This window comes from Hibiscus syriacus, unplaced genomic scaffold, assembly GCF_006381635.1.
Source record: "Hibiscus syriacus cultivar Baekdansim isolate YM2019G1 unplaced genomic scaffold, ASM638163v2 tig00110388_pilon, whole genome shotgun sequence".
Lineage (NCBI taxonomy): Eukaryota > Viridiplantae > Streptophyta > Magnoliopsida > Malvales > Malvaceae > Hibiscus > Hibiscus syriacus.
Window position 1 is genome coordinate 1307407 of NW_024062718.1, and position 115326 is coordinate 1422732.

The 115326-nt window shown below is 33.7% G+C and overlaps 6 protein-coding genes, 2 long non-coding RNA genes and 4 pseudogenes across 8 annotated transcripts in view; 6 read left to right on the forward strand and 6 right to left on the reverse strand.

The window, feature by feature from the left end:
• LOC120123071 (probable sodium/metabolite cotransporter BASS4, chloroplastic) overlaps nucleotides 1-1641 on the reverse strand; it is a 2453-nt gene extending 812 nt beyond the window's left edge. The window contains exons 1-3 of the mRNA XM_039142068.1: nucleotides 1088-1641; nucleotides 280-393; nucleotides 9-30 (exon numbers count right to left, since the gene is read on the reverse strand). Of these exons, the coding sequence (XP_038997999.1) occupies nucleotides 9-30; nucleotides 280-393; nucleotides 1088-1204 (253 nt within the window). The 5' untranslated portion in view covers nucleotides 1205-1641. The remainder of the gene's footprint in view (nucleotides 1-8; nucleotides 31-279; nucleotides 394-1087) is intronic.
• An 18155-nt stretch (nucleotides 1642-19796) lies between these two features.
• LOC120122957 lies at nucleotides 19797-22566 on the forward strand (annotated as a pseudogene).
• A 6265-nt stretch (nucleotides 22567-28831) lies between these two features.
• On the forward strand, nucleotides 28832-30186 carry LOC120122951. Its single transcript, XM_039141980.1, has one exon. The coding sequence runs from the start codon at nucleotides 28931-28933 to the stop codon at nucleotides 30077-30079; it is 1149 nt and encodes a 382-aa protein (XP_038997911.1). The 5' UTR covers nucleotides 28832-28930; the 3' UTR covers nucleotides 30080-30186.
• Nucleotides 30187-30895: 709 nt separating this feature from the next.
• On the forward strand, nucleotides 30896-34142 carry LOC120122985 (protein EXORDIUM-like 1). Its single transcript, XM_039142006.1, has 2 exons — nucleotides 30896-31412; nucleotides 33684-34142. The coding sequence occupies exons 1-2, from the start codon at nucleotides 30896-30898 to the stop codon at nucleotides 34109-34111; spliced, it is 945 nt and encodes a 314-aa protein (XP_038997937.1). The 3' UTR covers nucleotides 34112-34142.
• A 20020-nt stretch (nucleotides 34143-54162) lies between these two features.
• LOC120122886 (protease Do-like 10, mitochondrial) lies at nucleotides 54163-60633 on the reverse strand. The gene is made up of 9 exons (XM_039141928.1): nucleotides 60110-60633; nucleotides 59750-59995; nucleotides 59264-59459; nucleotides 58222-58481; nucleotides 57710-57837; nucleotides 55872-56075; nucleotides 55050-55100; nucleotides 54351-54595; nucleotides 54163-54307 (listed from the first exon to the last, which is right to left on the reverse strand). Exons 1-8 carry the CDS (start codon nucleotides 60456-60458, stop codon nucleotides 54359-54361), a joined length of 1671 nt encoding a protein of 556 aa, XP_038997859.1. The 5' UTR covers nucleotides 60459-60633; the 3' UTR covers nucleotides 54163-54307; nucleotides 54351-54358.
• A 2667-nt stretch (nucleotides 60634-63300) lies between these two features.
• Nucleotides 63301-71055, reverse strand: LOC120122929 (annotated as a pseudogene).
• A 471-nt stretch (nucleotides 71056-71526) lies between these two features.
• LOC120123072 (GDSL esterase/lipase At5g03610-like) lies at nucleotides 71527-81636 on the reverse strand. The gene is made up of 4 exons (XM_039142069.1): nucleotides 81530-81636; nucleotides 76981-77077; nucleotides 71834-72143; nucleotides 71527-71748 (listed from the first exon to the last, which is right to left on the reverse strand). The coding sequence occupies exons 1-4, from the start codon at nucleotides 81634-81636 to the stop codon at nucleotides 71531-71533; spliced, it is 732 nt and encodes a 243-aa protein (XP_038998000.1). The 3' UTR covers nucleotides 71527-71530.
• A 56-nt stretch (nucleotides 81637-81692) lies between these two features.
• On the forward strand, nucleotides 81693-84007 carry LOC120122887 (F-box/LRR-repeat MAX2 homolog A-like). Its single transcript, XM_039141930.1, is given in 4 exon segments — nucleotides 81693-82637; nucleotides 82639-82864; nucleotides 82866-82997; nucleotides 82999-84007. Coding segments are annotated over 4 exon segments (2067 nt in total). The 5' UTR covers nucleotides 81693-81813; the 3' UTR covers nucleotides 83884-84007.
• A 1981-nt stretch (nucleotides 84008-85988) lies between these two features.
• On the reverse strand, nucleotides 85989-86764 carry LOC120123015. Its single transcript, XR_005516149.1, has 2 exons — nucleotides 86704-86764; nucleotides 85989-86074 (listed from the first exon to the last, which is right to left on the reverse strand). It is a non-coding gene; the product is annotated as an uncharacterized LOC120123015 (long non-coding RNA).
• A 5737-nt stretch (nucleotides 86765-92501) lies between these two features.
• Nucleotides 92502-98069, forward strand: LOC120123001 (annotated as a pseudogene).
• A 2609-nt stretch (nucleotides 98070-100678) lies between these two features.
• On the forward strand, nucleotides 100679-107076 carry LOC120122942 (annotated as a pseudogene).
• On the reverse strand, nucleotides 103183-104095 carry LOC120122943. The gene is made up of 4 exons (XR_005516138.1): nucleotides 103950-104095; nucleotides 103469-103544; nucleotides 103327-103389; nucleotides 103183-103233 (listed from the first exon to the last, which is right to left on the reverse strand). It is a non-coding gene; the product is annotated as an uncharacterized LOC120122943 (long non-coding RNA).
• Nucleotides 107077-115326: the final 8250 nt, after the last annotated feature.

Genomic DNA, 115326 nt, shown 5'->3' on the forward strand with positions numbered 1-115326 from the left:
AGGCTCACCTCTGAAAGATTCTCTTAAAACCTGTAATTTGGCAGCAAATATTACAGTTAGAAAACAATAAATGCCTACAGAAAAGTTATTCTAATACAATTTGGAGGATCAGTTTTTGTAGCATTAACTTCTCCATTCTTGAATAAACAGCATTTTTGTTCATTGCTAGACGATCATTTTGTACGCTGCTGAAGTTTAAAAACCCAAGCAACTTCTTTTGGAAGTAGTGATGCCAGAAGAATTTTCTTCTTTCCAGGAAATACTCGATGGAAATATTACTTTCCCCAAGATCAAAGGAAGCAAAAGTGTGAGAAGAAGACTTCTAAGAAGCTCTGCAGTAGGTACATGCACACCAACTCCATCAGCTATGAATTTTGAGATGGAAAATGGAATCTGAAAATCATATAATCCATAAAAGTAAGCTTCAATAAAATCTATCATATACTTAACACCAACAATAAAGCATAAAAATCATCATCGTCGTCATTTTTAAAAACATGCATATACATATCACACCTTGCTAAGTGAGCATATTTTTTCGCATATTACGTCTTGAGCAATATAATGGCTACAATGTCTAAAGTGCACCTTGCACCCTTGTCAATCCAGATCTTACTGATATTTTTTTCTCTCAATAGTTTAGTTCTAATATGAAAGACATCCTCGTGAATGTAACTGATGGTAAGTAATAATACTTCTAGACATTACAAAATTCACTTGATATAACCAGAAATATATTTGCTTTGCCATTACATTTTTCCATTTCTCCCTAATAACTAATATAGATTTATATATACACACACACACACATATACCTACATGTATATTTATAATCAGGGTAATTCACGCATTCAAATTATGCATGGAAAGGACACATCAGACAACAATGATCAACATCAATAGAGCAGAACAATTAAATACCATAGAGACATGGATAACACTAACAATCAGGCATATCATTCACTGAAAAAAGTCCATCAAGATTTAAATGGGGAGCAAGGTTATATCAAACATCCAATCAATTCTGGTAGTAAAGTTTAAAATTCTACAGGAAATCAATGATACAACTTTTTGATACGCAACTTACAATCAAGATTCCCAGCATGTTAGATACCACTGTCATTGCAAGAGCAATTGCCGTGTTCCCCTCAGCAAGCTGCGTATAAAAAATTAAGGCCTTCTTCAAACACAAAGTCAAAGACATCAAGGAATTGGTTTAGACAATAAAGAGCTCTGCATGCCTGAGTAAGTACACCTCCCAACAAAAGAGAAGTGCAACTTTTTAGCCCATTCTAGAACTCTGAGGAAGCTCCAAGTAAAAGCCGTTTTCTCAACTAAAGCAGCTTTAAGTGGTTAAAGTAGATAATGAGTTTCCCCTCCGACTTCCGACTCTCACTTCCCTTTAGTTTTATCACTCACTCAGAAAAAGGAATCCATCCTTTCCATTGATTTTCATTTTTTGGCTACATTTCCGTTTATCTGGAACACTATGTAGATGGTGTAGTAACTCAAATTAAAAATTAGAAATCTGCTTTAATTGGTATAATTGACAGAGATAATAGCAGAGAACACACCGCACCTCCCAAAATAATAATATTAATAATAATAATAATTACGTGAAAGAGAGAAAAGCGAAACACAAAATGAGAAATGAACCTACAAAATGAACAATGGCAATGGCACATAAGAAATTTGAGGTCATACTAGCCCAAAAAGTCCTACAGGCCACGCTTTGGCAGCAGCACCAATTGCATCACTGCGTAGGGTCAAACCTGCATAATTGATGGCTTATCAGAGATGTGCATCATAAAAAAATATCATTACCACGAGATAGAAAGCAGCAATGCTAAAATCTTACCTGAGACAAAAAATATCCCAAATCTGCTAAATTTTGACAATTGATAATTATCAGCAAGACAGCCAAGGGTAGGATTTGCAAGTCCAAATGCCACTCCACTAGTAAGTGCTGCTTGTAACATCCCAAACTCAACCAAGTTCTTGTTATTTTGGAGAATGAAAGTAATCATCTCACAAAAAGAAGGCATTAGAAAAACAAATTTTAAAGCCAAGGAAAATTTTCACGATTATAGGAAAAGAAAAAACTTAACATATTCACATATTTCTCTTTGGGTTCAACTGTCCAAGTCACCTTTCAGTAACATGAATCATCACCAGTCATTAGCAGGAACGAAAAGAGCATATTTTTATCCACCTACTATAATCAGTTCTCGAGGCGTTATTACTAAATAGTGAGGATTGACTCAAGTTTTCTTTTAGCCCATATATTGAGCAAAATTTTATTCCCTTAGGTGATAAAACTAGGGGAAACATATGTTAAGTTGCCAATGAACAAAAACTACAAAACGCAAAACCCGAGCACTAACATTGCCAACGAACAAAAATGAAAATGCAAGATTAAAAATGACAATAAAATTATAAAAACCAAAATCGAAGTGCCAATGAAAAAAAAAACCTTCATTACCTAGGGGAAGGAAATTATTGGAAGCAAAATTTATCAAAGGCTTTGTCCAATTCAAACCATTGGCCAAATATGAACCACGAATCTGCGAATCAATTCAAACTTCATAAGTTGCAAAAGGATAAAACGTGAAAAGTAATAGTGAAAGTGTGACTATAAGCTTAAATTTCAAAGGGGACCTCATCGGACGGTTTACATGATCTGATCAGCGTTGAAATGGAACGAGGAGGAGGATTGAATCTGAGGGAGCGGCTGAAGAGACTTCCGGAGAGGAAACGGCGTGTTGACGGCGGAAGGAGGCGTCAAAACAAGGGATCTGATGGTTCCCGCCATAGATCTCTCAAACAATATAGTGGAAATTGTGGTGCAGGTGCTTCAACATTCAGTCAACGATTGTAAATTCTTTCTGCCTGCCTCGAAAGTAACAGAAATTCCATTTAAAAAAAATAACTAATGGCCCGCTTATCATTGGGTTCAGGATCAGCGGGCCGGGATCCGGTTTAAAAATTTTTAAATTTTGTTCGGCCCAACATGACTATTGTATATATAATATTTTTAAATATGAATTATTTAATTTAAAATTTGAGTAATTAAATTTCAGAAACATTATATCCAAAACTCTACTACTGCGAGATCAATTTTATAGATTTATTAAATAATCCGAACTTGTTCATAGATCTATTAAGTCATTCGATTTATTAATAGATTTATCTAATATTAAATATAAATTATTTTATGAAAATTATTAATAATTTTATTTTTCTTTTAGCTTATATCATAATTTCATAGACAATTCTTTTATCTACCTCAAAAAGAAACCATTTTTATGACTAATATGCAGCAATTCAGTAATTAGGTTGGGATTTTTTTGTTTATTTATTTAAATTCGAAGCATACAATATTTGAGTTTTTTAAAATTTTAAATTTTATAGAGGTAAATTATTTTAATTTCGAACATATAAATTTTAACTAAAATTTATTTTATTTTATGCTAATTGCAATTAATTTTATATAATTAAATTTTAAATGCTGTAGCCAAAAATTGAAATATATATACCCGAATTCTAATCTGACTTCGTAGAAATAAGATTTGGAAAGATAATTGTTAGTCGGAGGGAAAAGAACATTGAAAATATTCGTCTTCCTTGTCTTGTAGCTCATAACTTCATTATTCAAATAAACAATTTCTACTTATTTTTTTTGCTTACCTTAACAACGAAATTACATGGACAACAGCAAAAACAACTGTGGTTAAACACAAATGCCATCTCTCTACCATTAATGGTTTTAAGGTTTACGTGGTTCATTATTGTAGTTGGTGTTGGAAGTAGAGCAAAGACAGGAGGAGCCTTGGTCTGGATGGGAACGTCCTTTCTTGGCTAGCTTTTGCTTCAGTTCAGTCAACAAATCCTGGTTCTCCTGGTTCAGCTGTTGAGCCTTCTTCCTCAACCTTTCGTTCTCTTTGATTATGCAGTAGTTCTGCCAATAAAGCTGCGAGTTGAGTTTATCCATCTCCGACCTTCTTTTCGTTCCCCCTGATAACTTTTCTGCAATACCAACAGCACAAACATGGTAAAACTGTAAATCAAATGACTGTAAAAGATGAATAACACAGCTTTAGATGAATTACAAGAAAGGTGGAAGATGGGAGAAAAAGTCCTGTAAATGAAGAGAGTGTTGGAAAAAGTTGATGAGATGAATGAAAGATCATATGAAGCAAACCTTGAATGCCTTAAGTGACAGCATTTTTTCAGAAAATAAGAGATTAAGGGTTTTTGTATGGGGATTTAAATACAAGGTTGACTCAAAAAACAACAAAGGTCATCTGCAAAGCCCCCATGTCTGCCTTCTTTTTCTCCTGTAGGTCATTGATTATGCTGAAACTTTAACGGTTCAAAATACACGAGAGATTGGGTTGGATATGGAAAAAGAAAGAATAAAGTTGATTAAGTTGTTACAAGAGTGTGCAAGTGAAAAGCACCTTAGAGAAAAAAGAAGAGAGATGCTTCAGGGACACGAATAAGATGAGGTATCAAATATCAATACTACACTGATCCTGTTCCCCATTAATCTTGATATTTTTGTCACACCCCGAAGTTGAGGGAAAATTTTGAGGGACCAAGCTGTAAGATGCTCAAGATTTTATGGTAGTGTCTAAATTTTCAGAGAGTCCAGGGATTCAACCTTGAAATTGCCCATTTCTTTAAGCTGGAAAAAAATGATGAAACGAAATAAAATGTGAGTCGGAGGGATTGGACCCGTAATCTACTAGTATAATGTGAGCTAAGTCCTTAGCCATTAGGTTAGGGCTAATATTTGTGATATTCATAATAAAAATAATATTATAATAGTTTGAATAAGATTTTAAATCTAAAAAAATGATTTTTTTTGTGAAACCCCAAAACCCTCTACCCAAACTAAAAACCCATTTCACCCAACCTTTGTCACCGTGCCGTCGTCGATGTGCTCCATCGCCACCAGTTGAAGTAGTGTCCTCCTACGACTTAACCCTAACCGTCATCGACTCCAAAACGTTAGCCATTAGTCGCGAAAAAGGGGAAAATCGTTCGACTTGCCCCTCTCCGTTCGACGCCACTGTCTACCAGTGGGTGTCAAAGCCTAGCTCAAAAGAAGCGCCTCTCCAGCCCGATCAAACCCTACCAGCCGTCGTCGCTAAACGCCTACCGTTCGTCGTGGAAGAATCCATAAAGTTTCACTGGAGAAAATCCTAATCGCTTCAGTTTTTCGTCTTTTTTGATCGACCCGATGTTTGTTTGCCACATCACTTCTACCTTGAGACTTTCGAGGTGCCGATCTACAAGACTGAAAAATTTCACACCAAACCGATGACCGGAGATGCCACACGCCCCGCTTTCTGCGCGTGGGCGTTGTCTGTCAGCTAAGGGGTATGTTGATTGGTTGAACCGGTCTGAACCGGTTGGGTTGGTCTGGACCGAGCCGTTTAAGCCGAGTCACGCCGAGTCGAACTGAGTCGTTGACTGAGCGTTAATCAAGCGTTGATCAGTCATTGACTTTTTGAAAACATCCATCTTGATGTTTTTCGACGTCTTGAGTCTATTTTTAGGTATGTTTTGCCAAATTCGAACCCGATAAGTTTTTTTTCACTGATTAACCTCTCAATTCAATACGTTTTTCGCTTCCATTTCTGATGTAATTGCTATTGATATGTATTCGAGATATTATTGGACGTTGGATTCAAGTTTGAGAGCGATCAAATAGCGTTTAAATGTTCGATCGGTGTAGTTCGAGAATCGAGGTAATACTTTACTACCATATGCATGCTTTATGGTACATGTTGGTATTGCCAAGTGCATGGATGAATATGTTTCATCTCATCTATAGTTAATTATTTCTAAACTCGATTCGAATGTGGTAAAAGTAAGTAACTGAATAAAAATCTAATGGCTTGTATAAGAAATTAGAAGATTTATAAGGAACAATTCCAAGTTCTGTGATTAACCAGCGAAACTTTTAACCTTATAACCCTTAGGATTTGATTACTCTTGTTAAAAAATTGAAACATCGGAAATACCTAGATGAGAAATTATGAAATTACCCTTGAGAGGTAAAAATAACTCGGATTGACACAGATTGAGAAAGTACCCTGAGAATTTTAATCTAATCCGATAAATTAATAATTTAACTGTTAAGTTTCTATTTTGTTCGAAAGATTTCTGATAAACAGTTCGTAACCTCTGAGAAGGCACTAGACCAGAATTTTTGAATTATGAGCATACACCCGAAGACTAACTTATCGAAAGTGCTCTTATTGTCATAATTGTTTGAAATAACTAAAATAAATGACATGTTTGAATTAAATGGAAATAGTGGACGGAATGAAAAGTCTAAAATACCCTTGAACTCTAAAATGACCAAAATACCCCTGAAGTGAGAAATGACCTAAAATACCCCAAAGCCATGGATGATTGAATACCCTTAAGCTCTGGAATGAATAAATCTACCTCAAATACCATAATGATCTAAATAGCCTAATGACTTAGATTAAGCAAATGTCTTTGGATAACTTCTGAAGATACCAATGAAGCTTCAAATGCTATAACACCCCTGAGGTTTTTAGAGTACGACCTAAGTAGGTCGATCATCCTAATACTATTACAATACGGTAAGTAAATAAATATTGTATAAATACATGTTTGTCTCCTTATGATATGCCAAATGGTTATGAAGTTGATCAGTTCGATTCTGCATTGCAGCCAGTTTTAAGAAATGAATATTCGTGAAGTTTCTCTACCTGCAAAATTGATAAGCGTCGTCTTTGCTGGGAAATTATACATTGCGATCCAAATTGAAAGCCTTTTGAGATGCTTGGAATCTGGAATTCTATAAATCGTTGCAGACCCTTATTAAATTGATTTATCAAATTTCTCATAAAGTAAATAACTAATATGCCCTTATAAACTTGATTGATTGAACTACTTTAGGAATATTGAATCCTAAATAATTTTGATGCAATAATTCCTGAATAGCTTGCTGATATATCAATACTATGATCTTGATAAATCACTTCTCGAATGACTGATGAATCCATTAGCTATCAAACTCCCTTTTTATAAGGACCCTGTTCTAAAAATTCAATCAGTTTATAGAAATTTTGTGGCTCGCTACCTGATAAATACTAAGTGTAACACCCTCAACTCGTATCCGACCCGGATCCGAGTCCTAAGTGTCACATTGACTTTCAAAACATTTTCCTTTACATGTGGATAAAAAAATGCAACTCACTATTCGATAAAATAAATATTTTTCATTTTATTGACATAAATGAGTTTTACAAAATATCATAGCTTATACTATTCAAATATTTAGACTACATATCAACTACATTCTATAAACAAAATACATATATTTAATATATTTCTTATCCGATATTCGTAAGGAAGATGTGACCTGTCCTTGCTCCTCTTAGCTTCTTTCTCGCTTCTGCAACCTACGTGTGAAACAATCACACGCTAAGTCTATGACTTAGTGAGGCTTTTAAAACATATAAGATAAACTAGAACTTCTAACAATGCATATAAATAATTAATGCTATTATAACATACATCTTTATGTACACTTCATCAAATGAATATATACATACATACACAAACCTTATAATATCACCTGTGAGTTTTACTATTTCATATTCTTATAATCATTTAATTTACACTACTTAGCTTATATCATATTCTACTATCTTCATTTAAGTCGTTTACTTACCTTATTCTTAATCCTGTAATTTTGATCACAATCTTATCTTATTTCTATTTCTATTTTCTATTTTCATACCCATAAATTCTCGTTACATATCTAGTATCCTAATTTCTTATTTCTCTTAATTCATTCCTCACCTAATCTTCATTTAATAAACATACATTTGCATAACTTATTGTTATTTGATTCCCCTGATATTCTCATATGATTTCTTAGATTCTTATACTAAATTTCATATCCTTACTAATTTAGCAAGGTTAGTTCACAGTTCTATCTTAAACGTATATACCTTCCTACACAACTTATTAATATCCTTTTATACTTGTTTATATACCTTTTCCATAGTTAATATACTATCTTCCTTGTCTCAATTCTCATTAATCATATAATTCACCACTTCATTTTCTACGTATATATATATATATACACGTTCACTAGATTTCTCTTGAAATTACTTCTAACATATCATATAATTATATTATACTCACTTACATTCCCATATATCATATCAACATATTTCACATAGAACCTATCATATATGCAATAAATGAAGCGCATACATTCACATCCAAATGTTCAATCACATATAACAATTATATTAAGTTTCTATAAGATATGTGAGTTCATTGAGGTTGTGCACTGATGCTATCACCACAGCTCAAATAAATTCCCACTAGGGGAACTGTATATTTGTCCCGAAGGACCATATGTCCCGAATGACCACTCCTGAAGGTCCACTCCTTAAGAGCCATATACATAATACAATTGACTAAATAAGTGTACCGAAGTACCACATATATGTTCCACAGAATTACATATATGTCCCGAAGACCACGTAGAACCCTCGACTCTTGCATGCCAACTATACCTCTAGCTCTCATGACACGTAACATGGGCATCATTATTATATTTACCATATATTCACGTAGCCATATCACATAATAAGTTCTTATCTATCACTCATATCATATGGCTTATCTATTGAAATCTTGCAATTATATCACTTATATTCTCATAAATCATATCCACATGGCTTATCTTATACATATGTTTACATACTTTAGCTTACTTCACCTTCCATATATCCATACAATTCATTATCACATAATTGATATCTTAATCACATAACAATAACATACATTCACACAGATCATATCACATATACAATATATCACAATTATGCTCATATCAATAACATGCGTATATGTATGCTAATATAGGAAATAGACTTATGCAAGTTTTATTTCCATTCATCATAATATATCAACTAATACACACTCATATTATCCTTGCTTGCTTTGACTCGATCATAATCTTTTGATTGTTCCGAAACAAGATTACATTCTATATCTACATAGTAATACATTGATACATATCAGTATACTAATTAATATATTCTAATATATCATTTCTTAGACTAAAAGAAATGTTACTTTCATCTCTTAAATAATGTAGGTATCGATGCACTATACAGTGTATCGATGCATCCCTTAACGTGTGCATCGATGCACTATCTATGCATCAGTACACAAATCCCATTCGATGTTTGTATTTTAAGGGGGTGCATCGATGCACTCAATATGCATCGATGCACTAATTGCATTCGATGTTCAATTATTTGAGAGTGCATCGGTACATTGAATGTGTATCGATGCACACAACCCAGAAATGTTATTTTGAACATGAAAATCCCTTCATAATCCTCTCAACACTTCCTATTTGACCTCCTTTTATGTTCCTAACTTTCATACACACATTTAAACTCATTTCTCCTCAATAATCACTTCTTTAAACTCAACATCCTATCCTTTATATGGCATTCAATAATCACACTCAATTTTCAACATGTTCTAAATCTAATTCTAACACTTCATATTCCTTAATCAAGTTGGTGACAAGTCAAATTCAACTTCCAATTTCATTTAAACCCTCTTATATTAAATCTTTCATAACTTCTTTATCTTTAGTTTTCTATCTTCTTTTAAGTTCTCTTAATCTTTCCTAATGCTCCATCAATTAAAACCATTCTTTTAATTACAAGAAAATCAATTGAAAATCAAACTCACCTTAGCCATGAAGAGCTCACGTTGAGAGGAAGAAGAAACTGAAGAAGACTATGGAGAAATTATCTCATTCCCACGTGCTTATTATCCTTTATAAAGAGAAATAAAAATCTTCCCTGTCAAATGACCATAATAACCTTATTACTTTCAAACTTTGTTATTAAATCCATCATCAAAACTTTTTATTTAAGTCCCTGAACTTTCCATCTTTTCTGAAATTGGTCATTAAATTTACCAAAATTCTATTCTGGTCATTAACCCGACTTTTGGGATGTTACACTAAGTACCTCTGGAAAATAACTAGATCCTCTAGTGTGTTCTCTTTGTTCTATATGATTATTTTATCTGTCCTGAAATGTGATTTACCGATGTTACTGATTTACTGAATCTTTTAACTATTTTATATTCTGATTTACTGATGTATTGATTTATTGTTTATGAATTATGGAAACATGATATGTGCTCTCTGGTTACCTGTTTTCACTGGAAAATATAATGTTCATGATTTATGGATCATGGAATCTACTGTTTACTGTATGAACCGATTATTGAGATATTGTATGGGTAAGATTCTGGAGTATTGTAATACCCCAAACATCAGGTCAGTGACAAAAAATGTAAGAATTTAAAATTTATTGGTTTAATTAGAATAAGTTGAAAAGTTCAAGGACTAATTTTGAAAATTTTGTTTAGGAGTTGATTTCAAAGATGGAAGAGTGGAAGGGCAAAGAGATCTTTTTACAGGAAATGAATTTAAAATTCAATTTAAAGGATTTAAGACATGTGGGAAATCGAGGTAAGAAAGAAATATCTAGAATCTTGGTTTCTTCTCATTCTCTTCTCGTGACTCCATTGTTAAGGTAAGATAAATTCAAGCTGTTTGTTCTTTAAATTTTTGTTTTGGTTTTGAAGACTTAAGTGATACATAAGCTTAAGGAAAACTTAAGGTTTAATAAAACTAAGAGATTAATGAAATATTAATGGATTATAAAATGGGGTTTTAAGGGATTTGATGATATGGTTTAGTATTTGAATTTTTAAGGATAAATTGACTTGTCAGTGGTCTAATTAAGAAGTTAGAAGTATTAGAAAGGATTAAGAATGTTTGAATAATTAGTGTGATTTTTAGTTCTAAGGAGAAATTTAGATGTTATAAAAGGGTAAATGGACATAAGTTGTGTGGGATAAGTGTTATGGAGTTTAAGGACTTGGAATAGAGCTAAGGGTAAAAGATTTAAGTGAATTTTAGTAAAATTCAAAATGGAATATGTGAAATCTGGGTAAGAGTATGGTACAAGAAGAACAATCGATACTATAAGGGTAAATTACAGAAAATGGATAGATAGGATAATCAGTATCGATACTGATTTAAAGAGTATCGATACTTATGTGGAGGTATTGATACCAAAAGTATATGATAATCAAAAATGGAATTCCAGAATGAAATGGTATCGATACTGAAGTGGGTATTGGTACCCTAGAAGAGAAGTATCGGTACTGTAGGAGGGGTATCGATACTATTTAGCCTGAAATATTAAATTAAGTGTTTCATTTCGTTGATGTAAGTACTAAGTGATTATTCATTAATGGAAAGCTTGTATTGATTTTGGACATATTGATGTGTAGATTTGGATAAAAAACGTACTGATCGAAGTGATATAGCAAAGAGATTGAACGAAAGTTAAAAGGATTGGTTTAGGACTTACGTGAGGCAAATGTGAGTGCAACTCAATTATTTTACATTAGATATGAGGACAAGTTGTGATAAGCCAACCTCAAAGTTTTCGATCAAAAATGGTTTATTTATTTTATGCAATTATATTTATTATGCTTTTAGATAAAGTGCATTTTAAAAATATTGTTTTGATTTTATATGTATATGATTGTGCTATAAGTGAAAACTATCTATGTGCTATGCGAATGTGATTTATGTGAAAGTACCTGATGAGAATGTACTCTATAAGAATAAGACATACTTTGAATAATGAAATAAGACATAATTATATGATTAAAGCCCAAGGTATATGTATGCGAATTAGAGGTATAGTTGGCATGTCAAGAGTCAAGGGTTTTACGCGGTCCTTTGGGACAAATCTATGTGGTCATTCGGGACAAATTCTACGCGGTCCTTCGGGAGAAATTCTATGTGGCACTTCGGTGCAAATTATGTTAGCAGTGGTGACTGCATTAGTGCACAACCTCAATGTACTCAGATACCTTGAGTTCTCAGTATTATGAATTGGGCTAAAATAATAAAATAGTATAAATTGAATAAAGAGTAACCTTAGATGTTATTTCATAAAATGTATATTTACTTCAGTATGAAAAATTTTATATGGAATGAATGAGAATTTGTTTTTAAATGTTTTCATTTATACTCATTATTGCCTCACTAAGTCAACGACTTAGCGTGTGAATGTTTCACACGTAGGTTCAAAGAAAGACGAGGAATAAAGCTAGGAGAGGACAACATACTTTGGTATAAGATTAGATCAGAACAATTTGAAATGTAGGTTCTTGATTTTATTTTGGTGATTTTGTTGACATGTATTATAAATTTTTAAATTGTAATGCTTTGATCCGTTTTGTAAACATACAATGTTGTAATTATGTAAATTATTAATTATTTACTTCCAATATGAGTTTGCATTTTCAATATTAACTTTGATATAAGGTTCCACTACTTTAATATAAAGAAAAGTTTTAAATTTCAACAAGTTTTTAATAAGTCAAAGTTCTAAAAGGTCAATGTGACACATCAGATTCGTATCGGGGTCGGAAACGGTTTGGGGTGTTACAAGTATAGAGGTTCAACTCTGATCAAGCTAGTAAATCCTTATGAACCTAAGGTTACCTTGGGTAGGCTCTGAGGCCCCAAGGCATTTCCTTGGGTAGGCTCTAAGGCCCCAAGGTACTCCCTTGGGTAGGCTCTCATGCCCCAAGATATTCCCTAAGGTTGGCACCTACGCCCAATGGGCCTAGGGTAAGTCTTTATGGATGTAATTATGGGGAATTTCATATCGGTGTTCGGTTGGAGAGTATTACTGTGGTCTTAAAAATATGTTTGAAAAGATCTGTACACTTTCTTTGGTTTTGTTGGAACACACTAGACTCCTCATCTCAATCTCCTAAATCTGTCTCTCTGAATATTTCCTTCAGATTCTGATTTCCTGATAGTTACCTGAAGAAATAATTAATGAAATCTGAGTCTTTCGCTAGAATCTGATGATGTTTGTTTCGTTAAGAAAATTTATGCTTTACCATATACCGATGACCTATACCATTCATCTGGTAGTTATATATTACTGAGATTTCCAAAGCTCACTCTGTTACTTACCATTTCAGGTTAAAGTGTTTGATCCTATACTTTTACCGACATCAGCAAAGGAGTTCCACCGGCGCTGCTTGCGGAGTACAGTGCATGTAATTTTGGGGCATGTAGGTTATATTTTGTTTTTATATTCGAGTCTGAAACTTGTTTTATTACTGGATATTGTTGAATTCTATAATTTAATAAATAAATGATTTTTCTGAACTTGTATTTTATCTATAAATTATTTTACAGTTTTAAATGGATTAACAAAAAAATTAAAATTTCTAGGATTTTCAGTCTGGGTCGCTCCGATGGCCTCAATGTGACACCCCAGATCGGATCGGATTACCCGTATCAGTCTGAGGGTGTTACAATTTTCATCCAACTTTGTATCTGGTACATATAAACATTAATAAAAAGATATAACACTCCCAAAACCCTTCAAATATGCTCAAATCCGAATCCAAATAACAGATGAATTTCACCACTAAAGACGGTGATATGCATGCTCATGCGATGGCAGCACCAGCATCGTATACCTTTTCTTTTTTGGGTTCGCTTTTCGGATGATGCTAAATGCTGCTCCATTATAAAGATATAATCAGATTCAATATCTGAATATAATCAGATCCAATATCTATTGTGAATGCAGTTCCAGTAACTACAAACAACAGTTTCATATTTGAAACTGTTCTTTGTTGTAGTTACTGAGACTTCAGTCAACTTGGTGCTCGTGGATGGATAATGATGTACCAATCCAGTAAAGTCTGGTTCTCTATTGCCAAGAAGCTCCACAATAGAACAAAGGGTGGTGGAACGGATTCACAAATGTAACCATCAAATTAATATAGCAGTTCAGTTAACCCGGTTCTGTATGCCTGCGTTTCTGTCGGTTGCAATAGCTTGCACTTATCCATCATATTTCGAATCATTTTTCCACTGCCAGGGTGCAGGCATGGCCCAAACCACACAACAAGGCCGGGCTAATCCAAAATTAACATCAGACTGTTGTATATGAGACTGCATAAATTCAATGATTCAAAGACCAAAATCAGAAACGTGAAACCCAAGACAAAACAAATGTAGGCATAAACCTCTGATTTTCAATATCTGTGCCTTTTTTTCTTGTAGATATATAGATATATGCTATAGAACGCATAGAGGGAATGTTCTTCCTAGAGATTTTATATTCAAATAGTTAGGTTTGTAAGATAAGAGTATATTATCGATGACTAAAATAGATTTTGAATATATATTATCTTATAATCATCTTAAACTATTAAACTAATAATTATACGTTATACGCTGGCAATAAAGGACGGATATACGTTATGGATGGGAGGGGCAATTGCCCCTTCCAACTTCGATGGCCTAATTATATTTTAGATCACTGGTTGTTTTGAAACTATTATAATTAAGCCCTTGTACTTCCTAATTTTTTGCTATAATTATTTTTAGGATTTTAAACTTAATGAGATTAAGCCTGTACCCAAAAATTATATGATTTAATTATTTTTAAGGTCTTTGAATTTTAAGTCTAGTGAAACTAAATTTTTTATCTCTTACTTTTTATGATTTAATTAATTTTTAGGATCTATTTATTTTAAAGTTAAACAATTCATCTCTTCATGTTTCAATACCGATTCCTGACAACGATATTGAGAAGAATGCAAATAAGTCTGTTCTCCACAATTTGCAATTTCTAGATAATGGCTCTATGATAATGATTAAGATCCTTGACTGCTAGTGATAAAGTACTGGTCAACATTGAACCAGCTCCTAATACGTTCTATCCTATTGAATTAAACCTTCTTGTTGTTTACACCTCCCACTCAAGATTATGCATTTGTTCTCCCGAAAATTAGCATTTCAACAAACGTTGAGGCTGCATGCATGTTGGAATAATTATTGGTAAAATGAGAGTTAACATTGAGAGGATAAATAAATAAATAAATGGAAAAAGAATTAAAACATTATTGTGTTATGAGAATTATTATTTTATAAAGTAAATTTATGTCAGTTGGTGTAATCATTGCACACCAAGTTAACACAATATCTCCAAAAATCGTATGCCCGAAATTTAGATTCGACGATGGTGGTATTGCTCTTTTCTTAAATAAAACTCGGAAAAGATCAAAGAATCTTTGAAAATGTGGAGGAAACGTATGGGACAACCATAAAACGGATTGGAAAAGGCGGAAAGTCTTGATATTAACGATAAAAAAATTTCAACATATAATGGATATGCAAGTTAAATTTTTACAAAAATATCAATTATATTTAAAGATAACAAACATTTTTTAATCATTAAAACTGCTTAATTAGTAGCAGGATATACTTGTTGCGGAATACGGCTATCGGATAGAACAAAATTGCAACTGATAATTTGAGAAATAAAAATGAAGATAAAGAAGACACAAATTTTACGTGGAAAACCCCTAAATAATATAGGGTAAAAACCACGAGCAAAGATAGAAGAATTTCACTATGAGAAAATAGGAATTACAACTTCTCTCGATCTAACAAGGAGAAAACAATAACAATTCTCTCTTGATAAAAAGGAGAAAACAACTCAAGAAAACTCTTTAAATTCTCTAGTATTGGGAGAAAGCTAGAATGATTTGGGATAGTTTTGAAGCTAAATGGGTTAGGGTATTTATAGTTGAAGCTTAAGGACTAATCTTGTAAATACTCTAAAGTTTAGGGACTAAATTTGCAATTTTCCCATTACCAAATTGTCAACAAAAATCTGTCCCTTTTGACTAGCCTTCATTCGGTGCCCCCATTGTTGAAAATTTCATTCTTTTTTTCAACAATTAATGCACTTTCGGTGCATGTTTTCAACAATATCTCACTTGAAGATTTGATTGAAACAATAATATCTTCACATCATTCTTTCTACCTTGTACCATCATGTTGCTTACGTCTCTGACAGACCATAAGAGGATCGACACCAGGTAAATTTGTCAACATTGATTGACTTCATTATGAAATATGTTATGTTGTCTTTTGTATGGATTTTCTGCATATCTACCGTCCCTTCTTCCACCTTTTCACGAATGAAATGGTATTGAACTCGTATGTGTTTTTTCCTTGAACGAAATGTTGGATTTCTTGCTAGATGCAATGCACTTTGACTATCATAAAACAGAGAGACATACTCTTGATTGTGCCCAAGCTCCTCCAATAACATCTTCAACCAGATTGCTTCTTTATTGGCTTGTGTAGCTGCTACATATTTTGCCTCTGTTGTGGATGTAGCCACAACTGACTATAATATTGAAACTCAGCTTACATTTCCACCAGCAACTTTGAACACATATCCTGTTGTAGATTTGCTTTTATCCAAATCCCTTGCATAGTTAGAATCAACATACCCATTGATAAGTAAATTTGATCCTCCGTAACATAATACAACATTTGAGGTCCCTTTGATGTATCTCAGGATCCTCTTTACTATATTCCAATGCTCTTTGCCTGGATTCGCCATGTACCGACTAACCACTCCCACTACTTGTGCTATATCTAGTCTTATTCATATAATAGCTAACATTAAACTTCCCACTGCCGATGCATATGGTACTCGAGACATCTTCATCCTCTCTTTTTCACTGCTAGGACTCATACTGGAGGATAATTTGAAGATAATAAGAAGAGGGGTAGAAATTGGCTTACAATCTTGTATGTTGAATCTTGACAAGATCTTCTTCAAGTAATTCTTTTGTGAAGCCAAATCTTCCTATTACTTCTGTCTCGGTGAATTTGCATCCACAGAATCTTGTTTGCTGATCCCAAGTCCTTCATTTCAAATTCCCTAGCCAATTGTGCCTTCAATTCTTCAATATGATCTTTGTCGGGTCCTGCAACTAACATGTCATCCACATACAACAATAATATAACAAAATTGTTATCACCAAACCTCTTGAAATAAGCACAAGCTCTGCATTAAGTCTATTGTATCCAAGGAACATAATGAAGGAATCAAATCTCTTATACCAACACCTCGGCGCCTATTTTAGACCGTACAGAGATTTGTTCAACCTGCAAACCAAGTTCTTCTTTTCTTTTTCTTCAAAACCTTCAGGCTGGAACATATAAATATCTTCTTCAAGATCTCTATGAAGAAAAGTTGTTTTCACATCTAGCTACTCTAGATGTTAGTTCAATGTAGCACACATTGCCAAGACTACTCGAACTGTTGTTAGTCAAACCACAGGAGAAAAGATTTCATTGAAATCAATACCTTCTTTTTGAGCATATCCTTTGACCACCAGTCTTGCACGATACCTCTCAACTTGATCGTTACCATTTCGCTTGATTTTGAAGACCCATTTGTTACCAATTGACTTCCTTCATTATGGTAGTGGCACAAGGTCTCATGTATTATTTTTATGAAGGGCTTTGATTTCTTATTGCATCGCTATCTTCCACAATGAAGCATCTTAGCTGTTTGTTGCCTCCTGGAGTGTTAATGACTCACCATCCTCTGTTAAAAGGCAGTATACAATATTTCCTTCTATAACTTAATCTGAGTGCCAATTGGGACGTCTTCTCACACGATCTGATTAACGAGTTATTGGAGCTTCAGAACTCTAGTTCTTGTTCATCATGTACTGGTTCTGCTTCAGAAGAATCTCCTTGTTCAACCTCCTTTTCCACATGTATATGTGTAGTCCCTGACTTTTCAGCACTACCATCTTCTTCTTTTCTTTTTAGTTTATCTTCTGCAAAGATAATATCCCTGCTAATGATCACTTTGCGGGCAGTGGGATCCCACAAGCGATACCCCTTTATTCCATCAGCATACCCCAAGAATTTGCATTTATTGTATTTTTTTATCCCATGTCTCCTTAGTTGTCTCCTCCTCCTCAATGCTTGACAATACTTCATCTGCTAATGCTATATGAAAGTTTGCCATAGCATTCCCGTCTATCTCGTTCCATTTGCTGTCATCTGTTAAATTTATCGACCTTTCACTGATAGCCGCTAGACAACCGTCTTTCCTCAGGATGGCCTTCATCTTCAATTTCCACAATGAGAAATTTCTCCCATTGAACTTTTCAATGTCAAATTTCGTTTCCATAGCTTCTATTACGGATAGCTCTCACTATTTCACTATCGTTAATAGTTCTCTAGAACCTTCAAAGAATGGGTAATACCTTCTTACTTTCTTATGTTGGAGGATCCACCTTTTGGTGAAAACCACAAAGACAATAAGTAGATATTACACACTCTAATCTGGCTCTTGATGACAATTGTTGCGGAATACGACTATCGGATAGAGAAAAATCGCAACTAATAATTTGAGAAAATAAAAATGAAGATAAAGAAGACACAAATTTTATGTGGAAAACCCCTAAATAATATAAGGTAAAAACCACAAGCAACGGTAGAAGAATTTCACTATGAGAAAATAGGAATTACAACTTCTCTCGATCTAACAAGGAGAAAAACAATGACAATTCTCTCTTGATAAAAAGGAGAAAACAACTCTTAAGAAACTCTCTAAATTCTCTAGTATTGGGAGAAAGCTAGAATGATTTGTGATGGTTTTGAAGCTAAATGGGTTAGAGTATTTATAGTTGAAGCTTAAGGACTAATCTTATAAATATCCTAAAGTCTAGGGACTAAATTTACAATTTTCTCATTACCAAATTGTCAACAAAATCTGCCCCTTTTGACTAGCCTTCATTCGATGCCCCTTGTTGAAAATTTCACTTTTTTTTCAACAATTAATGCACTTTTGGTGGATGCTTTGAACAATACTGACCATCCATCATACTGGGTAATCTTTCCATTTTGGACTTTTTAGAATTTGGAAGCCTTGCCGCATTTATCTTGGTATACTATTTGGATATTGCTTGGATGTCGGGAACCCTAAATGCTGGGGGTTGATTTCTTTAAGAGGAGTCTTGTGTATTAGACTTGTTTCCAACTCATCCGTAATCTTTTATCTCCAATTGGACCGCTCTTGGGTCTTCTTTTTAAAATTCCCATTGGGCATTGGAGCTTTAATATTTTTCATTCTTCACTTTAGTACGTGTCTTGACCAAGATTAAGGTTATTCATTGCACCTTTCTTTCAAATCATATCAAATGATAAGATAGTTAAATGATACATATTTATTTATGCAATATTCCATTGACTTTCAATACATTATCAATGTTTAACGTTCATATGCATGTACGATGGATAGCAATTCTATTAATTTCGAACTTGAAAACTATATAGTAAGACATATAAAAATAATGTAATTATATGATAAGATTGTTTTAAACAAGATTAGCTAGCCTAAAGATTTTACGTGAGTTATATTTGTGGTGAACATTTTAATATATTCAATCATTTTTGTTATATTATATTACACAACTGATATAGATAACGGGTCTACTGAAAAGTACTTATGCTTGCTTGAATGTTTAACAAAGCTATATTCTCTAATCGTAATAGATTTGATGACTCATATTTATATAAATTTTCTGATTTTATAAAGTATGAGTCTTTGATGATATATGCTTAAAACTTATATACTTTTGGACAAAACACGTGAAACCATATGACTTCATTAAATGATGTCATTATTCCCTACACAAATGAAGTCATATGGATAAGATTTGGCACACCCCTTCATGGACACACTTGTATGTTTCATCCTATAAATAAGGTGCCTTGGCTGCAGTCCTAAACCCAAACAAAACAGAAGCAAAGTGCTAGTATCTATCTACACATACACTTTCAGCAAATATGGAAACACCCACCGCATTGTCGACCTCGCTGTCCTCGAAGACATCGGACACACTGCTCGATGAAGTTCGTACAACCCATTCCTCTGACGACGTTCGAGCAGTTGATCTCAAGCCAATCCTCCAAATTATGGACAAGATTTTGCATGATGTTGGGGTTATCAATGTACGTGTGTTAGAATTAGTTGCCATATTTATCTTGCTATATTTTAAAACATGTATAATCTTTCTATATTGATCCTGATTTTGGAGCTGTTGTAGGAGAAAAACGGAGGGAATGTTACCTTGAAGAACACTGCCCTGCCACCCTTCGGTAATGGCACGCTTGAAGCAATATTGGCTGATGTTCACAATGTCTCCGGCGAGGTTGGTTTCAATGTTCATGCATTCTACGTAGTATTATCTAATGTTGATATAGCTTTTGATTTAGTGTTATGATATTATTTTATTCGTATAATGCTAAAACTAACTTCCAACATTTTTCTGAATGATCATTTTGATCCTTATTTTTTGGTGAACTTTAATCCTCAATGTTTTAATTTATTGTCAATATGGTTCCTATTATATAGAAATCGTTAGTTGACTAACGACTAAGATATTATACTGATGTGATATTTTCACATGTGTTAAATTATTATCTTGTCACGTTATCTTAAGGTGATAACGTGATATGTGTCACGTCATTAAATGTAATATTATGATATGTGTCACATCACTTAAGATGATGATATGACATATGACACATCGACAATTAAGTATATATAAAAATATCATATCAACAATATACATTGTTTATTAGTCAACTAGCAGTTTTCATCTAATTAACATGTGTCCTTATGACTAAAAAGTGAAACGTTCGGGTGATAAAATGTTCTAGGAAAGAATAGAAGCTAGAGTAACCATTTGGGTAAATGTTGAGGGTTAATTTTGGTATTATGCCTATTTAATTTTATAGTTATCATGCAATTGTCCTGGGGGAGATGATGCACATGCAACAACACTGAAGCTGCTAGAGATGCTTAAGACCTATTCATGGAACGCAAAAGTGGTGCTTGCCTTAGCTGCTTTTACTGCGAATCTTGGGGAGTACTGGCTGCTTCTTCAGCGGGGGAATACCAATTCGCTCGCTAGTTCCGTGGCTTTCCTTCGCCAAGTTCCCGAAATCGAACGTTTGTACACATTGAAAGAAGAAGTAACTAAACTGGTGCAGGCCATTGGGAATTTAGCAATGTTGAATGCAAAGTTGGTGATGAAGCTGCACCAGTGGTATTTTTCAAAAGATACCCCGCCGATCTCAGATGCCAATCTGGAAATCATTCGGGCTGCGTACTGGACCATTCATAGTTTCGTTCAAATGGCAAGCCTCTTAGGCTTGAGAAACAAGTAATTAATAAGCTTTATATCTATTTATTTATGACAGCATGTAGTTGGAACGCACTCAAACCAGAAGTTTGATTGCATGCAGGAACACTTCATTAACGTCGGAGGAGGGAAAAGCATTGATAATTCAGTTGGAAAATGAAGTTAATCAGATCTATGCTATCCTTAAACATCATTACAAGTCCTGCAAGGTGTATATTGGTGAGTTCTTGTTATTTGTTAATCAAAACAAAATCCAACAAGTCTTTATATACTAAAAAAAAGAACGCAACTTGATACAGGTAAGGAGATAGAAGAAGCCTATCAAAGCCTGTTGAAACTTATGCAAATACCAGGAGGGGGAAACATTGAGGAAATTCTTAATAGATTCCTTGGCGGCCAAGGCAAGGTTGATATCGATAAACTGAGGAGCAAGCATGTCTTGTTCCTCATCACAGATCTTGACATCTCCCTTGAAGAGATAACACTTCTAAATGAGTTGTACGAGAAAACAGCCAGCTACGAGATCGTCTGGCTCCCGGTCGTCGACGGGCTTTACAACAAGCAAAAGTTCATGAAACTGAAAGAACATATGAAATGGTATACCGATGTTCCCACCGTTCTTGAACCTGCAGTCATTAAATACATCAGAGAGGTTTGGCACTTTATAAAGAGTCCAATTGCGGTGATTTTGACTCCAGAAGGTGAGATGACTTGCCAAAATGCACTCCCCTTGTTGTGGACGTGGGGAAATGAGGCTTTTCCTTTCACTGCCGAGACACAGAGAACTCTGTGGCATGCCAGATATAGTTGGGGACTTGACTTCCTTTTCGATGATGTGATTGATCCGGAGATACGAAAATGGGTACGTATCGATAAGATTATGCAACGACAAAGAGTGGACCGGAAAGGTGATCGGAAAGCTGCAAGGTCACAACATGCGCGTTCTTCAGTCCGAAAGGCTTTTCTGGGCTCGACTGCGGAGCATGTTATACTTGTACACAAGAATGAGTCAGGGGAAGACCCTGAGTAAACATGATCCGTTCATGCAGGAGGTTATGAAAATACTCACCTACGATGCCGGAGAAGGCGGATGGGCTTTGTTCTGTAAGGGAAAGGAGGTGATAGTGAGGATGGAAGGAGAAATAGCTCTGAACATCATATGGAAATACGGCGATTGGGAAAACTATGCTAAGAGGTACGGATTTCTCCAAGGACTTGGCTATTACATGGAGGATCAGATCATCCCCCATAGCTGCGTTCAACTTAAACTTCCTTTTGTCAGCTCGGAAATCCCAGGCAAGGTAGAGTGCTGTGAGTGTGGCCGCCAGATGGAGATGTACTACATGTATCGCTGCCTACAGGAGTAAGCAAAGCATACAAATACCTTGGGAAGGACGTAATATTTGCAGTCGACGGCCATTATCAACACCTTCGGCTGGTAAAGAGTCGTGGCTGCTCCATGTGCGGTGTGTTCTATGTTTGACTTTGATGTTTTCATAAAATAATGAGACGTCCGTCCCATTCTTCTTATACTTGTGATCTTTATGATGCGTTCTTACAGTGAGTACACGATTTAACAAAGAGTCATTGCACAAGCAGACTTGATTAAGGACACTTCAATCTTCGAAGTCTTTAAGTCATAAAATCAGCTCACCCACTTTGGGACAGCTCTACAAATTCACCAACTTTCTTACCAAAAATTAAGAAACCATTAAGAGAAGTTCAACCAAATGGCAACGTCTCGTAATTGAAATTGTCCTAAAACCTGACATTGATATTGCTATAAGAAAACCAACTTTTTTCCCTCTTCACCTCATTGTAAATCCATCTTCAAGTTAAACAATGCCATTTTCTTTCTTTTATCTTCTTTTCTACATTACCATAATATCTTCTGGTGATTGCAATAACTTGTGTTGTTTTTATATCTATGTATATGTTGTTTCAAGTGCTGTACTAATTTCTGCAATGTCGGCTATCATGATTTGTAGAAGTTCATGCAGTAAATGAGCATCACTTTCAGCAAGCTTCGAAATCGGAGTCTAAGTCTAACGTAACACTTTTCGTGTTCGGGGACTCGTATGTCGATACCGGTAATTGGAGAAAATCCGTGGGAGGTTCATGAAAAGAGCCATACGGCATCACTTTTCCCGGCAAACCATCAGGCCGATTCTCGGATGGTCGAGTCCTCACTGATTACATAGGTTTTATCATTTCCCATCCTATAATACATGCATTGTTAAATCGTTTAATGACGTTTATGCATTCATTTTATTTTTGACAATCTCATAATCACATTGATAGTGATAGTATAAGAAAAAGGGTATGAGAATATTAATAATGGAAATATTTGAGCAATGGTGGCAGCATCATATTTGGGGACAAGAACTCCAACAGCTTAGGACGAGTTGTCGAGATCCTGCTTTTCGAACACTTTTTCTTGAATCAAACGTTGAAAATAATCGATTTGGGTGGTCATGTTGGGTTGATTCACCAGTGTATCCAACACTCCCGTCCCACCGTATGCGAAATTCATACCATATTTTAGATTCGATCTCTTCACCCCTTTCCTCCATTGATGATACGTTGAGTGGTATTGTATGATTGATAAATAATGTACTATTGAAAAATTCGATTTATGTTCTTCGATAATATTTTCAGTCCGATATTCCTCTAAACTAAATTGAGGGTCACATATTATTTGATTATGAGAGCATGAATGGTTATTGTTCAATTTTTAAAAGTAAAAAATTGTATGGGGGTACTTGATAGGTGGTATAAAGCTTGTGACTTAAGGGGCTTGTAATGTAATTTTGTAGCTTGACAATCTCGTCTTAATATATATCCTTAAAAGCACAATCTCAATACAAAATCATTTGGAGGTTTTATGATCTTTGAAGATATTATAAAAGCTGCGGAATGTATATATAGAGAAAAGAGATGAATGGATGGAGCAAGATGAGGAAAAGATAAAAGAATCGATGATTCATAATCTGTCTCGTATATGTATATAGGAATAGAATTTTGTTACACAATTTAAAACTCTTTTAGTTTTACATAGATTTATGACAGTTAGATGAGTAAAAATAAATGATTGAGATTAACAGTATGAAATGAGAATATATTTACTGGGGGGAAATAGTCAATCTCAATAATCTATTTTCACTCATCCAACAATTCTAAATTTGTGTAAAACTAAAGAGTTTTACTTTGTATAAATGGATCTTGACCCATTATGTGATATGATCCTGTTACACAATGTAAAATTCTTTAGTTTTACACAGATTTAGAACTGTTAGATGAGTAAAAATAGATGATTGAGATTAACAGTATGAAATAAAATTAAAAGAGTTTTACACAATATAATATATATATATATATATATATATATATTATATTTTTTTATTATTTATTTTAGTTTTATATTTTTACTCATTCAACGATATTAATTTAATTTAAAATTAAAAGAGTTTTATATTATGTAACTGGATCATATTTCATATGTATATATAACACTAATTATTATTAGATAATTTGATATATTAAAAAATATAATTTTAATTTTACAAATAAAATTAAAAAATTAACCCTTTTTTATTTAAAAATTTAAAATTAAACAAATAAGATATTATTTGATAATTAATAAGGTACAGTGATTATTAATTGGACAATTGAAAAGATATTAGATGCATTAATGGAAGGAACCTACCACTCTCCGCGTTGTCACAAAAATTACCTATTTTCCTTCAAAAAGGGAAGAAGAAAAGTCAAGCTAAAGGGAAATGAAATTACCATTCCAGGCCCGGACAATTTTGAACAATACATGAAGTTTACATATAACACCTTCAACTACACTAGATATGCAATTATTTACTTCTCATAGCTTAAAATGATATTTTTATTATGAAATAATAATTCGAGTCAAGTTAGATCAATACTCATTCACGAAGCTCGTTACGACCCAACCAACATGTGACAATCCACCAAAAAATAATAAAACCACATGCACAAAAATGGCAAGTACATCATTTTCAACAATTCTTTTATTTTCTAAATCGCAAGACCATATTTAAGACGAATACTTTAGGGTGGAAAAACCGGTTCACACAGGAAGATGGAAACAGAGATTTATCCAACTGTTGATTAGAATTAAGGATAGCAAGCCTGTAACGAAAAGTAAACTATATTCCGCTAGGAAAAAAAAACGAAGAATCAATCTCATTTATCTTTTTTCACTCATCTAACGGTTCTAAATTTGTGTAAAACTAAATAATTTTACATTGTGTAAGTGGATCCTAACTCATATACACACGCACTATATTTCTAGCAGTAAAAGTTAATACATATACAAGACATTCGACAGATCCACGTAATATATCATAACAAAATTTAAGATTTAACAATAAAACTTATTTAGTTTAATGACCTACAAGTAACTAAGCTAACTTTATGTCTGCCACCATCTTCTAAGAATGTTATCTCAAAAAGAGGTAGAAATTGTTTTTCCTTAGTGCGTCTATGTTCATGCAACCAAAATCTTCATATAAATGCATTTTCTATTCATTGAAATTTATTTTTCTAGATAGAAATATATAATGTATATTGACAGATATTGTGGTAGCAATAAATAAACAAATTGAATATAGAACATAACATAAATAAAAAATCAAGCTCGCATTAATATTTACGAGTAAACAAATAAAGTCAAAAATAATAACTAATTCATATTGCAAGATACCGAATACTATATCAATATCAAGTCTTTCGATAGTAATATTAGCAGTAAACGACACTCTTGTTGTAGTAATCAAACATTGATAATAAATTATGTCAAACAAAAGACTAATATTTGGATTAATGTAATGCTCACATTAAGTCTTGCCCGTCTAGCTCAGTTGGTAGAGCACAAGGCTCTTAACCTTGTGGTCGTGGGATCGAGTCCCACTGAGGGTAATTCATAACGAAGGTCTTCAACGGAAGCTGCTCTCAACCTGGCATTGGGGGTAGCCTACTACCCTACCTCCCCCTTACCCCATTACATATGAGAATAAGGTCAGCTAATTAAAATTAATGCACACATTAAATACCTTATAATTGTCACATATTTATTGCTATAGTTGTAGCTTGAAATCCGATCAAATTTTAATTTTTCTTTGGGTCAATTAATAAACACATGAATTACAAGCACACATAATCATCTTGATATTTTAAATAAATTAATATACACAAAAGATGTCATTTTAGCAACATTTTATTTCAAGGAATCCACTAAAATATCATACATAACCAATATGTGAATTTATTTATTTCAAAAATATATATATCTTTTGGTTGAGTAAAAAATATTTATTCTAATAACCAACGATAAAAAAATTAAAGTTTTGATTAAATCAAATTGAATATATACATATTTCATATATTTTATTAACAATATACAAAATCATATAAATATTATCAATTAATTAATTTTTTCTTATCTTTTATGTCATATTTTATGATAACAATATACATTGAAAATATGTGCTTATAATTATAGATTTAATCCAACATATTTTCCCTTTTTCCCTTAATATATTGAACTAAATTGGCATAATGCCAAAAATAACCCCCAATATTTATCAAAATGGTCATTTTGGCTCCTATTCTTTTTTTATTTGGAGTATTTTAGCCCCCAACGTTTTACTTTAGGGCAAAAAGCTCCCTCTATATATGAAAATCATTAGTTAACAGACGATTAACGCTCCAAAATAAGAGTCTTTTTAAACCTAAAATGAAACATCAAGAGCTAAAATGTCCTAGAAAAAATAATGGACAAAATAATTATTCTGTCAAATGTTAGGTACATTTTTATCCTAAAATAAAATATTGAGGACCAAAATACTCTAAAACCAAAATATAAATAAAAAGACCATTTTAATAAATATTGGGAGACTAATTTTTATATTATGTTAACTAAATTTAATAATGTGCCCAAAATAATGAATGTGCACTTATCCCTATAAAGTTTAATCATGCACCCCTACTTCAACCACACAAATATATCCTCTTTGCTTCCCCTACCATGAAAACAATCGAGCTTATTTGTCAAATGAACATATCAATGGAGTATGCTATAAATTTAATCGATTCTACAAAATTTTACCTAGCATTATTAAACTAGTGATTGATATTAATGAATCGCGATCACTACATTCTTCCGTTTTTTATCTTATCAACTTTTTTAATAGACTTTACTCTGGAGATAAAAATAAGTCGGGTTTAAATATTGTTGACATCGACTCGAAAATTTAAAGTTGAACTCGATTCGAAAACTCGTGAGTTTAAAATTTGTTAAGTCCGACTTGAACTTGAACTCAAAAATAGAATTTGACACAACTCGAACTGAAGTCTGACATCAAAACAAAAATTGAAGCTCAACTCGAAATCGAAAAAACTTAAAGTAGAAACATTCTCAACCTTAACTTGATTGAAGCTCAAATTCGAGCTTAAACCTTAAGTACACGAAAGTCTTATATTAAATTTTAAAAAACAACAACATATACATATTAAATTATTAATAATTTTATTTAAAAATTAAAATTTAACATATTATTTTTTCGAAATACTCGCAAGCTTTTCGCATCGGGTATCATGTAGTTCTGTTCAGCTCGTTAAAAACTCAAGTCGAGTCTATTCGAATATAATAATAGTCAAACTTTAATCTAATTGAACTTAAATAACTCATGATATATCTTGTCTCATTTACAATCCTATCCTACCATATTCTCTTTGTCTAGACAAGTTAAACATTTACACAGATGACATGAATTTTTAGCCAAAAATAGAAAATATTAAATTTAACTTAAAAATATTAAACTTTATTATTAAGATTTTAATTTCAACAAGATCAATTTCATTTGAATTTTGTAGAAATTCAAATATTAAAATATAATTTATTGATAAATTTATAAAAATAATATTTATTTAATAAAATATCACCCAAATAATTTATAAATACGCTCTATATAAAACGGGAAAAAGTGGTTGAATAATGCATTGGAAAAATTCTTCACATAGTGCAGTCGAACAATTATTTGTCTCCATAGGTCTCCAAGAGCACATGACGACCTCCATAGGTCTCCAGGAGTACACGGCGACCTATGGAGCACTTGACGACCTCTATGCGAGAGAAGAGTTTCAAAGCGAGGGAAGGGAGAAGAGTTGCTGCAACAGAGAATGCTTTGTCGTAAGGAACACTTGACGACCAATGAAATCACTGTAACAAATGCCTCAATTTAAGAAATAATTTGATTAGAACCATATGAGAAAATATTTTCCAACGCCGTACATGGCGAGGAAGCCATATAAAACGTGTTTGCATTTTATCCTTTACCCATGTGTAAATATAAAAGGGTATTATTGTCACAAAATTACCTTACTCAAGAGAGGCATTTTATGGGAACGAGAAGGCCACGGGAAACTGTTTTTATATACACATGGGTCGTCAAGACGGTTCCCACAGGGAAAGGAAGCCCACACCCAGGCAAATTATCGAACACATGGTAGGCTTTAATCTAGTGAGACCCTAAACTCAAAACCCTCTCATAATTTTGGAGAAAACGGGTGTCATATGAAAACATTTTAGAATCTGGAAGTCAATTAGTGAAGCAGGACAACGAGAAATCAAGGTGAGTTTCCATCTCATTGATTTTGATCTTAAGTTGCTGTCTTTAGTGTTGAAGTTTCAGTTTTTGGATCAATGATTTATTCCATCTTCAAAAACCAAGTGTCCATAAGAAATGGCTCCTGGATTCTCCCAACTTGTGCTAAAAGTGTTAGTTTTTGCCGAATAAGTTCATTGTTTGTTGTTAGATATGAATCTGGAATTGCAGGAAAAGAACAGTCGTTTAGTATTTCTTACCTCATAAACACACTTGGGTTGTCTCCACAATCTGCGTTATCAGTGTCTAAGAAGATCCATTTTGAGACCTCTGAACAGCCAGACACTGTGATTTCCTTCCTCATGAACCATGGCTTTTCAAAACCCCAGATCAGAAGCATCATTCAGAAATGGCCTGCATCTCTTTTATGCAATCCCGAGAAAACACTTTTGCCCAAATTTCAATTCTTTTACTCCAAAAGAATTTCGGGTGTTCAACTTTTAAGAATCCTGTCTTCAAACCCTGATATCTTGAGATATAGTTTGGATAACCGCATCATCCCAAACTTCAATGCCTTGAAGGAGTTCACTCGATGCAACGATGATCAGGTGTTTTCAGCATACAGGAACTATTCTAACATTCTTTCGTGTGATTTTCGATCTATGATTGCTCCTAATCTTGCAATCGTGAAAGAATGTGGGATGCCTGAACCAACTATTATGGTTGAACTTGTTCTCCACCCAAGAGCCTTTGTAATGAATCCTGATAAGTTTAGAATAACGGTCGAAGAAGTAAAGAAATTGGGATTTGATCCTTTAAAACGTAGCTTCCTTACGGCTCTTCAAGCTTTCTTTCAGATCAGTAAATCGTCATGGGATAAAAAAACCAATGTTCTTAAACAATGGGGATGGTCTAATGAAGTTGTTCTTTCAGCTTTTGTGAAGTACCCGAGATTTATGATGTATTCTGAGCAGAAGATCACTGCGGTAATGAGCTTTTTCGTCCATACAATGGGATGGAAAGCATTGGAGATCGCTAAGCATCCTGTTCTTATTTCGTTTAGCTTGGAGAGAAGAATCATCCCAAGGTGTTCGGTTCTCCAAGCTTTGTTATCAAAAGGTTTGATCGAGAAGTTCAATATTTGTTTTATGTTGAAATGTACCGAAAAGGAATTCCTCCAAAGGTTTGTGATCCCTTATGAAGATGCTTATTTATTGAAATTATATGAGCAGCAGTTAGGCCTTTGAAACATAGTATGACTTTAGATTACTTTGATCCGGGTTTGAGTGTCGGATATGAATATAAATCAAACGCTCGTGTTGGATACGAGTACTTCAAAAAATTCTAAAAGAGTCCTAACAGCATAGGCATTATTTAGATGCTACAACTGAACAAATGTGCATTTGCCTGTGATTGTTTGAAGATTGAATTTATCTCCTTGCTCTTCATTTGCCTTGCATTAATGTATTATTGGCTTTCAATTGTTTTAATCCTTATTGAGTGAAGTGATGAACCATCTTTTCCACATTTGTGCTTAACTTTTGGGTCACACGTGTTGACATGAAAATACAAATAAATAAAGATGGACTGATGATGTACAAATTTATGTATCGCTAGTTAATCTGATGATTACACATTTATTGATGTTACATTAATAAAATGTAAAGAGTTCACATAATGAAACAATGAAGGTAATTAGAACACAAAAAACTACAAAAATGTTATATAAACTACATAAACAAATGAACATTCAAATTTATAATACCTTTGATGTTAGTGTGATTTATTCAAATTCATAATTTTCAAAGGTTTATAATATTAATATTATGGATTCCCCCCCCCCCTCCTTTTAATATATGTCTATTTTTTTATTGAAATGAAATCAATTTAGACAAGCGATATTTAAGAAGTTTTATGTCTATAAAAAGCCCAAAATTTTACTAAATTAAACACTGCTCAAAATAGATTTGGATTGGAATGATTTGACTTCCCAAATTAGCATTATCTATTCCTTTAGATTTGACATTATAATTCTCATCCATCCAATAATAAATTTTGCAACAATGATACTGTACCTCTTTCTGCTTCTTTGGTTGGCTCCATCATGGAGCTATGGAGTCAGCTTCGACCCCTTCACAGATAAAACAGAAATCACCCATCACGGTGGCCCAATCCTCACCAGAGAGGTGAATCTAATGCTCATTTTTTACGGAGATGACCATGACGATGATCAGAAGAATCTGATTAGGAATTTCATCAAATCGTTGAACGAAGATAGGAAAGCCACCAGTGATAAAGGTGTGCCTCAGGTTTCCACTTGGTGGAAAGTGGTTGAAGCCTACCAAGCCGCGGTTCCCGGAGCGAATGCCGGAAAACCACCTGAGATCAAGGTCATTGCGGACAAACAGAAGATTACCAGTCCTAAATATGGGAAAGTCTTGACCGATCAAGAAATTATTCCCAATCTCATCAAAGACGTCACTCATGGAGATAATAAGGTCATCCCCGTCATCGTAGCCGCGAAGGATGTAACCGTCCAAGGACTCTGCACCGGAAAATGTGCTGATAAAGGCGTTGTTGGTAAGTTTCCGGTAAAAAGTAACGTGAATTACTCTTTGATTTCTTTACTTTCTAAAAGGTAAATTTTATTATATCACTTGATGATGAGATATATATGTGTTACACTAAACATATGATATAATATATGTTGTGTTATTAAAGTAATAATATAATATATATTATATCATTAATTAGATACATATAAAAATATAATATCAACAACATATGTTGATCGTTAATTAATTAATATTTTTTATTTAACTTAACTATTTTAACAAAAAAATAAAATATCAAAGTTAAAATACTCTAAAAAAAAGTTAGATGTTAAAGTGACCATTTGAACCAACGTTGAAGATTAATTTTGTCATTACACCATCAAAAATATCTATAATGTTTGATTATATAGTCATTTTAGCTTATATTTTTTTAAAGTATTTTAGTCATGCCATTTCATTTTAGGTCAGGACACATAACATTTGATTAAATATTCATTTAAGCTTTTATTCTCTTTTTTAGTATTTTGACTCAAATATTTTATTTTAGGCTTAATATAAAAACAAGTGTCCAAACTATACCGTATTTCTCAAATATGTGCAAAAAAAATTCGGTCAATCTAGATGTCTAATGTTACAAACGTTACTACTTTAGGTGCCTCGACCGTAATGACCATTAAAAACCTCCGTTAAGTGACATGTGTCACGTTTTGATAATTTTGAAAATTTTATTTTTTTTAAAAAAATTAAAATTATTATTATATATAAAAAACCCTAATTTCTCTTAAATTATAAAAAAAACCAAAATCCGTAACCCGCCAACATCATCCTTGCTGGCCACGGTCACTGCCGTCGATGTCATCCTTGTCATCCCTCTAGTCAGGTGTCGTCATCTTTGTTGTCGATTGACCGTTGGAATCATGTGGGGTCGAAATTTGTAGCGTCGTGGTTTGTTGGGGGTCGCGTCGATTGGCTCATGTTCCGGTGGATTTTCATGGGATTATTGATCGTTGGGTGGGGTGAGGTAGGGTGGAGATTCAACAGCGACAAGGGGCGGCAACCAGATTGGATTTAGAGGTTAAAATTAGAGTTTTTATTGTTTTGGATTTTTTTAAAGTTTTTCGAAAATTTGGGTTTTTTTTTAAATATAATTTTTTTTAAACAAATTTTTTAAAATTATCAGAACGTGACACATATTACTTAACTGACTATTTTAATTTTCGTTATGACTGATGCACCTAAAGTTGTACGTTTGTAACGTTAGACACTTGGATTGATAGATAAAATGTTTGGGCACCTATTTAGAAAAATGATATAGTTTGATCACTTATTTTTATATCAAGCCTTCATTTTAAGATAAAAAAGGCTTAATATAAAAATAAGTGCCCAAACTATACATCTTTTCTCATTTAGGTGTCTAAATTTTTTTGGGTCAGTTTAGGTGTCTAACATTTCTAATATTATCATTTAAGTGTTTATGTCGTAACGACCATTAAAAAAATCCACTAAAAGTAAGTCAACCCATTAGTATTTAACACATGGCTTGATTTTTTATTTTATTTAATTTTTTTAAAAAATAAAATTCATAAAATCTTTAAAAAACTATTTTTTCATATTTTTCATAACATCCCCCAAGACTTTCAATTTCAACGCCGACCACCACCAATGACGACGATCATCAACTTATCCGCCGACCACCAGCCCACCAACCACTTGTCTACCGTTGAAATTTAGGGATTTTAGGGGTTTGAAGCAACGATTGATGACGACCAGTGGGTGGGTAGGAGGAGGTCGGTGGGTAGGGGCAACATTAATGATAGACGATAAATGAGTGGGGTCGATATTTGGGATTAAGGATTTTGGTACTTCTTTTGAGATCTTAGTAATTTTTTGAATAATAATAATAATTTTAAGTTTTTATTAAAAATAAAATTTTAAAATTTTATAAAGGCACCATGTGTCACATTCTAAGTGGTTGATGGAATTTTTTTAATGTATTTTACGTTTCAAGGCACCTAAATGATAACATTGAAAACGTTAGGTGCCAAATTTTACAAAAAAAAAATAGCCACCTAAATGGGAAAAGAAGTATAATTTAGGGGTTTTTATATATTAAGCCTTAAAAAAACTCAAATTTTAAAGCTTTGTTGATTAAGAATTTCGACAAACTAAAAACTTTTTACCTAAAAAAATATTAGAATTAAAATACTCTAATAAAAAATGAGTCTAAAATGGTTTCTTTACTTTCTTAATGGTAAATATTACTAGCAAAATTTTTCAATCTTTGATGGAATCATAGAGGGACATGCATACATCGTGGTGGGAAATCCCGAAACGGAATGCCCCGGAGCATGCGGATGGCCTTTCCAGGAGGCTGACAGTGGGCCAAAGGGGCCGATCCTAAAACCACCTAATGGCAATATGCCAGGCGATGCAATGGTGGTAGCCTTCGCCGGAGCATTGGTTGATACAATACTCAGCCCTCAAAATACTGGCTTTTTCGGTGGAAATGAGTTTGAACCGTACGGACCCGCAACGGTTTGCAGAGGCATTTTCGGTGAAGGTGCCTCCCCTGGAAACCCCGGTAAAGTCCTTACCGATCCAAAAACCGGTGGAAATTACAACGCTGTTGGAAATGATGGGAATAAATTCTTGGTTCCGGCGATTTGGAATCCTAAAACTAAATCCTGTTGGACTCCCATGATGAAAGGAGGCCCTTATGACTGATGGAAAAAGGCAGTACGATTACTTATTCAAATTGGTTTATTATTTTATTACTATTGTTTCATTCTTGAGAAAAAAATATTATTTTAATTAATACATTGAAATTCATGTATTTTTATTCAATAATATTAAGATTTGATTAATAGATTTGTTTACTTAGTTATTAATTATATTTTTTATCTAATCACTGATTTTTTTAATTTTATCAATTAAATCATTTAATTATTTAAATTATGTTAATCAAGTCATGTGTGTTATTTTTTTTATTTTAAGTTATTTAATTTAATAATTTTTTTATTCAGGTCATGATACATGTTATTGTATTGAAGGGGATTGAACCTACGAACTTGAAGTGACATTTAGTATATAGATTATAATAGTTTATATATATATGTCTCTTTGTTGATGGAAACATTTGGGTTGTGACAACTATAGACAATTATCACTTTTGGTTTGAGTGAAGAGCCAACATTGATGATGGGTCTATCTTTGGACGGTGTCGAAGTGTTCAATCTCTATAATGAGGTAGAAAAGAAAGACCATGGGTAAGATGATTCCATCCTTTATCTCAATCTTAGTCAAGAGGTTTTATAGTAACTCTTGGAGCTGGTGCCAAGCGTTTGGTTATTATGGCTGCTCTTAGATTGGCATGCTAGGTGAATATGTTCAGGTGACTATAAATTTGACTCTAGTAGGTCACATAGTCTGTTAAAGGTCATGTAAATAGGTCACAACTTTCCAAGGGATGTTAAATATTTGAAATCTTTCTACCAGAAACGTTTTTCCTATGTCTTTTAGAGGTGCTCATCTGAAATCCTACCTACGAAGAGGTTTTTTCTCGAAAGTTTAGAGGTGCAAGGGTGGAGATGACACACGAACAATGTTTGGTAGAGGTACAACATTTGTCCCCTTAGTTGAGGGAATGTCATAAAGTGACTTGACCCAAGACTTAGTCATTAATGGATCATTTTTGTGAAAATATCGTAACAATTATTTCTTGAACGACTCAAAGGTTTGAATGTGTGACATCTTGTGTTTAGTGTGATGAAATGACTCGTTATATTGACAGTTGGAGATGTATTGTCTCATCTAACTATATAAGGAGAATTTGAGTATCGATACTTGGGTGAAAATATTGATACTATCAATGAAAAATTGTTATAGATCTTATTTTAAATGAAATTCGAGTGTAGTATGATTAATGATACTTAGAAATAGGGGTGTAAAAGATGATCCGGCCTGTAAAACTGACTGAAATCGATTCATGTCAAAATTGTTTTTGACTTGAGCTGTGGCGATCCGAAACAGACTCGAGTCGGAACTGGTGTTGACCTGAACCCGAGTTAGACCTGAAAATTATGGATCTGAACCTGACTTGCACCCGACCTGAGAACGACCTGAACCTGAATTAAACCGAAAATATGATACCCGAACCCAAACTGCATCCGACTGATATGAACTCGAACCCGAGATTGACCTGGTAAATAACTGGTATTACCCGGCCTGTTTTCAACCTAACATGTTATGAACATGACCTGTAATTGACTCAAGCTGTAAATAATCTGACATGTTATTAAAGTGATATGATATTATCCTGAGTTATAAGTAAAGTTATAATTAATATAATTATGTTATTTTAAATTTATAATAAACTTATGATAATTAAATTAATATGATTACTTTTTGAAATTTAGTTTTTATATTAATTATAATTTGTATATTATAAATTTGGTTTTTATGTTAATTCTAATTCTTTATATTCTTTATATTTATTATATTATAAATTTATTTATAATCACTAATTAAATTTAAATATTATCTTATTGAACTTGATTTTATTAAATTATATAAATTGAGTTAAATATTCATAAATCTAATTTACTTTTAATGTGAAAATTGATTAATAATTTAAGTAAACTTAACTTGAAATTTTAAAATCAAATATTTTTGAAATGATTGAGTTATTAAATATTTAAAACTTGAATAACATTACAAATACTAAAACGAAAAATTATAAATGAAGTTAATTTTATTACACTTGAAAACACTAAATTACAATAAAATCAACTAACAAAATAAATTGGGAAATTGAGAAATTGGGAATTTAGAGGGAATAGAAAAATTTGGGAAGTTGGCGGCAAGGATAGTGTCCAACAAGATATTTTGGGTTAATTAGGTTCATGCTCCTCCAACAATCATCATTTTTCCACTTGTATTTGATTTTTGATTTCTTTCATTTTAGTCATGGTTTAATCGTAAATATCTTCTTGAATTTTCAATTCGATACAATTTAATCCTTTATACATTCTAATTACTTTTAATTTTCTATATATATATATATATAAACTATGTATAAACTATAGTTTATAAATTATAATTTATATTATATAGTATGTATATATATATGTATGTATAACTAATATAAGTAATCTACATATTATATATATATATAAACACTATGCATAAACTATATAAAGTAATAAATTATGTAGTTTATAGAAACCCTAAACCCTAACCCCTAAACTATATATGTAACTTCTAGTATATGTATGTATAAACCATGTATAGTATTTATAAACTATATATATATAACATATATATATATATATAAACTATATAAAGTAAATTATTTATATAGTTTATAGAAATACTATGCATAAACTATATAAAGTAATAAAATATATAGTTTATAGAAACCCTAAACTTTAAACCCTAAACCCTAAACATTAAATCCTAAACTATAAACCCTAATGTAAATGGACTAGCACTAATGCATGTATATTTGTAATAAAAGAGTGGGCTTATGTATTGGGTCTATGTAAACTAATGTAAATGGACTAGCACTAATGCAAATGGACTTATTTTTTTGTTTTATTATTATTTATTCATAACAACAAAATAAATGGGTTATTAATGTGAATTAACCTACCAAGCAACTAAAATACCAATTATGCAAATGAAATTAATATGACATGCTGTTGCGTTTTGTGAGTACTATAAAATATACGCAAATAATGTGCAAGTATACACAATCGCTCAAGTAATATAATGATGAGTGAGTATCGTCTCCACAGGGATTGGGTGAAATCACAAAAGTCTAACCAAAGCAATGCAATATTCTATCTAAGAATAGTTAGTCTTGATATATACAAATGTCACGGCAATGGATATGTGTATGCTGGTGGATGCGGATTGATGGTGTGATGGTGTAGCAAATGGAAATGCAGTGGCAATGATGGATGTTTAATATTGAGTATGGTGAAATGTCAAGGCAATGAGAAATGGTAAAAACAGTAAATAAAAAGATAAATAAAATAAGAAGAAAATAATCCTCACGTGATAAGCTTCCAATGAAATGAATGGTAAGGATTGGTCTAAGGTTGCTAAACTTATGTCTCAAGTATATCTAAGCTATCTTGTCTTTACTTACTCGACAGGGCTTTCCTAAGGTGTTCAAAAGAACCTAACAGAATAGGATGCCAAGGCATCTGCTCTCACTCAACGATGTTGGACAGCCTACCCTATTGATGAAGACACCCTTTTTAGTCGTTGAAATCCTATCCTAGTCTCTTCCGAGATCTAAGGGATTAAGTTATAATATTCCTAGGCCGGTTCAAAGCCCCTTGAAAATACCATAACCCATTGCTGATGAGGATCTTATCTTGCGTTTCTTCCGAATACTTACAAGTATTTTTAGTTTAGGATTCTTCCGAATACCTAACCTTCATCTAAGAGATGGACATTTCCATGCCTCTTACAAGCCTAGATGGTGAAGCATTCATAAGCAAAGCAAATAAAGAACAAAAATAAACTTAAATATACCATTAAAATAAAGTTTAAACATCCATTAAACCAACCACCACCAAATAAGTTAGTTCATGGTGGGGTTCGAAATATCCAAACACAAAGTCATGAAAATTCGTTCCAACAACCCATAAAATAATATAAAGAAATAGCAGCAAAAAGGGAAGTGAGAAGAAGCCTTCGACGCGCCACCGGAGGTCTCCTCTCGACCACCACGAACCACCTAGCTCGCTAGCTCCTTTCGGCGCCTAGCTTGCCACTCCTTGGAGCTTTATCAATGGAGGAATATTCCAAGGAAGAAGAAAGGAAAAAAAATAAAAATCTGATTTTTCTGCTCTATGCGCGTGCTTACCCTTCTCCTTTTCTTCTCTCTCTCCCATGAGGTGTCATATATAATAAATAAAATATCTAGGGGGTAATGATGAGTTTGTTGGGTGCGAAATACCCCTCATACCCCTAGAATCACATTTTGTGCATGAACCTTATCCTCCAAGCGGCAGTGGTACATTGGCAGCTCTGGCAGGCGGTTACAGCAGTCCTGTGCAGGGACAGCTGTCCAGTGCCAGCTGTCCTTATGCAGAAATATCTTTTTGTCTTTTTCTGCGCCAGAAACGCCAAGGCATTTCAATCTGCTCTAGCAACGTGTGATGTTGCGGCATTACTTCCCAAAGAATCCTTTTCCTTGCTATTCCCTGCACACTATAAACAAACTGCACCTTTCCCTCAAACAGCACCATTAAGAAATAAAATAGTACAACCACCACAAATGCAACTATATGCAACTACATGATCCTAAAATGACTAAAATTAGCTTTTAAACAAACAATAACTTAAGTGAAAAAGGCTTTAAAAGTAGCCTTTTTAGGAAGTTAACACACCCCCAAACTTAAGCTATTGCTTGTCCTCAAGCAATGGATAGCAGTTACATAACCATAATGTCATGGCAAAGTTCGATAGTAAGACAGTAGGATAAAATTGAATTTCAACCCTCAGAACGATAGGCTTCAACATGCTAGACTTATCAAGAATTCAAGTACTTTTCTCTAGGTCCAAATCCTTTGTGGTAGTGTGTGTGCGTGGTTGTATCCAATCTATACTTAGCGAATTTAGACAATTTCTAATCAAGTCCCCTAGTTTTTGTCAAGGTATTTACTTATCATTAAGCACATTTTTACTCCTTTTTTTTATGCTGTTACGAAGGGAGTCAGCTCATCACACCTACTCTCCCACACTTTAGATGAAAGGGAGCATACCTTTCATCCCCGAGCTAGTTAAGTAGAGTCATCCCGTGACTTCTTTCATTCACTCATATGCACGAGGCTTCCATTTATTAAAGAAAGTTCCAGGAAATGCCACGACAAAGAGGAGTGTCCCTCTACAGCTATGCTTAAGCATTTATTCACAGTTTCATTTCTAAGGGAGTTTGTTTTTTATTTTCCTTTTAAACACCATACTATATTTCAATGCCAAGACTAACTAAAGTTCCTTCATAAAAATTTCCTAAATTTTCTAAGTATAGAGAACATACAAATCGTGTAAATATTTTTCACCAATCATCAAGCCCTAGAGTGAGTTCTATCATTCTCAACAGTCATTTACATTCAGATTCTAGCCTAACAAAATTATCATCATCGGGTATCCTCAAAACATTTTATCTAACTGTCCTACCATTTACTGATGCCATGGCATAATACTATGCTAATGCTATCATGCATATGACCTACCAAGAACACTACCTCCCCCAAACTTAAGGGAAGCATTGCCCTCGATGCTTTAAAGAGAACCAAACTTAACTAAAAACTATATGTTATGCAATGAAATGCAACTAAATGAAAATGGATGCAAAAGAGGTTCCTCAATGTTTACGTGATGGTGGTGCTTTGGAGGTGCTAGCAGCTCCTCGTCGGGTGCGCTTCCGGATAGGTGCTGGGCTGGACTCGGAAGAATTGGAGTAATAGTGCGCAATGCGTCCAGCCGTGGTCTTGGTGCGGCGACCACTACGTTGTGCAGGAGAAGGATTGGGTGCTGGGACGGGGCTGGGTGTTTCTTCGACAGGGACAGTGGGCGGATATTCATGAGTCTTGGACCGGTGTGTATCAGGAGTAGGGTCATCAGCAGGAGGATCAGGTGCATCGTGCTCAGGCTCTGGAGATGCCTCGGCATTGAATGCCGGCAGAATTTCGTCCGGGAATCCAGGAAAATTCTGTTGTCCGTGGGGAATGATTTCTTGAAAGAATGATTCCACCACAGCATCTCTATGCTTCACATATCCAAAGAAGTTACGGATGTCACCGTGTAAAGCATGCATTTGAGCTTGAGTCTGTGTCACAGCTTCCTCGAGAGAAAGTAACCTTACCTCGGCATTCGATTCTGTAGCACCTGCAGATTGCTCATGAACAGGGTCGTTAGACTTGGGATTTTCAATTCCCAACAACAGTGGAAGTCTAGCCCTAGTGATGCCCGATAATCCAGGTAAAATTTCATCAAAAGCATTTTCCTCAACCTTTTTCTTACGACATAAAGCAGTAATTAAATTAGGAAACACCAAAGCACTTGTCTTTTTACCCAAACAGTCGTGAACTTGCTGAACAATGATATGACCCACATCGATCGAACGGGATACCATTATAGAATGCAAAAGTAATAAGCGTGAAAGTGATACCGTAGTGTTGTGGGAGGTGGGCATTAGTTTATGCTTGAGAAAGTGATTCCATAGCTTTGCGCGCGGCTGAAGACGTTCCCGGTTGACCGAGTATCGGCTCGTCTGGCGACCATTCCACTCAGTGTTTTCGAAACAAAGGTCCTCCAAGATCCCATCGTATGTGTTGCTATTTGCTTCCTCTTCGAACTTGGCATGGTTATCCACAACATCCTGCAAATGAAAATAACGATTAATAACAGTGTATGTAAAACGGATTTGCTTACCTCGAACGAAGATGGAGTGTTGATTGGGCTTGGAAATGTTCGCATAGAACTCCTTAACTAATGAGGCGTTCACCGAACCAGGATGATGGGCAAACTTCTGCCATTTGAGCGGCGCCACGATGTCCATAACATCGGGTCCAAAACCACCATCGGTTTCCTCGGTAAAAATAAATCCTAACTCAAAAAAGAGTTTTCGATTCTTGAAGTTTTGGAACCGAGCCTTAGCCTCATCGTTCTCAAACTGTTGCCAAGCGGTCGTGTCGGTTGGAGCTGGTCTTAAGCGCACCATTTTCAGTGTTTTTGAAGTAAGAAAAATGAAAAAGGAAGAAGCTTTTGAAAGCTTTAAAAACTTGGATGTATTTCGGTTATGGAGAAATAACAAAGAAAGAAGATGAATGAAAGAAAGAGAAAAGGTAAAAGTTAAAATGAAAGAGAAAAATTAATAATGAAAGATAAAAGAAAAAGTTAAAAATTTTGGAGGGAAAAGGGGTGATATGACGGTTAAGAGAGAAATTAGTGGATGGGGGTTGTGCGTGTATGGGGAAGGAAAAACTGCCAAAAAGCAATGATGATGATGGGACAAAAACTGTGGAAAGAGAAAAGTAAATGTTAGAAATTAAATTAAATAAAAAGAAACAAATCACAAGAATATCTCTCCAATTAATTCTTTGTCCTTTCCTCCCTTTGGTAACCGCTCCTTGTACGGTTTGCAGTAATGGGATCCCTACAAATCAGATCAAAAATTAATTACAAAATAAAATAAAATAAAACTAAAGAAAAAACTTGAATGCTAAATTTTATTTATGCACAGACACAAATTCAATGTCGAGGCATCGAATTTTGGTTCTCCTCTGGGCACGCTTCAGTATCGTAGGCTTTCAGACGCTGGCCATTGACCTTGAAGATCTTCCCATTGTCTATTCTCTTGATGTCAACAGCTCCATGGGGATAGACATAATGCACCTCAAATGGCCCTGACCATCGAGATTTTAGCTTCCCAGGAAAGAGTTTAAGTCTGGAGTTGTAAAGCAAGACTTGTTGCCCCACATGAAAATGTCGTGGCATCAGTTTTTGGTAATGCCACTTCTTGGTTTTCTCCTTGTATATCCGAGTATTCTCATATGCTTGTGCTCTAAACTCTTCCATTTCATTAAGTTCTAATAATCTATGCTCCCCAGCTAGTTGAGCATCGAAATTCAATCGCTTGATAGCCCAATAAGCTTTATGTTCAAGCTCAACCGGGAGATGACAAGCTTTACCATACACTAACTTGAAGGGTGACATCCCCAAAGGAGTTTTGAATGCTGTTCTGTACGCCCAAAGTGCTTCATCCAACTTTTGCGACCAATCCTTTCGCTTTGGGTTCACCACTTTCTCTAAAATCTGCTTGATCTCTCGATTAGATATCTCAGCCTGGCCATTTGTCTGCGGATGATATGTCGTGACAATCTTTTGTCAAACTCCATATCTCAGCAATGCCTTGGCAATCAACTTGTTATCAAAATGGGTTCCTTCATCACTGATGATAGCACGAGGTACTCCAAACCGAGTGAAAATATACTTGTGCAAAAACTTGAGTACGGTCTTGGAGTCATTCTTTGAAGTTGCTATTGCTTCCACCCACTTTGACACATAATCCACAGCAAGCAATATATATAATTTTCCTTTTGAAGATGGGAATGGTCCCATGAAGTCGATGCCCCATACATCAAACAGCTCTATCTCCAAAATATTTTGCAGAGGCATCTCATGTCGTCTGGAGATGTTTCCAGTCCGTTGGCATCGATCACATCCTTTGTAAAATGCTTGGGCATCTCTAAACAAAGTTGGCCAGTAAAAGTCTGATTGCATGACCTTAGCAGCAGTCCTTGTTCCACCAAAATGGCCTCCACTTGGGGCCGAATGACAATGGTACAAAATATTACTTTGCTCCTCTTCAGGTACACATCGTCTAATGAGCTGATCGGCATAATGTTTGAACAGATATGGCTCATCCCAAAAATAGTTTCTTGCATCGTGCTTGAACTTCTTTTTAGCCTGACTATTCAAATCAAAAGGCACAATTCCACTAACAAGAAAATTAACAAGGTCAGCGTACCACGGGATTGCCACGGCATATAAAATTTTCTCATCAGGAAATTCCTATTGGATATCTACAGTGTCATGGCATTCAGAATTGTTCTCTAGCCTAGATAAGTGATCAGCAACTTGATTTTCAGTTCCTTTTCTATCTACCACCTCTAAGTCAAATTCTTGCAAAAGTAAGATCCACCTAATAAGTCTAGGCTTGGCATCCTTTTTGTTCACTAAGTATTTTATAGCCGAATGATCAGTGTGAACAATAACTTTAGTGCCTATTAGGTAAGGTCTAAATTTATCAAAAGCAAATACCATGGCAAGTAATTCTTTCTCAGTGGTGGTGTAGTTCAATTGTGCTTCATTTAAAGTGCGGCTAGAGTAATAAATAACATGAAAAATTTTACCTCGGCGTTGCCCCAAAACAGCTCCTACGGCATAGTCGCTTGCATCACACATCAGCTCAAATGGTGATATCCAGTCGGGAGGGACTACAATGGGTGCCGAGATCAGTTGTCGTTTCAGCTCAGTAAATGCGCCGAGGCATAATTCGTCAAACACAAAGGGTTGGTTTTGTTGAAGCAATGTGCACAAGGGCTTAGAAATCTTGGAGAAGTCTTTGATAAATATTCTATAAAATCCAGCATGTCCAAGAAAACTTCTTATTCCCTTGACCGAATTTGGTTGTGGCAATTTTTCAATCACTTCAATTTTCGCCTTGTCTACCTCAATACCCTTGTGTGAAATTTTGTGGCCTAATACAATGCCTTCAGTCACCATGAAGTGACATTTTTCCCAGTTTAAGACCAACTCAGCCTCCTCGCATCTCTTGAGAACTTTTGCTAAATTGCCGAGGCATCGTTCAAAATCATCCCCACAAACAGAAAAATCGTCCATGAAGATCTCCAGAAAATCCTCAACCATATATGAAAATATAGCTTGCATACAGCGCTGAAACGTTGCCGGGGCATTACAGAGTCCAAAAGGCATCCTCCTAAAGGCAAAAGTGCCATAGGGACAAGTAAATGTAGTCTTCTCCTGGTCTTCTGGTGCGATGGCAATTTGATTGTACCCCGAGTACCCATCCAAAAGCAATAGAATGCTTTGCCGGCCAATCGATCCAACATTTGGTCGATGAAAGGTAGAGGAAAGTGGTCCTTCTTCGTAGCTTTGTTGAGTTTTCTATAGTCCATGCATATCCTCCAGCCGGTCATAGTGCGAGTGGGTAATATCTCATTATCCTCATTCGTAACCACCGTCGTTCCTCCTTTCTTCAGAACACATTGGACAGGGCTCACCCATGAGCTATTGGAGATAGGGTAGATCACTCCAGCATCAAGCCATTTCAGAATTTCTTTCATCACCACTTGCTTTATAACAGGGTTGAGTCTTCTTTGTGGTTCAATTGAATTGTCGTGGCAATCTTCTAGCAGAATCTTATGCATGCAGATCGTGGGACTAATGCATTTCAAATCGGCCATAGTCCAACCAATTGTTTTCTTATGCTGCATCAAAACACTTAACAAACTTTGCTCTTGGTTAGCAGTAAGGTTAGCGGAAATAATCACCGGTAAAGTCTCATCGCTACCTAAGTAAACATATTTAAGATGCCCTGGCAAAGTCTTAAGCTCTAGATTGGGTGCATGCAATAATGAAGGCTTAGGAGAAATGAATTCATCAGAATTCAGAGGTTCAAAATTCATACCTGATCTAACTTGTACTAAGCTAGATTGCTCCTCCAAAATTGGAAAGTCGTCGGACTCCACTAAGCTTTCATCATCCACCCAATATTCATTTTCTGCTAGCTGAATGAAGTTGTTCTGGCAAAGATGTTCAGTCTCTTCTTCAATCACTGAGTTCAATTCAGAAATGCCTTGGCATTCTTCAGTGTCATCAACATATTTGAGCGTTCTAAAAACATTGACAGTCACACACTGATCAGCCACTCTCATGGTGAGTTCACCTTTTTCACAGTCTATCAAGATACGTCCAGTGGCTAGGAAAGGTCTTCCCAGAATGATTGGTGCCTTGGCATCAACTTCGCAGTCCAGAATTAAGAAGTCAACTGGAAACACAAACTTGTCCACCCTTACTATGACATCCTCGACTCTCCCTTCAGGTTTAACATGGGATTTGTCGGCAAGTTGTAAAATAACTGAGGTGGGTCTTGCATCTCCTATGCCAAGCTTCAAGAATATCGATTTTGGCATTAAGTTGACACTTGAACCAAGATCACATAAAGCCTTTCCAACAAAATTAGCTCCAATTGAACAAGGAATAATGAAGCTGCCCGGATCATTTCTCTTTGGCGGCAACTTACTCAATGAAGAACAAAATTCTGTTGCCGTGGCAACAGTCTCTACTTTCCTCTTCTTGGTACAGATGTCCTTCAGAAATTTGGCATACATCGGCATCTGTTCAACAGCTTCCAAGAAATGTATATTGATATGGAGCTGATCAAGAATGTCTACGAACTTCTTGAACTGAACTTCATCATTGTGCTTCTTCAATCTTTTCGGGAAGGGTGGGGGAGGTCTAGCTTCCTTAGCTGTAGGAATAGAATTTTCTTTTACCTTGGCATCAGAATCTGGTACTTTGGCAGAATCCTCCTCCTTGTCCTTCTCAGAAACTCTATCATCTTGTAATTCAGCTTCAGTAGTGGGATTAGAATCATCATGTTGTGGCCCACTATCCTTGACTTGTCAATTGATTTGTGTTCCAATCCTAAGAGTTAACACATTGCAGTGCTCTTTTCCAGGCCCTTTAGTGACTTCAATATCACTTGGCAAACGTCTTTGCTGACGCTCTTGCAATGCCGTAGCAATCTGACCAACTTGACCTTCCAAAGCTCTCAGAGATGAGCTATGGCTTTGAGGTAAGGCGCCTTGACTATGAAGTAAAGCTCCTTGATTCTTAATTGAAGTAGAATGGTCTTGCAGCATTGTCTTCGTAGTAGATATGAATTCTTGAATTGTAGCTTCTAAGGAACTTATGCTCGCTGAAGATGAAGCTCCTTTGTTAGCATTATGCCATGGCATAGCATTTTGGTAACTTTGAGGCTCATTGTGATTCTGCTGCCTAGTAGGTTGATTAGCATTGTGGGCTCCTTGATTTCCCCATGAAAAATTAGGATGCTGACGCCATCCAGCATTATAAGTGTTTGAGTAAGGATTGTTGCTGCCTCGATTGTAATTGCCTACAAAGTTGATGGACTCATGGTTGGTTGGGCATTCGCTCTCGTGATGATTGCCTTGGCATAACAGACATGACAGACTAGTTGTTTTCACTTCCTTCACATCAGTGGAACATTGTAAGTTCTTTAACATATTAGTAATAGCGGAGAGTTGAGCGGACACCGAATCTTTGGCTTCTAACTCGAATGCTCCAGGTGATCTCCTCCCACTCCCAAGTCTTGAGGAAGGAAATTGATAATCATTGTTAGCAATTCTGTCCAAGATAGCAAACGCCTCCGTAGGTGATTTATCCAGCAATGTCCCATTTGCTGAGGCATCCAGTAACATCCTCGTGGGTGCATTGACTCCATTGTAGAACATGACTACTTGAGTCCAATCATGAAAACCATGATTTGAACACTTTCGAAGCAAACTCTTGTAACGATCCCAACACTCATACATGGATTCGTCGTCGCCCTGGCGAAAAGATGATATTTCATTCCTTAGCTGCGTATTCATATTCGGTGGGTTGTACCTCAATAAGAAGCTCTTGCAAAGATCGGCCCATGATTCCATCGAACCGACTGGTACACCACTCAACCAAGCCCTTGCTCGGTCACGCAATGAATACGAAAAAAGCTTTAATTTCAGAAAATCCTCATGCACTCCTTCTTGGCGGAAAGAATCACAAACTTCCAGAAAATTGCGAATGTGCTGCCTGGCATCTTCAGTTGGCATACCCCCAAACTGCCCAATGGAATTCAACATGTTGAATATGACTGGTTTCAGCTCGAAATGTGCAGCTTGAATTTTGGGTGCCACAATCCCAGGATTCAGATCATCCAGCATCGGATTTAAATGATCTCGAATAACACGAGGCCTGATAGCAGGTTCAGCATTGTTTAATGCCTCGGCATTCTGATTTCCGTCATCTTGACCAATGCCTTGGTTTCCAATCTGATACATATTTCTTTGAGCACGTCTTCTTCTTCTAAAGAGTCTTTCAATCTCAGGTTCTATTGGTTCCAAAGGCTCTTCAAAATTTCTTCTAGGCATACACTAAATAAACCTGAAAAATAAAACAAAAATATCAAGTAAACTATACAAAAATAAAAATACAAAACAAAATAAAATGCTCTGGCAAAACTAAATAACTTCAGGCTGTCAATCCCCGGTAACGGCGCCAAAAACTTGTTCGCGTTTTGTGAGTACTATAAAATATACGCAAATAATGTGCAAGTATACACAATTGCTCAAGTAATATAATGATGAGTGAGTATCGTCTCCACAGGGATTGGGTGAAATCACAAAAGTCTAACCAAAGCAATGTAATATTCTATCTAAGTATAGTTAGTTTTGATATATACAAATGTCACGGCAATGGATATGTGTATGCTGGTGGATGCGGATTGATGGTGTGATGGTGTAGCAAATGGAAATGCAGTGGCAATGATGGATGTTTAATATTGAGTATGGTGAAATGTCAAGGCAATGAGAAATGGTAAAAACAGTAAATAAAAAGATAAATAAAATAAGAAGAAAATAATCCTCACGTGACAAGCTTCCAATGAAATGAATGGTAAGGATTGGTCTAAGGTTGCTAAACTTATTTCTCAAGTATATCTAAGCTATCTTGTCTTTACTTACTCGACAGGGCTTTCCTAAGGTGTTCAAAAGAACCTAACAGAATAGGATGCCAAGGCATCTGCTCTCACTCAACGATGTTGGACAGCCTACCCTATTGATGAAGACACCCTTTTTAGTCGTTGAAATCCTATCCTAGTCTCTTCCGAGATCTAAGGGATTAAGTTATAATATTCCTAGGTCGGTTCAAAGCCCCTTGAAAATACCATAACCCATTGCTTATGAGGATCTTATCTTGCGTTTCTTCCGAATACTTACAAGTATTTTTAGTTTAGGATTCTTCTAAATATCTAACATTCATCTAAGAGATGGACATTTCCATGCCTCTTACAAGCCTAGATGGTGAAGCATTCATAAGCAAAGCAAATAAAGAACAAAAATAAACTTAAATATACCATTAAAAATAAAGTTTAAACATCCATTAAACCAACCACCACCAAATAAGTTAGTTCATGGTGGGGTTCGAAATATCCAAACACAAAGTCATGAAAATTCGTTCCAACAACCCACAAAATAATATAAAGAAATAGCAACAAAAAGGGAAGTGAGAAGAAGCCTTCGACGCACCATCGGAGGTCTCTTCTCGGCCACCACGAACCACCTAGCTCGCTAGCTCCTTTCGGCGCCTAGCTTGCCACTCCTTGGAGCTTTATCAATGGAGGAATATTCCAAGGAAGAAGAAAGGAAAAAAAATAAAAATCTGATTTTTCTGCTCTATGCGTGTGCTCACCCTTCTCCTTTTCTTCTCTCTCTCCCATGAGGTGTCATATATAATAAATAAAATATCTAGGGGTAATGATGAGTTTGTTGGGTGCGAAATACCCCTCATACCCCTAGAATCACATTTTGTGCATGAACCTTATCCTCCAAGTGGCAGCGGTACATTGGCAGCTCTGGCAGGCGGTTACAGCAGTCATTCACGTGCAGGGACAGTTGTCCAGTGCCAGCTGTCCTTATGCAGAAATATCTTTTTGTCTTTTTCTGCGCCAGAAATGCCAAGGCATTTCAATCTGCTCTAGCAACGTGTGATGCCGTGGCATTACTTCCCAAAGAATCATTTTCCTTGCTATTCTCTGCACACCATAGACAAACTGCACCTTTCCCTCAAACAGCACCATTGAGAAATAAAATAGTACAACCACCACAAATGCAACTATATGCAACTACATGATCCTAAAATGACTAAAATGAGCTTTTAAACAAACAATAACTTAAGTGAAAAAGGCTTTAAAAGTAGCCTTTTTAGGAAGTTAACACATGCACTACTATTTATGAACCATATAATATACAATGTGGCATACTAATTATTTAACACCTAATTAATCATGTTTTATATAATTTACATTTAAATAATTTTATATAATATGTATGTATAAACCATGTATAGTATATATAAACTATATATATATATATATATATATATATATAAGTAAATTACATATATAGTTTATAGAAACACTATGCATAAACTATATAAAGTAATAAAATATATAATTTATAAAAACCCTAAACTTTAAACCATAAACACTAAACAGTAAATCATAAACCCTAATGTAAATGGACTAGCACTAATACAAATGAACTTATTTTTGGATTTTATTATTACTTATTCATAACAACAAAATAAATGGACTATTAATGTGAATTAACCTAGCATGCAACTAAAATACCCAATTTCCCTCTAAATTCCCAATTAACCTTACACCATATATATATATATATATAAACTATATAGTTTATATTAATAAACTATATAATTTATACAATATATATTATTTATAATTATACATAATATATAAATATAAATTGTATAGTTTATATATAATTTATATATAAACTATGTAGTTTCTATATAGTTCAATAGTTCATATATAAACTATATAGTATTATAGTTTATACATTGTATATATAGTTTATACATAATATATATAATGTATAGTTTATATATAATATATAATAATATAAATATAAATTATATAGTTTTTATATGTAATACATATACTTTATATATAAACTATATAGTTTATATTATATATATATATATATATATATATATATATATATTATAGTTGTTTTAATTTTTTTTCAACTTTTGAAATGAATGCAATTTAGTCCATTTTACAGTATTTTTCATATTTGATCTCTTTGTGTTGTTTAATTTATTTAAATTTTTATTTGTAATTTTATATTTGTTCAATTTAGTCCTCCAAATTTTATTTGCATATAAAATTGACCCATACTTATTATTTATTTCTATTTTTTAATTGGCCCATAACTTTTTTAATTGGTATAATTTAGTACTTTTTTGTATTAATTTCAACCTCACAATTTAAAATTATTTCGATTTGACCCCTTTGTGTTGTTTAATTTATTTAAATTTTTATTTGTAATTTCATATTTGTGCAATTTAGTCCTCCAAATTTTATTTGCATATGAAATTGACCCATACTTATTACTTATTCTATTTTTTAATTGGCCCATAACTTTTTAAATGGGTATAATTTATTACTTTTTTGTATTAATTTCAACCTCACAATTTAAAATTATTTCGATTTGATCCCTTTGTGTTGTTTAATTTATTTAAATTTTTATTTGTAATTTCATATTTATTCAATTTAGTCCTCCAAATTATATTTGCATCTGAAATTGAGGCATACTTATTACTTATTTATATTTTTTAATTGGCCCATAACTTTTTAAATGGGTATAATTTAGTACTTTTTTGTATTAATTTCAACCTCACAATTTAAAATTATTTCAATTTGATCCCTCATTAATGTGTGTTGTTTAATTTATTTAAATTTTGATTTGTAATTTCATATTTGTTCAATTTAATTCTTAAATTTCTATTTTTCATAAAATTGAACCATGATTATTTACATTCTTAGTAATTTACTCTAAATCGTATACAATTACAAATTGCAATTTAACGTTCGCGAAAGAGAAAATAATTAATCCAAAAATAAAAATTAACCTGATTTGAACTCAATCCGTATCTGAGAGAGATCCGACCTGAATTTTATATGCCAATGATGTGACCCAATATGAACGAGATCCGCCTGAAGTCCATCCGAACCTTAATTAACATGCTTTTTAACTGCTCCGGACCTGAACTGTTTTGACCTGAATTGGCATCGATCCGAACTGAAAGTAACCCGACTTGAACCTAAACTGTACCTGGTGTCATGACCCGACCTGATCCAAGTCAAAGCATCAAATTTACCTTACTTGACCTGTATCCAATTTTACCCGACCTGACAGGATCCGACTGAAACCTGAACGATTACCCGATTTTACATCCCTACTTAGAAATGATTGAAGTGTCCTTAAGAGGATCAAATGATTAAAATACTCCTATAAGTGTAAAATTACAAAAATATCCTTATACGACCAGTCGACTAAAAATGATGTATTAAATATATAAAATGAATAATTGACATAGAGTTCTAATGATTTATCTTAGTGGCAAAATGGTATTTTATGATTGATCTTAGTGGTATAAGGGTATTTGTGTTTGGTCGCAAGTGTAATTACTAGTGTGACTTTAGTGGCAATTGCTTATATACATACGCAATGTATTTGTCTACGCAGTTTTAGTGACAATTGCTTATATACATATACAATGTATCTATCTATATGATCGTAGTGACGATTAAAATATATGAATATCTATGCAATCTTAATGACAAATGAATATTTATCTAAATGGTCGTAGTAGCCAGATAATAAATGTACATGTGTATATTTATACGATCTTAATAGAGAGATTTATCTGGATATATGTGATTATATATATGATCACGTATATACTCGTCACTCATTGCTTACATTTACTAGCATGCTTATGTTTATGAATTTTATGATGTATATTATATTAATAATAAACTATATACATTTGTGAAACTTGGCGATTTGAATGTTTTCGTTCGCGAGATAATGAATTTGACTAATTCGTGAACATAAGATTTTCATCATATGCATTTCAAGGTACAATACCTAAGTACTACAGTGAACATATGTATATCCAAAGGACCCTTATATGTGTTGGTCCATAACTGTATTTATATTTTGAGCGAATGATACTTTAAAATGGAACTCCGATTTTGTAAACAAATGTTATTATCACTATGGATTTTAATGGTTTGGTTTTACAAATGCTTTCACACTGGGATTATGGAAAGGAAAGTTTTAAAGTAGTGGTCTCTTAGACGGTCTATACGACACATTAAGTTTTTCTCGTATTTGATCGAATTTAAAGGGTTATAATTTTAATTATTATTTAAGAATGAAATTAGAGAGTAAACCCGCGTAACGTCATTATTAATAGGTGAAAAGTCATTTAATTAATGGATGAGTAAGCATTTAATGATAAAATCTTAAAAATGAGTGATCATACCATAATAGGAAGCACTATAATTAATGTAATAGGTTCTTCTCTTGTATATTACCATTTACAAGCTCTAGCTGATTGCACCATGAATCAGAGAGCAGCAATTATCCCCAAGTGGTACATATATTCTCCTCTTCCTTGTAATCCAGTTGTATTTGCTTGAAAATCCTTATAAAACCACTACTATCACAACATCCAAGGCCTCCATCTCCAATGGAGTGATGACTATGGAAAGACCGGATTCAAAGAGGTGGAAACTAGAAGCACATGGCCCCAATTGGTCGGATCTCCCTCACGACATCATCGAACATATAATCAGCCGTTTGCATTGGGTAGATGGATTCGAGCAGTTTGCAAGGCCTGGTCATTTCCTAATTGTCATAGACCCTTCATTCATAAACAAATCCCCTGGGCATTGACAAAGTTCCACTGGACTCGAACCAGCAGGGATCAGGTAAAGGGTGAGTGTCGATTACATGACGCTCTTTCTCCAGAGTACATTACGGAAGAATCGATGAGGGGAAAAGAGTTCAAGTTTTTCATTAAAGCAAGACCTTGTGCTTCATCATATGGGTGGGTACTTTTCGAAGAAGCAACGTCGCTGTTTCTGTATTCTCCGTTTACAACCGAGGTAATTAAAATGCCGGAATTCGGGAAATCTCACATCTTTGAGTTGGTGACATTCTCCTTGAATGCAGCCTCCCCGAAATGTGTCGTTTTTCTTTTGCGTACAGGTTGGAGTAGAATCTTTGTCAACCTATGTTCTATCGGTGATTATTCATGGAAGAGTTTCGAGTTTCATAATGGTTTTGATGAGGGTAATTATGCAGTTGATGCTACCTATGCCGACGGTGTTTTCTATTCTGTTTTCTCACAAGGTCAATTGGGTGTCTTTAATGTCGAACTTGAAGAGTGGACTATTGTAGTTAATCAAGCATTGCCAGGATTTTCTTTTTGGAATGCTAAACTCATAGCATCTAATGCAGATCTTCTCCTAGCTAGTTCAAGTGACACTTTCAAGCTCCTTAAGCTTGATTTTTCAATAATGCGTTGGGTTTATGAAAGCAATTTAAATAACCAAGTGTTGTTTATTGGGTGCACATCTTTCTGTGCTCCAGCAATGGCAGAAACAAGTCGCTTAACAAATACCATATTCACTTGTTGTGAGTTGCACTTGCGTCCCTTGGTAAGATTTTATGGCCTCGCATCTCATGGTCGTCGTCTTAGGGGGGTCGTATCGGAAATGTGTTCGGAAATCGATCTGCGAAATGGCTTGGATTGAACTTCCGGTGGGTGGTATTTGGAGAGCTAATGATTTGATTCATGCTGTCTAGTTGAAAGTTGAACCGTAAACTATCCTGATCGGTAGTTAGATCAATAGTGTTTCTGCACAAAGATATACCATTGAGTTTACATCAACTGTGTTTTTAGTTGTTGCTTAAACATCATATTTAGTTTTCATGGATGGGATTTCAAGTTTAGTTTAATCATTTTATATTGAATTGTTTAATCTTACTTGATAATGTAAATATTGTCCACGTAGAAGGAAATGTTATGATTCGAACCCATCAAGTGACTTCAATAGTAAAAGAAAATATTGTTCTTCTTAAAGATCTCGAGTTTGAACAATAGTGTCTATGGGATGTTTATGAGTTATCAATAGAATAAAAAAGTTCTAAACGAATACTACCTTCTAATCACCTTAGACTATTAAAAAAAGTATTACAATTCAAAACTTGAGTGATTCTAATAATAAAAAAAGAAGATTTAAAATTAATGAACATTTAGATCATTAAATTATAAGATTTTTGGTAACAAACACCACTGATAATAAATTTATAATATTAATAATTATATTGTTGTTAATTATTATAAAATCAGACAATAAGCAAAGTTTAAACAATTTACTAAATAAGTTTAAATCCATTCATAAACAAATTTTCATGAATATAAATAGTTGCAGCTTTAAAATCTTATTCATAATCTTATGTAGCTTAATAAACAAACACCAAGGATAAAAAAACAATCCGTTCATTGAAGCAATAAATAACCGGAAAATTCAGTGAGAATATCAGCACTTCTTCCTAAGAAAATAGCATTAAAATTAAATACACCAGCACCGTTTTACAGCTAAATTCTTAAACGTAATTGAATCGACAACAAATGATTATAGAATCAAAGCTGAATGCAAGTAACTCAGTTTGATGATCATCCGATCATCAAGTTAAGACTAAGTCTCTAACTGGCTGAATCGATTAATGAATTGTTCTGTTCACTTACAAGGTCGACAGACATCCGAGATGGTATTCGATGACGTTCTAGAATCCGGGAGGTAGCAATTCTGGCCGATTCATAGTTTAATGCAACTACCCTATCATCATCCAAATCAATCCTCAAGCTCTCTGTGCTACAATTTTCCACAAGTTGGAACAAGTGCTTCAAGTTTTCTATTTCGATTCCATTCACTTTCTTGACCTGTCCACCACAGTTTACTTTTCCCTCAGTAAACAAATAACCATGAATACACCATGTACAATGAATGTTTAATTATATTGACAATCGGACACTACAAATCAGCTAATGTTTATTGAAAAAACTGGGACAATCCTCACATCCAAGTCCAAATCACATAATCGACTCATATGCTGAGTTTTGAAAATCTGCAACCTAGTTAATCCTCTACATGAAATCCATAACATTTTATGCATGTCAACATTCATATGGTTAATAGCTCCTCCAGTTGAAAGAATTGAGGACTGCTAAAGGCCATATGGCCACTACATAAATTGCTTTCTTAGCCCCCTCCCCGTAAAAACCCAACCCCACAAAAGAATTCAAGAGCAGGCCAACTAGTTGTTTGATTTGTTGGATGCAGAAAACATCCCAATGAAACAAAGATGATCCAAACAAAATTAAATAATATATATACCTGTAATTCAGCAAGACGCTCATAGCCTGCATTGATATCATCCATCAAAACCTGAACCACATAACAGCTTGTCATGAATGTGAATGTGCATAAGAAATTTTTTAGTATTTAAACCCTGGATCATTGTCAATTACGAGAGGCTACAAGGTTGATACAAGCCCATGAGGTTAAGTTTTAAAAATTCATCAATTAATGAAAGGGCATACAACAATCTACCCCACTAGTGGAATTTAAAGCTGTACCAGTCTTTATAAAATATCCCTTTAATTTAACCCTAATGAATCAGTTAAATTCCCCACCTTTTTGGGGTGTGGGAGAGAGAACCTATAAGAAAAGTATACCAAATTTCAAAACTCAGCTAACGTTTATCGAAAAAAACTGGGACAATATATCGTACACCACCGGTGGAGTTTTTTAACTCCATCAATGAGGTGACAGGATTCCAGGCAGGAGCAGTTCTATCTCTAAAGTCTAAATTAGGAGCAAAGGGGCCTATCCATCTAAAGGAGGTATGGACACCTCCCAGAACAATGCACTTAAAACGGTTGTTGCATAGGACACATGTTTGTTCTTTAATACCACAAATGGAGTTTAACAAAGAAACTGCCCGTGCATAGAGAACGAACTTGAAAAATGTATTCCCAAAAATCATACAAAACAAAAACAGTAGCATCCAAGCTTATATAGTTAAAATCATTTTCCAAAAGAAAGGAAGCTTCTTTCTGTATTGATCCATCTAGGGCACAAATTTTGCAGTCTTTCTTGTAACTGAAATTGACAAACTAAAAAGCTTTCATCACAAAAAAGACTTGTAGTTCGAACCTGAGACAAGATTACAAGTTGTTCTCCAGCCTTTTTAGGCAGCTCCCTTAGAGCACGTTCGCAGAGCCGACGGGGTGAAGTATTATACCAGTCTTCTCCATACTCATGCAGGTACGGCTGGGTTAGTGGAACAAAAACCAGACCAGCAAAAATGTAATAACTAGGAAGTTTATCAAATTGATGAACTGGAACCAGCGGCTGCAACTGTAAGATAAAATAACTAATGATCAATGATTCAAAATCAAGGTTCATATCACCACCAACCAAAAAATGCACTAATATAAACAGTTATTGTTATTAATCATCATTATCAATTAAAGCGGCCAGTAAATATCTGTAATACGACCACTTGAAGCAATAGAAGTACTTCAAAGATTTTGTGCAGGGAAAATAAACCAAAAGTAGTCAAAAGGCAGCAAGAATATACAAGCATCATAAAGTTGAATGATCAAAAGCCTGTGCTGACAAGAAACTTTCATTGGCACAAGAATCAGAATCCATTTAAGAATTCACCTCAGGTGATGGATACCAACACCTTATTCCTATACATGGTTCATTAGCAGCTGTTTAATCCTTTGTTCATTTGGATATGTATTAAAAGTTTCAGTTTTAGGTGTACTAAGGAGAATACAAATTATGCCACACAAATATCCGTCTTTTTCCCCACTACTTTTGAACTGTGGTTCTGTAGGGAGGAGTCACAGGCAGAATACGACAGCATAACGAAGTCATATAGAGGAACATGAGGGCTCTCCAATCTTCTTGGTTGTAAAAGCTGCTATCTGGTCTTCTACCATGGGATTTATCGTAATCTATAATATGTCCAGTGACTCTAGCCCGTTCCAACTAAAACGTTGATCAGAGATGACAAAGACCATTATCTATGTTACCTTGACTGATAGCAAAAACTTCCTTCCATGGTTATGGTGGGAATTAGATGAGTATTCCTCATTTCATTGAAGAAGAGAATATACTAGAGTGTTTCACTTCAGTTAGCTTCTAACTAGGGCTAACTAGGACTCAATTAACAGCTATAATATATGCTCCCGGCCAAATATTGATCCAATAACTTCAATAGGTATGGTTGATTATTGGGAATTTGAAAATTAAGGTCTCTTTAAAACTAATTTCAATATGATTTTTTATTCATCGATGGTTTCTTCTAATATATCCTCATCTTTATCTATTCTTCTTTACTGGATTCTATTATTAAAAACAATGCCTCATTTTAAAAGCCAAGTTTTGAATATCACCCCCAAAGCAAATCTAATTCTTGAATTATAGGAGTATAATAATACTATCCCCCCTAAAATTAACTCACAGAATTATTTGAATTCCTACATAAACATGTCTTGGTTGATACATGGACCTCTTTTTTCATCGTAGTTATTTCTAAAAACTTCAGCTGCCATCTTTACTTGCAAACCCCCACAGATATTCTCCATGCTGGTGAACACAACACATGTTTATTCCAAAAATTAAATTATCTGTTTAAATCATAAAAAATAGATTACAAGTATACATTTTCTCTTCTGCACTATCGAAGTCTGCTCCACCAATTAATCTATTTCCTTTCTTTTAACAGCAGCATTAAAGGAATGTAAGGGGATCTCATTCTTTTATTCAAAACGTGAATAAAGAGAAAAATGGTAATCAGGCACAGATGGTATCTAAAAGAACCACAAAATATAATCACTTTTAATAAATCATTACAAGTGGCATAAATAATGAACTCGTGCTTTTCATGATTCCTTGAAAATTTTCATTAACCCAATTTCACTAGGTTTATGCATATAGTAGATATTGTTAAATTTAATAGACCTTTAAATAATACTCACAGGTCGAAGGGTGACAGTGAATGCCTGCTCTTCACCATTTCTCAATGCTTTAACTAGCGCAGTTTCATTGGGTTTCTTCATAGACACCAAATGATCAAATGTTATCCGCTCCCTGTTCCGGAAAGGAACTGCAATGCATATTTATTCCGCTCCAAATTAAGTTCATATAACAAAATTATGAATACCAACATACCAGTATATTATCCAAGAGATAAACATAAAGAGAAATTCTATCCTCAAGCATCTCACTTTCAAGAAATCAAAACAATTTGCCCCTGATCGTGACAATGGTAGGTCCCTTATTTAAAGAAACAGAGGATAAATGCAGCTATGTTGCCAGAACGAAAATAAGCACTGGTGAGAAAAAAGGTCTGAATGTTATCTTAGATGGGGGGTCAGATTATTTTATTAAGAAAATGCAATTGACATGCTTGCAAAATTATCATCGGCAAAATGTTGAGTCTTATTTGAAGTTGAGAAAAATAATTGAGTAAAGAGTATAAATCAAGTACCAGTTCCATCATTTGCTATTGGCACACCATCAAATTCAAGGATGATATCATCCTTCTTTAGGACTCCGCACGCATTAGACAAAGGATTAATTTTGCTCACAAGTACACCTGTCATATGAGGTTGCATTTTGAAGTGGTTACGGAGTTGGACATTTTCTGTAGGTTGACATGAGAGACCCATAGAGCAGAATCCCACATATTTTCCACTTTCCTCTACGCCAGCTATAAAATGTTTTATTACAGGAACAGGAATTATATAGCTGCATTAAGAGAAAAAAATTGATTGAAACAATACTTGGGCAGATCGAATAATACATTAAACACTTTTGAACTCACAAAAAGTTGTTTAAGTTTCAATAATGTTTAGTCCAGAAATGTCTGACTTAGCTTTGAATATATATGTATGCAAATTATTTCAGTTTCAGATAATATAAGCTAAATAACACAATTCTAGAGTATATCACATCTCCAACCGAAACATAATAACATAGTCTTTGATTCTCAAGGTACTGTCCTGAACAGAATATCCGTTAAAAGCTTCCTTCCAATTAATATGGCCAAAATGTCTAGCATTCAATAACCCTTAAACGTTTTTTTAAGAAAAAGGTGAAAGATGCATGCTTCTTCTGATATTCTTTTATTTACTTTTCTGCTGGTGCTTGTGGTCATCTACAATTAAGATCTAGTATGCAATGTGCATGCAAGGGTACTGAATTTTTAATAGTAAGACTCGTATAACACAGGAGTAAACAATCAAGCAGGCACCAATTTGAATTATAAACTACACACTAAGCATTGTACATTGTTTTGTATTACATCCGGATCAATAAGGGATAATATTCACAATAGTTATCAATGCTATTTGAGGGGAAATGAGGCCAAAATAAAGAGAATACAAGTACCAAAAACCCCTACCAAAGCCATTGACAAATTGTAGAAACCCTAAATGATAAAATATTTTATCACCGTAAAAACTAATGATCAAGAATAGGTAAACTGAAACCAAAATTTTTCTTATGAAGAAAACAAACTCAAAACTCACCCAATATTCTCAGCACCTGAAAGGTTTTGAAAAGCTACACCAGCAACTTTGTTTCCCATAATTGCAGGCCCCCCACTATTCCCAGGGTTTATAGCTGCATCTATCTGTATAGCCATCAGCTGGGTAGCACCATGTACATACTGTGTAGGTTCAACTCTAGAAACAACCCCTTTAGTAATGGAGATGTTGTCGCCTCCTGCATCCAGGCAAAGGTAGTATCACATGTAAACACTAAAACAAGAACTCCCTTCTTAAATTAAAGTTCGACATCCCATTATTTTCCCACAAGGAAACCTTCAAAGCCTAACACCATATTGACAATTACTTTTAAAAAAGGTCTTTCCTGTGATATCAGGACTTGCAATGAAAGTCTAACATTTAGATAGTTCTTTAAGAGAAATGGAAAGAGCCATTGTAGTTTCACAAAACTCAAACAAGGAAAATGAAAAGCAGAGAAATGAAATCAAATAGGGTGGATTTGATCACCTTGAGGATATCCAACAACAACAACAGCTTCTTGCAGAAATGGGATCTCTCCAAGCTCCAAGAAATTCATACCCTCCCAAAACTCTGGGCTTTCAACAACAAGAATGGCTAAGTCACATTCATGACCCACAGCTTGGACCTGAGCTCTATATTTAGTAGGGGAGCCATGTTTTCTAACAAGAACAAATGTATGATCAGCCACAACATGAGCATTTGTGAGAATCTTTTTTCCCGGAATAACAAATCCTACAGTTAAAAGAAACAATTAAACAGGTAAAGAAAAGCTCAAATCAGAAAATGGACAATGATTGCCATTGCTATTATCATTTAGGAGCACAAAACATATCTAAAAAAAAGGACCTGAGCCCATGGATTCGCGTTGTGACTTATTCTGCCATGGAAGAAGATAGTTAGGGCTGCTGCTAACAGTGAAGATCTTGACTACCGAATCAAGAGCCAACTCTATCGCCGAAAACGCGTCGGTTTCCGTATGCAGAGAGCGTGTTCGCCATTGCCGAAGACTACTCTGTCGCTCTCCTACATAAAAGCTAAGATATTTGCTGTCAATGTTGCAAAATGAACTAACAACTCTGGGTTTACTGAAACAGTAACCTTTTGCCAACAAAAACGATGACGACGGCAACAAAAACGGCAAGTTATTACAACAAAACTTCAGCCTCCGCAATGTGCGGACTGAACAACTTAACATCCTATGTGGGTTTTGATTCCGCCTTGGGCTGGTGAAGGAAGCCGAGACGGTAAAGAAGAATGAATGATTACAATATTAATACAACGAAGAAACAATTACAGATGCATTTCAGGAGATTTCTGCTGCACTGCAATCCAATGCTGGTACAAATTAAACAAATGGTAGGGTTTGCTTATCAACACGAGCAAGTTAGACTTACTGGAGCATGAGTGTAAGAGGAGGGTGTACCGTTTATATATAAACCAGAATGTTCCCTAGGGCTTGATATTATTTTGTATAATCCTAAATCATATGCTAAAATCTCTTTTCGTCCCCCTAATTTTGTATTAGAGCATGAAGGTTTTCAATTACAGTCATAGATTAATTAGTTTGATAAAAAATCATAGATTAATTAGACTCTTATTTAAAAAATAATGCCCAATTAAGTTTTTCAATTGTATTATATGATAATTATACCGATTGTTATTTAATTTGTTGATCTAAAGTATCCGGTTGACTGAAATTGTCACACCCTAATTCTAGGATTAGAAGTTTAGAGAAACAAATTACAATCGTTTTAGTGAAATTCAAATTATGCTGGATTAAATTGTAATAAATGCAATTTTAAAGGATTTAGTTGAATTAAATCTAATGTTTGGAGGACTAAATTCAATGAAAATTAAATATAGAGGCTTAATTGAAAATTGAATGAAAATTAAATATAGAGGCTTAATTGAAATATTTTCTGGAATTAAGGACTATATTGATCTTAATTGAAATATTAGTGTCTTTTTTAGAACTTTAAGATTTTGCAAACGTGTGTTACATAAATCCCCCTTCTGGGTAAAAAAAGATGTAATGTTGAAGTTGCCTCCTGCAAGGCTCAAACTCGTGAGGTCTGCCGTTGGGCTGGTGCCTCAATTGGTGAATGAAAAGGCTCCATATTGGTTTTAAGGTGTGGTTGAGGTTAGGGAAAAAAACCTGAGTGTATAAACCTAATTCTAGCTTAAATTTGGCCTTTTTCCATTTGGCATATTGCTTAGCCCTCAACATTTATTAAAATATCATTTTGGTCCCAACGTTTCATTTTAGCACAAAAATATTCTTAACATTTGACTGAATAGTCAGTTTGTCTCTTATTTTTTTTAGAGCATTTTGGCTCTCAACGTTTTATTTTAGGTTAAAAATGACCATATTCTAAAGTATTAATCATTTGTTAACTAACGATTTCTATCAACGAATTGACTTTTTTGCCTCAAAATGAAACGTTTGAGGTCAAAATATTCCAAAAAAAGAATAGGTACCAAAGTGACTATTTAGTCATACGCTAAGAGTATTTTTTTTGACATTATGCCTTTCCATTTGTATACTTTTCTATCGTTTGGTATGTTCTCTTTTATTTTTCTTACGATTTCTTGTGAAACTTCGTCAGTCGTATGTTATTGTTCCATATGCTCCAATCAGCTAGATTTAGATGTCAAAAAACTTGTTTCGATGTTCCTGTTACTTTCTAGTGCCTTAAGGGACTAAGATCGTGCCTCATCTACCCTTTTGGTGAAAATCAAAAGCTTCATGTCTCGTCATACAATAATACAATAATACAATAATAGTTTCAGACGATATTGTTACCGCTATATAACGACCGTTATTTAAATCTCTGATCATGAAAGCATTTATTACCTGCATAATTTTTTAACTCGTGAGTTTTGTGAACAAATTGGACTTATGGTACACCGCGTCATCCAAGAGAACTCTTCTTCCTCTTCATTCTTCATTTTATGCAGATCTCATCAGTGATCTTTTTGCTCCGAGCAATGATTACTTTCTGCAGGATTGGGATTTATCAAATATCTTCTCTTTGTCGGAGTTTTTGTTTCATCATGGATGGGACCTGCTGTTTTTTTCACTGGGAGAATGGGTTATAAAGCGAATGCTGTTTGTTAGGCATTTGTGCTCTGCCTCAAAACAAATTAGATCACACAGTGCAACACATTACCGGTCACCAGCCCATGCAAAAATGGTTTCTGATAAAGCCCTGCAACAACTCTAGAGCGAAAAGAATGTACTAGTTAGATCACCACGTTCAGCAATAGCAGCCGGTTAACGTGGTTGTCTCGCCTCAGACGGTCAAGCAAAGGGATTAGGCGTTTTTAAAAAGGAGAGTCAAATAGTCGGTCAACATAGTTGTCTCACATGACGAGAGTCAAATCACTCAATTTAATGAGTCATATCAAAATTCCATCTGGTCATATCACTCAATTTAATGAGTCATATCAACATTTTGTTATCCCTGTGAGTAATTAATTGATTTATTATAAATCAATAATGTTTTTATATTGTTACATGAGACGAAACCTAATCCATGATCCCCAAGAACCCTGTCACTGATCACACTTACATGAGACGAAATGGATCTACACTATGGAGTCGTTAAACATACAAGGACATACATCATTCAATAGATTCTGTTTTTTTATTGCATCATTAGATTGTGTTGCAATTCTCAAAATTGTTAACGAAGCCTAATCCCACCCTAGTCAGTGTGATGCAATGGTAGAAGAGATAGTGGTCATAAATGGTAATGATACTGGGGATTTAGTAAAATATGTCCAAGTCTATGGTGTTGACTATTCAAATACTCTCAATTCAGTGACCAAATTACCTTGTGTCCAATTATTCGTTTCAATTTCCATGAAATGACCAGGGATGGGGCTGGCTGTTGCTCCCTTCGGAAAAAAAATCGTCCCCAACATAAAATCTGTGTTCATTCCTGATAACTGCCTAGATATCAAGAATACAATTCTGCATGGTAATGTAGCTCGAACTAATTATATTTGTAACAAGCTAGACATGTAGTGTCGGACAACATTACGTAAATTGATATACTCTAATGTTAATCCATTTCCGTTTTATTGTTTGTCATATATTTTTCACAGTGTGTTACTCCAACCCTGCTGTCGGTCCAGATGTGTTCTGCTCAGGTAGAATCCTTTTGTATTCGGCTAGCAGTTTCGGAATATCATCTATCCGTAGCTGAAAATAAGAGAACAAAGAAACCCAAGGTGAAGCAGTAAACAAATAGGGGAATAGAGCAAGAAGAAAAACACATTATATAAGTCCACTAGTCCAGTTAAGTTTAAAGTAATTCCAATAACAAAGGATTTATTACACGAGTAAGCAACCGAACACCATTAAACCACTCTATAGTTTATCGTATAAAGAATACTGCACATATATAAACAACTCGACCAATAGGACCCATGTTCAAGGTTAGGTTAGTGCTTCAACAATAAAAAGTGATATAATGCTTTTTACCAATCAACCATTCACATAATTTAAACCACACATCTGATTATTTCAAGCTGTAATCACTGCATGTAAAATGGTAAACTCTAAGCGGACGAATAATGTTTATTTTACTTGCTAGCAATTGTCAACAAACAATTCCTTTTCCTTTATTGTGCACAAAACCGAAAAAATAGAAGAAAAGCAGACAAACAATAAATAATATACTGGATCAACATCTATGTAAATCATACCCGAGAAACATTTTTCAAGTGATAAAACTTGTAATCTTCTTTTCTCGATAACCATGAATCAATAGACTGAATATCAGATCCGTTATTGGCTCTGCCATTTGACAATCAGAAAATAACCAAGAAACAAACTTATAAGGTGTAAGAAGTGGTAAAATGGATAACCAAATCAAAGTTTCATCCCATCATTGAGTGGCTCCAAAAAGAAAAATTGATTTGCACACATTAACTTAAATTCTGACATATTACTTGATGATATCTCCAAGATAAGTGACAGAATATTATCAGTATCCACTCATGTTCTAGACTATGATTTGCACTTATATTCTGACCTGCAACCTGATGATATCCCCAAGATAAGTTGCAGAATATTATCCGCACAATTGGCTGCTGATAATTTTGTAAAAGAAATTCAAGGTCACACATGCACACACACCAAAAAAGAAAATCCCAAAGCTTCAAACAAGCTGAGTTGAAAATTATACTAGGACTTGGAGAAATAAGAAAAAGATATTGAACTTGGTGTAGTTGTCCGCCAATGATCACGAAGAATCTCAATTGTCTGTTTGTTCCACCATTGAAAATATTATTACCAGAAAACACCCAAAAAGAAAACAATCAAACATTAAAACATACCTGATTGGTCAAACCCTGTTCGCCACTAGAAACGCTTTCTCCAGTTAACCTTGATCCCAGTTCAAAGAACTCTTTGTCTTCAGACTCATCTAGTATCTGAAGCACAGGACCTGAGATTGAAACTGAAATTCCCAGCTTGCTTTGCAACTCGGTAATCACATCATTTTCTCTTCAGCTTTCCCGTGGAAGAAACGGATACCATCAGATTGGGCTGAAACAGCATTGAATGGACAGACAGCAAAGGTAAATTACCCAAAGGTGACAGAAAACATCAGCTTAGAATTAAACCATGTTTATAAAAGGACACTGAACAAGTCCATGGACTTCAGAAATTGAATTGCCAATAAATTAATTCAAAAGTTTCAAACTTAGTAGAAATGTACTTGCAATACTTCCACGGTGATTAATATAATGATTTCTCCTAGAATCAGCTACATCATTCTACACAATCATCTTATTCAACCTTGAATATTTACTTTCTAAACAAGATGGCTTGACTATTTCTTATCAAAAAAAAGATGGCTTGACTATTCATCCGAACTTGAGCTATTATATACGTTAAACAAGATGAGAGTTTAACATAACCCTGGAAGAAAAGATTTTTCCAAATGAATCTTCAAGTTAAGAAAGGGGCATGAGCTAGAAGCCCAACTGGTAATTTCATTTTTGAAAGGCATAAAAAATGGTGCGGTGTCGGATGATAGATACCTTGAAAGCAGATTGCATATTTTCCGCAGCCATATCCTTACTATCAGGAACATTTTTTGGCGGGGACTCAATAAACCGGTTTGCAACTGGGTCCCCTATAAGGAGACAAAGCCAAAAGCATTTAAAAATGGTAACATTATGAATGAAATTGGAGATGCAATTTAGAGAAACAAGCAAATGCACATTCTGCAAAAATTAAGGGGAATTTCTCACGGTAACATAGAAGTTCATGTTCTATCTATCTCATTTCTTTCCTCACAGTAAGTTATCCATTCACAGGAATCAGGTTGTAAGCACTTCCTGTCACTTGAGAAAAGTCATATGATACAAAAATATAATAGCTGAAAGTAAATTTAGTACCTTCAGGAACCGGCCACCATATATCCCCATATGTTAATTTGCCATCAAACCCACCAAATAACAGATAGAGCGGACCTATTTTAGTTAGAGAATGGTATGCTCGAGCAGCAGGGGGTTCATTCCCAATAGCTAGGCGCTTCCACTGAGCAGACACTAGATTGAGGCAATTAAACCACTAGTCAGAACAAGATAAAGTACATAAATCACTACGCATGGGGAAGGACAGGGATCAAAATCTTGTAAAAACAATATGGAGTTGCACAGTAGAGATAATTGTCGAGAGTATCAGTATAAATATACACATCCTTCTAAACTCTTGTTTGTAGACTGAAGTTATGGAAAGCTGCGACATTAAGCATAAACATTCTTGCATCCAAAATGAATTATATTACACCCAAAATCTTTATAAGTTTAACCAACCACTATTCAAGTCCATTATTTCTTTGGTCAAAGTCAAAACCTGAGGCCAATGTGCTTCAACAATTTTGTATCTAAACATATAACTATAGAGTTCCACCTTTCTCTCCCTCTTCCATTTTGTTTTACCCTTTTTTTATTGGTCAGGAATGAAAAGGTGCAAGAACGGCACCACCTGAAGCCATCATGGTGCAACATGCAATGAGTTGGAGAAAACCAAAAATGAAATACTTACATCTGTCCAACACAATACAATCATTGCAATAAATATAGTAACGACTCAACCAACCACCAGTTCCATGTCCTCCAAATAACAAGAGCTGCAATGAAGGGGAGAAAATAAGTCAGAATGTAAAAGAAAAGAACTTGAGCATTAGCATTAGAATAACAAATAATGATACTAAGAATAACAGTGACAATGATAATTCTTACAACTTTAAAGAAACATGCAGATACTATCGATATTAAACATAAAATCTTTTTAAAAAGGAAATCTACGAACTAAATATTTTCCCACTACACCTGGAAGGAAGGAAGGAAGGGGGGAAGGGGGGGGGCACTGTAAGGATCAATTATAATGCCCCTCAGTAAAAGGTTTCCATTCATGTCCTCTTTGGTCTTCCAAGTCCCCCTAGAAATACAAATTATCCATCAAAATTACTTCTTCTCTTAGGAGAATCTGCAAATCTTCTTCAAACCGAGAGCACCTTGAATGTGTTATTTAGCTTTTGAACTTTTTTTTTATAAGAATTTAGCTTTTGTACTCAATTGTGCAATCCACACCTTTTTCTTTAGGTAGTTAGTTGTAGTTTATAATGATCTTGTTTAGGAAGAAAACATCAAAAAATCAATAGAATTAAGGTTCAAAAACGAGTAAGACAGAAGTTAGAACTCTCGAAAATGTAGAATTATAAAAACCTCCAGTTTCTGAAGTCTACTGATTAAAAGAGAAAAAAAAGGTTGGATGGAAATATATTTTTACAGCTTATTTATACTAAAAGAACTTATAATCCTTGCCCTAATTTAAACCCTAGATAAAAAGGAAAAATGCTCATCACGAAAATAGCATAGAAGGGTTCCTATATTTTCAATAATTCAGTCATAAATTAAGAGTAAATGCAAAAATTCATTTTCTCATATGGTATATCACCACATGAGTGATGGAAGGGTATGAATAAGGAAGCATGTTTGCATCTTCAGCAGTTTTTAGTTCTGCGGTATTAAGATACATCGCTAAATCAGTTGGGTTTAGAGATGACATTACATAGTGCCCTCCGGATGTGATTGTATGTCCACAACGGGGAGAAGGAACTTGACCTGGAAGTTTCAATTGGGTCCATCGAGGTGTTTCATTCTCTTCCTTCCGCAAGAAAGAAAACATAAGTCAACTAAATAAAAATTCATTACAGCAATCTAAAATTAGAAACATTTATTCTAAATGCAATAAAGCAACATTGCTTGCATATATTAAAGATAAATAACTGTTGAGATAAAATATAAGAAGGGAAGGATGTCTCTCATAAAAAAATTAATTAATAATTAACAATGGGTTGGGTTGGAGGTAATAATTTAATTCATACATAGTCTGGCTTTGTCTATCCAATTGAAGCAAACATGCAGTAAGATTGTCTGTATAAAATTATCCATAGGGAAAAACAATAACATGAAAAATTTATTATCATCATGGAAGCGAAAACTGCAAATAGCCCTAGAAATAATTTTAGGATTCATGTTATTGCTCCCTTAAATATTTGTACAGCCACTAGGGAAGCTAGCTTAATCTTATATAAGAGCACTACTAAGAAATCATTTCATAGAGAGAAGCAAACATCTTTCAAATTGGACTAAGTAACTCATCAAAGGATAGTGAAAGCAATTATATAGATAGAATTAAGTAGGAAACTCTTTTACAATTTAAAAACCAGTTTTCAAGAATAATACAAACATCACTAAGGAAATTACTATTCAATAATTTCATTAAAGAAATATTGTTTATCTGCACTACTAAAATGGAAAAGAAAATTCAAATACAAACCTTCTTCAATAAGACCTTTCAAAGCCCATAAATCACTCATGATCGGCCCACCACCACCTGTCAAAGTTTAAAAAGAGTCCATGCAGCTCAATTATATGAAAAAAAGAATGTTTTTCAAAACCAAGCACGCTTCTAGCAAACAAGTATCAAAGATATATATCTTCAAGAAGACATAAAATGCCATCTTGCTTCTACCGTAAACAATATGTTACTATTATTACTTTATGAACAATGTAACAATAGGGCTGCTATAAAAGCACTTCACCTCTGCCACCAAAGACAAGCAACCGTTTCTCAACCATAGTAGCTGTGTGGCCGCATCTAGGTGGTGGTGGTGATCCAGTAACTGAAAGTTCGGTCCACTCGAGTGATACTGTTCAAGGACATCCTCTTGTTACTTAATATGTTGTCTTACTATCCAGGGATAAGTAACTTAATGAAGGAAGAAGGAGAACAAATAAAATCCCAGAGCAAAGAAGTTACTTGTGTCCAAGATATACAAATCTGACAACCACTTTTTACCATCCCAACCGCCATACCTGCACTCAAATCATCACTAGTTAAAAAATATACTATACGTAGACAAACAATCAGAGTGGAATCCAAGAATACCATACATAACAGTTTTTTTATTTCCAATAGCTGCAGCTGCAGAGAAATCCCGTGATGAAGGTAGGTCACCAAAACTTGTTAACTCTGACCATTGCCATATATCTAGAATAAATATATTCAATTGATTAAACAGGTTAAAAATAAGGTTCGAGAAGCTTACACCAAGATAATGGAAAGAGAATCTTACCAGCGTCAAGGACCCAAAAGTCACTTAACCTGGATATTAAAACCATCATCAATAGCATGTGTCTAGAAATGTTTGAGTCATAAAACAAATAGATTTGTACGGACTCTTGAAGCTTCATACCTTCTGTTACCAGAACGGCCGCCAAAGATGAACATATGACAATCAATTGCAACAGCAACATGAAATGCTCGTGGGCTGGGACCAACTTGTCCATCTGATCCATTTCCAGTACATTCTGGCTGAAACCATAGTCTGTTCTCTGCACCAATTAAGAAAAAAAGTACAGATCAATACTAGCAGATAGCCCCTTAAGGTTTATGGAAGTGATTGCCAGATGTACAAGGTTTACTTATTTTACCATTCAAACAACATAGTACGGCAACAATGAAAACTATTAAAAATATACAATAATGATTCTTAAAGAGTGCTAGGCATGTTACAGAAAAAACACCAATCATAATAAATCTCACATTTTTTTCTAGAATGAGTTGTGTTTGAAAAACAACTTACTTTACATCTAATGGTATGATGAATATCATTTAACCATCCTTAGTCCTATATACACAAGCATAGTGTCTCTTCTTCCAAACAATCAAGACATGTTAAATCGTACATTCCAAATCTGAACTATAAATCTCCAAAATAATTTCCTTTTGCATGTGTAAGCATTCATCGAAGATCAAACTCCAAATCACCAATTGCCCGATCATTGTTACAAGGATCAAGAAACCTTTTCCATAAATGTATAGAGAAACCGCATTCCCAAAAGAGGTGACACATTCTTACAAACTACACGGTAGAAAATACAAAGGTATTTAACACTGCAACTCCATATAACAATCTCTCCCACTAGCTAACTGGTTTGCATACCTCTAATGGCCACAAAGAATGAATGTAAGGATAAAATGCAAAGAACTGTTAGGAATAGAATAATATGACAAAGGGAGTTATACCAATAAACAGTGTAACTTTACCCTCAAAACTTCCCCCAATAGAAGCAACAGTGAAAATACCAATTTTGAAGGAATCTAACCCGCATCATTCTCTCCTCCAACCCAACAGATTAAGACCTCAATATAATAGATTTAATTAGCTCTAATTGGCTAGGCCGGAGCCACCACACAAACCCAGCCTGAGTGAACAAAATCCCACCGTGCTTCTAAACCCCATGCACACTTTTCCTAGGAAAAAAAAACAAGAACTCAATCCTTATAAAATCCCGAGCACCCATTTCCTGGATAAAAAACTGCACAAGCTAGCTTAAGTTGTTTCATCACTATTACTTTTACAAAGATAAGCATTAGTTTCTTCCCAAGTTCCACGATCATTCTTTTGAGAATTAATTCATGTTTTATGAAAAGAAGTGAAATTTCCCATTGATGCCATTCACAGAATAGTTGCATCAACATATAAGGAATTAAACCACTTTACTCAATTCAAAAACAAAACCTAAATCAATCGTTTCAGCACACTATTGAATGCAATTAGGTACTGGTTTTCATACAGTTAAAAACGAACTATGAAATCATACAAATTTGACCATAGGTTCTTAAAATGAGCTTAACCGGTGCATTTTCGCATGCCTAAATCAAAATTAAGGTTACAATCCAGCTGAACGAAACAGTAAAACCCAGAGCGACAATGAAGTCTTTTTTTTATTTATTTAAAAAAAGAACTTTCACCAAATACCAAAGAACAATCCCAATAAAATCTAAGAAGGAAATAGAAGGGGGAAAAAATCAAAGTACCGATGTCATAAACAGCGATGTCATTAAGGAATGAATTTCTTGTCGAGAAGGCCACCAAACACAACGATCTTGGATTTTCCGATGGGAACAGCGGTGTGACCACTGAGAAACCATGCAAGAATCAATCAGGTAAATCTTCTATTACAAAAACAATTTGCAAACACGTAGATTTAGCTTTACCTTCGAGGCTGGGGAATAGCTCCGGAGAAATCAGAAGCAGTAGCTCGAACCCAGTAATGCATTTGTCCAAAACTTGTTTTCTCTCTCAATGATTTTTATTTCTTATTCTCACCAGCTATCGAAGATTCAATAACACTGACAGCGATCGGGGTTTGATCATGAGAGAAAGTAAGGAACTGGTCAAGTTGGATTTCACTCTCGAGCCTAGTTTAGAATTAGAGGTAATGCTGCTCTTTGCAAATTTCAGTATTTTAACAAATGCCAATGGTAGGTTCTTCAGAAATTATTCCGAAATTAGTCCAAACTATATTATTTTCTAATTTTTTATTAAAATAGATACTTAAATTGTCCAAAATGGATAAGTAACCATCCCAATAATTTTCCAAAATGTCATTCCATAAAACTATAATACCACACATACAAATTCATGAGATGGTAAATCAAATCCATCTTCAAGAGAAAATAAGGGTAAATAGAACTAACTTTCGTCTCCATCGTGATATAGACTTCTAATTTCTTTGACACACTGTTTATAACACTCTGAACATCGATTAAGAAATTTTTGGTATTCGAAGACCGAAAATTCAATATTATATGCAGCTTCAACACTTTTACCTGTCTTCAATGCTTCTGGTCATGGAACATATATATGTACATATACTTTAGAAAAGTAACTAGGTGATGAATGTGTGGAGTGAAGATCGTAGAGAGGAGAAAATTGTATGCCAACCATTCTGCGAAGGATGGACAGTGTCCCAAAACAATGACAAGTTTGGATTCTCACAAATACCATACTGTTTTGCCCCACTCTCATCCATACTTCCACAGTAATATTTCCCCTTCTCTTTTCCCTCACAACATGGCTTCAATGGATTCTTCATTCCCAAACTTCCTGCAAAAATCACACAAACCCAAAATCTGATCCCTTGGCTCAATATGTCATTTCTGTGCATGTAAATGGAATGAATATAGAGTACCTGATGCACGCTTCCTGAGCTTGTTTAGAGCTGAAATAAAAACATTGTAGAGATCAAGGGTGACGAAAACTGTTGAGTTGCTCTTATCATTCAAGTTTTTGAGAGCTTGCTTCAGCATTTGGTTGTGGAACTTCGATCCTAAGTTCAAAACTTCACTGCAATTTGTATACGACGAAGAGGCAGCTTGTAGAGGTACGCATCCCATTGGCTCAATCAATATAACTGCTATTCTTTTCACTCCTAAACCTTGGATTCTTTCCAAGTTTTCGCCCAACTGCTGCATAATCGTTTTAGCGAATGCTGGCAATTTCTGACAAATGGGAAAGGAATTCAAGTTATTATAAAACGCTTGTAGAGAGGCACATAAGTAGTTTTAAGAGTTGGATTTGTGTGTGTATTTATATAAAAAGTGGAAGCTAAAAATTCAATTATTGATTGTCATATGCCGTTAATTCAATAACGGAATAATAACATAGTTAACGATTATTGACATGATCTACCATACCAAAATGATGTCATTTTGTCGACGATTATTGATGTCTAAAACGACATTGTTTTATGCACTAAATTTTAGGGATGTGTATTGATTTTGTCACTGGTCTTTTTTTTAAAAAAAAATTACTTATTTTGTATTGCACTTTTCAACCGTCATCGACAACCAATTACCACCCATTATTGGTTGTCTTTCGCGGCAAGATTGATACCCAAACGTTCATATTTCATTTACTTTCTTCTCCGATTGATTGATTTTTCATAAAACTCAATTGAAACCAATGGAAATCTCTTTAAAAGTTCGATGTATTAATACTCTGATTTGTTTCAATGACTATATGATCAGGCTAGTTTTGAAGTATGTTGTTTGTCTTCTTGAAATAATACTTCTCACAGTTCGGATTTTCAAACAAACACCTTACATCTTGTAAATCTAAGAAAGCCTCTAAACATCTGAAAAATAGTAGACTTTTAGTTTAATTTCGTCGATTTTGAGTGAATTTCGTGAAAAACTAATCTTAGGAGACAAAAGATGAGTGAAATATAAACGTCTGATACCGATTTTATTGCGAAAGATAATCAGTAATGGGCAATGATTGACTGTCGGCGACGACCAAAAAATACAATGCCAAAAAGATAAAATATTTAAAAGTTCAGCGACAAAACCGATATACCTCTAAAGTTTAGTATCTAAAATAACGTTAGTTTAGGCATCAAAACAACTTCACAAGAATGACATCGCTCTGGTGTGACATGTCACGACAACAATCGTTAATCATGTGATCGTCTCATTATTGACTTAAGCAGAGTGACATAATTGAACGTAAAACAAAAATTTACTATTATAATGGGTAAAATTAAAAAATTAGTGGTATAAATGAGTTAGCGGACAACGTTCAGTAATATCTAATGCAAGAATTAATTTTAATTGCTGTTTAACTTAAATATTATTTTTAAAAATTATTTAATAATTTATTCATTTGATATAGTGTTTAAGTCTTGTACAACTTTATAATAGACCCCAAGTTTAAATCCTCTCCTTAATAAAGTATTTGACATATTTTTTTATGAAAAATTCTATAATGTTCGTCGAGCGTGGGTGAATACGGTTAACGATGAATATTATTAAATTAATTTATAAAAAGTTAAAAATATAAAGTACTAAATGTATAACTATAAATTAGTAAAAAAAACTAAATGTAATTTAATTAAAATACAATATTTATAAAACATTAATTTTAGGGTAAATTATACCATTTACCACCTAACTATTTACCTATTTTACTTTAACCACTGATTTTTCAATTTTATCAATCGGGTCACCTAACTATTTAAATATTATCAATCAAGCAACCTGTCGTTAAATATTAACAGAGGAGATGACATGGCAGTAAATAAATTTTTAATGTCACAATCTGATTGGATGTTTTTTCTTAATATTTTTTATTTAATTTAATAAATTTTCCATCCAATCAAATGGTGTTGCGTGTCACCAATTGAATGAATAGAAAATAAATTGAATCAATAACTGTTGCTAATGGGGTTTAAACCTAACACGACATAATATATATAGTTAATGGCAATAAAAAAGGAAAAATGACCTAATAAGAACTCCAACATGAAATAATTGAATAATACAATAATATGATATATATATATATATATATATATATATATATATATATATATATATATATATATATATATATACAGACACACAAATATTATAATTGATTAATATAATGAAGAGCTTCGTTGACTAATAATTTTAGTATATTATAATTGAAATATAATGAAGAGCTTCGTTGACTTATAATTTTTCTGATAATTGAGGGCTTATCGTAGTTATCATTTTAACTTATACATTGACTTGTTTATATCCTATTAGAGTAAGAATTTTATATTTTATTATTTGTTCATTATATATTTGAAGAAAAATTTAGGGAAAACTTGATTTTATTGAATTAGTCTATTTTAATATAGCGTTGTTAAATAAGATTAGAATCCGATCGACATTGTAATATTTTAAAACATAAGATATGATACATTTCAGTTCAATAAAATTAGAATAATGAAGACAATTTATTAATTTAAAATATGTCAAATGATGCATTTCAATTATAACATATTAAATTCACTTTTATTTTATTTTTTGCATTAAATGTGATTTTAAATATAAATAAAACATATTCATTTATTAATCAATTAAAATGTTTATTTATGTATATATATATATATACTATTTAATTATTTTATGTTTGAGTTCTTATAAGATCATTTATTATCATTAACTATATAGATTATGTTTTGTATATTAGACAAATTTAGTGTTTCAACTTAATGGTTAGGGTGCCTAACGTTTTGTATATTAGACATGTGACATCATTTGATTGGACGAAAAATTTATTAAATCAAATAAAAAATATTAAGAAAACATTCAATCACACAGTGACAAATGTCACCATCAGATTGAGGATTAAATTTATAGAATTAAATAAAAATTAGGACCAAATTAATAGAATATATAAGTAATTAGTACTAAATGTGTAATTATACAAATTTTATTAACTACTACTTCATCTCCTCCGTTAATATTTAAAGGCAGGTGGCTTGATTGAAAAGATTTAAATAGTTAGGATCAGATTGACAAAATTGAAAAAATTGAAAAATTAATGGTTAAAGTAAAATGGGTAAATAGTTAGGTGGTTAATGGTATAATTTACTCTAAAAACTAATGTTTTTATAAATATTATATTTTAATTAAATTACATATAGATTTTTAACTAATTTATAATTATACGTTTAGTACTTTATAATTTAACGTTTTATAAATTAATTAAATGGTACTCGTCGTTAACGGTGTTCACCCATGCTCGTCGAGTATGACAACATCATCCAATTTTTATTGATCAATAAGATGATAATATGTTATCATCTTAATATATTAAATTAATAACTAATATGATATAGTAATAATTTTTTAATAATGTGATATTATGTCATGTTAACATTTAATTAACGATCTTATTAAAAGTTTATTTTGATTAAAATTAAAAAGTTGAGTGTTAAAGTTACCTACCAAGCTAGCATTGGCATAATTAGCCGATATAAAAATGTGAACCACAGATAACCTACCATAAACGCCCACAGTTAAAATGGTTCATTACTTGGAGTTGCAGTCTTATGTATATCTGATATTGTTTATGTTTGATATAGGAATATAAATATATAATTATAAAAATTCTCTAAATATATAAAAGAAATTTTAAAAAAATAGTGATATTTTACTCTAATATTCACACTTGATTAAGCGACAAAAAGATACCAAACTAAGGTGGTGTTTGTTTTTGCAGAGGTAAAAGGTCTGCAGTCTGCGGACCACATCTGTAGGCATCTGCAGCAGAAGAGGTGGACTAAAAGTCTACAGTCTGTAAGAAGAAGACTGTTTGTTTTTTAACGTCTGCAGACTGCTAAAATGAACTGAAATATAAATAAACTAATTTTTTAAACTTAAAAGAGTTTTGCAATACTGAGATTTAAATAATTTTAGTTTTACAATACTGAAATTTAAATAATCCATACAACTACAATAATAAATTATTTAAATAAATCAATCCATATTTAAAATAAATCAATTCATACTAATAAATTATTTAAAATAAATCAATTCATACAACTACAATAATAAATCAATCCATATTTTAAAATAAATGAATCCATACAAATAAATTATTTAAAATAAATCAATCCATACTAATAAATTATTTAAAATAAATCAATTCATACTAATAAATTATTTAAAATAAATCAATCCATACAACTACAATAATAAATCAATCCATATTTTAAAATAAATCAATCAATACTAATAAATTATTAAAATAAATCAATCCATATTTTAAAATAAATCAATCCATACTAATAAATTATTTAAAATAAATCAATCCATATTTTAAAATAAATCAATCCATACTAATAAATTATTTAAAATAAATCAATCCATACAACTACAATAATAAATCAATCCATATTTTAAAATAAATCAATTCATACTAATAAATTATTTAAAATAAAACAATTCATACAACTACAATAATAAATCAATCCATATTTTAAAATAAATCAATCCATACCAATAAATTATTTAAAATAAATCAATTCATACTAATAAATTATTTAAAATAAATCAATCCATATTTTAAAACAAATCAATACATACTAATAAATTATTTAAAATAAATCAATTCATACAACTACAATAATAAATCAATCCATATTTTAAAATAAATCAATTCATACTAATAAATTATTTAAAATAAATTATTTTAAAATAAATCAATCCATATTTTATAATAATTTATTTTAAAATAAATTATTTTATAATAAATTATTTTAAAATAAATAACCTTATTAAATTATTTAAAATTATTTTAATAAATAACTATATTTTATAATTGTTCTTGAAGATGTTTGAAGACCTTTAAAGACATAAAATCAAGTCTGCACCAAGAAGAGCTCGCGCATACGTTTGAAGAGCTTCTGTCTTCTAAAAAACAAACAGTCTGCGAAGCCTGATGTCTGCGCGTGGTCTGCGCGACGCAGATATAAGTGGTTTGAAGAGCTTGCACAGTGAAAACAAACACCACCTAACTCACCTGGAGATCATCATCGGCGTTCCTAGCAAGATAAGCAGAGTAGTCATTGTCGGAGACGGAGACGATGGCTACCGAGTTGTAGGGCTGAGCAACGAAACTGAGAAAACCGAAAAATCGACACGAACCGAGTAAAACGTTTCGGTTCGGTTTGACCTTATACGGTTCGGTTTTCGGGTTGGTTTAAAGTCTTAATTCTATTGATTCGGTTCGGTTCGGGTTTTCTATATGGAACCCATTTGTTCCATATTGAACCGAATAGACAATTTTTTTTTAATTTATAGTTTCAAGTGAATTTTTTATTGAAAAACCGAATAAACGAACCGAAAAAATCGGTTTCACATAATTCAATTTTTTAACCATTCGATTTCGGTTTAAATTCTAAAAACTCGTTTATTTCGGTTCGGTTTAAGTTTTAGTAAAAAGTTAAACCGAACAGAACCGAATACACCCCTGCGTATCATATTAAACCATTGTTAGTTTTAACAACAAAGTTCATTCAAATATAATGAATAAGGATTAGACTGTAAATTTGTAAAAGGTTAAGGACATAAGTGTAAACAAAATGAGATTAATCAATAAAATCTAGGCGATTTCCCCCAAAAATCACCCTACACCTATATATTTCTCTTTGAGGCACCGTTCAAATTATATTTTCCGATCTAACATCCTTTGCAGAAAGGCGCGCCCCTGCAATGCGCCTAGTTAAACGTGTAAAAAACACATGTGTTAATTTTGTAAATATTTTTAAAGTGGTGCCTAATATGTAATTAATTTTTGTTATGGTGATATTTGTGTAAAAACGCTAACTTTATCTATTTATTTTTTTGTGATATTATTTTTAACAACCGTTAATAATGTTTATTGACTTTTAAAATTAATTGTTTAAAAATATTAAAATAAACTTTTAATTACAATTGAGAAATCAAATGAATTATTATTCATTTTTTAAAAGAATGAATAAAATTCAATAAAAATATAATATAAAGCTAAAAAATATTACCCTTTTAATTAAAATATTCTTTTTAATATTAATTTTAAAAAATATTAAATTTTAATTTTATTAAAAATGAATAAACATTATTAACTGTTGTTAAAAATAATATTTAATGATAAGACAAAACAATTTTTGTGAAGATTGAGCAGAAAAGATCAACTCTTTGATCGGATGTTTATTCGTGGTACAATTGGGTTGATATTTAGACATCAGTTAGACAATTTTAAGTTATTGACTTTGTACGATCGAATTTTCATTCGATTCCTGTAGCTTTCCACACCTACGACTGTTTAACAATCATAAACTTAACTAAAATAAAATTTTAATTACAATTGAGGGATTAAATGAATTATTATTTTTTAACAACAATTAATAATGTTTATTCATTTTTAATAAAATTAAAATTTAATATTTATTTTATATTTTTAAAATTAATATTAGAAATAATATTTTAAATAAAGAGATGATATTTTTTAACTTTACATTATATTTTTATTGAATTTTATTTATTTTTATTGCATTTTTATTTATTTTTTTAAAAAATATGAATAATAATTAATTTGATATTTCAATTGTAATTAAAAGTTTATTTTAATATTTTTAAACAATTAATTTAAAATGTCAATAATCATTATTAACTGTTGTTAAAAATAATATCACAAAAAATAAATAGATAAAATTGGTATTTTATACGAATATCACTATAACAGAAATTAATTACATTTTAGGCACCAGTTTAAAAGAATTTATAAAATTAACACCCATATTTTTTATACATTTAACAAGACGCGTTGCAGGGGGTGCGTCTTACCCCACGTGGTGCCAGATCGGCATAAAGCGCGATGCAGAGTGAACGGCTTTCTGCAAAAGGTGTTAGATCGAAAAATATAACCTGAACAGTAATTAACAAAAAAATATATAGGTGTAAAGTGATTTTTGGAAAAAATCGCCTAAAATCTAACTAAGTCAACAATGCCTTTACAAAATTTAAATTTAAATCGATAGATATAACCAACAAAACCTTCGTTTAAATCATTGGCTAAACAATTACATAAGACAGGCATCTTTTATATAAAAAATACATTATAAAAACGATTTTGAGGAAGAGTGTTTTTTCTTCACCGAATAAAAAAAATATTAATTCAAGAATTAATAAAATAAAGTATTAAATAAAAACTATTTTTAAATAATGATGTGTTTTATAAAAATGTGATATTCCCATCGTATATAAAAATTTGTATGTAAATATCCACACACTAAAAATTCCAACCAAAACAACGGATAAGGAAACAAATAAGTGAAAATGAAAAGAGAAAGGAAAGTAATGCCTAATATGGGCTCGCCAAGCACGTGACATTGTTGTTGACAAAAAAAAAAGTAGGTCTGAATATTTTTACCAGCATCATGAGAAATTGAATGAGTAAGGTCAAAGTAGCAAGTACCATATTCACATGCACGGTAAAAAAATTAACACTTTCTAAATAAAATAAAAACAATTATTAGAGTAAACTACTTATTTTATCATTAATTTATTTTTTAATTTTTATTTTAATCATTTATTATTATTATTATAATACTTTTAATCATTAAAACGTATATATATATATATATATATATATATATACAACAACAACAAAATCCTATTCTTATATATAATTGGGTAAGGGGAGGTAAGATACTAGACTGTCCCTAACGCCAGATTGAGAGCAACTTTCGTGGAAGACCTCTGGCAATCAGAAAATTAAAAATAAAGATAAAATGCAATGCATGTATATATAAATGCATAGTTGAAACAGTCTTCATATGCAGTCTTCATATGCGCGTCTGTAATGGGAAGTAATCCTTGTAAATGAATCTCTGCGTAAAAATCTCTGCATATAAACAGAAACGTAAGACTTGGTAAAATTTAAAAAGAGGAAACATGACGATAATGATACACAGAAAGTCGACGATAACAAGCAACAAGAAAGAATAAACTCAAATGAGTTAAAACCTAAACTAAGACAACACTATTCCGTTACCGTAATTCTAAGCCTTCATAAATTTCAATGACAGAGACATAAAAAAAGTTATAAAAATTACTACAAAAACATTAAAAAAAACAGAGATGATACCCTATAAATGTAATCGAATGTAAAATCTCTTGGGGAAAAAAAGTAAAGCAGGAAGCAGCTAAATGTAAAGGGGTTATTTTATCATTAATTTATTATTTAATTTTTATTTTAATCATTTATTATTATTATTATAATACTTTTAATCATTAAAACGTATATATATATATATATTATACAACAACAACAAAACCCTATTCTTATATATAATTGGGTAAGGGGAGGTAAGATAGTAGGCTGTCCCTAATGCCAGATTGAGAGCAACTTTCGTGGAAGACCTCTGGCAATCAGAAAATTAAAAATAAAGATAAAATGCAATGCATGTATATATAAATGCATAGTTGAAACATTCTTCATATGCAGTCTTCATATACGCGTCTGTAATGGGAAGTAATCATTGTAAATGAATCTCTGCGTAAAAATCTCTGCATATAGACAAAAACGTAAGACTTGGTAAAATTTAAAAAGAGAAAACATGACGATAATGATACACAGAAAGTCGACGATAACAAGCAACAAGAAGGAATAAACTCAAATGAGTTAAAACCTAAACTAAGACAACACTATTCCGTTACCGTAATTCTAAGCCTTCATAAATTTCAATGACAGAGACATAAAAAAAAGTTATAAAAATTACTACAAAAATATTAAAAAAAACAGAGATGATAAACCCTATAAATGTAATCGAATGTAAAATCTCTTGGGGAAAAAAAGTAAAGCAGGAAGCAGCTAAATGTAAAGGGGTTATTTTATCATTAATTTATTATTTAATTTTTATTTTAATCATTTATTATTATTATTATAATACTTTTAATCATTAAAACGTATATATATATATATATATATATATATATATATATATTATACAACAACAACAAAACACTATTCTTATATATAATTGGATAAGGGGAGGTAAGATAGTAGACTGTCCCTAACGCCAGATTGAGAGTAACTTTCGTGGAAGACCTCTGGCAATCAGAAAATTAAAAATAAAGATAAAATGCAATGCATGTATATATAAATGCATAGTTGAAACAGTCTTCATATGCGCGTCTGTAATGGGAAGTAATCCCTGTAAATGAATCTCTGCGTAAAAATCTCTGCATATAGACAGAAACGTAAGACTTGGTAAAATTTAAAAAGAGGAAATATGACAAGAATGATACACAGAAAGTCGACGATAACAAGCAACAAGAAGGAATAAACTCAAATGAGTTAAAACCTAAACTAAGACAATACTATTTTATTACCGTAATTCTAAACCTTCATAAATTTAAATGACAGAGACATAAAAAAAAGTTATAAAAATTAATATAAAAATATTAAAAAAAACAGAGAGGATAAACCCTATAAATATAGCTAATCGAATGTAAAATATCTTGGGAAAAAAAAGTAAAGCAGGAAGCAGCTAAATGTAAAGGGGGTGGGTGGGGATTATTACTACTAGTCATGCTTACACCACGTGGCCTTCCCGATGAACGACAAAACACAACTCTTATTCACTGTACTGTTATCTCCATCTCCATCTCCATCTCCATCTCCAATTGCCATTTTAGTATTTATCCAAACTTTAAAGGGCCATTTTAACCAGAAAACCAACCCTCCTCTTTCCCTTCACTCTCACCACCCAATTTCTCTCCTTTAAACCTACAAAAAAAGGGTACAAATGTCTTGTCTTATCTCCTCCTATAATCTCATCCAATTCATTAACTTTTAATATAACAACCGATGGCAGCCACCACCATTAACGATATCCCTGATGTTATTCTATTGAACATCTTCGCTTCTATCTCCGACACCCGAACCCGCAACTCCATCTCCCTCGTCTGCCGTAAGTTCATGCTTTTGGACAGGGCCACGCGCCTCTCCCTCACGCTCCGCGGCAACGCCACCGACCTTTACATGATCCCCACCTGTTTCAGATCTGTCACTCATTTGGACCTCTCCTTTATCTCTCCTTGGGGTCACTCCCTTCTTTCCTCTTCTCCGCTCTTGGCTCATCGCCTCCGCGTCGCGTTCCCCGCCGTCACCTCCTTGACGGTTTATGTTAGATCGCCGTCCACGATCGAGGTTTTGGTCCAACAATGGCCTGGGTTGAAGCGTGTGAAGCTGGTGAGGTGGCACCAGCGGCTCGCCTCCTGGCCAATCGGACAAGATTTCGTTTGTCTGTTCGACCAGTGCCAGAATCTGAATTGGCTCGATCTGTCCAGCTTTTATCACTGGACCGAAGATCTGCCCCCGGTTCTTCAATATTGCCCCGAGGTATCGTCCTCGTTAGTCCACTTGAATTTGCTAACGACGTCCTTTGCTGAAGGTTTTAAGTCTCAGGAGATTAGAGATATCACCGCCGCTTGTCCTAACTTGAAGAACTTTTTGGTGGCTTGTAATTTTGATCCTAGGTACATTGGGTTCGTCGGAGATGGGACCTTGTTAGCCGTGGCTACTAACTGTCCTAAATTGACGCTTTTGCATTTGGCTGATACTTCATCCTTGGCTGATGTCCGAGGTGATCCGGAGAACGAAGGATTTACTTCCGAGGATGCGGCGCTTACCGACACTGGTGGAGTTCTTCTCCAGCTTGCCGATGCTTCAAGAGCTTGTGCTTGATGTCGGCAGGAACGTGAGGGATGCTTCGTTGGCATTGGAAATGTTGAACTCTAAATGCAAGGTTTTGAGAGTGCTGAAGCTGGGACAGTTTCATGGGATATGTCTGGCGATTGAATCTCAGCTCGACGGGATTGCCTTATGTTCGGGGCTGCGAGAGCTGTCTATTAAGAATTTGTGGGTATTTGACGAATATGGGATTGATTGCGATCGGGAGAGGGTGTTGTAAGCTGTCTAGCTTTGAAGTTCAAGGATGTAAAAGGATTAGTGAGAAGGGACTCAGGACAATGGCTTGCTTTCTAAGAAAATACTTTGGTTAAAGTCAAGATTTCTTGTTGCAAGAATCTTGATGCTGCAGCTTCATTGAGAGCTGTGGAGCCAATCCGTGATCGGATTCAATGGCTGCATATTGATTGTGTCTGGAATGGATTGGATGAGATAGGGAATTCCGAGCACAGTTTTCAGCATGACCGATTGGAAATGGGAAGCAGCAGCGAGTATGATGAAGACATGATGAGCAGGAAGAGATGCAAATACTCTTATGACGAGAGTGATTTTGACATTATGGGAAACAATGGATTTTGGTGCAAGAAATGGGAGAAGTTGCAATACCTTTCGCTTTGGATCGGTGTTGGTGAGCTTCTCACTCCATTGCCAACGGCAGGTCTTGTGGATTGCCCTAGCCTGGAGGAGATTCGAATAAAGGTGGAAGGGGATTGCAGGGAACGCCACAAACCGGCTGAACGAGCATTCGGATTGAGCTCCCTTGCAATCTACCCTCGGCTTTCAAAGATGCAACTAGATTGTGGTGAAACCATTGGGTATGCACTCACAGCACCGTCCGGCCAAATGGACCTAAGCTTGTGGGAAAGGTTTTACCTTTATGGCATCGGCGAGTTGAGGCTAAGTGAACTAGATTACTGGCCTCCGCAAGACAGGGATGTCAACCACAGGAGCCTCTCACTCCCTGCAGTTGGATTGCTGGCGGGATGTCTTGATCTTAGGAAGTTGTTTATCCACGGGACGGCTCATGAACACTTCATGATGTTCTTCCTTAAAATCCCTAACCTCAGAGACGTGCAATTGAGAGCAGACTACTATCCGGCACCGGAGAATGACATGAGTACAGAAATGAGAGCAGGGTCGTGTAGTCGCTTTGAAGCTGCACTCAATAGGCGGATCATCCTCGACTGAAATGAAGGATCCTACCCAGATTAAATCATATTTATGCTTAGTAAGAACAAGAGTAATTTTTTCCCTTTTAATTTTATGAAAAGAAATTGTCAAAAAGGCTCACACATGCCCTGCGTGTTTTTGACATGCAATCCCATCCGCCATCTTTGGCCTAATTTTGTACTGAGAAGTGCCGCGTGCTGCATCAGGCAACATTTTACAAGGCTTTATTTTTGTTTCATTCCATTTTCTTTTTATAAAAAGAAACTGCTTTTTATAATGATGAGAAATTATTAATTCTCAACAAGGTTTTTTATAATGATGGGATTTTTTTATAATGATTGAAAGATGAAAAACTAAAACAAATTGGTTTGAAAGAGAGATCAAGCAACAGCATAGTGCATGTACCTTTTTCTTGTGGTACACCTTCCCGGGGTTAGTTGCATATGAGTTCAGGAGCGATGCATTCAGGTGTTCCCGCAGATGCAGAAAATTCCTATGCAAAGAGAGATAATCAAATGTTATGGCCATTAAGCTTGTTGCAGGTGATTGGTATGGGTGACGTATCAATGATTGTGTTTTGGGAGGGATCTTGGTCAAGTCCGGGACTGATTTCTGATGAGAAAGAGGATTCATCGAAGTAGGTTTATGGATAAAAAACTAATTTGATACCATGTAGAAAATATATATTTTTGGTAAAGAGAATTATGTTTCTATTTTCGTAATGTTCACATTGAAATCGTACAGGAAATAGCCTACTAATAGGCTGAGTACATAGAGACCTATTAGGACTAAAACTTATTTAGTCCTCTGTCTTCGCGTTAGGCAAGACTACTTACACTTTGGATGAGATAAGACTTAGAATGCAATTTAACTACCGACTACTACTAACATACAGCAATTAACAATAAATAAACTACTAGTCTTTACACTATTCCAATCTACATATAACCATAAAAAAAGTAAACAAAAATCTCTCAGTTAAACATCAATCACACTTATAACTTGATGAAGCATATTCATTATTGCCATATCAACTATCAACTAGACCTATATATCTTCACCCATATTGTTGTCATAATGTCCTGGAATTTTTTTTAAGTTCTAAACCAAAAAGCAACGCAATTAGGGGTGTAGCAACTTGCTGGTAAAATCAAATATCACGACGGTTATTATTTATTAAAATAAATTAAGGACATAACAGGAACTCATGAATGGCCTAAGAAAAATTAAGTTCCAAAAATGAAGAGAATATACAAAGTGTAGATGAATATTTATCTTTAAAAAAAAAGGAGAAAGCAGAAGAAAACATTTTGAAATTAGCCATAATGGTAAAGTAAAAAATTAGAATAACAATTAAAAACAAGTGTAAGACTATTAGTAAGAGATAATAACAGTGTAAGTTTGGGAAGAAATGAGAACCCATTATCTTATGAAACTCCTCAGTTCCAAGCTAAGAACAAGAATAGTTAAGCAGCAAGGGCAGTACAATTAATTACAAAGGACATAAATCAATCCTCACCAGAATGACAGAATAGAAGCCAGTGGGAATTGGTTCAGAGTGCATTCCAGTGCTCCACAAAATCTGTGATGCTGTCTGAGATGACAATCCATATCGCTCAACATTTCTAGGAGATTCCCTGTTACTCAAACTCTCTCCATGAGAACCCTGAGAAACAGAACCAAATTTGTCAGTAAAATCTGACGGCCACCAGGTTGCATCACAAGACCCTTGCTCTGCTGAGTGATTCAAATAGCAGCCGCTATATCGCGATCACGGTGGTGTCCGAAACTACTATCGTTGAAAATAGTGGTGTGAAGTGGGATCACACCAATAGCGGTGGATCGCGGTCGCAATTTAACGAATAGCGGCATATCACGGCAATAGTGAACCGCTATTCCGCTATTTTAATTTTTTTTAAATCAACAATTTTTTATAAAAAAATCAACACTTTTAGAAAAAAAATTCAGGAGTGCAATATCCGCAATGGCCGCACTGGCATCCGCAACCACGTAACGGGACTGAAATCGTGGCCGCAGCCGCTATTTAAATCCCGTGCTGACCCTACATCATCTCGTGTATCCCCCATTTCCTCAAGTATGTGACATGAAAAACCATATTCGCATCAATCTAGGAATAATTCTCATGCAATAAAATGTTAGATGAGAAGCTTCTTTTGTAATAACTTGTTCGAGCTGGAAGCCATCAGATCTGCAAACGAAGACCATTAGACCAAATGGATAAACTTTTCTGATTCAATAGGAGTCTTCCTCAAATTTCATATAAGAGGCCAATTAAAATCTAAAATATGCTTACATCTAGAATTTCTGCTTACTTATTACTTCACAAGTACATCAGCCAGCCTATCCGAGAAACCATTTTCCCCAAGGAAATGATATATTCAGCAGGAAACTAACCCCACTTGTAAAATTATCAAAATCCTTTAGACGATCGATCAATAATCATTCTTATGTGACATAGAAAAGTGGAAAGCAAAACAACCCTAAAATGAAACTTGCTTTTTTTTTAAGGGAAACGTAATTCATAATTAACCAATAACAGCATCAAATCATAATGAAACTTAAATTCATTTCTTGCTAAATTCTTATCCACCAAAAAGAACATATATCCATTCCAATTTTCAGAAAGTAATCAGGAGTTCTCTCAAATGATTAAAATCTATTAAACAAAAAAGAAACATGAATGAAGAAGAAAATCAAATATAGATCAAATTAGAAGATCTATGAATGGGAAACGTAAGTATATAAATGATTGAAACAAATCAAAATCAGCAACGCATTCTAAAAAAAAACATTACACTAATCCTATAGCATTTGAACCTCAACTCCTCCGAATTAGCCCACAAACACGGCAGCCAGAGAGAAAGAAACCGGTGATTTACTCAGAGAGAGATTGAAAGGTGAATAAAAATAGGTAAACTATAACCATGACCACTTAACTATTATATCTTTTAATTTTAAGTTCTTAACTATTTAAATGATATCAATTAAGTCATATATTGCTCAAATTTGTACTAATACAATTAATAAAATTTATATAATTACATTTTTAATTCTTATTAATTAGATATTTTATTAATTTAGTCAAAAATTTAAATTGATTTTAGTAATCAACGAGAAATCAATTTTTATGATAAATCGTAGTCCAAATGGTGATCCCTTTTATGCAAAATATAAACTCTCAAATACTTCAATAGGGACATGGACTCCAAGTCTTTGGTTGATCACGGCCTTTAGCTCTTCATTAGTATTAAGGGAAAAGTAAATTTCTAATTTGATTTCCGTTTGCTTATCCGATGTCCAGAAAACAAAAGGTATTTTCAATATTTATTAAAATTGTTATTTTGGATTTTTTTTAGTACTTCACTCTAAATATTTATTTTGGGCCAAAAAGCCCATCCAATATGAAAATCAATAATTACAAAACAATTAATTCTCCAAAAGTAGAGGTCTTTATACTCTAAAATGAAACGCTATTGTCAAAATACTTCAAAAAATATCATTTTGAATAATATGTCGGAGGATCAAAATGATTATTTTAATAAATGTTTGAGTGTAATTTTAATATTATGTCACAATATTATTTGGGTCAAAATGGTCATGAATGTACTTTACCATAAAAAAAAACATCTAATAGTTAAGTGGCTTAATGTAAAAATAAGTACACAAGTTATACTCGATATTAACTTTTGATGTCTAAAGAATTTTTCGTTAAAAATAAGTGCATAACATTTTCTTCGTTACACTTTTGTTGGAAAAATTAATAAATAATTGAATAAAATTGATATCTTTTAATAATAAGTTATGTCACTTGGTGAACAGACTTATTATTTAGTATAAAATTGCATCAATTCAATTATACCTATTAGTTTTTCAACAAATCTCTTCATCAAAAGGTCATAACCTTTTGATTAGTTTCATCTCCTCTATAAATAGGTTAGTTAAGGCTCAATCTTAGAGATAATTCCCAAAACATTGGAATAGGAAAACTCTTAGAAATTCCTTTCAAATTTGTTCTTTCTAGTGATAGAGAAAGGCAAGATTGTGTTCGACTGATCACTACGGTTGTGCTTACTGTTGTGATCGTTTGTTGTTGTATCCTGGGAGACCGGCGTCCAACGTTACTCAAAGTACCGAGGAGAGGACAAATTTGTCTTAAGGAACTGTTCATACAAGCCTCTACAAAAATCATTCTTCGATTTATCATACTCTACTCATCTGATTCCGTGTCTACATACTAGTAAACAAATCACGTTCCTCTATTTTAATTATTTATTTATTTTGCTTTGTTCGATCATATATAATATTTATTTATTATTATTATTTTATCTCAAATTAATAATTTCGTCTAACAATCTTACGACAGATTCTTTCTTATTTTAAATCCAAGACGAACTTGATTATAAGTTTGTTCTTAATTGTACGAAAGAGTCAAATTGCATGTCATTAGGAGGAACCAAGCCAAAATGAAATTTCTCAAGCAATTTGCAGTTTCGAATGCAAACGAGTCTTCTTGTTGACTCCAAAAACTCACGTTGGTTCTAAAGGAGGATAATTATCTCTGGATCGATGATGATACACTAAACAGAGAAATGACGTCTGTGGATGTATCAACAGATGAACAACCTTGTAGACACTCCAACCATTACGAACCAGTCAAAAATGGTGGCTCCAATGCGAAAGTAATGCAAAGGTATACGCATATTAAATTCATTTAAGAATTTATCAAATTGTTTGCAACCGGTGGAAATAATCCATTGAGGCATATTTATTTGTTATAATTATTGCCTATCAAAATGTTCTGTTTTGCCTTTGTTTCATAAAATACAGTGATCACAAGCCAACTTTTGATGAAAAGTTGAGCAAAGTGAAACTTTGGTGCTACATAACAAGGCATCAAAATTAATACACATAATTGTGTTTTTGTTCCGGGTTTTATTAAATTTCCACCGTTCAACAGAAATTAGTTCTGTTTCGAGAATTAATTTATTAAATTCTCTTCGTTCAACAGAAAGTGATTCTGTTTTGGGTTTTAATCATGTTGTCCAACAGAAGTTGGTTTTGTTTCGGATTTTAAATCCTAAAATTTAACGGATTCAACAAAATAGTGTTGATTGTACATTTCTGTTTCGGGTTTTAGTTTTACTAAATTCCCGCCGTTTAACAGAAATTACTTAATTGTTGGATTTTAGTTTTGACTAAAATTCGTTGCGATAAATAAGGTACCGAACAAAATTATGATATGTATGTGAACAAAAATCGGGCCTATAATTATGTTTCAGGATTTTAATCATGTTGTTCAACAAAAATTATTTGATTTACTATTGATAACAGAAATCGTTTGGAGGTAACAACATTGTTACAAATTTTGTTTTAGAAATTTAATTTCTAATTTAATTATGTTGTTTAACATAAACAAATGGTAAAATAAATTGAATTACCTTTCAATTTATTGTTGGAATATTTACAAATTTCGGTTACGTGTTTTAAACGAAACAATGGTAACCCCACTGATTCACCTAACTTGTGATTTGAAATGTTGATTCCTATTCACTTTGAATAAAATTCAACGATGTCAGTGGTTGTGAGCCACAACGAGAAACGTGTGAAATTCATGGATAGAATTTCAATACATAAGCGACGTAAGATTTTATATTTAATCATGTTGAATATGGTCAAATATAGGATGATCCTCCTATTCATAGAGAGGATGAGATAGACATTGTTGTCATTAAAGCTTGAATGCATTCTAAGTTTCTATGTCGAAATTACGTCTTGAATGGATTGTCATATACACCATATGAAGTGTATAGTATCCAAAAGATTGCTAAAGAATTATGAATGACATTTGGTCATGTTCTAAGTTGTCACAGAACATGTGGAGGAAGCTATTTTATTACCAAATTGCCTTTAAATAAGGTAACTTACAAGAAAATAGACGATACAACATATGAGTTATGGAAATGTAGAAAAATTTCCTACAACTACATCAAAGTGTGGGGGTATCTTGTGTAAGTATAATGGTAAGTCGAGACACATACGTCATCGACATAATATCATTAAACAATTGATCTCAACTAGAGTTATCTATATTGATTTTGTAAGATCAAAAGATAATATTGTGGATCCACTAAACAATGAGTTGAATCGAGATCCATTTGATAAACATCGAAAGGAATGTGACTAAAGCCCATTAATATTTAAAGCGCTATGTGAAGGAAAACCCAACTTAGTTGACTGGAGATCCCAAGATCTAAGTTCAATGGGACAACCTACTTGCATAGACCTTGTGAGGTCATTATGGGGGTTCTTATCCCCAAGTCCATTCCTATGATGAAAACAGTGACTAAAATGTGGAAAATGTTAAGCAATGCTTTTAATGACCACTATGTGTTTTGGTGAGCCGAACAACATAAGTCACCTATGTGAGAGTGAAGTGGAGCCGCTTCAAAGAAACTATTGGGGCATAGTTCTCTAAACTCTTGCAGAACCAAGAGATGTCCACGGCTATATGGACATAACCATGAGAACCAAATTCTTGTCAGTAAGATATTTGTGTGAGGTATGTCATCGCTTACACCAACGGCAGAACAGTTCAAGGACGTCACGTCTACTGGACAACCAGTAAGGTAAACATATTTTCACAATGGAAGGTTCAAAGGGGATGCCTACCTATCATATGCAAATATCGAACGTAGAATCTATCACCATATCGAGTCAATGTTTGAAATCATCAATTTCATTCATGTGGGGGATTGTTGGAAAAATTAATAAATAATTGAATAAAATTGATGTCTTTTAATAATAAGTTATGTCACTTGGTGAACAGACTTATTATTTGGTATAAAATTGTATCAATTCAATTATACCTATTAGCTTTTCAACAAATCTCTTCATCAAAAGGTCATAACCTTTTGATTAGTTTCATCTCCTCTATAAATAGGTTAGTTAAGGCTCAATCTTAGAGACAATTCCCAAAACATTGGAATAGGAAAACTCTTAGAAATTCCTTCCAAATTTGTTCTTTTCGGTGATAGAGAAAGGCAAAATTGTGTTCGACTGATCACTACGGTTATGCTTACTGTTGTGATCGTTTGTTGTTGTATCCTGGGAGACCGACGTCCAACGTTACTCAAAGTACCGAGGAGATGACGAATTTGTCTTAAGGAAACTATTCATACAGGCCTCAACAAAAATCCTTCTTCGGTTTATCATACTCTACTCATCTGATTCCGTGTCTACATACTAGTAAACAAATCACGTTCCTCTATTTTAATTCTTTATTTATTTTGCTTTGTTCGATCATATATAATATTTATTATTATTATTTTATCTCGAATTAACAATTTTGTCTAACAACTTTAGGTGCCTAACATTTTGACATTATAATTTAGGTGTCTGGGTTGTCACCGTAATTAAAAAATATTGTTATCTTGCAAGTGTTAAGTTTATAAAATTTTATCAATTTTATTTTAAAATAAAAATGAATTTTTAATGTATTTAAAAAAACTCAAATTTCTTTAGAATTTTAAAAAAAATCTAAACTTTTAAAATTCTTAATTTCAAATCCATTTACATCTGTCACCGAAAATCTTCGACCACCATCTTCGTTGTTGAAATATTACCTACACATCACCGCTTACTCATTAAGTGGTCATTTTTCTTTACTTTTGTCCCAAATTTTAAACTTCTAAATCCTTAACCCTAAATTTAATGGGTAGATAATTTAGTAAGAATTTAATCTTAACAATCTCAAATACTGGGAGGAAGGGGGACGGTAGGGGGAGGGGAGGATATTTGAGGTGGGGAGGGAATTGAGAGGGAGCTTGGGAACAAAGGGGGTGAATGGGAGAGAATTTTTTTTATATAAAAATATATGTTTTAATAAAAATATTATCTTTATTTTTTTAAATAAAAAATTAGTAAAATATAATAGTGACACGTATCATTTAACGGTTGAATCTTATGATGTTAAAATCCAGACAACTAAAAATGTAAAGTTAAAAACATCAAACACTAAAAATTAATTTTAGATATTTTTTAAACAATTATTTTTGCATTAAGTCCAGTTAAATCACTAACGGATTAGTTAACCTAAATTATCACAAAAGCAACCATTTCGTAGTTTGTGGAAGGGTAGAGGGAAACGAAATATATATATATATATAAGAAAAAGATTTAAAATGAATATTATTAAGGTGAAGAGTGTTTAATCGTTTAATTCGGTTAATCGATATCTAAAATTTATTAATTGAATTTTTCTCTTTTAACCGTTAATCGAATCATTTTTAAAAAAAATTAACCAAACTAAACTAAATTCGGTTAATTGATCGGTTAATCGAATTAACAGAAATTTATAAATAATATATAAATATTATATATTAAATATTTTCGTTTAATTTGATTAATTTGGTTGGTTAATTCGATTCAAACCGAAGTTTAAATACTCATAAAACTAAATGATATATATAATATATTAATTATTTAATAATTTTATTTAATTTAATTAATTAATCGATTTCAAATCGAATAATCAATAATTAATTTTTAAAAAATTATCATTTACCGTCAACCGAATAGAATTTAAATTCAGTCAATTAATTCAATTTTAGCTCGATAGAGTGTGGAAAGAAGCAAGCAGTAGCAGCAGATTCAAGCCCGACTTATGAAGTGGCTCTACTGTTCTCACTCTGACCTGCCACCGCCTCTGCCACCAGCCTCCTCCTTCTCTTCCCTTCAACATATTGCTTCTTCTCAACCCAAAGGTACGTGGGATTCTTCCACAACCAAACTTTCTGCAATGGATAGACTTCTCCGGACCTTTTTTCTAATTAAATGAATGCTCCAATGCATTCATCTTTTCGGCATTTCATCTTCTTGAGAAGCAGGTTTTGCATTCTTCAGTTATTTCTTGTTTGCTGATGTTTCTGTTTCGTTCCTGGTTTCGCTTTTATCTGTGTTTCTTTGTTCTTCAACTATTTGTGAAGCTATCAGGTTTTCCTCTGCTTTAATAAAATCTTATTCTTTCTAGGTTTTGATTGGTTGAGCTGTTTGAATTGACTTATGGGAGATTGGAACAACATTTTACACTAAGCTGTCATTTTTTCATCAATAATATCATTTTCATTCTGAATCAACCATTGTAGGACAATGGCACGAAAAGGAAACCAAAATGGACCAATTAAATAATAATAAAAAATTTCATGGTATCCCCATCTGACCTTTCTCTTTACCTCCTAGTTCCATAAAACTTACTAAAAGCAATGTTAGATTATGCAAATATTAGAAAATCATTCATTTAGTTTGAACTTTGAAGAAATTAGAAGGCAAAGCTTAGCCTATTTTTGCGCCCCCCCCCCCCAAAAGAAAACCGCCTTTATATTTAAGCTTATTTAATGTGTATTAAAAAGAGATTAATGTTGGAAAAGCTGGATTGCCGTCTCATTGTTTATGCTCTTCCTTAATCCTTGAAAATTGACACATATCGAACTTGTACCAAGTTAATTGATTTAAATTTGTATTTGGTTTGGCTTTTATAGATATTCCAAAGGTTATTCTAAAGAAGGGGAAGACACAACTTTTTAAGGATGGAAGCCCAATGGTTTATAGTGGAGCAGTTGATAGAATAATCGGTAGACCACCACCTAATACTGGAGATATTGTGCTGGTAGCAGATGGGACAGAGAAACCTATTGGATGGGGCTTGTATAATTCAGTTTCCATGTTCTGTGTTCGACTCATGCAGCTAGAAGAGGAAGCAACAAGGTAGTTATTCAAAGAAGGGCAGGGTTTTGCAGTTAGGTTTTACTTACTCCATAGGGCGATTAACTTTAATTATTTCATATAGAGATCCTTCTTGTGCATTGGACATGGAGAAGCTTCTTGAAACAAGAATCAATGCAGCTATTGAGTTATGCCGTGGAGTAGGGCTTCCTTCAACCTCTACAAATGCATATCGTCTTATCAATAGTGAAGGAGACAGGTAACATTGAATTATACATGTTGGTTCAAGATTATAGGGGATAACATTTAATAAAATGTTCTTGGTGACAGACATATGCATGCACAATAGATTCACAGAAAAAAGTTCTTTTGTTCAACTTAACTGAATAATGTCGGTTTGTTCAGTTAATCAGTTTTGTTCAACTTTTGCTTTTCCCTGCTTCTCTAAATTTTCCATATGATCAAGCATTAATACCAATGTCCATTGTAAGTGTTGGACATGAGTACTTCAAAAAAATGAAGATACAAAGGAATATAGAGAATTAGGGATACTAACCACTATTCCTCATAATTCATTTTTTATTCCTACCACACTATTTCTGGAGGCTTAACTACTTATTTGCGAATTGGATGTCTCTGCTTCACTGTAGATTGTCAGGGTTAATTGTCGATGTCTTTGGAGATTTAGCAGTGGCATCATCATCTGCTGCTTGGGTTGAAAAGTACAAATCACAAGTCGAAGCATGCATCAGTAGCATTGATGAGATTAATCACATACATTGGAGACCTTCTGTTGAAATTTTAAAAGAAGGAATGGAATCAGCAGATCTTAAAGAATTGCATCCATCCACTTGTCCCCAGAGAACAAAGGTAGAAATCCCTTGAATCTAATAAGTTTCTGATTCACATTCTTCATCCACTGTTATAAAAGACTATAAAGTCTGAGCTTAAAGTTATGCTTTCATACCAAGAAAACTCTCCATGACTTGTGTCCTTGCTAATAAAATAATATTCTTCACTTAATTATGACTGATGTCATGATTGATTGACACATAAGGATTGTTCCCTTTGCACACATTCCAATCGACTGCTACTGCCATACAAAGATTGCAACCACAAACTAATGGTTTGTCATCCATTGAATTAGCTCTTTGATGCCTTTGATGTTGTTATACACTTTATCCGAAAGAAGCTTCCCACTTTTGGATTTCCCATGCCATGCATAAAAAATAGCTGAAGGCTGGAGCCAATATGAGGAAATTATTTATAGAATTATTTGTTCATGCTAGATTACTACATCGTTAATTATTTGTTTGTTGTTATTAGTACTATGGCACATCGTGAAATTTCAATATAGTTTTTCTACTTATTTCAAACTCCAGTTTAACTTTTATATATTCCTTTTTACTGGAATAAATATGTACTTTTAGATTTTCTGAACGTTCTCATTTGAGGATTCTCCTTCCAGGATCGCATATCTCATTTATAAAATGAAGACAGATATTAGATTTCGTTCTCTCTCATTTGTTCAAAAGCCATTTTCTTGATAAGTAACTATGGTCACCCTTCTACTTTGGGTTTTTGAATGCTTCATACAGTTACTGCTCTCTGTCTGTGAACTTCTGCTTTAGTGCCTCGTTTAACATGGGTCTTACAAGGCATCGTGTTACATTTTATATGTCAGGTTATAGAAAATGGAATATCTTATGCAATCTCATTGGAGGGGCAAAAGACAGGATTTTATGCTGATCAGCGTGAAAATCAAATGTTCTTATCAACGATTTCACATGGACAGGGAGTTCTTGATGTTTGCTGCTACAGTGGTGGTTTTTGCCCTAAATGCTGCAAAAGGAGGTGCAATGAGTATTACCGGTACATAAGAGCTAAAACTTTTAATGCCTACATGTACTGTTAATAGTTTTGGCTAAATAAGAGTTGTCATGGATGCCTGGCATGATTAAAATTACCATTATTAATGTTGCAATGTTGAGTTATGCATATATTTTGAAGTAATTTTCTCAAGGAGTTTCTAGAAAAATTGCAGCCAACTAATAATGGTGAAAGGGCACTAGAAATTTGTACAGTAGAATAATCATAACATAGTATTATTGGAATCACTATTTGCTTGAAATCATGTATTAAATCCTATAGTACCAAAATTCTGTCATAGACTTCGGTTTTGCCTCTTTTCTTTGCCTAATAGCTGAACTTCTTAAAATTGGAAGAAGATGACCAAAAGTTAGGAGTTGCGGAAGAATGTTCTTTATAGCAGAATCCATCTTCAAAGTTTAGCTACTAAGTTGAATTGAGTTAGTGGATATTATAGGACTTTTGACCTTAAGTTGCTTCGACTTTTAATTATCTCAATATACCTTCTTATAAAGCACATCTAAGTAGATACTTAAAAACTTGTTCTCAATGATCATAGACATTTCCAGGGACTATTTATCTGATTCTGTCTGACGCTCTTTTAGGTGTTGATACGTCGTTGCCGGCGCTAGAGCTAGCTAGAGAAAATATTGTTCTTAACAACTGGACCCTGGAAAGACATCCTTTTTGAGAGAAGATGCAACTGTATTTATGAGGGCTGCTCTTTCTAGAAAAGAATAATGGGATATAGTTCTTGATCCTCCAAAACTTGCACCAAGCAGAAAGGTATTATCTATATTTGTCATTTAGGGGGTGTTTGGTTCAAGGATTGTGGGATTCCCATTTGTGGGATTCCCATGGGATAGGAATCCCACATTCCCATGTTTGGTTGGCCGGGAATCTCATTCCCGGTAATGTTTTATTACCAATAGTAGATTTTTTGGGGTATATTACCGGGAATGTCATTACCTCCATTCCCTTAGGTATTGTAACATTACCGGCGTTTTGGACTAAAATGTCCTTAAATTTTTATTTTTTTTTTTAAAAATATCATTCTTCTATCATTGAATAATAAAAATTTTACGAATGTTAAATTACAAATTTATCCTTAAATTATTTTAGATTTACAAAAAAAATTCTATAATTAAAATTTTATATGAAGTTCAGAGATTAAAAAAAATTTACCCTTTCATTAAACCTTTTTTATATTTTTAATTTTGTAAAAAAAAATTATATAAATATTATGAATTTAATTTTTTAAAGAAAATATATAAATATTTTACAATTTGTAATATTATAAAAATATATAATAAGAACAATTTGGTCAAATATACATTCCAATAATCTTTTATTCATTTAACCAAACACGGTAATCTTACATTCCTGCTAAACCAACCAAACACAAAATACAACATTCTCAGTAATCCTATTCCCTGATAATCTTTTATTCCCACTGGTAATCTTACATTCCGTGAACCAAACGCACCCTTAGCACTATCTAATATTCCTTTAGATAACATTGGAAGGTGACCTGAATTCTGGTTTACATGTTCATGCACACTCATGCTGACAGACTAATCTGTATGCCTTATTGTTGAGTTGATTAATTTACTATCTAGTTATGCTATTCGTGTTTCTGATATTGTACAGATATCATCTACTGCATGAGTAGCTCAATCGAAATGAGTTTCTTAATTATTAATTTTGAAAGGAATTGAATCAATCTTTTCTTCGCCGTTTTTCCCAAACTAATAAATGAAGAATATGCTTTATTTTCACTTCAGTCACACAAATGAAAATGTAAAACTTCTCATGCATCTCGATTCTGGCAACTCTCATATATGAAAATTAAGCTGTGACTGTGACTGTTGCCCTTGTTGCCACATACTTGCTTTAATATTTGTCTCTTGGATGCTAATAATACCCAGGTTCTCCAAAGTGCTTCAGGCATGTACAGAAACTAAAACTCATTAGCAATGAAAATAACTAGAAGAGGTGGCCTTCTCATGACCTGCTCTTGTTCAGGAGCAATGACTCAAAGCGGGATGTTCTTGCGTACTCTTCAGGTAAGTGATTTTTCTGTATCCTGTTCTTTCTGTGACTATTCGCATTGCCTTATTACTATGTTACCGATACCTTAGAAATGCACTCTCATCCGCTTGAGGATAGTCGATGCAAGTCTTCTGCTTTATCTTTTCCTCTCTACCATTTTTTTCTCTTTTGACCATAGCAAGATTTTGTATACCTTCCATATCAGAGGATCTTTATAAATAAAAAATTTCTTTGTTGCATGGTATCATCGGCTATAAATTGAATCCAATTTAGTAGCCAGTTCAAAGCAGTTTACAAGAATAGGTAGTCCATAGTTGGTAATAAATTTGTTATGGATGATAAGCCCCTAAATTTCAAATTTGTTCGCTAAAATCAGGGTGCCGCATCGATGGCGGAGAGAAAAATTACAGTCCTAAGGCAGAGTTGAGCCGGTTGTGACCATCCTATTGACCCAGCGTACCCAGAGGGTGCTTACCTTTCGAATATCCTGCTTCGAGTACTGTGACCTTTCAATCTTTTAGAAGCATTGCATGATGATGGTGGTGGTGGTGGTGATTGTGATTCTGTCCTGTTTGCTTACATATGGAGCTGTTGCTGAAATTATACATAGAATTTACTGATAGGTGCTATTCCCGGGTTCAAATTGTAATCATTTTAATTGAGTGCAAAATTACATCAACCCTTCGACCTGAGGCTCCACGATATTGTTCATACTATTATATAGGCATAATTTAATAATTGGACCCAGAAAAGTCGGCATCTTCTTTCATTCGGAGTTTAATTGTTTTTCATAAATCTTCGGCTTATGGAGAACATCAATTTGCTTAATTGTTCATGAAAGATCACGGGACTTTGTGATCCAATATGACAACAGATCTATGTCCAATGAGTTATTTCAATCAAAGTATGCTTATTTTATGTACAACAATTTTTCTTCTACGATTGTTTGAATGATAAATGCATAATGAAAAGTACGCTACATGCCATAAAGATGGGAATGAATGGCACATGATTATTATTATTTTTTATCTTCCCGGTTCTTTAAGTTTTTGTTCTAATTAATCTGGATTGATTCGTCTAAGTTTTAGTGGATGAATCTCTCGTAGAGGATTTCTGTATACCCAATGCCACGTGAATTATCAATGACTACATATATTGAAAATTTTATATTTCTAAAGGATGAGTAAATTACAAATTTTACAACTTGGCTAAAGATAATGGAAATCTAACCCTAAAACCGGTAGTTATACTCCAAGACAGGAAGTAAAATGACCAGCTTACTGAGCATATTTTATAGTTTATCCTTTTAATAAAATTATTCTTATAATTATTACATTATCTTAATTTTATAGTTTTTATCTTTTTTTTTATCAAACTTTATTTATATTTCTATTATTAATTTGTAATACTAAATCATCTAAAAACTTTAGCTCATCAAGTGGTCAATTGGTTAAAAAAATTCTGAATAGATATTATATTGTAATCACCCCATGCTATTAAAAAAACTTAAAAAATATAAAATAAATAAATAAATAAATTTATAATTTATTTCCCATAATTCTAATGATTCCATTTATCACCGAACACTCAAAATACAACAATTACATAAACAACAAATCCAAATGATTGAACGTTACCAACTTCATGATTAACGAGGACTGCATGGCCTATATTCTACCAGAACACAAAAGGCATTTGCAAGTAATTTAATTCATAGTTTAACGATCATGCAAAGGGATTAACAGTTTCCTTTGTTAAATGGATTATAAATGTTGCAAGGTAGATCATGAGCTGCACGATCTTAACTCACCCGAAACTGCATGATTTTAACTGCTCAAAAAAAGAAAATCAGTCAAAGAATTTCCAATTCAAGGATGAATGAATACGGTCATATTAGATAGGTTGCTGGCGCCTATTATATCTGTCACCGCTCGCTCGCCCTAACAGGCTGCCGTAGCAGCCGGCTTAAATTAAGAACAAGAAAATAGCGTCTCGGTACTTGGAGAAACATATAAATGCTATAAATTTCTTGTTGAAATACTGTTATGGATAATATAAAAACAGCTAAAATCATACAGAGGAAAAGTGGGGTTGACATTAGTTTTGAAAAAAGTCAATTTGAACAGATGATACGGGTCATCTAACCTAGGATTGGCTCATTTGGAGGAAGAAAAAAATTGGGTAAACTACATGGATGACTACTTAATTATGGATATATTCTATTTTGATCATTGATCTTTTAATTTTATCAATAAAACTACTTAACAATTTAAATGATATCAATCAAATCACATATCGTTAACATTTAACGGAAGAGTTGACGTGGGTGGGATGGACCTAGGGGAAGTAGGTGGGGGTGGTCGTCCCCCTCAAAGTTTTAATTTGATATATAATTTAGATATTTTCTTTGTATTTTCTGTTGAAAATATGTTTTCATCCTCCCCTAAAATTTTATAAATTCGTCCCTTTAACATAAAATCATGCGTTCGTAATGTGACAATTAACAAAATTTATATAATTATATATTTGATCCCCCGTTAGCTCCTCCATCAAATGTATAAGTAATGAGAATCAAGTGAGAAATTATTCCTATTTTATTAACTGACATATCAGCTCTCTCGTCAAATGTTAACGAAAGGTGACTTAATTGATAATATTTAAATAATTAAATGATATGATTACAAAAATTAAAATATCAGTGGTCAAAATAAAATCTGACCATAGTGATCATCCATGTAATTTACCCGAAAAGAAAATCCACACTCAAGTTGTTCATCTTTCAATATGCAATCTCCAGTTATATAATGCACGCAATCCAATATAAAGTCTTCAAAGCAAAAAAAAAAAAAAAAACCTAAAACTTGTTTAGAAAGGCGGTTACCAGAATCTGACCTACTATTTCAGCCAACAAAATAACTTAAAATAATGCAGCTGCTCATGCAGAAGTAGAAGCATGTTCATGGAAATTTAATAAAAGATCAATGGCTAAAAAGAAGCAGAAATAGCAGGAGAAGATTGATTGTGCAATCAATGCTAGCTGTGTGGCTAACTAAATGCATCTTTTAGTCAACTTTACCTCCTCTCTCTACTATAAATATCATCTATTTTCCATTTACTTCTCTGCACACAAACATTTCCCATATTTCCTTCTTATTTTTTCCCACACCTCTTTCTCTGACCTATTTCTGGAGAAGGCCATGGTTTTTCCTTTAGTGTTTCTGAAGCTCGCTGACTGGGTCTTGTACCAGCTGCTGGCCAACTCTTGTTACCGAGCCCCCGGGAAGGTGAGGAACTATGGGTTCTTTTTAAGGAACCAAACTCCTCCTAGGTGGTCGTCATCACCACAGCAACAAGTTGGTTCTTTATTCCCTACTAGCGTCGCCCACTTTGATTTAAGTAACGATGTCAAAACCCCTCGTACACTGGTTTGTGATATTCATGGGGTCTTATTGAGAACAGAAACCTTCTTCCCTTACTTCATGCTGGTTGCTTTCGAAGGTGGTAGCATTTTAAGAGCCTTTCTCTTGCTTCTGTCGTGCTCCTTTTTGTGGGTTTTGGACTATGAGCTCAAACTCAGGGTTATGATCTTTATATCCTTCTGTGGGATTAGGAAGAAGGACATCGAGATCGCCGCCATGTCTGTGTTGCCCAAGTTTTATCTCGAGAATCTTAATCTCCAAGCTTACCAAGTTTGGTCTAAAACAAGTTCAAGAGTTGTGTTCACAAGTATACCTAGAGTAATGGTCGAAGGATTCCTAAAGGAATACATGAGCGTCGATGATGTCATCGGCACCGAATTGCAAACCGTCGGGAACCGATTCACAGGCTTGGTATCAACCTCCGGTTTGCTAGTAAAGCATAAAGCTTTAAAGGAATGTTTCGGAGATAAGAAACCAGACGTTGGCCTTGGAAGTTCAAGTCACCATGATCATCGGCACTACAGTAAAATATAATTTTAGCGGCGTTTTTTAGTCCTATAGCGGCGTTTTTAAGCGCCGCTAAAAGCACTCGCGACGATAGTAAAAACGCCGCAAGAAGCGCCGCAAGAAGCGCCGGCCAAACCAGCGTCGCGAATGTTAGCGACATTTGTTAAATAAAAACGCCGCAAAAAGTCAAGATCTATAGCGGCATTTTTAAAACAAACGTAACAAAAGGTTAGATCTATAGCGGCGTTTTTTGAACAAACGCCGCCAAAAGGTCAAATCTATAACAGTGTTTTTGTATACCCGCAAAAAGTCAGATCTGTAGCTGCGTTTTTGGAACAAATACTGCAAAATATCAGGTTTATAGCGGTATTTTTGGATACAAACGTCACAAAAGGTTAGATCTGTAGCGGCGTTTTTGGATACAAACGTCGTAAAAGGTCATATCTGTAGCAGCGTTTTTGGAACAAACGCCACTAATTACCATTCTTTAGCTAAGAGTAATTGATATTTTGCATATTTCATTTCTGCTCTACATCACCTAAATTTAATATCAAGTAACTTTATATAAATAACAACAACCATAAATTTTAACAAAATAAATTAAAATTTATAATCATTAAAATTAAATGTAATGTAGTTTGACATTGTTCTCTAGAATTTAGTCTAGGTTATTTCACTTTCAATTAAAAAAATATTATTCACTAGAACTTAGTCTTCATTGCGCTGGTTCACCAGGAAGACTCCTTGCACGCTTCAATGCTTCACTTGAAACAGATAACGACCTTCCACCTATAGTATGAAAATTGAGAATTAGAAAATTTCAGTTATAATCTCATCCATTGTTTTGTCAACATCATCTATATTCCTGTAAAGAATCCAAACTTCCAAGCATTTAAACATACAAGCTTCATTGAATAAAATCTTTTTTCAGAAATAAATTAGAACCATAATCGAACTGCACTCAAGTGTATGACGTGGATATGTTCAATTTTTTCCCAGATTTCTTTTTCCAAGCATCTATATGTTCATTGACTGCTAATAGAACTCAACTTTAGAAAATACTTTGTTGACACTTGCTTATTACTTCTTGAAACGGTTTCTATTCAAAACTGATAAAACTTTTGAGCTCTTGAGAGAACATAAAAATGATTAAATTGAAAACAACATATTATCACATCATTAACAATTATTTATTTTAGAAGTTGCAATTTACATAAAATCAATTAATTAAGTGTTGGCTAGAATTTACCTCATTTTTTGGGCCTTTATGTACTCTTTTCCATGGAAAGCTCCACATACCCTAAGTGTTACTCGCACATCCCATCCACAGCTAATACCTTCCACTTGTAACGCTTGCAAAGCAAGTTCAGAGCAGCAGAGCTGCACATTTTGATTTCATCACTGCAATCGTTGAACCACTAATTGAGTCAATAAATGGTTAAAAAATAGAATGCCATGAATTAGAAACCTCATCTTTTAAAGCCATAATTGATGATAAACTGAATTTAAGTTAATTGAGCATAATTACATCACTCACTTCTCCATATTTTGCAAGCCTGGTGTTTGATATTAGGTTTGTTGTGCTCAGTAGTGGAAAATGCACTTTGGGGTGGAAGTATCCATGTGCAAAGAAAAAAAAGGCAAGAGTAGCCCAAAATTAGAATGGCTCATATAAATACTCTATGATTCAGCAGAAAAAATGTAAGTTCAAACAGAACTGGTACTTATAGGTAAAATGGTTGGCTTATGTGATGGAAGTTCTCCATTAATAGCAGCATAACTAAAAACATAAAAGTTCAAAGTCCAACAACTAAAAGGTGATATAGAAAAGTTAAACGAAATGGATTTATAGAATGATAGAGAGTGTACTTACACGATAAATGCATCCTCTAAGGTGGCAGCTAGTATTCCAACTGTCCAGTTCAGAGGAAGAACACTGGAAACAACATATGAACTTTCATATATTGTCTAAAGTTTACAAATTATATAATTATTTTACTTGAATAAGTTCTCACCCTGAATGAGGTATGCACCCAAAAGTTGGTTTGAACCCAACAACACCACAAAGGGATGCAGGCATCCGCACAGATCCTACACAAAATCCATAGATGAATTACATTAATCCTTAGAGGGTGATAAATAGAGATGCTCATGCATAGCTTCTCAAAATATAGGAATGATAGAACTCTTAGTTCTAATGTACTTTTATAGTATTAATGAAGTAAACAAATATTGTGATAATAATATCACCTGAAAACCTGATGAATTCTACATGCTTCTTCCATGATGGAGGTAATAGTATCTACTCAAACTTATGATGAAGCTTTCTTACCAACCATTATATCAAGATTAAGGCTTCTTAGTTTGATTTGGTTTATGTCGTCGTTCTTATGAAGCTATCTTAATGCTAAATATGTTCTTTCAGAACATTGTACGTAACATTATTCAAAAATATTTTATGGTTTTCAATTTTTTTAGTAAAGGACAATTTTTTACCTCCACTATCCACACCAAGAGCAACATGGCATAACCCTGAAGATACAACTGTAGCAGATCCACTCGAAGAACCACCAACAATTTTGTTGGGATCATAGGGATTTCTAATAGGCCTGCAGCAATCACAAAATTTACATACTACCAACTTTAATATCTTTTAAGGGAAAGAACTTAGACAAGATGAAGGAAATGTTAAATTTAGTGACATTGGTTGACTGTATATTAATTTGTAATTAAGACAACGCGGATGACTAATCTGTAACTGTGACACCATACCCTAGTAAATGTTTTGTTACTTCCAGCCAATGTCATATCATTACAATATTTGCACAGAAGATATCTAAAGCATACTCTGGCACATGTTAAAAGGGTTCTCACTCCTCAGTACAACATATTACCAAACATAAAAAAATAGAAATAATTCAAAGAGAGAATGTATGCCGAAGTTAAGTTTACTTCATACTGCAAATAATAAGTGTGTGAATGTGTGTATTTGAGACATAAATTCCACCATTTACCAGCCATGCTGTCTCGTTCTGAAAGGTTGGCTTAATATCCAAATTCTCAGGCCGAACAAATTGCTGAACTAGAGCCATCTTCTCATAAAGTTGTTCATCCTTCTTTACATCATCTGGGAGTGAAGCAAAAACACGGGTAAATAACTTTGTCATAACATACTTCTCCAATCCTTGTATTTGGAAAAAGAAAAGGTGAATCCATTAATGCCAGATAAAGTTTTTCCCTTTTTACTAATAAAAAACAAATTACCCAAATATAAGAAAGGTAAGTAATTTAATGCATTGAACATATGCAAGTAAAATAGGTATAGGGAGACTTACTTCACCAGCACTGTCCAGCTCTTCCTCAGAGCATCCTGCCCAAAGTGGATGAGCTCGAAAAGCAGCTTCCATGTTGGCAAAGAAAGCCTGTACGACCGCACTATCCCTTTCGGGATCAGGAGCATTGTTCGAGAACGAAACTATGAAACTATAATATGACGACACAAAGGTAACTCAAAAGTTAAAACCTAGAAATGATATCCTAAAACGAAACAACGCAACTCAATCATTCTGAAATTATGTTGATTTAGCAATTAATTAAGAAAAACAGCATTCACATCGGGAAATACACTTAAATTTGACTAAATCAACTAATAAAAATAAATCATCGACCGAATATATAATCATTAGTCCCATTTGAGATCAAATCGCATCAAGAGAGCAGAAAATAAGCTTACTCAGAACGAGAACTGGGGCGTGCAGAAATGATGTATGGTTTTGTTTGGTTGAAACAAACTAATCTGGAAAATGTTTCTTCCAGAATCTAGTTTTCCCCATTGAAAAACCCTACTAGAACGATGTACCCTTTCTCCCTCCTCTTTGCTTGAGTTTTGTACGAAATGAGAGATTTGAAAAATGAGCTGCCTGCAATTTATGGGTTTCCTTTGTTTTTCGTTTCTTGTAGAGACGCCCAATTTCTAAAGTCGAGAGGGAGGAGAGAAGGAGAAGATGAAACATTTTTATTTATAGAAAGAGGGGGCGGGAATGGAGAAATAGGTGAAGGGGAAAAATGAAAAAGGGTTAAAGAGGCGTGGGATTTAGAAACTTTAAAATTACGGCGTTTGTAAACATAATCGCAAATAAAATACGAGTTTTTAGCGGTGTTTGTAAAAACACGCCACTAAATAAGAGTCTATAGCGGCATTTGTATAAAAACGCCACTAAAGTACAAACCTATAGCGGTGTTTGTAAACAAAAACGTCACTAAAGTACGAGTCTATAGCGACATTTGTATAAAAACGCCACTAAAGTACCAGTCTTTTGCGGCATCTGTATAGAAACGCCACTAAAGTACTAGTTAATAGCAGCATTTGTATAAAAATGCTACTAAAGTGGTACTCTATCGTTGCGTTTTATATAAAAATGACACTAAAGTATGAGTATATAGTGGCGTTTGTATAAAAACGCCGCTAAAGTTATCATTTTGTGGCATTTAAAATGTAAACGCCGCTATATGTTTAAAGTTAGTGGCGTTTACTCTTAAAACGCCGCTGTAGAACATTTGCTTAGTGCGGTTTATCTCCCTTTGCAAGGTACATTTATTACTTCAACTTCATTTAAACATAATAAAAATAATTAATGATCGTTGAACAGTTCAATTTGTGTTAATTTTCTTTGTGAATGCGACAGGAAGCCTATGTGGTGGATGGCCGAAACAAATAAAGCTGCATGATGCCGAGGGACAAGTACCCGAAGCCTCTTATATTTCACGATGGAAGGCTAGCGTTCTTGCCAACTCCATTGGCTACACTTTATATATTCCTGTGGCTTCCATTTGGGATAGTTCTCGCCATTTTCAGGATTGTCGTTGGTATCTGTCTGCCTTACAGGTTAGCTATATTCTTGGGTTCTCTGAGCGGCGTTCAGCTAAATTTCCAAGGCTGTTTCCCTCCACCAAATTCACAACATAAAAAGGTGTCCTACACGTCTGTACACATCGAACACTTTTGGACCCTGTTTTCCTCAGCACGGCATTGTGCAAGCCCTTGACGGCAGTGACCTACAGCTTGAGCAAAATGTCCGAGATAATAGCTCCCATCAGGACAGTCAGGCTGACCAGGGACAGGAGACAGGACGGAAAAACAATGCAGAAGCTGTTAAGCGAAGGTGATTTGGTGGTCTGTCCCGAAGGAACCACATGTAGGGAGCCTTATCTGTTAAGGTTCAGCTCGTTGTTCGCCGAGCTGGCCGATGAAATAGTTCCGGTAGCGATGAACACTGATGTAAGCATGTTTTACGGCACGACGGCGAGTGGGTTGAAATGGTTGGATCCCATTTTCTTTCTGATGAACCCCAGACCGAGCTACCATGTTCAAATCCTGGGAAAGGTGCCACCAGAATTCACATGTGCAGGGGGAAGGTCTAGCTTCGAAGTGGCGAATTATATTCAGAGGAAACTGGGTGATGCTCTGGGATTTGAGTGTACTACCTTGACTAGGAGAGACAAGTACTTGATGCTAGCAGGGAATGAGGGGGTTGCCCATGATAATAAGAGAAATTAACAAGCACCCTCTTCGCAACATATTGATTAATTGATTTGCACACTTTCATCAACCCTAATGTATTCACTATTTAAATATTTTTGGGACCCGTTTTTACAGTCGTCTCTCCATTCAACAATATAAAGTTTTTATAAGGGATGTGATATTTTTTGTCGGATATAAAAATCCTACAGCATTGTGTTTGAAATTTTACCTGTATTTGATTTATTGTAGTTGCAGAAGTGGAAATGAAACGAGGGGGTCGGAGTTATAAAGGTATTATTGCGAAATATAAAGTTAGACCCGACCGAGAAATAGATTAATTAAAATAAAATAAGATTTGATTGTGTCATGTAAGAATTATTTTCTTAGAAATAAAATCGTCTTAATTAGTATAATTCTTAAAATAGGTGTTATCCCTTGATATTAACGCGGTCATTCGTTATTTATACATAAAAATATTATACGTGCATTGTACATATTAAACCATAAACCGACCTTCAATCAATAATAATAAAATGAATATGTTAAAGATATGTTCATCAATACTTAATAAATAAAAAATAATAATATATGAACTATTTTTTTACGTAAATTTTACTTTATATTCTTATTATTTCTAACTAAAGATAATGTAATTCATAAAAAAAATATTTCATTTGCTCGAGTCATATCGGTTCAATAAATAGAAGATAGGGGTTGATGTATTATTTGGTGGAAGAGTAAGGGGGAATGACATATCATTTGGCAGCACAAACATTAAAATGTGTGCATGCAATATTAACCCTAATCCACATTAAAATGTGTGCATGCAATATTAACCCTAATCCTCAGTACTTGCAATCAATGATGCCATAAATCATTGATTGCAAGTGACAAAAGCCGGATTTGGTTGGGCCAGTTTAATACCCATTTTGTTTCTTGTACTTGTACCGGGAAAGTCTGTCGTGCGACACCTTTAATATAAGATTAAGCTAAGTTGTTATCGGTTTTGTTATTATTTTTTAATAAAATTGATAAAAAATTATCATAAACATTATTATTTCTATCGTTTTTTTTATTATTGGATGTTTTATCGGTTTTGTTAATATATCCGATAAAGTGTTACCGATTTTATTATTTTTTCTATCGATTTTGTTATTATTTGACACTTTATCGAAAATGTTAAAAAAATATTAATGTTTTAGGTAGAAATAATAATATTTTAAGTAATTTTTTTACCGATTTTATTAAAAGAAATAATAACAAAATCGATAACGTATTATCTTAATCTTATATTAAGGGTTCGGACAGTAAAATTTCCCGCTTGTACTATAATAAAATTCATTTCTCTATTATTTTTCAGCTAATTTGACTTTTATATTTCTTGTAATTCTTTTTGGATTTCCTTCCAAAACTATTATTTTATTGTTATTTCTTCGTTTATCGGTCATTGAAGTTTTAAGAATTTCATTTTCTCCTGATAATTATATACCTTAATTGGGTAAATCTATTGAAGTAGGGTGATTAAAAAATGATTTTTTTCATATAGAGTGGAGTTTGTTTTATTCTTTCAAATATGATGAATGCTACAATATTTTCTTAAATCAATGTGTATCTTCGGCGAAAGACATACGAAAACACGTCGTCTTCTAACTTACTTATTTGAGAACACGTCAAATATTTCATATGCCTTCTGCCAAAGATACCTAGTGATCCTAATGTCTTCCCAAAGCACTGCAAATACCACTTTATTTGAGAAAATAAAATTTGTAACACCCTTCACAAAGAAATTTAAATTTTCCATCACCATGTTTGAGCAAATTTGGGCCCTTAATTGTGATCCTTACCACTTGTCACGCCCCCAGAACTTCGACGCCTCTCACCTTCGGAATATCAGAGTCAAGGTCTGACGGGTCGTGCGGCCTTAGACGCTTTAGACGCTCCTCGGTCTTCTCGGCGACTAAGTAAGCCTTACCCAAGCTAAGTGAGTGTGCAAACTCACAAAGGTTGGAACCAAGCCCTCAAGGCTTCGGATTGCGGAAGCTTTAAAACACCAACGTGGCTACTCGGAGCCACAAGGTCGGACTATCGTGTGGAAGTGCTAACACGAAGGTGGCTACTCCTGGCCACCAAGATAGGCAACAAGAACAAAGAAACTAAGAACTCAGAAAGAATAGAGCAAATGCCTCAGAGCTTTATTACTCTCTCACAAAGAGAAGAATGGAATTGGGTGATTACAAATGAGGAGGAGAGCTCTCTATTTATAGTTGAGCTCCCTCTCAATCAATGGCCTAGATCGTTTTACATCAACGGCTAAGATTTGCCCAATTAATGACAAATCCCCTAAATCAAGGAATTATAACCAAATCCTTCCTAATTACATCCATTAGTAGGATTCTTTCCTTGGATAGGTGTTCACACTGGATATGGTAAGATTTTCCCACAATATCTTCCTGATTTTGTTGCCTCTTGCCATATTTACCGAGCTTCTGTGATCATCTTCATATATGATGCCACTTTCCTTTTCTGTACGGCCAATGTGAACGGGCTCCATAGCATTCTCCAAGCGATGGGCCAAGTCTGGTGGCTTTGGCAAGCCCGATAACTATCTTGAGATTCCCTTTCGGACTCTTGCACCAATGTCTTAGCAAGCCCGATCCTCTATCTTGAACCTCTCTGTCGGACACTTGCACCAGTGTCTCGGACCCAAGTTCCTAGCCCGTGACACTCTCCCCCACTGAACTTAGCGATGCCCTCGTCGCTGCACTCAACGATCCTGGGCAACACCACTTTGGATACTTTTTCTTGCCTTGGCTTGTTGCGGTCCTCCCATACGAACTGCTTGCCTTGGCTTCTGCCGCATGTAACTTCACGATCCCTCGCGCCATACTTCACATCAACTTGGTTGCCTTTCGACGCATTCGCTTGATCATGTCCCCCCATAAGGACTCAACCTCCCATAATGGCTGTGCTTGCTTCGGCTCTTGCCGCCAAGTGATGAAATGGGCTAACACGCCCACAAGTGCATCTCTTTCGTAGGAACTCCTTCCTACAAGTCTTTGATTTGCCTCGACTTGGACCTCCTTGTCCTTTGCGGCAAAGTCTTGGATCCCATCCAAACTTTGTTCCATCCGCGTTAAGAGTTAGGTCTTGCCCGACCTAAACTCACTTAAAGTTGCGAATCAAGCTCACAAGAACACAAGAATAGTGTTGAGATGTACCTTCCCCTCTGATTTAGTTGGCATTTGCTCAAATTTTTGCGTCATCCCCTTCTTGCTCAATGAAGTCTGACACTCCCCGCATTGAACCCTTGTCATTGGAGTTCTTTGCTCATTTACATTATCACTTTTAATCTTCTTCTAATATCAATAATATTTTTATTAATCCCTCTTATCATTTAATCATGTACTTAACATTTATACCAATTATATAACTTATATCATACTCTTATATATATATTCACATAATTGATATATTGTTCTTATCACTTCATATAAATCATATAATATATACCTACTTATCCAATAGTTATGTTACATGTTCATATATATGCACAATCGTATACTTATTTTCATATATTTCATATATTAATGTCTTCTAGTTTATATCCTAATTTTCCATAATCGTTATATTATATTTCTTATATACTAATTTCCTATATTCCCTTATCTTATTATCACCCCGTTCCTATCACTTTATCATATAATTTCTTAATCTTTGTACTATACCTTATTTATATCAATATCTCATAACTTATGTTCCATTCTCATGTTATCACTTATATCTCTTATATCTAGCCTTCATAACCAGAAAGTAAACACCATAACAGATAATAACATATAATATTACATATAAACAAATGCATACACACCCATATATCATCATTAACACACTACTAGAAAAAACCTCTTTAATGGCGCGCATTGCGCGTCATCTATGGGTGCAAATGACACACAAATGCGCGTCATTGAAGCCACCGATATAAATCTCATATGACATGCAATTGTGCGTCATAAATCTATGATGCGCATTTATGACATGCATTTATGACGCGCATTGTGCGTCATTGAAGCCCCCGTCATAAATAAAGACGACACACATTTATGTGTCATAAATTTATGACACGCATTTATGACTTACATTTCGTGTCATTGAAGCACACGTCATTAGAAAAGATGACACACATTCGTGTGTCATGATTGTATGTCGTAAATTATATATATATATATATATATATATATATGTAGATTGACAAATAATCAAACTAAATCACATTTAATGCCTCATAATACTAAATATGTATATCATATTATATATAAGCAATCCATTTGCATACAATATATTAACATTAAGTTATCAAAAATATTATAATCATATGTCGATACAAAATATCACGACATAATAAAGTTTTCCACATAATATATCCATTCTTTGCGAATATCAAACATGTTGACGTTGCGGGAGATGCAACTCCTCTAGCTTCTTCTGCAATTTTGAAGTTGCTTCTTTAGAGTCGAGAACTCTTGAAACAGGCTGCGAATGAGCATTGGTTTCAACTGAACTAGTAGGAACATTAGATGCACTAGTTGTTCCCGAACCCTGCCCAAAATTAGAGTTGATCAGCTTTGGTTTTCACTCCTTATTTGAACCAACTGCTGATGACATATAGGAATTAATACTTTGCATATATTAATCAAGCATCAACTATCTTCAGGTGAGAACATAAAGTAGTCCAAACATTTGTAAAGAGAAAACATATTCATTTATGGTTATCAAGTCATCACTCATCACTAAGTAATATGAAAAGAACGAAAAATCAAGTAAATTTGTGGTAAATGTATCTTAAGCTTTAAAAGCTTTACTTTTCATTTCTCATAGTTACACTGTTATTTAAGGGGATACTTCTATTTTCATATGGGTAATTCACCCATTATTCTCGGTTATAATGATGATTTTCATTCAAACTTTGCAACAAACGTGCTACTGAATTCTATTTCGCTCAGAGGAAAAGGTGACTGATATCCATTTACCAAAATTAGTTATAGATTCCAATGATTACAAGGAGTAACATAGTGGTTCTGAACTCTGAACATCATTAATCAATCAAACAAAGGAGGGCATTCAACTAAACTTTCCTGGTCTAAGTGAATTTAGATAAATCCCATCTATAACAAATAACACACATATCTTGATATCTAGGTTAGATCGAGACAACTTAAGCATCCATGTACAGTCCAGCAAAAAGCCAAAAATCAATTTTTTTTGGGTGTATCAGAAGGATTATAGCACAAAATCCACAATGTTTCTACGAATTTACCTAATTAAGCCATAAACCAATAAAACACCATCTGAGTTTCATCAGTAATTACCAATATATAGAAAAGTTACAAAACAACATTGATCAAGACAATATTCATTCAAAAATACCTTTTTGAGGGCCAATTACTTGTGAGCGGCTACCATAATTGGATGAAGACTGACTCAAAGAGGAACCATAGGTTGCAGCAGATGAAGGTTGGGCAGACTCACTTGGCAGATTTTTCATTACTCCAGAAGATTTGCTTGACGTCTTTCCTTACATGAAGGTGCTACTAAGTTCAATAGCTGCCATAAGTAATAGAAAGAACTAATCAGATTGACCGATATAAGGAATATAAATCTCCAAAACTATTTTTTTTTAAATCCTGGCCATAAGCTAATTTTTTTTCAGTAGGGACAACTGCATGTAGTTCTGCAGAAGCCCGACCACCTCCCACTTCATGTTTGATTATGCCCAAAGTGTCAGGGGGCTGAGAATCACTAGATGGAACTAGTACATGGTCTAAGGATGAAAAGCAGATTGTCAAGGAAGATGCTGGAGTAGGTTGTAACATCCCAAATTATAGGTTAGTGACTAAATTGTAAAATTTTAGAATTTGGTGATTAAAGTGGAAAAGTTGGAAAGTTCAATGATTTATGTGGAGATAATCCCTGGAAGTTTTTAGTAATTATCCAAAGTAGTAAAGAGCAAAATGGTCATTTGATAATAAAGATATTTTTTATCCCCTTTAATAGGAGATTGAAACGTGGAAGATGAAAACATTTCATATCTTCTTCCTTTCTTCTTTCTACTCCCGTAAGAGCTCAAGGGAAAAGGTAAGTTCTTCATTAGTTGATTATTTGTTCAACTAAAGGTTGGGTGTTGTTCATTGGATAGTAATTAAGCTTAAGGAAAGCTTAATTGGTTATAAAACAACAAGATAAAAGGTATAGGAGAGATTAAAGATTTTGAGTTTTTGAATGAAATCTTGAAATAAAGTTGATAAGTTGAATTTTAAGTTTAATTTGACTTGTCAATAGTTGAATTAAGAGATTTGGAGTGATAGAAAGGAATTTAGAACATGTTGAAAATTGAGTATAATTCTTGAATTTCATTAAGAGGAGAGGATTTTGAGAATTAAGATGGATTAAATGAGTACAAATGGGCTTAAGTATGTGTGTTTGAGTTTAGTATATAAGAGAGGTTGAAATATGAAGTGTTTAAGATGAAATGAAGTAAATTTTGTGCTGAAAATATGATTTCTGGGCAAGGGGAGTCGGTACCCATTCAAGGGAATCGATACCCATTCAATGGGGAATCGATACCCCTCAAGCGAACCAGAAATTCCAGAATCTCATAGGGGAACTGATTCCCCCCACATGAGGGAATCGATTCCCCCCTAAAGGAAAAATGTGAATATTGGTTTAATAAGTTCGTTTAAGTTGCTAGTATCCAATTTCAAGGTGTAGGTATCTAATGATTGCCTCAAAATGTACATTTATGTAGATTCTGCGCGTAAAGCAATTCCAGAACATTTGGCAAGTAAGATCGATCAAGGGAAAGATAAGAGATTGGAATTGACTAGTGAGACCAAGGTGAGTGCATACTAGTGATATGTAGTGTTTAATGGAAATAAGACTTGCGATGAGTCTATTTCCTAGAGTAATATGCATGAAGTCATGGACATGATTATGTGTTGTTATAATTATATGTGATTATTTGTATTACATTGATTGTATATATGCATGACTAAAGATAATGATATGCTTTGTATATGCTATATGATTTATGTAAAACTTTATTATGTAATAATGGAAAAACATGGAATAAGTTATATGATAGAGTCATAAGAAATGAAATGAACACGAGAGAATAAGATAATCAAGTATAAGTCATATGATATGGTATAAGTGATTATACGAGAAATGTTAGGAGACTCTAAGAGAATAGTATAAATTCGAGGGCATAAATAAGGATACATAAGTTATATAGGGAATATTGATAAATTAAAGGAAACTATGGCTTATGTATTATAGTGAAGAGCTACAAAGTTTTATTAAAGAGTATTGTGGAAGTCATGAGAAATTGAACTAAATAAATAGATGGTTTATGTGAGTGGAAAAGGAAAATGATATTAAATAAGTGGAAATTATTTATAAGATAGAATGAGACTAATTGAACCTGTAATATAAAATTTATAAAGGAGTACTTGGGTAAAATCATTATATGATACAATTATAGAGTATTACTATACAAATTATATTAAAATATGATATATGAGAATATGAGTAAGTTTATAGGTTATTGATAGGACATATAAGAATATATAAATGTATGATGATATGAAAAAGGGAACTAAGTTTAATGATGTTGAACTCTATGAGTAGAAGTTATGTGATTATAAGTAACATGATTATATGATCACAAGATATGATACATGATATGAGATATATGAAAGAGAAAATATATGTTATATGAAATATTATATGACTATGCGATTATATGGAAATGTTCTACGCGTAAGTGAACCATGGGTTCATATGTATATGGGATATGTGATTTATATGACGAGGAGCTATGTGAAAGAACTACATGACTATGTGTATATGTGAATGTATGTTAACATAAATATTAATGCCCATGTTATGTGTCATGAGAGCTAGGGGTATAGTTGGCATAACAAGAGTAGAGGGTCTACGCGGTCCTTCGGGACATATATGTATTCTTTGGAACATGTGTGAAGTCTGTTGAGACACATACTTGATCCTTGGCATATGCATATGATTCTTAAGGAATGATATGTGGTCCTTCGAGACATATATGTATTCTTTGGAACATGTGTGAAGTCTGGTGAGACACATACTTGATCCCTAGTATATGTATATGATTCTTAAGGAATGATATGTGGTCCTTATGGACATTATTATATGGCACTACGGTGCAATTCTACGCGGTACTCCGGTGCAATTCTACGTGGCACTCCGGTGCAATTCTATGTGGCACTTCGGTGCAATTATACGAGCTGTGGTGACAGGATAGTGCACAACCTCTATAGA

Excerpts from the sequence above, each read along its gene's own strand:
- LOC120122886 (XM_039141928.1), bottom strand. The coding sequence starts at position 60,458 with ATGTTAAGTTGTTCAGTCCGCACATTGCGGAGGCTGAAGTTTTGTTGT. Across the intron at positions 59,996-60,109 it reads ACGCGAATCCATGGGCTCAG|GATTTGTTATTCCGGGAAAA; the intron begins GTCCTTTTTTTT and ends TTTTAACTGTAG. Across the intron at positions 59,460-59,749 it reads TGTTGTTGGATATCCTCAAG|GAGGCGACAACATCTCCATT; the intron begins GTGATCAAATCC and ends GCCTGGATGCAG.
- LOC120122951 (XM_039141980.1), top strand. The coding sequence starts at position 28,931 with ATGATTTATTCCATCTTCAAAAACCAAGTGTCCATAAGAAATGGCTCC.
- LOC120123072 (XM_039142069.1), bottom strand. The coding sequence starts at position 81,636 with ATGGCAATTGGAGATGGAGATGGAGATGGAGATGGAGATAACAGTACA. Across the intron at positions 72,144-76,980 it reads ACGCCGATGATGATCTCCAG|AAATTGCCAGCATTCGCTAA; the intron begins GTGAGTTAGGTG and ends CCCATTTGTCAG. Across the intron at positions 71,749-71,833 it reads GCTCAGGAAGCGTGCATCAG|GAAGTTTGGGAATGAAGAAT; the intron begins GTACTCTATATT and ends TGATTTTTGCAG.
- LOC120122985 (XM_039142006.1), top strand. The coding sequence starts at position 30,896 with ATGATACTGTACCTCTTTCTGCTTCTTTGGTTGGCTCCATCATGGAGC. Across the intron at positions 31,413-33,683 it reads TGCTGATAAAGGCGTTGTTG|AGGGACATGCATACATCGTG; the intron begins GTAAGTTTCCGG and ends ATGGAATCATAG.